General features: G+C 40.1%; 1 protein-coding gene and 1 long non-coding RNA gene across 12 annotated transcripts; one reads left to right on the top strand and one right to left on the bottom strand.

Moving 5' to 3' along the window:
- Positions 1–446: 446 nt before the first annotated feature.
- On the bottom strand, positions 447–118,802 carry LOC137250254 (translation factor waclaw, mitochondrial-like). Of its 10 annotated transcripts, none has more exons than XR_010952878.1 (8): positions 118,656–118,802; positions 118,235–118,589; positions 117,960–118,178; positions 117,635–117,903; positions 106,750–107,237; positions 105,969–106,414; positions 105,699–105,885; positions 10,345–10,484 (listed from the first exon to the last, which is right to left on the bottom strand). XR_010952878.1 is itself a non-coding variant. In XM_067782738.1 (8 exons), the coding sequence occupies exons 1-7, from the start codon at positions 118,712–118,714 to the stop codon at positions 105,760–105,762; spliced, it is 1,962 nt and encodes a 653-aa protein (XP_067638839.1). In that variant the 5' UTR covers positions 118,715–118,802; the 3' UTR covers positions 10,346–10,484; positions 105,728–105,759. The 10 variants fall into 10 exon arrangements, 8 of the variants coding, with proteins under 8 accessions (XP_067638836.1, XP_067638835.1, XP_067638834.1 ...); XR_010952879.1 differs by having other exon boundaries at positions 118,235–118,600; positions 118,656–118,776; XM_067782738.1 differs by having other exon boundaries at positions 10,346–10,484; positions 105,728–105,885.
- Positions 16,290–31,218, top strand: LOC137250256 (uncharacterized). Of its 2 annotated transcripts, none has more exons than XR_010952880.1 (3): positions 16,290–16,429; positions 16,499–16,880; positions 30,893–31,218. It is a non-coding gene; the product is annotated as an uncharacterized lncRNA (long non-coding RNA). The 2 variants fall into 2 exon arrangements; XR_010952881.1 differs by lacking the exons at positions 16,290–16,429; positions 16,499–16,880 and adding exons at positions 29,828–29,989; positions 30,089–30,575.
- Positions 118,803–121,896: the final 3,094 nt, after the last annotated feature.

The following is a 121,896-nucleotide window of genomic DNA, read 5'->3' as shown; positions in this document are numbered from 1 at the left end:
CACGATAGGTAGTCGCATTTTGGTTTAAAATGATTTGGAGAGATCCTTCCCATATCAAAGTCTTATTAGCTTAACTGGGAACTCATATTCAGATAAAACAGCATACGAGCAACTCATTTTTGCGCTGTCAAACGCACGCTCTTGTCGTGAGACTTCTCCACGATTTGACGTATAGTGAAGATCTAAGCGATAAGAAATTTAGCAGTTTTAAGCCTTACTGATAAGGTCCAATTAGTTCGTTGACTTTGTGCTTTAGCCTTTCGCACCAGAAGCTAGATAGAACCATATATATGAAGTAGGCTATTACTGCCATAGTTTGCGCGGTTTGTGGGATCACCTTTCACGTCAATTTTTGAAAAAATGTACGTCCAATCCCAAAATGTCCCCTAAACTTGCGCGTTTTAAGTGGGTACTTTTCGTTTGATCTGAAAAAAGGAAAAACAACATTTTTGCATATAAACAATTACAATAAATTTTATAGTTATGCATTTGTTATACATACTATATGTATATCATCGAAAATCGACAAAACTTTGCTTAAAACGTAACATAACTTAGTGCAATAATATTAAAATAAATTGTTTGAATCTGTTTGCTTTATTTTCTGAAAAAAAAAAAAAAAAAAACATTTAACCATTTATGTTTGGCTTTTGAATAAGTCATTACTGTCACATACCGCTACCATTTAACTAACTCGACGGAATGTTGCAACTTTCAAAATTCGGCATTTATGTTCCCCAACTTTACCAAACTGCACTTAAGTCAATATTTACATACACAACAAATTGTTAAAATATATGTAACTACGATTTTATTTTCGACTTTAAACTAATTAAATATAATTTTCAAAAACAATAACAATTTTTTTATTACTTTTGTTAACTAAACATATGTAATTTAATGCAATGCAAGATGCATGCATTTTTAGATATACATAATTTCTTTTTGGTGCTTATATGCTTTCTTATACGAACATACATCGACTGCTGAGTGGAATAACACCCTATGTCGCCTGATATTTCGAAAACGCTCTATCTCAGAAAACTTTTAAATAGCGCCCTATTTCAGTATTTTTTTCAAAAACGCCACGTCTAGGATTTTGCTCCAAAAACGCCCTATCTGGGCACAAATTCAATACATTTTGACATTAGCCGGGATGTTTTTGAAAAAAATTCTCAGATAGGGCACTTTTCAACCGAATTCTGAGAAAGGGCATTTTTGAAATAAATTCTGAAATAGGACGCTATACAAACGTTATCTAAGGTAGGGCGTTTTTGAAACGGCATTCGAGATATTATGATATTCCACTCAGTAGTCGAAATATGGATATTCCAATGATGACCGATAACAAAAACATATTAATTTGTTAGTTCGGTGCGATTGGCAGCTACTTCAGCTAGAATGAGTAAGTCTGAGGTAGACGAAATGTTATCGTTGTTAAAATTGACACAAGCATTGTTCCACTGACAATTTGCTGCCGTTGCAACTGTAGAATTGGAGATTTCTCCTAAAAACCGACTTTTCAATGAAATTGAATCTGGCGATTCATTAAAGTAATAACATCCATTTATTGTACTGAAACTGTTAGCCAATGGAATAACTGATGCAATTTCATTTTCTATGGCCGTGACATTGCGCCTTGTGATGCTCTCTTTTCTTGCTTTACGCTTTTGACTACCAACAGCCTGCTGTGGTGGTGATTCACTAATTTTGATAGAAGACAAGTTTACGACTGGTGTATTTGATACCTTTACAGCATTAGAACTTTTGTTGTTCGATGCACTGCTATTTGAATGGCGTTTTTTCGATGTGAATTTCTTTTTCTTTTTTGTATTACGTTTTCGTTGCAAATAAAGATCTAAATTGAGTGCAGGCAGTTCCTTAATTTTTTCTTCCAAATCAAAACTCGCAAGATCATTATTTGAATGAGAACCCTCTAAGGAATAAGTTTCACATTGTTTAGCATTACTTTTTGATTTCGGTGAGGCAGTGCTATTGCTGGAGCCTTCTAAAGAAACTTGATGAAAATTGTTGGATGGATTCACAGTTTGAAGTGGGGTTCCATTGGGATAATTTTGTGATTTTGGCGTTCTAACTTTTTTCGACACCGCAGATATTTGGCCCGAATTTATAAGTTCTTGATAGATTTTACCCTTACAAGCCCTTGCAGACTTTTTAGGCAAAACATCGTCTTCACTGCCATTACTAGAGAAGCTATTTTCATTAAGGAGCCGCACTTTAGTTGATTGTCCCCCAAATGTATCGTCGCTTGGTGGCATATAAGCATTTAAAAACTGTGATGTTTCACCAAGCGCCTGTTGTAAAGCATTCGCATTCTGATTCGCACTACAATTATTGTTATTGCTTTCACAATTAATTAAGGTACTTAATTCGCCCATTTGTGCTTCATCAGCTAATTTGAATAAGTGATTGTTTTTATCATTTGGGAATTTTTGTAGCATTGTGCCGCTGTCTTCTGCCACAAGCGTAGATTTGATTTCATCGTCTTGATCTAAAATGCGATCAGTATTACCTGGACGAGTATTTAGAGCCCGTAAGGGTGGAGCAGGCAGCTTATACCATTTAAAATTTGGATTTGCGTTAAAAAAGGCATCTTTATTCTGAAAATTACTTATTTTTAGTTATGTATATGTTTCAAAAAGATCCAAATCAAACTTTATCTTACTTGTTGCGCCAAACTAGTAAAACATTTTTTATCATTGGCATCTAAGGAAGCCCACCAGTCTCCAAGTATTTTAGTGATCGCTCTGAAAATATAAAGTAAAATTAGCGTGGTGCTTCAAGTATATATAAATATGTATATATATATGTACATACATATGTACAGTGAACGTCAAGAGTCTACTTATTCACCCCTATTCTGCATTTCGATTACGTTCTCGTTCTACGCTCCGCTTTAATCGTAGTTTGGTATTCTGCATTACGACGGAATCGTAAAGAGAAGAGGAAGAGCAAATGATTTTTCGAAATCAGCTGTTGGTACGGAATGTGTGAACATTGGAACAAAATAAATTAAAGAAAATGTGTAAAAAACACTGAAAAACGTTTATATTTTATTATCCACGCCATTTTGTACAAAAAAAGCAATAGAATATATTGCCGCAGTGTTATATTTTTTTGAGTGAAGTGCTTTCATAATTGTAAGTGTGTTTTTGTCGTTCTTTTGACCAATTCCCTGCCGTGGCCACCAAGTTTTGTTAAAACGGATTCCTGCACGAATATAGTTGACAGTTTCTGAATTTTATGGAAGCTAATTTCATTGCACTGGCCTAAAAGACCTTATAAAGGTTTATTTATTCTTTCCGCAAGGATTGTTTACGTTTTCGCTTCACCTTCCTCTACGCCGGCAGCTTGCTTTGGCATATAACTGGACCCAACGAACAGACACAAATTATAGCTGTCTATTATAATGGAATCAATAGCCGCGGCATTATTTATGGAGTTGGAAAGCAACGCATACGAAAATTGCCAGGCGAGAATGGAAAGGCAAATATTGCGAGATTTGTGTAATCCATTTGAGATGAGTGACGAATTGTAAGAAATTGAACTTAAAAGTGGTAAAGTTTAATGACTTATTTTCTTATTTAGGTTCAAAAAAAACTTTCGACTTAACAAGGATTCTTTCAAGTATGTGTTAGATACTTTTGCGGGGCAAATACGTCCAAGGACTTCGACATCGACATGTTGTTTTTGACCTGGAAACATATACAAAACAATCATCATCAAGCCTTCTACGTTTCTTAACAAGTTTTACTTACATTTTTGTCAAAATTCTGTTATAAATTAATAAAAAAATAAAAAGAAAATATTTTTCCGCCAACTAATTTGCAACTTAGAAAAACGGAACTACGATCGAAATGCAGAATACAAAAAATCGAACGATTCGAAGTTGGATCGAAAGGGGTTGGAACACAGAATACCAAAATTGCCAAATCGAAAAAATTCCAATCCAAGTCGAAATGCAGAATAGGGCTGATTATTATTATTATACCGAATACTATAAAGTAAGCACAATAAGGTACAAACCTAAATAAAACAATTTGACTATTCCATATTATAAATAAAATAAATGTAAGGCGCGATAACCTCCGAAGAGATCTAAGGCCGAGCTCCTCTTCGAATTTGCGTCGTGCTCTTGATTTTCCCTACAAATTGGCCGGACGGGACCTACATGTTTTATGCCGACTCCGAACGGCATCTGCAAGGCAGATGAGTTTTCACTGAGAGCTTTTCATGGCAGAAATACACCCGGAGCGCTTGCCAAACACTGCCGAGGGGCGACCCCGCTTAGAAAAATTTTCTTTTAATTGAAAAACCTTATTTCTAAAATTTTGATGTTGCTTTACCCGGGGTGTGAACCCAGGGCATACGGTGTGGTAGGCGGAGCACGCTACCATCACACCACGGTGGCCGCCGTGACCCATGAAAAATGAATAAAGCAAAGATAAGACAAGAAAATAATAATGATAAAATAAATATCAAACTTAAGAAGAAAAAAAAAAAAGACAAGAAATAAAATTGCACTCAAAAAGTTACGCTGACTAGTAGATGGTTTTTATTCTAAGGACCATTTCAGAAATAAGCATAGATGGATTCTTTAAAGTTTCTTTTGTTAAATTTGTTTCTATCAGTCGCAGGGACTGCATTACACAGCGTTGACGAAAAATAGCCTGGCTGGGGGCAATGAGTTAAAGTGAGGGACAATAAGGTCACTCAGTCGAGCTGATCTGGTAAAGCTTAACTTTTCATAGAGATAGCTAGGCAATTTATTAGAAATAATTTGTAAAGAAAATTCAGTTTCTGGCCTTGAAGTACTCTAAAATTCCACAGCCCAAGAGGCTGCCTCTCCATTACGAAATGTGATCAAACTTTAAAAGACATAACGCGTCACGCTATTGAATAACACGCTGATCTTACGTGAGGAATGGGCATCAAGTTTACTATAAACAACTTCGGCGTATGTTACTATTGGCAAGATCAGCTGTAAAGCAAGTTGACAACGTGTGTCAGTTGGTGTATAAAATCCAGACCTACGAAGATTTCTCAAAGTAGCATACACCTTGCATATAACATATAACTTTATGATCTTGGTAATGGTCCCAAGAATGCAGGGTAACACCAGTTTTATAAATTAAATAGGCAAGCCATCCCAGTAAAACAGCATTGACTAGCTCAGGATCTAGAGCGTACTGTACCTCATCCTTTCTGCACTTAATTTAACACTAAAATAACATATTTTTTCGCGCCGAGTGATACATGTTGCATTATTTCTCGCTCTCTGAAATGCTTCCCAACTATTAAAAGTTGGATTTTTTCCACTTTAATGGAGCTTGTTACGAAGCTTGATGGCTGACAGTTGTCTACTATTGAACCAGGGACAAGGTGAAATTTCCTTAGGGACAGTTCGAATGGTAATATGCTTGTCATAAGCACCCTTTAAGACACTATAGTTAAAAAGAAAAAAAGTGCTTCATCAACAATTTGTAGAGACTAAAAATCACACCAGTTAACACTGTTGAAATCATTCAAAAGTTCATCTCCGTTGATGCTACGAAAGTCTCCATAAGAAAAATACTGATTCGTGGCCGGATGCTCAATATCAATATCCAGACAACTTTTTTTTATAAGGCTTCACCTTTTTTAACTGTATTCCCGAAAAGTTCACTTGAATATCAGAATAGACCAATTTACAACTGCATCCATTCTGTATCCCAAAAGGCGTGGGCGGACGCCGTGGTGTGGTGGTAGCGTGTTCCGCCCACCACACCGCGTGTCCTGGATTCAGCTCCCGGGAAAAGTAACATCAAAAAATTTGGAAAAAGTTTTTTTCAATCACAAACAGTTTTTCTAATCGGGGTCGCCCCTAGGAATTGATTTTGCAAACACCCCGAGTGTATTTCTGCCATAAACAAGCTTCTCAGTGAAAACTCATCTGCCTTGCAGATGCCGTTCGGAGTCGGCATAAAACAGGAACCTACATGTCCCGCCAATTTGTATGGGCAATTAAAAGGAGCACGGCGCAAATTGGAACAGAAGCTCGGTCTTATTCTCCTCGGAGGTGAATCGCTCCAAGTATATTTTTTTATCCTAAAAGGCGTAAGTTAATGTACTTTACAAAAACACAAATGTTTTTCATAAGAACGTTATGACAGATTTAGCGGTTGTGTGCAAAGTTGAACCGTGTCATGATAGGTTAGAGGAAGTCTGTACTAACAAAAAAAGCCATTGATTGTGCTCTTGTTATACAACATGTAACATTGTAAAATTTTTGTCACATGCTTTGACGTTTACAGCGCAATTCTGGTTAAACCTCGTTCTCAGTCTTTCTAGGACGATTTAAAAGACCATTGCACAGCTTTGGCTATCTGGCGCCACGGTCTTAGAAATAATATTTTAAAATACACATGTGGTTAAGAGTTTATTATGCTTATATACATTACTCATTTGCCAGCAGAGGTAGAAAGTTACCGCAGCCTATTGGGTTAGGTTTTTTTGCTCACAGAACAGCGTCCAAGGATCAAATCCGGCGATGAACCAATATTTAGTTGAGTTTTTTTTAATTAACTTACTCAGAAACAATCTAATCTGTTCAAAAGCATTGTTTAATATTTTATTTTATATATTTTTTCTTTTACTTCATTTTTAATTTATGTTGCTGTTAAGTCCTGTTGACTATTCCATGCATATTCTCTAATTAATATAATGTTTTTTCTTGTTAGGCCCAGCAACTTTTTTTAACTCAGAGGTAATTTTAATATTTGCCAAAATTGTATAAATTTAACTCCTCATGAGAAGCTAAATCTGGGTTAAAAATATAACTTGTGCTTCTACAAGTGGGCTTTGTTGTATTAAATTATTACTGTTCGTTGTTATAAATATTTACAATGGAAAATGCAAAGATTGCTTAGTTAAGAACACCTCAGTAGCATATTTTTTCAAATTGTCTAATGAAAGACCCAAAACTGATTGCCGGAATAGCAATTGTCTTTCGAAAGATTGTAGTGATCTGAAAGATAGTTGCTAGAGAATTCAAAAGAAGTCTTACGAAATACCGTTGTCAACCCTCCCTGCAAATTTTAATTATTTTAATAAATTTGCAGCTTTATACCAATTTCACACAGCGAGCTAATGAAGCTTAGCCGAACAAATGTGATATGATACGTTGATTATTATCTAATTGGTATTTATAAATAAGAAAATTTGTAACTTTTTGCAACTCAACCTAATCAATTAGAGATCGAATTAGGTTGCTTTAAAAAAGGCCGCGGGTTGGAGGTTTTCGGAAATAAATTAGTTCTTTTCGAAATACATTTAGGAAATGTGTAGTAATTTCAAAATAGTCAGGTTTTCGATTTTTTTCTTATTATTCCGAAAATGTCACGGACATAAGTACATAGTATATATGGAACTAGGTGGGTTCAATCAAGGTTCACTGTAGTCAAAATCTTCCACCCAAACCACCCAATTTTAACGAGAGAGGGATAAGAGTTTTATACAACTGAAATTTATTACCTATCCCCCCAATGGGTTAGGGTGCTTAGAATATACTCGCGGCAGGTATGCCTGTCATAAGAGGGGACTAAAATACCCAAATGATTGAAGGGGTTGCCAGCGCAATTTATAGCTTCTCCAACCCAATTGTCAACCTCACCTACCCGTGACGAATCCTGTTTCTTAAGCAGCAGATGCTCTGGCGACCCTTAGTTGCTCATGGATATATGGGGTGGGAAAGCGGGATGGCCTAGAAGGTTTCATGTGGTCATACTAAATCGTTCCCGAGATGGTGAGCTGGCACCGGAACGTACCGTATTTGAATCCGGCAAAGGTCCATCAACATCGATACTATTTCCCAAAACCTTCGTGGAGTGTCCTTATCGCTACAACAACAACAACAACATTGCCTACATTTTCTTAGAGATTTTATTTAATAAATATTTAACCCCAATCACTAATAAAATACCACTGATAATCCCTGGTATATCGAATAATTTTAACAAATCGCTTGCCACCCCCTTCGGGTCAGAGGGATATCGCTACACTGTACACGCCTATTTGTACAGGAGTACACCACTGGAAGCCAGCGGAACTCCGAACTCCCTACAATCTGCTTCGATCGGTTCAGTTGTACCTATGAAGGTCCTCGTAATAGTTGCCCAGAATACTGCTATGACCCGGGATCCAGATTATTGTGATTTTAGAAGAGTTGGATACATCGCAAGGATCACACCAATGTCGAACTCAATACTTTACTAGCCGTTTGGCTGTTCGCGATTTTAAATTCTTTCACCGTAATAGAACAGAACATCAGAACAGATTACATCTTAACGTATGCGGCAGCGAAGGCCGCTTTAAAGACCGTATAGGCAATATCCAGCTGGAATTTGCGTATTATATCGAGTTCCTCACGAAAGGGAGTCTGAAGCCTCGGTTGGCCAAGAGATCCGTTCCAATTCTTTCGGAGCTGGTGGTGTTGTCGTTATTTGGCAAAAAAAAACCTTGTTAGCTTTGCAGAGAACTTAAATTCACAAATAGCAGCATACAAACAACTTCTTTTCGCCATTTCAAACGCTGCATCGATCTGAAAAAAAATGGTGAGGGCCGATTCCCTTCTCGTGAGTCTTCTCTACTATTTGGCGCACAGTGAAGATTTAAGCGTAAGAAAATTTATCACTTCGTAAGCCGACAAGGTCCAATCTGTTCGTTGACTTTGAGCTGATTCCAGACTAGGCATCTGCCTTGTTGTTGTTGCATCGATAAGGACACTCCCCGAAGGCCTTGGGGAGTGTTATTGATGTTGATGGTCCTTTCCCGGATTCAGATCCGGTACGTTCCGTTACCAAGGCCGACCATCTCGGGAACGATTTGTTATGATCACATACGACCTTCTTGGCCATCCCGCCCTTCCACGCCCTAGATCCATGAGGAGTTCGGGATCGCCAGACTCGGCTGTTAATGAAACAGGATTCGCCACGTATAGGTGAGGTTGACAATTGGGTTTGGATAAGGTATATATTGAGCTGCCAACCTGAAAGAATTGCGCTACACAACCCCTTGAATCTGGTATTTTAGTCGCCTCTTACGACAGGCAACCTACCCCAGGTATATTCTGACCCCCTAACCCAATGGTGGTAGGCATCTCTCTTCTTCATTTACGTCACGCATGCGCGCTGCAGCCATACATAGTGTGCCTCAAAAAACTTTCCCAAAGTTTCCGTAATAGCTGGGACAAATTTAAGCAATTTAATACATGCTAAGTATTCAAGCAGTCCAGCTGATAACTTAGTTTGCCTTTATGTACCTGCAATGTATATATGTATGTACTCACCTATTTTCCAATGACTTGTATCGCTCTTTAACTATGGCCCTGTGACGTTTACAAAATATTAGAAAAGCATTCATAGGTCTCCGCGCGTGATGGTCAGGTGTACTTGGTATTGCCCCTTCAGTGTCATTCTGCACTTTGTGCACAGTCTCAGCATCAACATTATATTCAGTCTCGTCCGATTCCATTCTAGTCAATCGATTAGATTTATCTTTTCTTGCTGCGAAATGTTTACTGTTCTTTAAATAACGTTCAAAATTTGTAGCGGCATCATCATTATTATCATCCATATCTTCATCTAAATCTTCATCATCGTCTTCATTCTCCTCATCATGCACACTGCTATTACTACTCTCATTTGAGTAACTATAATGATCCAATTTAGCATAATTGTGGACATCTTTGATGCGGAGAAAGGCATTTTCTTGGTAATCAATATTATTAAAGGACGACGAGCGTCTATCACTGAACTCCTTATGAGCATCGACTTTCTCAATTGTTCTAACGATTAGATTGCCACTTAAATGTTTGCCACTTTCTATTTGACTGAAAGTATTCGGGATGCTGGTAACAATAACATTGTTATTATTATTAATATTACTATTATTATTATTTATATATGTGTTGCTGTTGTTGTTACTGTTAACACTAACATTGCTGCTTAAACTAAAGGCACTTTTCTTTTCAAGTTTTAAGTTATTATTATTATTGATTCTAATTGCACCTCCATCATGCGACTGTGTTCGGCCCAGTTCATTGCTTAAATTATAAAATGTATGATAGCTCCATCGATTGTTTTGCAAATTTGGATGAATTTGCAAATGTTGTACTTGGACACGTTGTGGCTGCGTTTGAATATCTTTGGTCTCGGCACTTTGAATATCGGTTTTGAGTTTATTATCAGCGGTATATGGAGAGCCAACAAGGGAAGTTTGTATTGAATATGTTGAAGTGAATCTGTTGTCCGTACTTTGAGGTAACTTTGATGGCTGTACTATTTTGCATTTGTCCAATGACATTATACCTGATTGTAATAGGACACTACCATGACTTATGGTACTGAAGTCTACTGTATTCGCACTGTTGATCATGTCGCTCTGATATTGTATACTTTTATTCCAAAAATTAAAGACATAACTGCCTAAAATAAAAGACGGTGAAATAATATTTAGAATGCATCATACATCTAACTGTACTAGGAACAAATATTAAAGTAAGATAATTTTTTCATTAAAGACCAAATATTTCTAAAGTAAACAGTTTTCGCAGCGGCGGCTATGACATGTTAAAACCAGGGTTTGAAATTACTTTCATATTTTCGTTTAATTTTTTTCGACCTAACTTGTATAAAATAAAAATAAAAGTAAGGCGTGATAACCTCCGAAGAGATCTAAGGCCGAGCTTCTCTTCCAATTTGCGTCGTGCTCCTCTTGATTTTCCCTACAAATAGGCCGGGCGGGACCTACATGTTTTATGCAGACTCCAAACGGCATCTGCAAGGCAGATGAGTTTTCACTGAGAGCTTTTCATGGCAGAAATACACTCGGAGCGCTTGCCAAACACTGCCGAGTGGCGACCCCGCTTAGAAAAATCTTCTTCTAATTAAACAACTTACTTCGAAAATGTTGATGTTGCTTTGCCCGGTGTTTGAATCCAGGGAATACGGTGTGGTAGGCGGAGCACGCTACCATCACACCACGGTGGCCGCCAACTTTTACTGGGAACATTTACTAGACAGCAGCCATTGTGAATTCCTACAGTAAAAGAATGTTTGAAAACACACAATAGTAAACAGCCCCGATCACCTATTGAATCGCTGTTTGTAGTATTTCAAACATGAGGATGAGACCACGATAGTATCTCTGAAAATCAGGTGATGGTGTTTTTATGTTACTTTGACGTCTATGCTTAAGATGCACAATGCACAAATGGGCAATTTATCGCAATTCAATTTGTTTACAGGCTAGCAAACGAACAAAGCTATCTTCCATTCTCTCTTCATAGCAGTTCATCCTGTCAACTTATTTGGCAGGTAGGTATGGTAATGAAGGAATGAAAAGATTCTTGACTTGTAATTGACAGCAGCAAAGCGAAATCCAAAATTAAAACAAATGCAAACTTTAGATTTGATCTCCAGCCCTCGTTTTTTTTTTTTAATTTACTTAAACATAAAGAATTTATTGTTCTCCTGTGAAAGTTTCAATGAGAAGCTTTTCAAAGCAGAAATACACTCGTAAGTGTTTTCCAAACCATTGCTTCTACTGAATTCTAAATTAATTGATTGCATTTCCTTCTTATTCAAAGCTTTAGAACAAAAAGAATTACAGCAATTCACTTTGATCATATTTCTAATAACCAAAACCAGTGAACAAGTGAATTTTTTAAAGGTGAAAATTACGCTTTGGTGCTGCAAAATTTATTTCAGATCTGCACACTTTTTTGATACATTTCGAATAGTAGTCTAAGGTCCGACTAAGCAACGACCTGAAAATATTATAGCAAGAATTTTTTTTTACAAATTTTTCAAGTGTTTTTTTTTATTTTGCATTCGGTACAAAAAATTATGCAGAGGCACGAAAAAGCAAAAAAAAAGAATTTTTGTTTCAAAAACTATGATTTTGAATAAACAAAGTGCCATATTCAGTTTTCGATGTCATTTTTTAGCACAATATCTCTCAGTTACATGCCAAGTTTATTAAACAGAACCGCAAGTGACAGTGTCGAGTTAAGTATTAAATAAAATGTATGCATCGATTTAAGTTTTACTTTGAAGCTAATGAATTTAACTTGTGTATCAAAACATTGGCGGCCACCGTGGTGTGATGGTAGGGTGCTCGCCTACCACCGGATGCCCTGGGTTCAAACCCCCGGGCAAAGCAAAATCAAAAATTTTAGAAATAAGGTTTTTCAATTAGAAGAAAATTTTTCTAAGCGGGGTCGCCCCTCGGCAGTGTTTGGCAAGCGCTCCGGGTGTATTTCTGCCATGAAAAGCTCTCAGTGAAAACTCATCTGCCTTGCAGATGCCGTTCGGAGTCGGCATAAAATCATGTAGGTCCCGTCCGGCCAATTTGCAGGGAAAATCAAGAGGAGCACGACGCAAATTGGAAGAGAAGCTCGGCCTTAGATCTCTTCAGAGGTTATCGCGCCTTACATTTATTTTTTTTTATCAAAACATGTACTGACAATTCCTGCAAAAACACTCAATGCAGATTGGAAATCTCATAAAATTTTGTTTGGGAAAAATTACTTCGGCTCAGTTGAATTATTTAAGAAACATACCTACATACATACATACATAGCTATGTATAAACACACAATGCACAGATATGCGTGGATTGTATTTTCAAGACGGTCACGTCAACTAACAAAATTGGGTTCTGTTGGCAACACTATGACTTGAATTAAGAGAAAAATGGCAAAGATCTTGTTTGCAAACATTGCGAGCTTTTTAATTATACCAACCCACAAGTAAAAAGTATTTTATATACGTGTATATTTATTCATATATGGATAACTTAATGTTTATGTGAACGAAAGAGAAGAGATGGCAACACAGGTGAATAATTTATCGTTTTTTTCACTTTTTTGTTTTGCGAATATGTGTTTATGAAAATTTTTGTAAATTTGTACAAATTTTATTAAAGGTCTTTCTTTAATATTGTATATTGAAACAGACTTAATTAGAGTAATCAGAAGTAACTGCATATTTGTTTCATTTTCCTGATAACGTATTAGCTAAATGAAAATATTTTAGAAAAACAACTGCACACTCACACACGTACATACGTTTCTTATAGTGAATATGTTGTTTGTACGTATGTATTTAGATATGAAAAGCGATTATTAGTGACAAAAGGGTTTGGAAATTAATAGCAAAACTACGCAGCAATACATATCCGCATCTGCTAATTTTTACTGAAATTAAGAAGCAGCGATTTTCACTTTTCAAAATTGGATTGTTTTGCAATCAAAAACGAACTGTATTTACTTATAAGGTCATTCAATTTGAACAATTTTCATAAGTGATTTGACTTGTTAGCAATTTATTAAACAAATTTATTAATCTTTATGGCACCACTTTTTTTTTTGCATTATTTGTAAGCCATCTCTTAAATTTAATTTAGTTATTCCAGTTTGAAATGCTCTGCGTTTTAACTTTATTTAATTTTTCGTTTGCCATAATCACTTTAGGAATTTTCACTTTCAGTTTTTGTTCAGTAATTAAAATTCATTTTATAGAGTGGCGAATTTTGTGATTTAGCGACGTACCGTGGCGTTTCTGCTGCTGCTGGTGTCGCCTCTCCAATGCTCTACGAATTCGGACCCCAACTGGGCGATGGACACAACCAACAGCAAACACCAGCACAGTTTACCTCAACCAGCGTCAAGATTATGAATTCTCTCATCATACATTAACAAATTGCATGGCTGTATAAATGCGAATATACGTACATATGCATATATGAAGAGATTCCGATATCCATACATACATACATGTGGATGTATGGATGCATGCTATAATATTCATCACCTACGTACTTATGTATGTATATCAGGGGCGGATTCAGGTAGGGATACGGTCCACAAATTTGCGATAACCGCACATAATTTGTGAATATTTTCATTCAGTGTTGTTGTAGGGTAGGCAGTAATGCGCTAGCAAAACTAACTGTTTAAGTGAAAGTATAAATGAAAATACCAAGGTTTGGAAAAATTTATTTATATACCTACATTCGCTCTTAGTTTACACAGGAACGTGAATATTAAAAAATTTTTTCCGCATTCACATTCACGAACGGGAATATAGGAACAAAATTCAGACCCCTAGCGTTCGCGAACGATTGATTCATTGTTTAATGTTTACAACTTAAAACCGTATTCCGCAATCAACATAGACATGGCACCTGTTAAAACAACATAATTTTTCAAACCGAAAATCTGAAATTTAGAACAAACTCTGGAATCAGTTGAACCAGAAGAATTAACACCAGCGAAGCGGCCAAAGCATGCAGAGGAGGACCATACTAATCTGGAAGTAATTTAAAAAAAAAGTAACAATTCTATAGGCTACCTCACGATCAGGTGCAGTTGGTCTTACATCGTTGCATAGCATATTTCCATTGCAAACCATTATAATATCTAAATAAAGTCCACGCATATCCACCTGTCAAGCATTACAAAATTTGCATTGTAAATGCAATGAGTAAAGCAACATTCCCTGCAAGAACACTTTCGTCAGATCACCAGTTATTTCAATGAAAGTTTCATGAGTTTTCTAAGCGTGGATTGATAATTATATGCATGTGTGCACAGATGTGCATGATCATATTTTAATGGGGTTGCTACAACAATAACATCATATTTTAATGTTATTTATATTATATGTATATTTGATGTTAGTGGAACCAAGCAATTCACAACTGGAGTTGTATACGTCCTATCCACCATGAACAAACACGTCCTTCGCGAAGACTTTTTATGTTTTGTCCCTGTTTTTCACGTAATCGGTGCGGGTCTCGCAAATACTTTGCTCACAACATTACGGATTATTATTATTGTCTTTCCATTTTTGTTGTGAATGTTCTATTGGAGATTTCAAATCTGGAGCCCACCCCGAAACATTTTCCTGGATCCGCCCCTGATTTATATTACATCCGTAATGAGCTTAAAAACGTTGAGTCTCCCTTAACTCATACCTTTAAGCTTATATGCATATATATTCAAATATATATATGTACATACATAATTATAAGAAAGGCGTACCCCGATGGAGAAAAAGCCAATGCCGCTTTTTCCTAATATCAGCTTACACTGTGTGAAATCATTATTTGCAACTCATTATTTGAAAATCAAGCCTAGTATACATTAATTGAATACTTAGAGCTTCGAATCTACACCCAAAAACTGGAGAAAGCATCGAAACGCGTAAGGAAATCTTCTTAATCTTGGTTTCCACTAGGGCTATTTATCAACGTCACCTGTTGCGGGGAAAATATTGCTGATGTGCTTTGTTGGGGACGGTCATTGTGGACAAAAAGCTATCGCGCAACGAAATAAATAATATCTCAGAGTTTCACTCTGTTACCCTAGCCGCTTAAGCTGAGATGGGCAGCAGAATTTTATGTTATCAAACAAATTGGCAAGGTTAACTAGCCTCACGTCAACTTTAACTGTAGTTTAAACTCACACTGAAAACCCGGGCCTTTGTAGTGCTTTTGCCGTAACTCGAGCTCCGATTGATATACATACATATGTGTTCACAAAGGTCATACTCGGGGAAAAAATTTACAAGTAGCCCTTTAAAATTTAAAACTTAAAAGTCATTCTAACAGCATCTAGAAGGCAGATGAGTTTTCACTGCCAAGCTTTTCATAGCAGAAAAACACTCGGAGTGCTTGCCAAACCACTGCCGAGGGGCGACCCGCTTAGAAAAACTTTTTTCTAATTGAACAAACTTGTTTCTAAATTTTTGATGTTGCTTTAGGGCGTGAACCTAGGATCTGCACTGTTGTAAGCGGATTACGCTGCCACCACACCAATTATTATTAGGTGAAATTTAAAAGAGGAAACATTTATTGGCATGTTGCGTTAGTACCATTTCGAAAATCGCCACGTATTAACGTCGGGCAATTTCGTAACCATTTCAAAGTGTTGCCGAAATTAGAACCACGGAAAACTCGGTTGAAACTGCAGTTGCCTAATCACGAGGCCATCCTGCTAGTATTTGTTTTCTTGTTACTTCCGTTTATCCTTTTTTTGCGCCAGCAGCCCAATTTGGACATTCTGTTTCTATATTAATTTGTGCGAAGCCAATTTGTATCTATATAAGGCATAATTACATAGTGTTTATTTTTGTTTTTGAGAAAGTGCATTACGCCTTCAGAAAAAATTCTAAATAAGTAGGGACTCCTTTAAGTTCACAGTGCATCCAGGTCTAATAATAATAAATAAATTATCTATGAGTAAAATTATGAAACTAAAACGAAATATATTTTGACATCCCGTAAAAGTAGTTCAGAGGAAACGGAAATCCACATGAGCTTTGAAAAGACCCCCAGCGGGTTATGGGGTTAGAATATACCCGCGGTAAGTATGCCTGTCGTAAGAGGCGACTAAAATACCGGATTCAATGGGTTTGTAGCGCAGCTCTTTCAGGTTGCCAGCGCAATACATAGCTTCTCCAAACACAATTGCCAACCTCACCTATCCGTGGCGAATCCTATTTCATTAACAGCCTAGGCTCTGGCAACCCCGAACTCATCATGTATCTAGGAAGTGGGAGCGCGGTATGGCCTAGAATGTCGCATGCGGTCATAACAAATCGTTCCCGAGATGGTCGGGCTTGGTACCGCACTCCCCAAGGCCTTGGGGAAGTGTCCTTATCGCTACAACAACAATAACAACAATAGCTTTGAAAAGATTTGAAAGGGTGGAGAATGCAGCAATGCAGGATAGCGGACAGTAGAAACTCCAAACAAAAAAGTCAACAACATAAGAGACTCCCTGAGGAAGCTGCAAAATGCACCTGAATGCGTAGGTAAGAAAAATCCTAATATCAGTTGAACGACCATGTGAACATAGTTTTATGCAGTTTTTAATATAAGTAAATAGAGCAATACGAGAGCAGGTGTAGACAAAAAATGCAATTCAAAATAAGGTAATAAAACCCACCTTTTTATCCCTCTTTCGTAATAAGCCGCCTTTGCCTTTGTGCTCATGCATTGGTATATATGTATTTATGTTCTATATGAATACATACAAACATACTTACATATATATATGTAGAAAATATTTTTACAACGTAAATATTATTGCTTTTCAAAGCTGTTGTTGTTGCACATTATGCTTGAACTTGATTGCCTATTTTAGTTGTTTTGATCATTACTTATTAATTAAAGACAGTTCTAAATAGTATAACAAATGTGAAAGCTTCTTTAAACTTAGTTGTAATATAAATTGTATGTATTAATTAAATACAATATATGTATATTAGGGTTGGTCGATTTGTATGGACAAAAATTAACCGATATCGTGTCATCGATTTTTCGATAGGATTTGGGCTCAGGAAAACAAAGTTGCACTACGCATATCCAAAAATTAATAATTTTCGAGCCTGCGAAAAAAAAAATGGCGAAAGGGTAAATTTTTCGACCAAAACACTTCCCAAGACCCAAAATATATACATATAATTTTTTTTTTTTCAAAAAACTGTTGTAAAAACGTTGGCGATAACAGTATTTAAAAAAAAATATTTTTTTTTGGGTTTTGGGGAGTGTTTTGGTCGAAAAATTTACCCTTTCGCCATTTTTTTTCGCAGGCTCGAAAATAATTTTTTTGGGTATTCGTAGTGGAACTTTTTTCCTGAGCGCAAATGCTATCGAAAAATCGATGACGCGATATCGGTTAATAAATCGACCCAGTCTAATATATATAGCTCCAATTTAAATATAAAATATGAGTTTGATCAGAACTAAAGACTGTGAATAGGGATCTATAAGAAAATATAATTGAAGCTGTTCTTTATTAGCCTTTTAATTTATGGCTAGCGATTGCTCTGCTGTTATCTTATATCTTATACAAATTCTCTTGCTATGTTGACTCCGCAGATTGACTTTGGACTCAGCTTTTAGTGTGCACCTGAAGATTTAGTCAAAAAAGTTACACAGTGCTACTCTCTTTAGAAGTTGAGCCAGCTTATATTATTGTAACGTTTTTGGTGTACTAAATTCGAATGATAGGACTTCACGATATATGTACAAAACAAACAGTGTGCCTTAACCTGGAATTATTTTTTTTTTTTAGAAAAACTATTTCATGTATTTTTTTTACCACCCCTTTTTAATTTCTCATTAGTTTATTGGTATATCGAAAATTAAATCTGGGGTGATCTTTAAGGAGATCCGGAGACTATTTTTTAGGAAGCATACAGTTTAGAGCTCTTGATAATCGAATAGTCGATTAGCAAAACTTGTTTAGTAAAAAAATAATTATCACTAATCTACTGGTTCTTGGCATTATTCGAATAGTGCTTATATCAGCGTGCTTTGCACACAGAGTATATTAACTTTGATTGGATAACGGTTGGTTGTACAGGTATGAAGGGATCGAGATAGATATAGACTTCCATATATCAAAATCATCAGTATCGAAAAAAAATTTGATTGAGCCATGTCCGTCCGTCCGTCCGTCTGTCCGTTAACACGATAACTTGAGTAAATATTGAGATATCTTCACCAAATTTGGTACACGAGCTTATCTGGACCCAGAGTAGACTGGTATTGAAAATGAGCGAAATCGAACGATACCCACGCCCATTTTTTATATATATAACATTTTGGAAAACACAAAAAACCTGATTATCTAGTAAATAATACACCTAGAATGTTGAAATTTTACGTGTGGACTGATAGTGAGACTCTTGATAAAAATTTGAAATTTTTTTTAATGAGCGTGGCACCGCCCACTTCTGATAAAGTCAATTTTACAAATATTATTAATCATAAATCAAAAATCGTTAAACCTATCGTAAAAAAATTCGGCAGAGGTTCCCTTGCTATAAGGAATGCTTTGAAGAAAAAATTAACGAAATCGGTTAAGGACCACGCCCACTTTTATATAAAAGATTTTTAAAAGGGTCGTGGACGAATAAAATAAGCTATATCTTTTTATAAAACTTCAAATTTTATAAAATGGACGTGGCACCGCTGCTTTTATGACTAAGCAATTTTCTATGTTTCGGAAGCCATAACTCGAAGAAAAATTAACGGATCGTAATAAAATTGGATACACAAATTTTCCCTATAGCAGGAAATATTTCTAGAAAAAATGGACGAGATCGGTTAAAGATCACGGCAACTTAGATATAAAACAAGTTTAAAAGGGTCGTAGACTAGAATAATGAGCCATAACTTAGCAAAAAATAGTTTTGAATCAATGATATTTTACTTATCAAGTTTTATTGTAAGAGGAAATGGGGAGACATTTTTTTTAAACGGGCGGTGCTACGTGTTATGTAGAAAAGTAATTTATCTGAAATGAAATGTACAATTAAAGTTCACGCTGAGTATATAATGTTCGGTTCCACCCGAACTTAGACACCTTTACTTGTTTTTTGTATTTTTTAATTACTTCCCCGTTTCGCAAAATCCGTCTTTGATTTACTGTAAGCTTACATATTTTACACTTTGGTTCTTTGGCATCATCAGGAACTAGAAAGTTAACTCATTTTGCAGCTAACAACTTAATTTTCTTTTTTTGACAAAAAACTGAATTCATTAAATTTTAAAATTTATTTTTAATGGCAAAATATTATGTTCATGAAACCGTCAGTATTAAAAAAAAGACAGTTATCCTATTAAATGCCATATTTAAATAAGGGCCTTAACACATTTTGAAGCTTCAAAAGTTTGTATATATATTAAACTCAGAAAAAGGGGCTACAAAAGTTTTGCGCAGCACTATATTTTCGTAAATGTATACATTTTGCCTTTAAATATATAAATTTTCCCTTTACATTGATTTTAAATATTTTCAAATACTGACATAAATTTAGTTAACAGAAAGTGATTAAAACTAAAAATTTATGCAGGTATTACACTTAAATTAATTTTTGATTTGAAATAAAATTTAGTAATTTAATTTTGTTTGAGAGCTACCACGAGTACATATTATTTTTTCACACAGATTTTCGAACACTTTATTCCAAAAATTTATTTTTGTTATTGATTTTGTTCATGTTTTTTTAAGCTCGATGTAAATATTTGTCAAATTTTAACAAGTGTTCAGTTACGTTCCGTTATATGTATTTATATACGTTAGGGTGCTCAAATTTATTTTGCGAAATTGTTCCAAGCATATTTGGCTTCTAAATAAAATTCTATAAAAAATGTTAAGTGTTGCGTGCAAAATGGCAGTAAAAAGTTTTAGAATAATATTTCATTAATTTTTTAATTTGATAATTTTACATTTTATTTTTTTTACTAAAAGCAAAACTGCTTACATAAGAAAATTCTGAAATTCCAAATAAAAAATTCGAAATTTTCATGCAGATTTTTAAACACATCTAAAATGTTTGAATTACGTGGACCATCTTTTTGGGATTGATTTGAGTAGTTTCAGATGAAAAATTCATTAAAGTTTTTTTCTAGAATAAACGAAACGAAATATAGAAGAAAAGAACATATACAATTTGCACAGAGTTTGCACTCTTTTCTTCGTTTTTGCGCAGCTGTATATCTAAAGTCGATTTTGGTCCTGCACAATCTTGAAAGGAGCAAACTACCTGAACCCCTGCCTCTGCTAAAAATGACCTTTTGTGGTATTGATAGAAAGGTAATTCATTGCACTAGTAATTTTTTTAAGCTAAAAATGGCCCTTATTTCAAGAAACCTTGTATTTACGTTTATCCTGCCTTCACAAAAATGTATTTATCATCTGAGGCTATTTCGTAGAAAAAAAATATTATGAAAAGCTTTTAGTTTTGTGATGTTCCATCGTCACGGGTGGGGCAATTGTACGCAATATTTTTTTTTTTTTTGTTGAAGCATTGTGATATAGCCAGCTGGGGATTCCTGGTTCTAATAAATATGCAGGTTGAGATACTTAACAGTCAATCATGATTGCTGATTGTGATTAATGACAAACTTTCTTGCTATAAGTTGCTCCTCTACTTTTTGTTTCATCGGTCTGCTCAAAATTTAACTAGAGCAATCTATCTCGATTACAAACCAGGGCCCGTATTACATGTTACGATCAGTGACTGAAAACCATTTTCACTCAAGCGATAACTATGCAACTGTCACCCCTTTCCTAAAAATTATAATAAGTTATGGATCTAACGAGTACTATTTGTCACTAGTTCAAATATGCCATTAATCCGTTCCACAATTTCAGAGCTATTGTGATTTAAAAACGAGTTTCGATCAAGGATCGTAACACGTAATAAGGGCCCAGCTTTTTTTTTTTTAGCAAAGAACAAATTGTCAGTTGTCGAAATTGTAATTTATGAATTAAAAACTCAACTAATTCGTATAAAAAGGAGGTCAAATATAAAATATTTAAACTAAGCAAATTTTCTAAGGCAGTATTTTAGTAATTTAGTGCATAATTTTACCAAATCGGAAATTTTAATTAGGTACGAACCGGCTGTTTTGAAATATTTTGCCTAAAAAAAGTGTTTCATGGGAAGTTTGCTCTGGGCTTGTTCTATTTGCTTTTGACAACTGCACTACTCTGCTCTGCTCCGACCTATCCTGCACTTATTTTGGGGCAATAAGCAGACTTAATAAGTTTTATGATTATGACGGGCGGCACAAAAGATAAACGCAATCCATTAGTGAAGTTATATGCATATTATAAAAACTCTGCGAATATATGGAAGTAGTTTGTTTGGTTTAAATACTTCTAGATAAACGAACATTTGGGAAATTAGTAAAAATTATATATTTTTCTTAAATGATTTTATTGCTATAATATAAAATAAAAGTGTCGCCGGTGGGGCAGCATTTTTCACCGGTGAGACATGTTCGAATTAAAAGCATTTAATGAACTTGTTAATAGTTCCCCCTAGCGGGATAGGGGCCATAGAATATACCCCGCGGCCAAAACCTTCGGGGAGTGTCCTTCGCTACAATAACAACAACAACCATCTCGAGAACGATTTGTTATGACTACATGCGACCTTCAAGGCCACCCCCCGGATCCATGAGGAGTTCGGGGTCGATCGCACGAGTGGTAAATTAAAAACTGCCACTTTGACAACTTTTTCAAAACAAGCTGATTTTAGGTTGAAATTGAAACAGTTAAATCAGCATTTTACTTTAAAAGTAAAAAAGGTATCGCCAATTCATTTAAAGATTAAAGTTATTATTTTAAGGTTCATTAAAGATTTCTACAGCATTTGTATCCACACTGTCTTCAGTTTTATAAAAAAAGTGTTTACGCACCAAAGTTCACTTTCCCATGAAACCTCTCCTTTACGAACTTTTCACTTTTTAAAAGACATTTTCAAACTGCACCAATGTTTGGTCTAATTTGTCGTAATACTTTGATAGGTGTCTCAAAATTGCCAAGCTTTATAATTCTGGAGAAAAATCGCGACACTCTAATGCGCATATGTTTTTCTAAGCGTCAGCTGATAATGGTAATATTTCCGCTACCAACACCAACTTTATTTAACAGTTGATTTTTTCTTTTTTAATAAAATAAATACATATTATTAAACTTTCTTACAGGCATGTTCCACTTATAAATCGAATACACTCTTTAATGATAGTGAAATACTTAATGTCATTTAATTTTGTTTACATTAAATGCGAACTGCCAACGTAATAAAGCAGTTTTCCAACAAACCAAGTATGTATGTATTACACTATGTGACAAAATCAACTTTTGTATTGGACCAAACCAACTTTTTTGAGGAGATTGAGGCGTAAGTATAAAAAGTACTGTCTCCGTTTTTCGAAGTTAGCCTCCAAAAAATAGATATCGGCTTTCGAAGTTCGAAATTCTACATTTCGAAATTTTATTTTTTGTTAAAGCGTTCAGCAAATTAAAAAAGTAAAAATGTGGTCGTGGTCCGCTCTTTTCCTTTATTTGAAGCGTTGAATTCTTTTTTTTGAGAAATTTAGTATAACAGCTTTTTAATAGGTGAAAAATCAGATAGTCCCATGATAGTGGTTACTACTTTCATGTCTGCACATACTCTGCACTGGAATCGCTCGTACTGTAATTAAAAAAAAAAAAAGAATTCAGCCATTCAAACAAAAAAAGGGGGCCCATGACCACATTTTTACTTTTTTAATTTGCTGAACGCATTAACAAAAAAATGAAATTTCGAAATGTAGAATTTCGAACTTCGAAAGCCGATATCTATTTTTTGAAGGCTAACTTCGAAACACGGAGATAGTACTTTGTCTACATAAGCCTCAAACTCTACCAAAAAGTGGGTTTGGTCCAATACTCGCCGGCTGTTGCACAGTGTTATGAATTGATTCTATAACAAATTGTAGAAAGAGAAGAAAATGGAAAAGAGAAAAGATTGCGATTGAAAAATAACACAGAATACACACACACGTTCACACATTGGTATTTTTAATAGGGTTTAAGAGCATTATGAAGCTTTTCTAAGAGCAAAGAGAGACACCGCATTTTAAGTCAAATAACTTATCTCTTTGTTTGGGGAAACTTCCTCCAATGATTTCTATATACATATGTTGGTAGAAATGTAAATTGCTTTTGGGGAGCAAGGTTCTTGTCAGTGCATTTTGGTTTGTTTTTTATCGGTTTTCTTTTTAACTGTATCGCTGAAATTTTCAAGGTCATGGGTATTCGTTGTTGTCGTGCCTATGTATACTATGTATAGCATACAGCTGTGTTAGCTGTCTCGTTAGTATGTCGGTCGGTCGGTCGACTGTAGTAGGGTCGGTTTGTTGTTTGCATTAAACATTTCATGTATTTGTTTAATTTTACTTGGGGCGAAGAGGTTGCATGGTGTCATGCAAACGAACAGTGCCGGTGGGTAGGAAAACGACTACTCGCACGCAATTCAGGGTCAGGGAAATTGGATTACGTTTCCCAGTGTGTAACCACAAAAAGAAAGCAATAAACTCAATAGCGCTCATGAAGAGTTGTGTTCTGTTTGTTTTGCATTTATCTTTTGTCAAATTAAAATGTATTGTTGAATTTTTATCAGAAGAGATGAGCTGAGCTGTCTCATTCATCACGCTTTTATCGTGCATTCACAAAACGCGGAAGCGCGGGAGGTTGCTGGTCAAAGACTTCTCGGACGACATGTCAAAACGAGCTGCCGAATGACAGATGAATTTATTACATATTTAAAAATAAATCACATTATTTTATTTCAATATAGGGATGCTCCACTGTCCCGGATGGGATAATTGTACGCAATATTCTAATCTTTGTTAAAGCATTTTGATAAAATAAGTTCTAGAATACGATTATAACTGTTATGTAAAAAAAACTAACAATATCTGATCATGTACTAGGGCTCTTAAAACTATGTGATTATTTCGATTCTTCGAATATTCGCTTTTTGTACGTTTATTAATCGAATAATTCGAATACCCGATTAATCGAATATCATGAGCTCTCGTATGTACCTAGGCAAATTATAATAAGTTTTATAACTGACACAGGTGAGACACAAAATAGACGCTATCCATTATAGAAGTTATACTATATATATGTAGTAAAAAAAAGTCTGCGAATTGGTTTTCTTTAAATATATGAACATTTGGGATATCAAATGTAAAAATAATTCAATTTTCTTATTTGATTTTTATTGCTGTAATCTAAAACAAAAGTGAAATGTTAGAATTAGAAGCATTCAATGGACGTGTTAATAGCAAATAAAGTACCCACGGTTCGAACTATGGTCTACGTCATGGAATCATTACATGGGTCAAATAAATTTGAATTGCGGAAAATTCTAAGAATTTAAAGTTTTTAAGTATTATGGAAAAAATTCCAAAATTCTATACCCATGACCGATCAAGTAAAATTGATACGTGGTTTGACCTTATGACTCAAAATATAAATTTTGGAAAGTGGGTGTGAGACCGCTTACATTTAAGAGATAATTTAAAACTTTTTCCCTGCCTTGCTGCTACATATATACATTGGTAAATCGGATGGCAACGACGCTTGCTTTAAAAAAAGGGCTTATGGTAACAAAAAATATAACACCTTTACGGTAAATAGCTAAGTTGTACTGATTATCGACCTCAGTAGTGATATGGTGCTCCAAAGTATGAAAATTTAAAAATAAATACGAATTTTGTGAAATTCGGAAAACGGGCGTGGCACCGCCCACATTTAGGAGAAGAAAATTTCAAGGTTTGCAAGCCGCTAATAAGAGTTAGTTAGTATCACTTGCAATTTTCAGAATTCTGATTCTTAGCATTATATATGTATGTATATGTAGATCTGAGGAAAATTCGTTATCGACCACGCCCACGCCCATTTTTTTTAAAAAGGTGCCATTACAAAATTGCCCACATAAATACATTATCATTATGAATATGTTGCAAAGTATGAAAATTAAAAAAAAAAGAAAAAAACGTTAATGGTGCTGGTCCACTCCACTCCTTTTAATTAAGCTCTTCACAAAACTATTAACATCAAGGTCGAAAAAAGCGACCGAGCTACGCGAGATTTAGTAAGCACATTGTTTCTATGGCACCAAGGTCCGGATTTTAGGTGCGAATTATATTTAACTAGAGTTTAAACCTGCTCTTCTGGCCACATTAACTGTGATAGGAAGCAATATTTTATGTAAAGAGCCGTTGTCGCAGAGTAAGGTTAGGATTGTGTTTAGCAACAGCTAAAACTCGCATTGATAAATTGGTTCTAAGCATCAAAAATGGCAAGGTTAAGTTCAAGTCAAGTTTAATTGTAGTTTCAGCTCGCACTGAAAATTGGTACTAAATGTTTTATAATTGCTCACGGCAGACGAAACTTGGATATGTTTAGGTGGTGTGTTCCAGCTTTCATATCATCTAATGTTCGTAGCAGTTCTCTTTAAATGTACTTTTGAAATATATGAGAACACGCGCTGGGTTTATAATGTTTGGTTTCACTCGAAATAAGACATCCTTACCTTTTACAGAATAAATAATTGTTTGATTTGATTAAGAAAAATGTTGCTCATACGCCGCGTTGTACAGATATCCTTTAGGGAAAGTTATTATTAAAATCAAATTTCGTTTTTTTTTTATAAATTCATTCATCCAACAGAAAAAGGTTCTATGCTATTGCCTGAATTTCATGAGACCAAACTGACTGAAATGTTCACTAAATAGTTACAACTATAAATTTACTCTTATTTCTAAAATAACCGCACAATATTATCTCACAACCTTATTTGCAAAACTATTTCTGCCTCTCTTGAGCAATTGGTTTGGTTTTTATTTATGTGTTTTTTTTTTTCTTATTTAGTGTACGATACCTAAATACTGCAAAAAAGCTGGAAATATAGAGGATGACTTTGGTTTTAATAAGCTAATACCGAACTGTGTTTAGACTCGGAGTTATGGGATACAAATATAAAGGGATAGTCATTGATCTGGTTTAATCTAGCCAAGCTCTTGAAGGTAGAAAAGCTTTTGACTAAATTTTGTTGTCAGGCGTGCAGTAAATTGCGAAAGAAAGCAAGATAAACTCGTTTTGAATATGGTCGAAGCCCGGTGTCGGTGTTCCTCTTTTACAAATTTCTAAATCAAACCAACAATTTCGGATACATTCGTTAATTTTTATAAATTTTTGCATTTGGAGTACAAAGTTGCTTTTAAATGAAACAATAAAAGAACATTAACCTTTTGAAACAGGTGAATGAAAATGAAATGAAACAATTTAATAGGCGATAAACTTTTAGCAGATGATTTTTATGTAAAATTTCGTAATAAAACCACACTTATAGCGTTTTCTTTTCTGAAATAAATTGTTGCCTGTGCAAATGGAAAAGCCTTAATATAGTTACTCCTACCCCAGAGAATGTTCAACATTTATTGTGCATGCAAAGAACATAAATGGCTACCCCGTGTATCAGCTGATTTCCACAAACGCGCTGTCAATGATAATAAAAATTCATTAGCAATTATTTCATTCATTTCAAATTTCTTCGCTTAAAATTTGTGAAGTTACGAAAATAAATTGTCACGTTCAGCTGGTTTAGCAGAGTTGCGCTGCCACACCGCCATTTTACGCAGGGTAAAATTGTACTGCTTTTGCGTTGCGACTAGACAAGAATTTTCACAAAAGGACGAAATACCCCGTAAAGGCTTTACCTGCTTTTTAGAATAGAACAAAATATATTTACAACCCTGGCGCGGCGTACAAAAAGCGTGACACTTTTTCCAGAAGAGAAAACGCTATTAAACACACAAATGTACGTGGTACAATTTTTATGCATACATACATACATATGTATGTCGATATAGTAGATGTATGTATATTGCATTTTATTATTCAACAAATGCACTTGATACGCAGCAATATTATGTATGTATGTATGTGTGTATGCATGTATGTATGAATGTACATATATTACTCATTGTATTGGTTATCCTACTAAAGCTTGAAACACAATGCCCTGCCGCCGCGAAATAAACGCGACGAACTTCGCCTCGTCAACAATAGAATCCCCGTAATTACATGAAGGTGAACACAATGAAAGCGAAGAGCGAAATTAACGCGACGGCTTTTTGCCACGATAGATTTATTTCTATCGTCGCCGCCGGGCCATGTCGTCAAACGTGACAAGGGTTGCTGCTGTTCAATTCTTTTGAAGTATAAACAAGAAAACGCATGATACAAAAAAGAAGGTAGTTCCACTCAAAATTTTTTGACGTATTTGGGGATTTTTGAAGTTTCATAATGTTTGTTGTTTTGCCAGAAGCGTAGCCATACCGTTACTGTTTAAGGCGAAATTCTAGTTTTTCGTGAAGGAAATTTCCTTTAGGATGAAAACGCAATGGTCATCTGAGACAATAATAATATGCTTTAGCACGATTTGTGTGTATATATATCGATTGAGAATAAAGTAAAACATGCAATTTTATTAAAACACAGTGGATAATGACTCATACATTGGTTAATGACTCATATATTTATGGCAGCTTGACGAAAAATCCTGTTATTCTAGCATGGTCCTTTTATCATGCCCCTACACTAAATATTTCTGAAGGCATGTTGATAAAAAGTGTACCTCCAAAGTCTGCACGAAAAACTTATTAAAAACCTTCTTTTCTAGGCCGATATTTTGTATTAAAATATTTCCAAGACTCTACCAGATTGAAAAATGTTACGAATTTTTCTAATTTTGATGGATTTCATTTTAACGAAGACGACTAAATTACTTTCATAGTTGTTTTAAATAAAAAGGAAAAAAATGAGTCTGGGAAATATTTTAATACATAATATCAGCCTAGAAAAGGTTTTTAATAAGTTTTTCGAGCTCCTGAAAATTGTTTTGGTGGAAGAAACATGGATCGAAGTATGCAAAGCAAACGAATATAGCCTTCTTAAGTGTCCGTACGTTTGCTCAGAACATTTTGACAAAACATACACGTTTGTCAATTGCTTGCTCAAAGGAGGTCCTTATAAACCGACACCGCAATTTCTTTATAAATTGGCTACAAGTCCACATTTTTATTTTTTTATTTATTGTATAATTCAAGCGTTGCGCTTTAGGAGGGAATTGTTAAACTATTTTTTTGGCAGAACATTACCCTGTAGCTCTGCAGGTTAGCCACTTGTTATGACAGTGTTTTTGCCAGTTGTACCAGGGGTCATCTTGGGCAGCCTCATTGTCCCCGCAAAAGTCAAGTGGCTAATCTCACACTAAATGGAACTACCTCCATTTCTTGTATCATGAGAAAACGTAATATCGAAAAATTTTTTTTATATATCATTCTTAATTTTACTGCCAAAACACGTTCAAAAAACTTGAGAAGGGTATTGAAAGACGTCTTTCGATATCATTATTAATAAACAGCCAACTACTGATTAATATTAGCCGTGTTTTTTTACACGTGTATACGTTTCGTTTGCGCGTGAAAAAAAAACGCCTATCCTCGCTTAGATAATGCTTAGGAGACCCATCTAGCGGCTGTGGTTAAACAACTAGCTACAGCAACAGGGTGTATCGAAAAGCGGAGGCACAACGCTCTGATGGCCATAGGGTATAACATATAGCTGAATCAGTTGCGATGAATTATGGACACACATAGAATACATAGAATTAGTGTAGAGGGTGAAACAAAGACACATATTTCAGTTACATCTGAGTATAATGCGTATTGAAATTTAATAGGACAAGATTTATGCGCAGCAATTTCAGAGGTGTATTTAAAGTTTGTCGCTTAGCAGTCCATATAAAGTTTAAGCGTAAACGGATATAAGCGTGTTAAAAAATACGGCTATTATTAAAAACTTAAAGGTAATTGCACAAGCATTTGCTAAATATTAGTTTTTTCAAACAATGTTTTCAACTAACCGGCGTACGTACGCTGTCAAATATTTAAGCTCATGCAAGCTTATGGAAACGTACGTAACGTGCGTCGTATATATGAAACAGTATATTTTAAATTAAAGTGTTATAATATTAATGTTCGCCCGCCGGATTAAGATTCCTGAGAACCAAACGTGTCTTTCGATACAGCTCTTAACTTTTTTGGCGTGTTTTAGCAGCAAGTGCTAAAGCAAAGAATTAAAAAAGGTTTAATTGTTTTCATCTTTATTTCTGTAAATGGCCACTCTGAATAAAAAGCGTCCAAAAATTTCGCCCGGCATTGTGTTTTTTTAGTAGACGAAATATCAGCGCGTAATATGAGAAATGTCAGCGCCCGACGCGGCGTATGTCGTCGTCGCTCTGCATTGTGTTTATAGCTTAAAAATGTATTCTGTTAAATCGTTCGTGTTTGGAAATATTTATAAACATGTGCACTCTTACATATGTATGTTTGTATGTACCTACTTGCAAATATTTGTAAGTAATGTACAAAAGTTATAAAATAAAATACATTCTGCAAACTTGGACGAAGAATGGATAAATATTTTCAATTTTATTAATAAAGAATTTGCATTAACTGACCTACTCAATCGTGTTCCAATTTAAAAGTGACTGAGGTTTGCAATACATAAATATGTATATGAAAATATTAATAATTTTTACACAAAAAATATTCGGGATAGGTATATTTTTTCGTTTTTTTTTTTTTTGCATAGAATCAAGTGATATGCAGCGAAGCAGGCACCTATATTTATATTATATAACCTGGGTCGTCTTGTATGGACGAAAGTTAACCGATAACGCGCCATCAATTTTTCGATAGGATTTGGGGTCAGGAAAAGGAAGTTCCACTACGCATACCCAAAAAAATAATTTTCGAGCCTGCGAAAAAAAAATGGCGAAAGGGTAAATTTTTCTACGAAAACACTCGCCAAAACGTACATATGTGTACGTGCAAATATATATGTATAAAACTGTGTAATTTAATTCTTAATAACAAACACTTTCTAATTAAATATTGATTTTGTTTTAAGTACATAAATAATGGTCTACGCCACTAAATGGCCAACGTTTCATAGGACGAAAGTTAACCGATAACGCGCCATCGATTTTTCGATAGGATTTGGGGTCAGGAAAAGGAAGTTCCACTACGCATACCCAAAAAAATAATTTTCGAGCCTGCGAAAAAAAAATGGCGAAAGGGTAAATTTTTCTACGAAAACACTCGCCAAAACGTACATATGTGTACGTGCAAATATATATGTATAAAACTGTGTAATTGAATTCTTAATAACAAACACTTTCTAATTAAATATTGATTTTGTTTTAAGTACATAAATAATCGTCTACGCCACTAAATGGCCAACGTTTCATAGGAAGCTTTGGTTTACGCTTTGCTTGAACCAGAATATTCCCCTACAAAACTTACATTGCAAACTTCAATAGTTTATTATTTATTTATTTATTAACTAAAAAAACGAGACGAAACTTAACACAAAATGTATATCGTTTATTTCTAGGTGACTACATTCACAAAACTCGAATTTGAATCAACCCAACTGTTCAAGCAAACTCACACTTCGTAAGTACGTTAAAGGCTGACTGGCTGCCATATCAAAAGTGCTTATTCGTCAACACAAACAAATATTCATACATATACATATATGTATAAACATATGATCATTTCATCTCACTAACAAAGCGTACAGAAATGAACAAAACAACTAAACAAAGGAAGGAATAGAGAAAATGCAAATACTTATTGGTTGTGACGAATAGCGAGACACCCTACAAACATATAGATTTAGAAATAAATAAAGCTTGAACGTTCTCAAATAAAATTTGTTTCAACCCAAATCACTACTATTAATATTTTACTTATACATACTACTCGACGTTTCGAAAATCTAAACAAAGTTTTGAAGAATGCCCAACTTCAGAATTTTTTTGAATCAATAAAGCTTGCTTGATTATACAAAACATATGAGAATTTTTGCTACATTCACTGAACTTGTTTATTCGCCTATCTAGCTGTTCATTGGCATTTCAAATTATTGGTTATGAATACAATTTTTCCTCTCACTATTATGGTCAAATGTAAAAATTAATTCAAGAAGTCCTGAAAATACCAAAAACTGAAAATATAGTAAAAACCAGAGAATTAGAAGCATAGAAAACATTAAGCAGCAAGAATTGTGGGAAACATTAATAATGCCTGGGTTTCCAGTGCGAGTTTAAACTCCAGTTAATACTGACTAGAGTTGAACCTTTCCATTTTGTTCGGTAAGACAAATATTTGCGGCTCATTTCAGTTTTCGCGGCCAAAGTGACAGAGTTGAGCTCAAGTTAAAACACGCACTGAAAAACCGGGCCTTAATCTTAAAATTGCGGTTAGATAATTTAACAATGCTCAGTACCATAATTAAACTTTTTGTGGCATAAAATAAACTAAAGGTACTACGAAGTTGAAAGTTGGCAATAATAGAAATATCCGTTCGAAACTGGCCGAATTGTCAAAACAGTATGTAACGAGAGTTTGGCACTGAAGGAAGTGAAGGAGCGAAAATTCGGATATGGGTTACTGTGATAGTAAACTTTTTGGGACAAATTTAGTATGAAAATGTATAACGCATTATATGGGACCTATAGAAAATTTTACAAAAGTAGTAGAATGGGGTATCCAAAGACGCGTAGTTTTATCAACATTACGAATCCAAACACGGAAGTCAAAGTGTCGATACCGATACTCACATAAAATACTCGGATCAAAGTATCGATGCTGGTACTCGCACTCGATCAGTCACAGGCATCGAGTATACTCGATCCAAGTGAGTACTTCGGAATTTTTACGAAAAGTGAAGATACTTTTTTTTAATAAGATCTTATGTTTTTAATTTAGTAAAAAACAAGTAAGGCAGTTTAAGTTTGGACGAAACCGAACATTATAAACCCGTTTGTGTGCTCTTACATATATTTTAAGGATACATTTAAAGATAAACGTCACGAACATTAAATGATTTAAAAGATTTTTGATCGGCTTAAGGCAATAAAAAAAAGTTTTTACAGATAGAAAAAGCAAGCACTCCGAGTGTATTTCTCCTATGAAAAGCTTCCTAGTGTAAATTCATCTGCCTTGCAGATGCCATTCGGAATTGGCATCAAATGTGTGGGTCTCCTCCCCCAATTTGTAAGGAAAATTAAAAATAGCACGACGCAAATTGGTCTAAATCTCCTCGGAGATAAATCGTGTCAATTATTTTTTTATGGCATTAAACGTTCAGTGGAGAGATTAACTAAATAGAAGGGGATCAGAACGATATTCCTATTTTTTAATCTTTTGTACTTTGCATTACCATATCTCTACTGGTAGTATTGTTACGTACCATATTGTAACGAATTTTCTGCAAATCCTCTTATTTGCAATCCTCTGCTAAGTTCGAATCACTAAACTGTTGAATAAATAACTCCAATATTGAATGATGGAAAAATGGCCTTTATTAAGTACTTCACAATAACACTCAAACTGTGCAACGAATAGCTTAATAACCAAACTGATATCTTAAAGGAAACTGACTTTCAAAATAATAGTGCTATTGCTCGCTAGATATCGTCTTACTCGTAACTGCTTGACAATTCAAATCAAACTGAATTCCTTCTTACTCGCTGGCGCCGCTTTTATAGTTTACGCTGCATACTTCTAGGCTCTTCGATTTCCAGAAGTTACTAGTTGTTTCGGCTACAAAATCGCCAGCCACAACTACGTGCACAAATTATTGCTCTCTCTTGTGACAACTCAGATAAGGTATATGCATGTGTTTGTAGTTTACAGTCTCCCGCACACACATAAGCGTATAAGTAAATTCATCGGTGTGTGACATCTCATCTCTCGCTGCCTTGTATGTAAATGTTGCTCGTCGGAATGTGTACATATGTGTAGACGCAATTATTGATTCATAATGATTGAATTATTGATGTGCATTCACGTCACTGCTTAGATCGGCTTAGAGCTGGCAGCACTCCTTAGTTTTGCTAATATTCGTAACACTGCCCTCCACCTAAGTCTGATCGTCCCGATCAGACAAATCTCTCGATCTAAACGCTGCTAGCATCGCCAAATGTACCACTCTTCTACTCCGTGGTTTCTCAATGCTTTGTATGCGGTAGATGGTATCACTGAGCTTCTTCACAATCTTGTACGGGTCTTCCCAACTGCACCGAAATTGGGCTGGGACACCTTTCCGCCGGTGAGGGTTGTTTAACAGTACCAAATCTCCATTCCGGAAACCTTCCGAATTATTTTCCCTGTCGTACCTGTGTTCCATCTTACTACTCATTATTCTGGATCGTTCTCTCGCACTCTGTTGCTTGGCCAATGAAGAACTACTTTGTAGAGCTTGTTCTTGACGGATTGGCTTCACATACTCAGTATCGTTCCGACGTTTCCCAACAAAAGTGCGCGCTGGCTTGAAATCATCCTTGCATTCTTTCTGAAAAATTCTTTCAGTGAATTTAGTGCGTCCATTAGGGTTTGTTGATGCCGGTCTTTTCCTCGCAGGTACTTTTAATTTCGCTTTATTTGGCACATTCGATCCATCAACCTTTGCTCGATCTACTTTCCTAGAGACCCCAAATGATCCCGCAAGTCCCAAAATGACCCCGACAGGATCCCGGACGGATCCCGTAAACCATCCAGAAATGATGCCGGAAGAGAACCCAAATGATCCCGCAAAAGGCCCAAAATGACCCCGACAGGATCCCGGACGGATCCCGTAAACCATCCAGAAATGATGCCGGAAGAGACCCCAAATGATCCCGCAAAAGTCCCAAAATGACTCCGACAGGATCCCGGACGGATCCCGAAAACCATACAGAAATGATGCCGGAAGATACCCCAAATGATCCCGCAAAAGTCTCAAAATGACCCCGCCAGGATCCCGGACGGATCCTGTAAACCATCCAGAAATGATGCCGGAAGAGACCCCAAATGATCCCGCAAAAGTCCCAAAATGACCCCGACGGATCCCGAAAACCATCCAGAAATGATGACGGAAGAGACCCCAAATGATCCCGCAAAAGTCCCAAAATGACCCCGACAGGATCCCGGACGGATCCCGAAAACCATCCAGAAATGATGTCGGAATGGACCCCAAATGGTCCCGAAATGACACCGACGGGATCCCGGACGGATACCGAAAACCATGCAGAAATGATGCCGGCAGGTACCCCAAATTATCCCGAAATAGTCCCGAAATGACCCTGACGGGATCGCGGACGGATCCCGAAAAACATCCAGAAATGATGCCGATAGGGTCCCCAAATGATCCTGTATTAGTCGAGAAAAAATTCCGAAATGACTCCGAAGGGATCCCGGACGGATCCCGAAAACCATCCAGAAATGATGCTGGAGGAGACCCCAAATGATCCCGCTAAAGTCCCAAAATGACCCCGACAGGGTCCCGGACGGATCCCGTAAACCATCCAGAAATGATGCCGGAAGAGACCCCAAATGATCCCGCAAAAGTCCCAAAATGACCCCGTAAAGATCCCGGACGGATCCCGTAAACCATCCAGAAATGATGCCGGAAGAGACCCCAAATGATCCCGCAAAAGTCCCAAAATGACCCCGACAGGATCCCGGACGGATCTCGTAAACCATCCAGAAATGATGCCGGAAGAGACCCCAAATGATCCCGCAAAAGTCCCAAAATGACCCCGACAGGATCCCGGACGGATCCCGAAAACCATCCAGAAATGATGCCGGGAGAGACCCCAAATGATCCCGCAAAAGTCCCAAAATGACCCCGACAGGATCCCGGACGGATCCCGTAAACCATCCAGAAATGATGCCGGAAGAGAACCCAAATGATCCCGCAAAAGGCCCAAAATGACCCCGCCAGGATCCCGGACGGATCCTGTAAACCATCCAGAAATGATGCCGGAAGAGACCCCAAATGATCCCGCAAAAGTCCCAAAATGACCCCGACAGGATCCCGGACGGATCCCGAAAACCATACAGAAATGATGCCGGAAGATACCCCAAATGATCCCGCAAAAGTCTCAAAATGACCCCGACAGGATCCCGGACGGATCCTGTAAACCATCCAGAAATGATGCCTGAAGAGACCCCAAATGATCCCGCAAAAGTCCCAAAATGACCCCGACAGGATCCCGGACGGATCCCGAAAACCATCCAGAAATGATGCCGGAAGAGACCCCAAATGATCCCGCAAAAGTCCCAAAATGACCCCGACAGGATCCCGGACGGATCCCGAAAACCATCCAGAAATGATGCCGGAATGGACCCCAAATGGTCCCGAAATGACACCGACGGGATCCCGGACGGATACCGAAAACCATCCAGAAATGATGCCGGCAGGTACCCCAAATTATCCAGAAATAGTCCCGAAATGAACCTGACGGGATCGCGGACGGTTTCCGAAAACCATCCAGAAATGATGCCGATAGGGTCCCCAAATGATCCTGTATTAGTCGAGAAAAAATTCCGAAATTACTCCGACGGGATCCCGGACGGATCACGAAAACCATCTAGAATTGATACCGGAAGGTACCCCAAATGATGCCGAAATAGTCCCGAAATGACATCGACGGGATCCCGGACGGATCCCGAAAACCATCCAGAAATGATGCCGGAGGAGACCCCAAATGATCCCGCTAAAGTCCCAAAATGACCCCGGCAGGGTCCCGGACGGATCCCGTAAACCATCCAGAAATGATGCCGGAAGAGACCCCAAATGATCCCGCAAAAGTCCCAAAATGACCCCGAAAAGATCCCGGACGGATCCCGTAAACCATCCAGAAATGATGCCGGAAGAGACCCCAAATGATTCCGCAAAAGTCCCAAAATGACCCCGACAGGGTCAGGGACGGATCCCGAAAGCCATCCAGAAATGATGCCGGAAGAGACCCCAAATGATCCCGCAAAAGTCCCAAAATGACCCCCACAGGATCCCGGACGGATCCCGTAAACCATCCAGAAATGATGCCGGAGACCCCAAATGATCCCGCTAAAGTCCCAAAATGACCCCGACAGGGTCCCGGACGGATCCCGTAAACCATCCAGAAATGATGCCGGAAGAGACCCCAAATGATCCCGCAAAAGTCCCAAAATGACCCGGACAGGATCCCGGACGGATCCCGTAAACCATCCAGAAATGATGCCGGAAGAGACCCCAAATGATCCCGCAAAAGTCCCAAAATGACCCCGACAGGATCCCGGACGGATCCCGTAAACCATCCAGAAATGATGCCGGAAGAGACCCCAAATGATCCCGCAAAAGTCCCAAAATGACCCCGACAGGATCCCGGACGGATCCCGTAAACCATCCAGAAATGATGCCGGAGGAGACCCCAAATGATCCCGCAAAAGTCTCAAAATGACCCCGACAGGATCCCGGACGGATCCCGAAAACCATCCAGAAATGATGCTGGAAGAGACCCCAAATGATCCCGCAAAAATCCCAAAATGACCCCGACAGGATCCCGGACGGATCCCGTAAACCATCCAGAAATGATGCCGGAAGAGACCCCAAATGATCCCGCAAAAGTCCCAAAATGACGCCGACGGGATCCCGGACGGATCCCGTAAACCATCCAGAAATGATGCTGGAAGAGACCCCAAATGATCCCGCAAAAATCCCAAAATGACCCCGACAGGATCCCGGACGGATCCCGTAAACCATCCAGAAATGATGCCGGAGGAGACCCCAAATGATCCCGCTAAAGTCCCAAAATGACCCCGACAGGGTCCCGGACGGATCCTGTAAACCATCCAGAAATGATGCCGGAAGAGACCCCAAATGATCCCGCAAAAGTCCCAAAATGACCCCGACAGGATCCCGGACGGATCCCGTAAACCATCCAGAAATGATACCGGAAGAGACCCCAAATGATCCCGCAAAAGTCCCAAAATGACCCGACAGGGTCCCGGACGGATCCCGAAAACCATCCAGAAATGATGCCGGAATGGACCCCAAATAGTCCCGAAATGACCCTGACGGGATCGCGGACGGATCTCGAAAACCATGCAGAAATGATGCCGGAAGATACCCCTAATGATCCCGAAATAGCCCCGAAATGGTCCCGACGGGATCCCGTACGGATCCCTAAAACCATCCACGAATGATTACGGAAAGGACCCAAACTGACCCCGAAAAAATCCCGTAATGATCCCGGAAACCATCAAGAATTTATCTCTTGAAGGTACGCAAATGATCCCGAAAGTACCCCGACGGGATCCCGGACGGATCCCGAAAACCATCCAGAAATGATGCCGGAAGGGTCCCCAAATGATCGCGAAATAGTCCCGAAATGATTCCGGAATAGTCCCGAAAATGTCCCAAAATAACCCCGACGGGATCCCGGACGGATCCCGAAAACTATACAGAAATGATCCCGGAAGGGTCCCAAAATGATCCCGAAATAGTCCCGAAAAAGTCCCGAAATTACCCCGGCGTAATCCCGGACCGATCCCGAAAACCATCCAGAAATGATCCCGGAGGGTCTCGATATGACCCTTACGGGATTACAAATAAGGTGAAGTTAATTATAAAACCATGTTAATAAGGCAGCAGGCGCATTGGAGCGAATAAAAAGTTACATAGAAACATACAGGTAAAGCTAATAAAAACAATTGATGGATGGCGGATGGCGGGAGTAGAGGAGAGGACCACTGATCTTTCCTCCAAAATTGTCTAGATCTCGTTCTGTATGTACCAGATACCAAAAACTATTGATTTAGGAGAAAATTTATATTGAGTTATAACAATTTATAGATTTTACACCAGAGGGGAGATAAAGGAAAGGGGGGGGGCGGAGGGTGTCACTGCTTACTTTGTAAGCCCTCGACTTATTTGACCCCTTGAGTCTGTGATATTGGTGAAGGCCAGTATACGTAAAGTTATAATGTGTAAAAATTATTGAAAAATAATTTCTCGAAGGGGTCGTGGGACCCCCACCCCTCTTTCCATGTTCGAAAAAAATTTCGCTAGTAGACTACTGTCTGTGTCCCAAATTTCATCAAAATCCGTGTAGCCATTCTGGCGTGATTCAGTCGCAAAGACGAAAAAATATAATAATTAAATTATAACTGTTCCTAGGGGGCGGAGACCACGCCCCTTTTCAAAAATATATAGTTAGTAGATCCTTCTAGACTATTGGCTATATGTGTGCAAAATTTCATCCAAATCGGTCCAGCCGTTGTTGCGTGATTGAGTCACAAAGACAAACGTCTGGACAAACATCCAAACATCCAAACATCTTCACATCCAAACTTTGCCATTTATAATATAATATTAGACTAGCCTTTACCCGCGGCCCCGTCCGCAAGGAGAAAATTAAATATATGGGATATTCACGTTAGCCTGCTTATCAAGTTATCTGTTTAAAAAGATGTTTCTGTCTAATACATTTTATTTTTGTAATTGAGTAAAAAAAGAAGTAAATGAGCTGATAACCTGATAGGATCCCCAAATCCCAAAAAACCCGAAATGACAACGACACGATTCTAGACTTATCCAGAGAACCACAAAGAAATGATGCCTGAAGGGTACCAAAATGATCCCGAAATAGTCCCGAAAAAGTTCCGAAATGACCCTGACGGGCTCCCGGACGGTTCTCAAAAACCATCCAGAAAATATCCAGGAAGGGTCCCTAGGGGATCCACGACGGATCGCGAAAACCATACAGAAATGATTCCGGAAGTGTCGCAAAATGATCCCGTATTAGTCCCGAAAAAGTCCTGAAATGACCCCGACGGGATCGCAGACGGATTCCGAAAACTATCCAGAAATGATGCCGGAAAGGTCCTCAAATGATCCCCTAATAGTCCCGAAATGACCCTGACGGGATCTCGAACGGACTCCTAAATGACCCTGACGGGATCCCGGACAGATCTCGACATCCATCCAGAAATGATCTTGGAAGGGCCCAAAATAATCCCGAAACAATCTCTGAAATGTCCAGAAATTACCCCGACGGGATCCCGCACGGATCTCAAAAACTATCCAGAAATTATGCCGGAAGGTCCTCAAATGATCCCCTAATAGTCCCGAGAAATGACCTAAAACCATCCAGAAATTATGCCGGAAGGGACCCCAAATGATCCCGAAATAGTCCCGAAAAAGTTCCGAAATGACCCCGAAGGGATCCCGGACGGATCCCGAAAACCATCCAGAAATTATGCCGAAAGGGTCCCAAATGATCCGATACCAGTCGATAAAAAGTCCCGAAATAATCCCGACGGGATCCCGGACGGATCCTCAAAACCATATAGAAATGATGCCGGAAGGTACCCCAAATGATCCCGAAATAGTCCCGAAATGACCGTGGCAGGATCCCGTACGGATCCCGAAAACCATCCAGAAATGATGCCGAAAGGCTCCCTTAATTATCCCGTATTAGTCCCGAAAAAGTCCAAAAATGACCCCGACGGGATTCCTGACGAATCCCGAGAATCATCCAGAAATAATGCTGAAAGGGTCCCCAAATCATCCCGTATTAGTCGAGAAAAAGTCCTGAATTGACCCCGTCGGGATCCCGGATGGATCCCGAAAACTATCCAGAAATTATGCCGGAAGGTATCCCGAAATGACCCTGACGGGATCCCGGACGGATCCCTAAAACCATCTAGAAATGGTGCCGGAAGGTACCTCAAATGATCCCGAAATAGTACCGAAATGACCCCGACGGGATACCGGACGGATCCCGAAAACCATCCAGAAATAATGCCGAAAGCGTCCCCAAATGATCCCGTATTAGTCGAGAAAAATTTCCGAAATGACCCCGACGGGATCCCGGACGGATCCTCAAAACCATATAGAAATGATGCCGGAAGGTACCCCAAATGATCCCGAAAATCATCCAGAAATGATGCCGATAGGCTCCCCTAATTATCCCGTATTAGTCCCGAAATTACCCCGACGGGATTCCTGACGGATCCCGAAAAGCATCCAGAAATAATGCCGAAAGGGTCTCCAAATCATCCCGTATTAGTGGAGAAAAAGTCCTGAATTGACCCCGTCGGGATCCCGAAAACTATCCAGAAATGATGCCGGAAGGTATCCCGAAATGACCCTGACGGGATCCCGGACGGATCTCGAAAACCATCTAGAAATGATGCCGGAAGGTACCCCAAATGATCCCGAAATAGTCCCGAAATGACCCCGACGGGATACCGGACGGATCCCCAAAACCATCCAGAAATGATGCCGAAAGCGTCCCCAAATGATCCCGTATTAGTCGAGAAAAATTCCCGAAATGACCCCGACGGGATCCCGGACGGATCCTCAAAACCATATAGAAATGATGCCGGAAGGTACCCCAAAGGATCCCGAAATAATTTCGAAATGAACCTGACGGGATCCCGAACGGATCCCGTAAACCATCTAGAAATGGTGTCGGAAGGTATCTCAAATGATTCCGAAATAGTACCGAAATGACCCTGACGGGATCCCGGATGGATCCCGAAAACCATCTAGAAATGATGCCGGAAGGTACCTCAAATGATCCCGAAATATTCCCGAAATGACCCCGACGGGATCCCAGACGGATCCCGAAAGCCATCCAGAAAAGATGCCGAAAGCGTCCCCAAATGATCCCGTATTAGTCGAGAAAAATTCCCAAAATGACCCCGATGGGATCCCGGACGGATCCCGAAAACCATCTAGAAATGATGCTGGAAGGTACCCCAAATGATCCCGAAATAGTCCCGAAATGACCCCGACGGGATCCCGAAAACCATTCAGAAATGATGCCGAAAGCGTTCCCAAATGATCCCGTATTAGTCGAGAAAAAGTCCCGAAATGACCCCGACGGGTTCCCGGACGGATCCCGAAAAGCATCCAGATATGATGCCGAAAGGGTCCCCAAATGATCCCGTATAAGTCGAGAAAAAGTCCCGAAATGACCAAGACGGGATCCCGAAAACCATCTAGCAATGATGACGGAAGCTACCCTAAATGATCCTGTATTAGTCGAGAAAAAGTCCCGAAATTACCACGACGGATCCCGAAAACCATCTAGAAATGAAGCCGGAAGGTACCCCAAATGATACCGAAATAGTCCCGAAATGACCCTGACGGGATCCCGGACGGATCCCGAAAACCATCTAGAAATGAAGCCGGAAGGTACCCCAAATGATACCGAAATAGTCCCGAAATGACCCTTACGGGATCCCGGACGGATCCCGAAAACCATCTAGCAATGATGCCGGAAGCTACCCCAAATGATCCCGTATTAGTCGAGAAAAAGTCCCGAAATTACCCCGACGGGATCCCGAACGGATCCAGAAAAACGTCTAGAAATGAAGCCGGAAGGTACCCCAAATTATCCCGAAATAGTCCCGAAATTACCCTGATTGGATCCCGGGCGGATCCCGAAAACCATCTAGCAATGATGCCGGAAGCTAACCCAAATGATCCCGTATTAGTCGAGAAAAAGTCCAGAAATGACCCCGACGGGATCCCTGATGGACCCCGAAAACCATCTAGAAATGATGCCGGAAGGTACCTCAAATGAACCCGTATTAGTCGAGAAAAAGTCCCAGAATGACCCCGACGGGATCCGGCCGGAACCCGAAAACCATCCAGAAATGATGCCGAAAGGGTCCCCAAATGATCCCGTCTTAGTCGAGAAAAAGTCCAGAAATGACCCCGACGGGACCCGGACGGATCCCGAAAACCATCCAGAAATGATGCCGAAAGGGTCCCCAAATGATCCCGTCTTAGTCGAGAAAAAGTTCCGAAATGACCCCGACGGGATCACGGATGGATCCCAAAAACCGTCCAGAAATGATGCCGGAAGGGTCCCCAAATGATCGCGAAATAGTCCCGAAATGATCCCGGAATAGTCCCGAAAATGTCCCAAAATAATGCCGACGGAATCCCGGACGGATCCCGAAAACTATACACAAATTATCCCGGAAGGGTCCCAAAATAATCCCGGAATAGTCCCGAAAAAGTCCAGAAATGACCCCGGCGGGATCGCGGACGGATCCCGAAAACCATCCAGAAATGATCCTGGAAGGGTCTCGATATGACCCAAACGGGATTACAAATGAAGTGAAGATAATTATAAAACCATGTTAATAAGGCAACAGGCGCGTTGGAGCCAATGAAGAGTTACAAAGAAACATACAGGTAAAGCTAATAAAAGCGTGCTAATAAAAACAATTGAAGGAGGGCGGATGGCGGGAGGAGGAGAGTACCACTGATCGTTTTTCCAAAATTGTTTAGATCTCGATCTGTATGAGCCAGATACCAAAAATTATTGATTTTAGGACAGAATTTACATTGAGTTATAACAATTTATAGATTTTGCACGAGAGGAAAGGAGGGGGAGGGGGGGGGGGGGTGTATCACTGCTCACTTTCTAAGCCCTCGACGTATTTCAGCCATTGAGTTTGTAATATTGGTGAAGGTCAGTGTACGTAAAGTTATAATGTGTGTCTAATTGTTAAAAAGTAATTATTCGAAGGGGTCGTGGGACCCCCTTCCCCCTTTCCGTGTTCGAAAAAAATTTCGCCAGTAGCCTATTATCTGTCCCAAATTTCATCAAAATCCGTGAAGCCGTTCTGGCGCGATTCAGTCGCAAAGACAAAAAAATATAATAATTAAATTATAACTGTTCCTAGGGGGCGGAGACCACGCCCCTTTTGAAAAATATACAGCTAGTAGATCCTTCTAGGCTATTGGCTATATGCATGCCAAATTTCATACAAATCCGTCCAGCCGTTCTTGCGTGATTGAGTCACAAAGACAAACGTCTGGACAAACATCCAAACATCCAAACTTTCCCATTTATAATATACGAGATCCCGGACGGATCCCGAAAACCATCCAGAAATGATGCCTGAAGAGCCCCCAAATGATCCCGAAAAAGTCCCCATATGACCCCGACGAGATCCCGCACGGATCCCGAAAACCATCCAGAAATGATGCCGGAAGGGTCCCCAAATGATCGCGAAATAGTCCCGAAATGATTCCGGAATAGTCCCGAAAATGTTCCAAAATAACCCCGACGGGATCCCGGACGGATCCCGTAAACTATACAGAAATGATCCCGGAAGGGTCCCAAAATGATCCCGAAATAGTCCCGAAAAAGTCCCGAAATTACCCCGGCGTAATCCCGGACCGATCCCGAAAACCATCCAGAAATGATCCCGGAAGGGTCTCGATATGACCCTTACGGGATTACAAATAAGGTGAAGCTAATTATAAAACCATGTTAATAAGGCAGCAGGCGCATTGGAGCGAATAAAAAGTTAGATAGAAACATACAGGTAAAGCTAATAAAAGCGTGCTAATAAAAACAATTGATGGAGGGCGGATGGCGGGAGTAGAGGAGAGGACCACTGATCGTTCCTCCAAAATTGTCTAGATCTCGTTCTGTATGTACCAGATACCAAAAACTATTGATTTAGGAGAAAATTTAGATTGAGTTATAACAATTTATGGATTTTACACCAGAGGGGGAGATAAAGGGGGGCGGGCGGAGGGTGTCACTGCTTACTTTGTAAGCCCTCGACTTATTTGACCCCTTGAGTCTGTGATATTGGTGAAGGCCAGTATACGTAAAGTTATAATGTGTAAAAATTATGAAAAATAATTTCTCGAAGGGGTCGTGAGACCCCCACCCCTCTTTCCATGTTCGAAAAAAATTTCGCTAGTAGACTACTGTCTATGTCCCAAATTTCATCAAAATCCGTGTAGCCATTCTGGCGTGATTCAGTCGCAAAGACGAAAAAATATAATAATTAAATTATAACTGTTCCTAGGGGGCGGGGACCACGCCCCTTTTGAAAAATATATAGCTAGTAGATCCTTCTAGACTATTGGCTATATGTGTGCAAAATTTCATCCAAATCGGTCCAGCCGTTCTTGCGTTATTGAGTCACAAAGACAAACGTCTGGACAAACATCCAAACATCCAAACATCCAAACATCTTAACATCCAAACTTTCCCATTTATAATATATATTAGACTAGCCTTTACCCGCGGCCCCGTCCGCAAGGAGAAAATAAAATATATGTGCTATTCACGTTAGCCTGCTTATCGAGTTGTCTGTTTAAAAATTTTTTCAGTCAATGTATTTTATTTTTTAATACAGTAAAAAAAAAGAACTAACTGAGCTGATGGGCACGCTTACATGAATAGTACAATACACTTTTTTCGAATTAAAAAAAATACATTTTGTTTCTAAGTTAAATTAATTGATATGACAGGGGTGAAAGAATTACTACTCATAGAACAAAGGAGTGAAACTGCAATTAGCTAAAACCAAAAAGAAGTTTTTAAATGAAAGCAGTGTTGCTCTTTCGGGTATTTAGTTGGTTAAAATATTACAAAAATTTTAATTATAGTTGTAATAGTTCGTTACAGGATTCATTTAAAAATAGAACGAAAAAGCTGTGATATATTAAAGATAAAACATACCGAATTTTAATTACGAATAATTTGCCGTAAATCCACGGCCATGTGTGTTGAATTACCGGTTTCGAAGAGACCTAAAATGATCCCGGAAGTGTCCCTAAATGACACCAAATAGTCACGAAATGATGCCGACGGGATCCTGGACAAATCTCGAAAACTATCCAGAAATGATGCCGGAAGGGTCCCAAAATAATCCCGAAGTAGTAACGAAAAGTCCCGAAATGCCCCTGACGGGATCCCGGACGGATCCCGAAAACCATCCAGATTTGATTCCTGAACGGTCCGCAAATGATCCCGATATAGTCCGAAAAAGTCCCGAAAAAACTCTGACGGGATCCCGGACAAATCCCGAAATTCGCCCAGAAATTATCCCGGAGGAGTCCCAAAATGATTCCGAAATAGTAGTCACGAAAAAGGCCCGAAATGACCCTGACGGGATCCCGAAAACCATCCAGAAATGACTCTGGAGGGATCCCCAAATGATCCCGGAAAAGTCCACAAACCATCCAGAATTGATCTCTGAAGGTTCCGCAAATGATCCCGAAATAGTCCCGAAAGTCACGAAAAACTCAGACCCATCCCGAAAATCATGAAAAAATTATCCTGGAAGGGTCCCAAAATTACCCCGAAATAACTCTGACGGGATTCCGGACAGATCCCGAAAATCATCCAGAACTGAGCTCTGAAACGTCCCCAAATAATCCAGAAATAGTCCGGAAAAAGTCCCGAAAAAACTCCGTCGGGATCCCGGACAGATCCCGAAAATCACCCAGAAATTATGCCGGAGGGGTCCCAAAATGATTCCGAAATAGTCCCGAAAAAGTCCCGAAATGACCTTGAGGGGATCCCAGACCGATACCGAAAACCATCCAGAATTGATCTCTAAAGGGTCCGCAATTTATCGCAGATAAAGTCGCGAAAAAACTACGAAGGGATCCCGAACAGATCCCGAAAATCATAGAGAAATTATCCCGGAAGGGTTCCAAAATGATCCCGAAATAGTCCCGAAAATGCGCGAAATAACCCTGACGGGATCCCGGACGGATCCCGAAAACCACCCAGAAATGATCTTTAAGGGCAACTGATCCCGAAATAGTCGTGAAAAATTCCCGAAATTACTCCGACGGGATCCCGAAAACCATCCAGAAATTATCCCTGAAGGATCCCCAAATGATCCAAGAACAGTCTCGAAACTCCCTGACATTTTCCCGAAAAAGTAAAAAAATAAACCCGACGGGATCTCGGACGGATCCCAAAAATGATCCAGAAATGATGCCGGAAGGGACCCCAAATGATCCCGAAAAATTCCCGAAATTCCCCAGTTGGGATCCCGGACGGATCCCGGACCATCCAGAAATGATGCCGGCTGGTACCCCAAAATGATCCCGAAATAGGCCAGAAATGACCCCGTCGGGATCCCGGACGGATCCCCAAAAGTATACAGAAATGATGCTGGAAGGTGAAATGATCCCCTTAAAGAAAGATGAAAAATGAAATGATCCCCTTATAGTTCCGAAATGATCCTGACGGGATTCCCGACGGATCCCGGAAACTATCCAGAAATGATGCCGGAAAGGTTCCCAAGTTATCCCCAAATAGTCCCGAAATTACCCTGACGGTATCCTGGACGGATCACGAAAACCATCCGGAAATGATAGCGAAAGGGTCCCCAAATGATCCCGCATTAGTCGAGGGTTCCGAAATGACCCTGACGGGATCCCCGAAGGATCCCGGAAACTATCCAGAAATGATGCCGGAAAGGTTCCCAAGTTATCCCCAAATAGTCCCGAAATTACCCTGACGGTATCCCGGACGGATACCGAAAACCATCTAGAAAAGTAGCCGGAAGATACCCCAAATGATCCCGAAAAAGTCCTGAAATGATCCAGACAGGATCCCGGACGAATCCCGAAAACTATCCATCTAGGTACCCCAAATGATCCCGAAATAGTCCCGAAATGACCCCGCCGGGATCACGGGCGGATCCCGAAAAAGTCCTGAAATGACCCCGACGGGATCCCATACGGATCCCGAAAATCATCCAGAAATGATGAAGGTAGGTACCTAAATGATCCCGAAATAGTCCCGAAATGATCCCGACGGGATCCCGGACGGATCCCGAAAACCAACCAGAAATGATGCCGGTAGGTACCCCAAATGGTCCCGATATGACCCCGTCGGGATCCCGCACGGATCCTTAAAACTATCCAGAAATGATGCCGGAAAGGTCCCTAAATGGTTATTTAATAGTCCCGAAATTACGCCGACGGCATCCCGGACAGATCCGGAAACCATCCAGAAATAATGCCGGTAGGTACCCCAAATGGTCCCGATATGACCCCGTCGGGATCCCGAACGGATCCCTAAAACTATCCAGAAATGATGCCGAAAGGGCCCCAAATGATCCTGTATTAGTCGAGAAAAAGTTCCGAAATGACTCCGACGGGATCCCGGATGGATCCCGAAAACCATCTAGAAATGATGCCGGAAGAGACCCCAAATGATCCCGCAAAGGTCCCAAAATGACCCCGACAGGATCCCGGACGGATCCCGAAAACCATCCAGAAATAATGCCGGAGGAGACCCCAAATGATCCCGCTAAAGTCCCAAAATGACCCCGACAGGGTCCCGGACGGATCCCGTAAACCATCCAGAAATGATGCCGGAAGAGACCCCAAATGATCTCGCAAAAGTCCCAAAATGACCCCGACGGGATCCCGGACGGATCTCGTAAACCATCCAGAAATGATGCCGGAAGAGACCCCAAATGATCACGCAAAAGTCCCAAAATGACCCCGACAGGATCCCGGACGGATCCCGAAAACCATCCAGAAATGATGCCGGGAGAGACCCGAAATGATCCCGCAAAAGTCCCAAAATGACCGCGACAGGATCCGGACGGATCCCGTAAACCATCCAGAAATGATGCCGGAAGAGACCCCAAATGATCCCGCAAAAGTCCCTAAATGACCCCGACAGGATCCCGGACGGATCCCGTAAACCATACAGAAATGATGCCGGAAGAGACCCCAAATGATCCCGCATAAGTCCCAAAATGACCCCGACAGGATCCCGGACGGATCCCGTAAACCATCCAGAAATGATGCCGGAGGTGACCCCAAATGATCCCGCAAAAGTCTCAAAATGACCCCGACAGGATCCCGGACGGATCCCGAAAAGCATCCAGAAATGATGCTGGAAGAGACCCCAAATGATCCCGCAAAAGTCCCAAAATGACCCCGACAGGATCCCGGACGGATCCCGTAAACCATCCAGAAATGATGCCGGAGGATACCCAAAATCATCCCGCAAAAGTCCCAAAATGACCGCGACAGGATCCGGACGGATCCCGTAAAGCATCCAGAAATGATGCCGGAAGAGACCCCAAATGATCCCGCAAAAGTCCCAAAATGACCCCGACGGGATCCCGGACGGATCCCGAAAACCAACCAGAAATGATGCCGGTAGGTACCCCAAATGATCCCACAAAAGTCCCGAAATGACTCCGACGGGATCCCGGATGGATCCCGAAAACCATCTAGAAATGATGCCGGAGGAGACCCCAAATGATCCCGCAAAGGTCCCAAAATGACCCCGACAGGATCCCGGACGGATCCCGAAAACCATCCAGAAATAATGCCGGAGGAGACCCCAAATGATCCCGCTAAAGTCCCAAAATGACCCCGACAGGGTCCCGGACGGATCCCGTAAACCATCCAGAAATGATGCCGGAAGAGACCCCAAATGATCTCGCAAAAGTCCCAAAATGACCCCGACAGGATCCCGGACGGATCTCGTAAACCATCCAGAAATGATGCCGGAAGAGACCCCAAATGATCACGCAAAAGTCCCAAAATGACCCCGACAGGATCCCGGACGGATCCCGAAAACCATCCAGAAATGATGCCGGGAGAGACCCCAAATGATCCCGCAAAAGTCCCAAAATGACCCCGACAGGATCCCGGACGGATCCCGTAAACCATCCAGAAATGATGCCGGAAGAGAACCCAAATGATCCCGCAAAAGGCACAAAATGACCCCGACAGGATCCCGGATGGATCCCGTAAACCATCCAGAAATGATGCCGGAAGAGACCCCAAATGATCCCGAAAAAGTCCCAAAATGACCCCGACAGGATCCCGGACGGATCCCGAAAACCATACAGAAATGATGCTGGAAGAGACCCCAAATGATCCCGCAAAAGTCTCAAAATCACCCCGACAGGATCCCGGACGGATCCTGTAAACCATCCAGAAATGATGCCGGAAGAGACCCCAAATGATCCCGCAAAAGTCCCAAAATGACCCCGACAGGATCCCGGACGGATCCCGAAAACCATCCAGAAATGATGCCGGAAGAGACCCCAAATTATCCCGCAAAAATCCCAAAATGACCCCGACAGGATCCCGGACGGATACCGAAAACCATCCAGAAATGAGGCCGGAATGGACCCCAAATGGTCCCGAAATGACACCGACGGGATCCCGGACGGATACCGAAAACCATGCAGAAATGATGCCGGCAGGTACCTCAAATTATCCCGAAATAGTCCCGAAATGATCCCGTCAGGGTCGTGGACGGATTCCGAAAACCATCCAGAAATGATGCCGATAAGGTCCCCAAATGATCCTGTATTAGTCGAGAAAAAATTCCGAAATGACTCCGACGGGATCCCGGACGGATCCCGAAAACCATCTTGAATTGATACCGGAAGGTACCCCAAATGATGCCGAAATAGTCACGAAATGACATCGACGGGATCCCGGACGGATCCCGAAAACCATCCAGAAATGATGCCGGCAGGTACCCCAAATTATCCCGAAATAGTCCCGAAATGACCCTGACGGGATTGCGGACGGATTCCTAAAACCATCCAGAAATGATGCCGATAAGGTCCCCAAATGATCCTGTATTAGTCGAGAAAAAATTCCGAAATGACTCCGACGGGATCCCGGACGGATCCCGAAAACCATCTAGAATTGATACCGGAAGGTACCCCAAATGATGCCGAAATAGTCCCAAAATGACCCCGACAGGGTCCCGGACGGATCCCGTAAACCATCCAGAAATGATGCCGGAAGAGACCCCAAATGATCCCGCAAAAGTCCCAAAATGACCCCGACAGGATCCCGGACGGATCCCGTAAACCATCCAGAAATGATGCCGGAAGAGACCCCAAATGATCCCGCAAAAGTCCCAAAATGACCTCGACAGGATCCCGGACGGATCCCGTAAACCATCCAGAAATGATGCCGGAGGAGACCCCAAATGATCCCGCAAAAGTCCCAAAATGACCGCGACAGCATCCCGGACGGATCCCGTAAACCATCCAGAAATGATGCCGGAAGAGACCCCAAATGATCCCGCAAAAGTCCCAAAATGACCCCGACAGGATCCCGGACGGATCCCAAAAACCATCCAGAAATGATGCCGGAGGAGACCCCAAATGATCCCGCAAAAGTCTCAAAATGACCCCGACAGGATCCCGGACGGATCCCGAAAACCATCCAGAAATGATGCTGGAAGAGACCCCAAATGATCCCGCAAAAGTCCCAAAATGACCCCGACAGGATCCCGGACGGATCCCGTAAACCATCCAGAAATGATGCCGGAAGAGACCCCAAATGATCCCACAAAAGTCCCAAAATTACGCCGACGGGATCCCGGACGGATCCCGGAAACCATCCAGAAATGATGCCGGAGGAGACCCCAAATGATCCCGCAAAAGTCTCAAAATGGCCCCGACAGGATCCCGGACGGATCCCGAAAACCATCCAGAAATGATGCTGGAAGAGACCCCAAATGATCCCGCAAAAGTCCCAAAATGACCCCGACAGGATCCCGGACGGATCCCGTAAACCATCCAGAAATGATGCCGGAAGAGACCCAAAATGATCCCGCAAAAGCCCCAAAATGACCGCGACAGGATCCGGACGGATCCCGTAAACCATCCAGAAATGATGCCGGAAGAGACCCCAAATGATCCCGCAAAAGTCCCAAAATGACCCCGACAGGATCCCAGACGGATCCCGTAAACCATACAGAAATGATGCCGGAAGAGACCCCAAATGATCCCGCATAAGTCCCAAAATGACCCCGACAGGATCCCGGACGGATCCCGTAAACCATCCAGAAATGATGCCGGAGGAGACCCCAAATGATCCCGCAAAAGTCTCAAAATGACCCCGACAGGATCCCGGACGGATCCCGAAAAGCATCCAGAAATGATGCTGGAAGAGACCCCAAATGATCCCGCAAAAGTCCCAAAATGACCCCGACAGGATCCCGGACGGATCCCGTAAACCATCCAGAAATGATGCCGGAGGATACCCAAAATGATCCCGCAAAAGTCCCAAAATGACCGCGACAGGATCCGGACGGATCCCGTAAAGCATCCAGAAATGATGCCGGAAGAGACCCCAAATGATCCCGCAAAAGTCCCAAAATGACCCCGACAGGATCCCGGACGGATCCCGTAAACCATCCAGAAATGATGCCGGAAGAGACCCCAAATGATCCCGCAAAAGTCCCAAAATGACGCCGACGGGATCCCGGACGGATCCCGTAAACCATCCAGAAATGATGCCGGAAGAGACCCCAAATGATCCCGCAAAAGTCCCAAAATGACCCCGACAGGATCCCGGACGGATCCCGTAAACCATCCAGAAATGATGCCGGAAGAGACCCCAAATGATCCCGCAAAAGTCCCAAAATGACCCCGACAGGATCCCGGACGGATCCCGTAAACCATCCAGAAATGATGCCGGAAGAGACCCCAAATGATCCCGCAAAAGTCCTAAAATTACGCCGACGGGATCCCGGACGGATCCCGTAAACCATCCAGAAATGATGCCGGAAGGGACCCCAAATGATCCCGCAAAAGTCCCAAAATGACGCCGACGGGATCCCGGACGGATCCCGAAAACCATCCAGAAATGATGCCGGAAGGGTCCCCAAATGATCGCGAAATAGCCCCGAAATGATTCCGGAATAGTCCCGAAAATGTCCCAAAATAACCCCGACGGGATCCCGGACGGATCCCGAAAACTATACAGAAATGATCCCGGAAGGGTCCCAAAATGATCCCGAAATAGTCCCGAAAAAGTCCCGAAATTACCCCGGCGTAATCCCGGACCGATCCCGAAAACCATCCAGAAATGATCCCGGAGGGTCTCGATATGACCCTTACGGGATTACAAATAAGGTGAAGCTAATTATAAAACCATGTTAATAAGGCAGCAGGCGCATTGGAGCGAATAAAAAGTTACATAGAAACATACAGGTAAAGCTAATAAAAACAATTGATGGAGGGCGGATGGCGGGAGTAGAGGAGAGGACCACTGATCTTTCCTCCAAAATTGTCTAGATCTCGTTCTGTATGTACCAGATACCAAAAACTATTGATTTAGGAGAAAATTTATATTGAGTTATAACAATTTATAGATTTTACACCAGAAGGGTGATAAAGGGGGGTGGGCGGGCGGAGGGTGTCACTGCTTACTTTGTAAGCCTTCGACTTATTTGACCCCTTGAGTCTGTGATATTGGTGAAGGCCAGTATACGTAAAGTTATAATGTGTAAAAATTATTGAAAAATAATTTCTCGAAGGGGTCGTGGGACCCCCACCCCTCTTTCCATGTTCGAAAAAAATTTCGCTAGTAGACTACTGTCTGTGTCCCAAATTTCATCAAAATCCGTGTAGCCATTCTGGCGTGATTCAGTCGCAAAGACGAAAAAATATAATAATTAAATTATAACTGTTCCTAGGGGGCGGTGACCACGCCCCTTTTGAAAAATATATATCTAGTAGATCCTTCTAGACTATTGGCTATATGTGTGCAAAATTTGATCCAAATCGGTCCAGCCGTTCTTGCGTGATTGAGTCACAAAGACAAACGTCTGGACAAACATCCAAACATCCAAACATCCAAACATCTTCACATCCAAACTTTCCCATTTATAATATATATATTAGATAGCCTTTACCCGCGGCCCCATCCGCAAGGAGAAAATGAAATATGTGGGCTATTCACGTTAGCCTGCTTATAAAGTTATCTGTTTAAAATTTTTTTTCTGTCTAATGCATTTTATTTTTGTAATTGAGTAAAAAAAAGAACCTTATGAGCTGATAACCTGATAGGATCCCAAAATGATAACGAAATTATCCAGAAAGAGCCACGAAATGACCCCGACGCTATCGCGGACGGATCCCGAAAACCATCCAGAAACGCCCCGGCAGTGTTTCTAAAAGTTCCCGAAGTAGTCCCAAAAAAAACCCGAAATGGCAACGACACGATTCTAGACTTATCCAGATAACCACACAGAAATGATGCCTGAAGGGTACCAAATTGATCCCGAAATAGTCCCGAAAAAGTTCCGAAATTACCCTGACGGGCTCCCGGACGGATCTCAGAAACCATCCAGAAAATATCCAGGAAGGGTCCCTAAATTATCCCGACTAACTCCAGAAAAAGTTCCGAAATGGCTCCGAGGGGATCCACGATGGATCGCGAAAACCATACAGAAATGATTCCGGAAGGATTCCAAAATGATCCCGAAATAGTCCGGAATTGACCCAGATGGGATCCCGTACAGATCCAGAAATGATCCCGGAAGGGTGCAAAAACTATCCCGGAAAAGTAACAAAAAATCCCGAAATGGCTCCTACGGCATCCCGGACGGATCCAGAAATGATCTCGGAAGGGTCCCCAAATGATCCCAAAATGGTCCCGAAATGACCCTGATGGATTCGGCAAACCATCAAGAAATTATGCCGAAAGGGTCCCAAAATGATCCCGAAATAATACAGAAAAAGTCACGAAACGACCCCTAGAGGATCCCCAAATGATCCCGTATTAGCCCCGAAAAGGTCCCGAAATAACCCCGAGGGGATCCCGGACAAATCCCGAAAACCATCCAGAAATGATGCCGGAAGGAATCCCAAATGATTCCGTAAAAGTCCCGCATTGATTCCGACGGGATCCCGAACGGATACCGAAAATCATCCAGAAGTGACGCCGGAAAGGTCCTCAAATGATCACCTAATAGTCCCGAAATGACCCTTAAGGGGTCATGGACGGATCCCATAAACCATCCAGAAATGATCCCGATATATTCCCGAAGAAGTCCCGAAATGACCCTGACGGGATCTCGAACGTACCCCTAAATGACCCTGACGGGATCCCGGACAGATCCCGAAATCCATCCAGAAATGATCTTGGGAGGGACCCCAAATGATCCCGAAAAAGTCCCGCAATGATTCCGAGGGGATCCTGATCGGATACCGATAACCATCCAGAAGTGATGCCGGAAAGTTCCTCAAATGATCACATAATACCAAAATGACCCTGACGGCATCCCGGACTGATCCCAAAATCCATCCAGAAATGATCCTGGGAAGGTCCCAAAATTATCCCGAAATAGTCTCGGAAAAGTTCAGAAATTACCCTGACGGGTTCCCTGACGAATCCTGAAAGCCATCTCTAAATGATCCCGAAAAAGTCCCGAAATGACCCTGACTGGACCCCGAAAGGATTCCGAAAACTATCCAGAAATAATGCCGGAAATGTCCTCAAATGATCACCTAATAGTTCCGAAAAGACCCTGACGGGATCCCGAACGGATCCCGACAACTATCTAGAAATGATGCCGAAAGGGCCCGCAAATGATCCCGTATTAGTCGAGAAAAAGTCCCGAAATGAACCCGACGGGATGCCGGACGAATCCCAAAAACCAGCCAGAAATGTTGCCGGAAGAGACACCAAATGATCCCGAAAAAGTCCCGCAATAATTCCGACGGGATCCTGAGCGGATACCGAAAACCATCCAGAAGTGATGCCGAAAAGGTTATCAAATGATCACCTAATAGTCCCAAAATGACCCTGACGGCATCCCGGACAGATCCCGAAATCCATCCAGAAATGATCTTGGGAGGGTCCCAAAATTATCCCGAAATAGTCTGGGAAAAGTCCAGAAATTACCCTGACGGATACCGGACGAATCCTGAAAACCAATCTTAAATGATGCCGAAAAAGTCCCGAAATGACCCTGATGGGACCCGGAAAGGATCCCGAAAACTAACCAGAAATGATGCCGGAAAGGTCCTCAAATGATCTCCCAATAGTTCCGAAAAGACCCCGACGGGATCCCGAACGGATCCCGACAACTATCCAGAAATGATACCGAAAGGGTCCGCAAATGATCCCGTATTAGTCGAGAAAAAGTCCCGAAATGACCCCGACGGGATGCCGGACGAATCCCAAAAACCATCCAGAAATGATTTTGGAAGGGACCCCAATGATCCCGAAAAAGTCCCGCAATTATTCCGACGGGAATCTGAACGGATACCGAAAACCATCCAGAAGTGATGCCGGAACGGTCCTCAAATGCTCACCTAATAGTCCCAAAATGACCCTGAGGGCATCCCGGACAAATCCCGAAATCCATCCAGAAATGATCTTGGGAAGGTCCCAAAATTATCCCGAAATAGTCTGGGAAAAGTCCAGAAATTACCCTGACGGATACCGGACGAATCCTGAAAACCAATCTTAAATGATGCCGAAAAAGTCCCGAAATGACCCTGATGGGACCCGGAAAGGATCCCGAAAACTAACCAGAAATGATGCCGGAAAGGTCCTCAAATGATCTCCCAATAGTTCCGAAAAGACCCCGACGGGATCCCGAACGGATCCCGACAACTATCCAGAAATTATGCCGAAAGGGTCCGCAAATGATCCCGTATTAGTCGAGAAAAAGTCCCGAACTGACCCCGACGGGATCCCGGACGAATCCCAAAAACCATCCAGAAATGATGCCGGTAGGTATCCCAAATGATCCCGAAATAATGCCGAAATGACCTCGTCGGCATCCCGGACGGATACCGAAAATTATCCAGAAATGATGCCGGAAAGGTCCACAAATGATCCCTTAATAGTCCCGAAATTACCCTGATGGGATCCCGGACGGATCCCGAAAACCATCCAGAAATGATGCCGGAAGAGCCCCCAAATGATCCCGGAAAATCCCCAAATGACCCCGACGATATCCCGGACGGATCCCGAAAACCATCCAGAAATGATGCCGGAAGAGCCCCCAAATGATCCCGAAAAAGTCCCCAAATGACCCCGACGAGATCCCGCACGGATCCCGAAAACCATCCAGAAATGATGCTGGAAGAGCCCCAAATGATCCCGAAAAAGTCCCCAAATGACCCCGACATATTCCAGAAAAGGTTCCGAAATGGCTCCGAGGGAATCAACGACGGATCGCGAAAACCATACAGAAATGATTCCGGAAGGATCCCAAAATGATCCCGAAATAGTCCGGAAATGACCCCAGTTGGGATCCCGCACAGATCCAGAAATGATCCCGGAAGGGTCCAAAAACTATCCCGGAAAAGTAACAAAAAATCCCGAAATGGCTCCTACGGCATCCCGGACGGATCCAGAAATGATCTCGGAAGGGTCCCCAAATGATCCCAAAATGGTCCCGAAATGACCCTGATGGATCCGGCAAACCATCAAGAAATTATGCCGGAAGGGTCCCCAAATGATCCCGAAATAAAACAGAAAAAGTCACGAAACGACCCCTAGAGGATCCCCAAATGATCCCGTATTAGCCCCAAAAAAGTCCCAAAATGACCCTGACGGGATCCCGAAAGGATTCCGAAAACAATACAGAAATGATGCCGGAAAGGTCCTCAAATTATCCCCTAATAGTCCCGAAATGACCGTGACGGGATCCCGACAACTATCCAGAAATGATGCCGAAAGGGTCCGCAAATGATCCCGTATTAGTCGAAAAAAAGTCCCGAAAGGACCACGACGGGATCCCGGACGAATCCCAAAAACCATCCAGAAATGATGCCGGTAGGTATCCCAAATGATCCCGAAATAGTCCCGAAATGACCTCGTCGGCATCCCGGACGGATCCCGAAAATTATCCAGAAATGAAGCCGCAAAGGTTCCCAAATGATCCCCTAATAGTCCCGAAACTACCCTAATGGGATCCCGGACGGATCCCGAAAACCATCCAGAAATGATGCCGAAAGGGTTCCCAAATGATCCCGTATTAGTCGCGAAAAAGTTCCGAAATGACCCCGACGGGATCCCGGACGGATCCCGAAAACCATCCAGAAATGATGCCGAAAGGGTTCCCAAATGATCCCGTATTAATCGCGAAAAAGTACCGAAATGACCCCGACGGGATCCCGGACGGATCCCGAAAACCATCCAGAAATGATGCCGGATGAGCCCCAAAATGATCCCGAAAAAGTCCCCAAATTACCCCGACGAGATCCCGGACGGATCCCGAAAACCATCCAGAAATGATGCCGGAAGAGCCCCCAAATGATCCCGAAAAAGTCCCCAAATGACCCCGACGATATCCCGGACGGATCCCGAAAACCATCCAGAAATGATGCCGGAAGAGCCCCCAAATGATCCCGAAAAAGTCCCCATATGACCCCGACGAGATCCCGCACGGATCCCGAAAACCATCCAGAAATGATGCCGGAAGGGTCCCCAAATGATCGCGAAATAGTCCCGAAATGATTCCGGAATAGTCCCGAAAATGTTCCAAAATAACCCCGACGGGATCCCGGACGGATCCCGTAAACTATACAGAAATGATCCCGGAAGGGTCCCAAAATGATCCCGAAATAGTCCCGAAAAAGTCCCGAAATTACCCCGACGTAATCCCGGACCGATCCCGAAAACCATCCAGAAATGATCCCGGAAGAGTCTCGATATGACCCTTACGGGATTACAAATAATGTGAAGCTAATTATAAAACCATGTTAATAAGGCAGCAGGCGCATTGGAGCGAATAAAAAGTTAGATAGAAACATACAGGTAAAGCTAATAAAAGCGTGCTAATAAAAACAATTGATGGAGGGCGGATGGCGGGAGTAGAGGAGAGGACCACTGATCGTTCCTCCAAAATTGTCTAGATCTCGTTCTGTATGTACCAGATACCAAAAACTATTGATTTAGGAGAAAATTTAGATTGAGTTATAACAATTTATGGATTTTACACCAGAGGGGGAGATAAAGGGGGCGGGCGGAGGGTGTCACTGCTTACTTTGTAAGCCCTCGACTTATTTGACCCCTTGAGTCTGTGATATTGGTGAAGGCCAGTATACGTAAAGTTATAATGTGTAAAAATTATGAAAAATAATTTCTCGAAGGGTCGTGGGACCCCCACCCCTCTTTCCATGTTCGAAAAAAATTTCGCTAGTAGACTACTGTCTGCGTCCCAAATTTCATCAAAATCCGTGTAGCCATTCTGGCCTGATTCAGTCGCAAAGACGAAAAAATATAATAATTACATTACAACTGTTCCTAGGGGGCGGGGACTACGCCCCTTTTGAAAAATATATAGCTAGTAGATCCTTCTAGACTATTGGCTATATGTGTGCAAAATTTCATCCAAATCGGTCCAGCCGTTCTTGCGTTATTGAGTCACAAAGCCAAACGTCTGGACAAACATCCAAACATCTAAACATCCAAACATCTTAACATCCAAACTTTCCCATTTATAATATACTAGCCTTTACCCGCGGCCCCGTCCGCAAGGAGAAAATAAAATATATGTGCTATTCACGTTAGCCTGCTTATCAAGTTGTCTGTTTAAAAATTTTTTCTGTCAATGTATTTTATTTTTTAATACAGTAAAAAAAAGAACTAACTGAGCTGATGGGCACGCTTACATGAATAGTACAATACACTTTTTTCGAATTAAAAAAAATACATTTTGTTTCTAAGTTAAATTAATTGATATGACAGGGGTGAAAGAATTACTACTCATAGAACAAAGGAGTGAAACTGCAATTAGCTAAAACCAAAAAGAAGTTTTTAAATGAAAGCAGTGTTGCTCTTTCGGGTATTTAGTTGGTTAAAATATTACAAAAATTTTAATTATAGTTGTAATAGTTCGTTACAGGATTCATTTAAAAATAGAACGAAAAAGCTGTGATATATTAAAGATAAAACATACCGAATTTTAATTACGAATAATTTGCGGTAAATCCACGGCCATGTGTGCTGAATTACCGGTTTCAAAGAGACCTAAAATGATCCCGGAAGTGTCCCTAAATGACACCAAATAGTCACGAAATGATGCCGACGGGATTCTGGACAAATCTCGAAAACTATCCAGAAATGATGCCGGCAGGGTCCCAAAATAATCCCGAAGTAGTCACGAAAAGTCCCGAAATGACGCTGACGGGATCCCGGACGGATCCCGAAAACCATCCAGATTTGATTCCTGAACGGTCCGCAAATGATCCCGATATAGTCCGAAAAAGTCCCGAAAAAACTCTGACGGGATCCCGGACAAATCCCGAAAATCGCCCAGAAATTATTCCGGAGGAGTCCCAAAATGATTCCGAAATAGTAGTCACGAAAAAGGTCCGAAATGACCCTGACGGGATCCCGAAAACCATCCAGAAATGACTCTGGAGGGATCCCCAAATGATCCCGGAAAAGTCCACAAACCATCCAGAATTGATCTCTGAAGGTTCCGCAAATGATCCCGAAATAGTCCCGAAAGTCACGAAAAACTCAGACCCATCCCGAAAATCATGAAGAAATTATCCTGGAAGGGTCCCAAAATTACCCCGAAATAACTCCGACGGGATCCCGGACAGATCCCGAAAATCTTCCAGAACTGAGCTCTGAAACGTCCGCAAATAATCCAGAAATAGTCCGGAAAAAGTCCGTCGGGATCCCGGACAGATCCCGAAAATCACCCAGAAATTATGCCGGAGGGATCCCAAAATGATTCCGAAATAGTCCCGAAAAAGTCCCGAAATGACCTTGAGGGGATCCCAGACCGATACCGAAAACCATCCAGAATTGATCTCTAAAGGGTCCGCAATTTATCCCAGATAAAGTCGCGAAAAAACTACGAAGGGATCCCGAACAGATCCCGAAAATCATAGAGAAATTATCCCGGAAGGGTCCCAAAATGATCCCGAAATAGTCCCGAAAAGGCGCGAAATAACCCCGACGGGATCCCGGACGGATCCCGAAAACCTCCCAGAAATGATCTTTAAGGGCAACTGACCCCGAAATAGTCGTGAAAAAGTCCCGAAATTACCCGACGGGATCCCTAAAACCATCCAGAAATTATCCCTGAAGGATCCCCAAATGATCCAAGAACAGTCTCGAAATTCCCTGACATTTTCCCGAAAAAGTAAAAAAATAAACCCGACGGGATCTCGGACGGATCCCGAAAACGATCCAGAAATGATGCCGGAAGGGACCCCAAATGATCCCGAAAAATTCCCGAAATTCCCCCGATGGGATCCCGGACGGATCCCGGATCATCCAGAAATGATGCCGGTTGGTACCCCAAAATGATCCCGAAATAGGCCAGAAATGACCCCGTCGGGATCCCGGACGGATCCCCAAAAGTATACAGAAATGATGCTGGAAGGTGAAATGATCCCCTTAAAGAAAGATGAAAAATGAAATGATCCCCTTATAGTTCCGAAATGATCCTGACGGGATTCCCGACGGATCCCGGAAACTATCCAGAAATGATGCCGGAAAGGTTCCCAAGTTATCCCCAAATAGTCCCGAAATTACCCTGACGGTATCCCGGACGGATCACGAAAACCATCCGGAAATGATGGCGAAAGGGTCCCCAAATGATCCCGCATTAGTCGCGGGTTCCGAAATGACCCTGACGGGATTCCCGAAGGATCCCGGAAACTATCCAGAAATGATGCCGGAAAGGTTCCCAAGTTATCCCCAAATAGTCCCGAAATTACCTTGACGGTATCCCGGACGGATACCGAAAACCATCTAGAAAAGTGGCCGGAAGATACCCCAAATGATCCCGAAAAAGTCCTGAAATGATCTAGACGGGATCCCGGACGAATCCCGAAAACTATCCATCTAGGTACCCCCAAATGATTCCGAAATAGTCCCGAAATGACCCCGCCGGGATCACGGGCGGATCGCGAAAAAGTCCTGAAATGACTCCGACGGGATCCCGTACGGATCCCGAAAATCATCCAGAAATGATGAAGGTAGGTACCCAAATGATCCCGAAATAGTCCCGAAATGATCCCGACGGGATCCCGGACGGATCCCGAAAACCAACCAGAAATGATGCCGGTAGGTACCCCAAATGGTCCCGATATGACCCCGTCGGGATCCCGAAGGGATCCCTAAAACTATCCAGAAATGATGCCGGAAAGGTCCCCAAATAACCCCCTAATAGTCCCGAAATTACGCCGACGGAATCCCGGACGGATCCGGAAACCATCCAGAAATGATGCCGGAGGAGACCCCAAATGATCCCGCTAAAGTCCCAAAATGACCCCGACAGGGTCCCGGACGGATCCCGTAGACCATCCAGAAATGATGCCGGTAGGTACCCCAAATGGTCCCGATATGACCCCGTCGGGATCCCGAACGGATCCCTAAAACTATTCAGAAATGATGCCGAAAGGGTCCACAAATGATCCTGTATCGTCGAGAAAAAGTTCCGAAACCATCCCGAAATGATGCCGGAAGAGACCCCAAATGATCCCGCAAAAGTCCCAAAATGACCCCGACAGGATCCCGGACGGATCTCGTAAACCATCCAGAAATGATGCCGAAAGGGTCCACAAATGATCCTGTATTAGTCAAGAAAAAGTTCCGAAATAACTCCGACGGGATCCCGGACGGATCCCGAAAACCATCTAGAATTGATACCGGAAGGTACCCCAAATGATGCCGAAATAGTCCCGAAATGACATCGACGGGATCCCGGACGGATCCCGAAAACCATCTAGAAATGATGCCGGAAGAGACCCCAAATGATCCCGCAAAAGTCCCAAAATGACCCCGATAGGATCCCGGACGTATCGCGAAAACCATCCAGAAATGATGCCGGGAGAGAGCCCAAATGATCCCGCAAAAGTCCCAAAATGACCCCGACAGGATCCCGGACGGATCCCGTAAACCATCCAGAAATGATGCCGGAAGAGACCCCAAATGATCCCGCAAAGGTCCCAAAATGACCCCGACAGGATCCCGGACGGATCCCGAAAACCATCCAGAAATGATGCCGGAGGAGACCTCAAATGATCCCGCTAAAGTCCCAAAATGACCCCGACAGGGTCCCGGACGGATCCCGTAAACCATCCCGAAATAATGACGGAAGAGACCCCAAATGATCCCGCAAAAGTCCCAAAATGACCCCGACAGGATCCAGGACGGATCTCGTAAACCATCCAGAAATGATGCCGGAAGAGACCCCAAATGATCCCGCAAAAGTCCCAAAATGACTCCGACAGGATCCCGGACGGATCGCGAAAACCATCCAGAAATGACGCCGGGAGAGAGCCCAAATGATCCCACAAAAGGCCCAAAATGACCCCGACAGGATCCCGGACGGATCCCGTAAACCATCCAGAAATGATGCCGGAGGAGACCCCAAATGATCCCGCTAAAGTCCCAAAATGACCCCGACAGGGTCCCGGACGGATCCCGTAAACCATCCAGAAATGATGCCGGAAGAGACCCCAAATGATCCCGCAAAAGTCCCAAAATGACCCCGACAGGATCCCGGACGGATCCCGTAAACCATCCAGAAATGATGCCGGAAGAGACCCCAAATGATCCCGCAAAAGTCCCAAAATGACCCCGACAGGATCCCGGACGGATCCCGTAAACCATCCAGAAATGATGCCGGAAGAGACCCCAAATGATCCCGCAAAAGTCCCAAAATGACCCCGACAGGATCCCGGACGGATCCCGTAAACCATCCAGAAATGATGCCGGAGGAGACCCCAAATGATCCCACAAAAGTCTCAAAATGACCCCGACAGGATCCCGGACGGATCCCGAAAACCATCCAGAAATGATGCTGGAGGAGACCCCAAATGATCCCGCAAAAATCCCAAAATGACCCCGACAGGATCCCGGGCGGATCCCGTAAACCATCCAGAAATGATGCCGGAAGAGACCCCAAATGATCCCGCAAAAGTCCCAAAATGACGCCGACGGGATCCCGGACGGATCCCGTAAACCATCCAGAAATGATGCCGAAAGGTTCCCCAAATGATCCTGTATTAGTCGAGAAAAAGTTCCGAATTGACCCCGAAGGGATCCCGGATGGATCCCGAAAACCATCTAGAAATGATGCCGGAAGGTACTCCAAATGATGCGTAATAGTCCCGAAATGACATCGGCGGGATCCCGGACGGATCCCGTAAACCATCCAGAAATGATGCTGGCAGGTACCCCAAATTATACCGAAATAGTCCCGAAATGACCCTGACGGGATCGCGGACGGATCCCGAAAACCATCCAGAAATGATGCCGGAAGGGTCCCCAAATGATCGCGAAATAGTCCCGAAATGATTCCGGAATAATCCCGAAAATGTCCCAAAATAACCCCGACGGGATCCCGGACGGATCCCGAAAACTATACAGAAATGATCCCGGAAGGGTCCCAAAATGATCCCGAAATAGTCCCGAAAAAGTCCCGAAATTACCCTGGCGTAATCCCGGACCGATCCCGAAAACCATCCAGAAATGATCCCGGAGGGTCTCGATATGACCCTTACGGGAATACAAATAAGGTGAAGCTAATTATAAAACCATGTTAATAAGGCAGCAGGTGCATTGGAGCGAATAAAAAGTTACATAGAAACATACAGGTAAAGCTAATAAAAGCGTGCTAATAAAAACAATTGATGGAGGGCGGTTGGCGGGAGTAGAGGAGAGGACCACTGATCGTTCCTCCAAAATTGTCTAGATCTCGTTCTGTATGTACCAGATACCAAAAACTATTGATTTAGGAGAAAATTTATATTGAGTTATAGCAATTTATATATTTTACACCAGAGGGGGAGATAAAGGAAGGGGGGCGGGCGGAGGGTGTCACTGCTTACTTTGTAAGCCCTCGACTTATTTGACCCCTTGAGTCTGTGATATTGGTGAAGGCCAGTATACGTAAAGTTATAATGTGTAAAAATTATTGAAAAATAATTTTTCGAAGGGGTCGTGGGACCCCCACCCCTCTTTCCATGTTCGAAAAAAATTTCGCTAGTATACTACTGTCTGTGTCCCAAATTTCATCAAAATCCGTGTAGCCATTCTGGCGTGATTCAGTCGCAAAAACGAAAATATAATAATTAAATTATAACTGTTCCTAGGGGGCGGGGACCACGCCCCTTTTCAAAAATATATATTTAGTAGATCCTTCTAGACTATTGGCTATATGTGTGCAAAATTTCATCCAAATCGGTCCAGCCGTTCTTGCGTGATTGAGTCACAAAAACAAACGTCTGGACAAACATCCAAACATCCAAACATCCAAACATCCAAACATCCAAACATCTTCACATCCAAACTTTGCCATTTATAATATATATTAGATATTAGATATTAGATTGTAACGATTTTGCTGCAAATCCTCTTATTTGCAACCCTCTGCTAAGTTCGTATCGCTAAACTGTTGAATAAATAACTCCAATATGTAATAATGCAAAATGGCCTTTATTCAAGTACTTCACAATAACACTTGTACTTTGCAACGAATAGCTTACTTAATAACCAAACTGATTGACAGCTCAAATGAAACTCTACTATAGCTCGCTAGATAGCGCTTAATCCAAATCTCAAATCAAACTTAATTACTTTTTACTCGCTTGTGCGGCTTTTATAGTGTACGCTGCATACATCTAGGCTCTTCTATTTCCAGAAGTTACTAGTTAGTTTCGGCTACAAAATCGCCAGCCACAACTACGTGCACAAATTATTGCCCTCTCTTGTGATAACTCAAATAAGATGTGTTTGTGCATTGCCGCTCCGATGCTCGTATACGTACATATGTGTAGACGCAATTATTTATTCGTTTATGTAGATACGTCGATACGTCCTCTCAAAGCATCCACCTCGGCCTCGATTTTTTCTTCAAACTGTAAAATTTTTGTATCTTGCGCCTCCAACTTCGAGAAAATACGTCCTTCTTGCTCTTCCAGTTGAGCAGAGATCTGCGCTGATATTTGTGCCGACATTTCGGATATTCGTGCCTCTTGTGCTTCAATCTTTGATGTTATACGGTTCTCCTGCGATTCCAGTTGAGATGACATATACGTTTTCTGTTCTTCCAGTTGAGATGACATATACGTTTTCTGTTCTTCCAGTTGAGTTTCCATCTTGGATGCCATATATGTCTTCTGTTCTTCCAGTTGTGATGCCATATATGTCTTCTGCTCTTCCAGTTGTGATGACATTTGTGACGACATTGATGCTACTGTCGATGTTTGTGCAGATATTGCAGCCAATATCATGTTCAAGTCTGTGCTGGTAACCGTCTGCGATGTTTCGTTTTTCTCTTCAATTTTTGTTGTCTCCTCGCCATCAAGATGAAAGACATACTCTTCCACATCAATTCCTTCTGCTTCCATTGCCTCTCTTAGCCGTGCCTGAAGTTCGTGTTTAACGCCGCTTGTATTCAATGCATGGTTCTCCAACTCCTTCTTTAGTTGCTGGATCTTTAATTCACTGAACTTTGCCATGTCCTTGTTGTCCTCTGGAATTTATTCAACAATTCCTCTTCTGACACCAATTGTAACGATTTTGCTGCAAATCCTCTTATTTGCAACCCTCTGCTAAGTTCGTATCGCTAAACTGTTGAATAAATAACTCCAATATGTAATAATGCAAAATGGCCTTTATTCAAGTACTTCACAATAACACTTGTACTTTGCAACGAATAGCTTACTTAATAACCAAACTGATTGACAGCTCAAATGAAACTCTACTATAGCTCGCTAGATAGCGCTTAATCTAAATCTCAAATCAAACTGAATTACTTTTTACTCGCTTGTGCCGCTTTTATAGTTTACGCTGCATACATCTAGGCTCTTCTATTTCCAGAAGTTACTAGTTAGTTTCAGCTACAAAATCGCCAGCCACAACTACGTGCACAAATTATTGCCCTCTCTTGTGATAACTCAGATAAGATATATGCATGTGTTTGTGCATTGCCGCTCCGATGCTCGTATACGTACATATGTGTAGACGCAATTATTTATTCGTTTATGTAGATACATAATGATTGAATTATTGATGTAAATGTTTGTAGTTTACAGTCTCTCGAGTACACATAGGCGTATAAGTAAATGCATCTGTGTGTGACATCTCTTTCGGCTGCCTTATATATGTGTATACATGATTTGATTATTGACGTAAATACTGCTTGGCATGGCCTTAGCATCGCCTTAGTGATGGTATAGCTTAGTGATGCTAATATCCGTGACAATATATATATATACTAGCCTTTACCCGCGGCCCCGTCCGCAAGTAGAAAATAAAATATATGTGCTATTCACGTTAGCCTGCTTATCAAGTTATCTGTTTAAAAATTATTTTTGTCTAATGTATTTTATTTTTGTAATTTAGTAAAAAACAAGTAAGGAAGGCTAAGTTCGGGTGTAACCGAACATTACATACTCAGTTGAGAGCTGTGGAGAAAAAGTAAGGGAAAATCACCATGTTGTAAAAAGAACCTAGGGTAACCCTGGAATGTGTTTGTATGACATGTGTATCAAATGGAAGGTATTAAAGAGTATTTTAAGAGGAAGTGGACCATAGTTCTATAGATGGACGCCATTTAGGGATATCGCCATAAAGGTGGACCAGGCCTGACTCTAGAATTTGTTTGTACGATATGGGTATCAAATGAAATGTGTTAATGATAATTTTAAAAGGGAGTGGGCCTAAGTTCTATAGGTGGACGCCTTTTCGAAATATCGCCATAAAGGTGGACCAGGGGTGACTCTAGAATTTGTTTGTACTATATGGGTACAAAGTGAAAGGTGTTAATGAGTATTTTGAAGGGGAGTGGGCCTTAATTCTATATGTGGACGCCTTTTCGGAATATGGTTTTAAAAGTGGACCAGGGTTGACTCTAGAATGCGTTTGTACAATATGGGTATCAAACGAAAGGTGTTAATAAGTGTTTTAAAAGGGAGTGGGCCTTAGTTCTAAGGTGGACTCCTTTTCGGAATATCGTTATAAAAGTGGACCAGGGGTGACTCTAGAATGCGTTTGTATAATATGGGTATCAAATGAAAGGTGTTAATTAGTATTTTAAAAGGGCGTGGGCCTTAGTTCTATAGGTGGACGCCTTTTCGAGATATCGCCATAAAGGTGGACCAGGGGTGACTCTAGAATTTGTTTGTACGATATGGGTATCAAATGAAAGGTGTTAATGAGTATTTTAAAAGGGCGTGCGCCTTAGTTCTATAGGTGGACGCCTTTTCGAAATATCGCCATAAAGGTGGACCAGGGGTGACTCTAGAATTTGTTTGTACGATATGGGTATCAAATGAAAGGTGTTAATGAGTATTTTAAAAGGGCGTGGGCCTTAGTTCTATAGGTGGACGCCTTTTCGGAATATCGTTATAAAAGTGGACCAGGGGTGACTCTAGAATGCGTTTGTACAATGTGGGTATAAAATGAAAGGTGTTAATGTGTATTTTAAAAGGGCGTGGGCCTTAGTTCTATAGGTGGACGCCTTTTCGAGATATCGCCATAAAGGTGGACCAGGGGTGACTCTAGAATTTGTTTGTACGATATGGGTATCAAATGAAAGGTGTTAATGAGTATTTTGAAGGGGAGTGGGCCTTAATTCTATAGGTGGACGCCTTTTCGGAATATCGTTTTAAAAGTGGACCAGGGTTGACTCTAGAATGCGTTTGTACAAAATGGGTATCAAACGAAAGGTGTTAATAAGTGTTTTAAAAGGGAGTGGGCCTTAGTTCTATAGGTGGACTCCTTTTCGGAATATCGTTATAAAAGTGGACCAGGGGTGACTCTAGAATGCGTTTGTATAATATGGGTATCAAATGAAAGGTGTTAATGAGTATTTTAAAAGGGCGTGGGCCTTAGTTCTATAGGTGGACGCCTTTTCGAGATATCGCCATAAAGGTGGACCAGGGGTGACTCTAGAATGTGTTTGTACGATATGGGTATCAAATGAAAGGTGTTAATGAGTATTTTAAAAGGGCGTGGGCCTTAGTTCTATAGGTGGACGCCTTTTCGAGATATCGCCATAAAGGTGGACCAGGGGTGACTCTAGAATTTGTTTGTACTATATGGGTATCAAATGAAAGGTGTTAATGAGTATTTTGAAGGGGAGTGGGCCTTAATTCTATAGGTGGACGCCTTTTCGGAATATCGTTTTAAAAGTGGACCAGGGTTGACTCTAGAATGCGTTTGTACAATATGGGTATCAAACGAAAGGTGTTAATAAGTGTTTTAAAAGGGAGTGGGCCTTAGTTCTATAGGTGGACTCCTTTTCGGAATATCGTTATAAAAGTGGACCAGGGGTGACTCTAGAATGCGTTTGTATAATATGGGTATCAAATGAAAGGTGTTAATGAGTATTTTAAAAGGGCGTGGGCCTTAGTTCTATAGGTGGACGCCTTTTCGAGATATCGCCATAAAGGTGGACCAGGGGTGACTCTAGAATGTGTTTGTACGATATGGGTATCAAATGAAAGGTGTTAATGAGTATTTTAAAAGGGCGTGGTCCTTAGTTATATAGGTGGACGCCTTTTCGAGATATCGCCATAAAGGTGGACCAGGGGTGACTCTAGAATGTGTTTGTACGGTATGGGTATCAAATGAAAGGTGTTAATGAGTATTTTAAAAGGGCGTGGGCCTTAGTTCTATAGGTGGACGCCTTTTCGAGATATCGCCATAAAGGTGGACCAGGGGTGACTCTAGAATGTGTTTGTACGATATGGGTATCAAATGAAAGGTGTTAATGAGTATTTTAAAAGGGCGTGGTCCTTAGTTATATAGGTGGACGCCTTTCCAAATATCGCCATAAAGGTGGACCAGGGGTGACTCTAGAATTTGTTTGTACTATATGGGTATCAAATGAAAGGTGTTAATGAGTATTTTGAAGGGGAGTGGGCCTTAATTCTATAGGTGGACGCCTTTTCGGAATATCGTTTTAAAAGTGGACCAGGGTTGACTCTAGAATGCGTTTGTACAATATGGGTATCAAACGAAAGGTGTTAATAAGTGTTTTAAAAGGGAGTGGGCCTTAGTTCTATAGGTGGACTCCTTTTCGGAATATCGTTATAAAAGTGGACCAGGGGTGACTCTAGAATGCGTTTGTATAATATGGGTATCAAATGAAAGGTGTTAATGAGTATTTTAAAAGGGCGTGGGCCTTAGTTCTATACGTGGACGCCTTTTCGAGATATCGCCATAAAGGTGGACCAGGGGTGACTCTAGAATGTGTTTGTACGATATGGGTATCAAATGAAAGGTGTTAATGAGTATTTTAAAAGGGCGTGGGCCTTAGTTCTATAGGTGGACGCCTTTTCGAGATATCGCCATAAAGGTGGACCAGGGGTGACTCTAGAATGTGTTTGTACGATATGGGTATCAAATGAAAGGTGTTAATGAGTATTTTAAAAGGGCGTGGTCCTTAGTTATATAGGTGGACGCCTTTTCGAAATATCGCCATAAAGGTGGACCAGGGGTGACTCTAGAATTTGTTTGTACTATATGGGTATCAAATGAAAGGTGTTAATGAGTATTTTGAAGGGGAGTGGGCCTTAATTCTATAGGTGGACGCCTTTTCGGAATATCGTTTTAAAAGTGGACCAGGGTTGACTCTAGAATGCGTTTGTACAATATGGGTATCAAACGAAAGGTGTTAATAAGTATTTTAAAAAGCAGTGGGCCTTAGTTCTATATGTGGACGCCTTTTCGAGATATCGCCATAAACGTGGACCAGGGGTGACTCTAGAATGCGTTTGTATAATATGGGTATCAAATGAAAGGTGTTAATGAGTATTTTAAAAGGGCGTGGGCCTTAGTTCTATAGGTGGACGCCTTTTCGAGATATCGCCATAAAGGTGGACCAGGGGTGACTCTAGAATGTGTTTGTACGATATGGGTATCAAATGAAAGGTGTTAATGAGTATTTTAAAAGGGCGTGGTCCTTAGTTATATAGGTGGACGCCTTTTCGAAATATCGCCATAAAGGTGGACCAGGGCTGACTCTAGAATTTGTTTGTACTATATGGGTATCAAATGAAAGGTGTTAATGAGTATTTTGAAGGGGAGTGGGCCTTAATTCTATAGGTGGACGCCTTTTCGGAATATCGTTTTAAAAGTGGACCAGGGTTGACTCTAGAATGCGTTTGTACAATATGGGTATCAAACGAAAGGTGTTAATAAGTGTTTTAAAAGGGAGTGGGCCTTAGTTCTATAGGTGGACTCCTTTTCGGAATATCGTTATAAAAGTGGACCAGGGGTGACTCTAGAATGCGTTTGTATAATATGGGTATCAAATGAAAGGTGTTAATGAGTATTTTAAAAGGGCGTGGGCCTTAGTTCTATAGGTGGACGCCTTTTCGAGATATCGCCATAAAGGTGGACCAGGGGTGACTCTAGAATTTGTTTGTACGATATGGGTATCAAATGAAAGGTGTTAATGAGTTTTTTAAACGGGCGTGCGCCTTAGTTCTATAGGTGGACGCCTTTTCAAAATATCGCCATAAAGGTGGACCAGGGGTGACTCTAGAATTTGTTTGTACGATATGGGTATCAAATGAAAGGTGTTAATGAGTATTTTAAAAGGGCGTGGGCCTTAGTTCTATAGGTGGACGCCTTTTCGGAATATCGTTATAAAAGTGGACCAGGGGTGACTCTAGAATGCGTTTGTACAATGTGGGTATCAAATGAAAGGTGTTAATGTGTATTTTAAAAGGGCGTGGGCCTTAGTTCTATAGGTGGACGCCTTTTCGAGATATCGCCATAAAGGTGGACCAGGGTGACTCTAGAATTTGTTTGTACGATATGGGTATCAAATGAAAGGTGTTAATGAGTATTTTAAAAGGGCGTGGTCCTTAGTTCTATAGGTGGACGCCTTTTCGAAATATCGCCATAAAGGTGGACCAGGGGTGACTCTATAATTTGTTTGTACGATATGGGTATCAAATGAAAGGTGTTAATGAGTATTTTAAAAGGGAGTGGGCCTTAATTCTATAGGTAGACGCCTTTTCGGAATATCGTTATAAAAGTGGACCAGGGTTGACTCTAGAATGCGTTTGTACAATATGGGTATCAAATTAAAGGTATTAATGAGGGTTTTAAAAGGGAGGTGCCCTTAGTTGTATATGTGAAGGCGTTTTCGAGATATCGACCAAAATGTGGACCAGGGTGATCCAGAACATCATCTGTCGGGTACCGCTAATTTATTTATATATGTAATACCACGAACAGTATTCCTTCCAAGATTTCAAGGGCTTTTGATTTCGCACTGCAAAACTTTTTCATTTTCTTCTACTTAATATGGTAGGTGTCACACCCATTTTACCAAGTTTTTTTCTAAAGTTATATTTTGCGTCAATAGACCAATACAATTACCATGTTTCATCCCTTTTTTCGTATTTGGTATATAATTATGGCATTTTTTTCATTTTTCGTAATTTTCGATATCGAAAAAGTGGACGTGGTCATAGTCGGATTTCAGCCATTTTTTACACCAATACAAAGTGAGTTCAGATAAGTATGTCAACTGAGTTTAGTAAAGATATATCGATTTTTGCTCAAGTTATTGTGTTAACGGCCGAGCGAAAGGACAGACGGTCGACTGTGTATAAAAACTGGGCGTGGCTTCAACCGATTTCGCCCTTTTCCACAGAAAACAGTTATCGTCCTAGAATCTAAGCCTCTACCAAATTTCACAAGGATTGGTAAATTTTTGTTTGACTTATGGCATTAAAAGTATCCTAGACAAATTAAATGAAAAAGGGCGGAGCCACGCCCATTTTGAAATTTTCTTTTATTTTTGTATTTTGTTGCACCATATCATTACTGGAGTTGAATATTGACATAATTTACTTATATACTGTAAAGATATTAGCTTTTCTTTTAAAATTTGAATTTAAAAAAAAAATTTTTTAAAAAGTGGGTGTGGTCGTTCTCCGATTTTGCTAATTTTTATTAAACAGGCATATAGTAATAAGTGTAACGTTCCTGCCAAATTTCATCATATCTTCAACGACTGCCTAATTACAGCTTGCAAAACTTCTAAATTACCTTCTTTTAAAAGTGGGCGGTGCCACGCCCATTGTCCAAAATTTTACTAGTTTTCTATTCTGCGTCATAAGTTCAACTCACCTACCAAGTTTCATCGCTTTATCCGTATTTGGTAAGGAATTATCGCAATTTTTCGATTTTTCGAAATTTTCGATATCGAAAAAGTGGGCGTGGTTATTGTCAGATATCGTTCACAGACGGACGGGCGGACATGGCTCAATCGAATTTTTTTCGATACTGATGATTTTGATATATGGAAGTCTATATCTATCTCGATTCCTTTATACCTGTACAACCAACCGTTATCCAATCAAAGTTAATATACTCTGTGAGCTCTGCTCAACTGAGTATAAAAAAGAACTAAATGAGAAGATAAGCTGAATGGCACGATTTCATGAATAGTACAATACAGTTTTTTCGAATTAAAAAATACATTTTGTTTTTAAATTAAATTAACTCATAGAACAAAGGTGTGAAACTACAATTAGCTAAAACTAAAGAGAATTTTTTAGTTGCAAATAGTGTTGCCTTTTCGGGTTTTAGTTGATTAAAATATTACAAAAAGTGTAATTATAGTTATAACAGTTTCTTACACTATTATAGAACAAAAAAGCTGTGTTAGATTGAAGATAAAACATACCGAATTTTAATTACGAATAATTAGCAGCAAATCCACGGCCATAAAAGCTCATAATTTAAAAAGGCATGTGTGCTGAACTACCGGTTGCGAAGAGACCTAAAATGATCCCGGAAGGGTCCCAAGATGATACTAAAATTCCAGGACAGATCCCGAAAATCATCCAGAAATTAACCAGGAGGGGTCCCAAAATGATTCAGAAATAGTCCCGAAAAAGTCCCGAAATTACCCTTATGGATTCCCGTACATATCCCGAAAACCATCCAGAAATGATACCGAAAGGCTCCCCAAATCATCCCGTATTAGTCCCGAAAAAGTACCTACAGGAATGGCCCCGACGGGATTCCTGATGGATCCCGAAAAACATCCAGAAATTATGCCGGAAGGGACACCAAATGATCCCGAAAAAGTCAAGAAATGGCTCCGACGGGATCCCGGATGGATCCCAAAAACCATACTGAAATGATGTCGGAAAATACACCAAATGATCCCGAAATAGCCCCGAAAAAGTCCCGAAATGATCCCGGACGGATCCCGAAAATTATCCAGAAATGATGCCGGAAAGGTCCTCAAATGATCCCCTAATAGTCCAGAAATGACCCTGACGGGATCCCGGACGAATACCGCAGACTATCCAGAAATGATGCCGAAAGTGTCCCCATTTGAGCCCGTATCAGTCGAGAAAAAGTCCCGAAGCGACGGGATCCCGAAAACTATCTAGAGATGATGCCGGAAGGTACCCCAAAATGATCCCGAAATATTCCCGAAATGACCCCTACGGGACCCCGAACGGATCGTGAAAACTATCCAGAAATGATGCCGAAAAGGTCCCCAAATGATCCCCTAATAGTCCCGAAATTACCCTGCTGGAATACCGAACGGATCCCGAAAACCATCCAGAAATGATGCCGAAAGGGTCTCCAAATGATCCCGAATTAGTCGAGAAAAAGTCCCGAAATGACCCCGACGGGATCCCGGACGCATCCCGAAAACCATGTATAAATAATGCCGGAAGGTGCACCAAATGATCCCGAAATAGTCCCGAAATTACCCCAAGGGGATCCCAGAGGGATCCCTAAAACCATCCAGAAATGATGCCGGACGGGACCCCAAATGAATCGGAAAAAGTCCAAAAATGACCTCGACGGGTCCCGGACGAATCCCGAAAACCATCCAGAAATAATTCCGAAAAATACCCCAAATGATCCCGAAAAAGTCCCGAAATTACCCCGAAAACCATATAGAAATGATGCCGGAAGGTACCCCAAATGATCCGGAAAAAGTCCAAAAATGACCCCGACGGGTCCCGGACGAATCCCGAAAACCATCCAGAAATGATGTCGGAAGGGACCCCGAAAAAGTCGCGGAATGACCCCGACGGATACCGAAAATCATCCAGATAGGATACCGGAAAGGTCCTCAAATGATCCCCTAATAGTCCCGAAATGACCCTGACTGGATCCCTGACGGATACCGCAGACTGTTATTCGAGAAAAGGTCCCGAAATTACCCCGACGGGATAACGAACGGATCCCGAAAACCATGTATAAATAATGCCGGAAGGTGCACCAAATGATCCCGAAATAAATCCCAAAAACTCCCGAAATGACCCCGACGGGATCCCGGACGGATACCGAAAACCATTCAGAAATAATGCCGGTAGGTGCCCCAAACTGATCCAGAAATATTCCCAAAATGACCCCGTCGGGATCCCGAACGGATCCCCAAAACTATCCACAAATGATGCCGGAAAGGCCTTCAAATGATCCCCTAATAGTCTCGAAATCACCCTGACGGATCCCGAAAACCATCCAGAAATGATGCCGAAAGGGTTCCCAAATTATCCCGTATTAGTCGAGAAAAAGTCCCAAAATGACCCCGACGGAATCCCGGACGAATCCCTACAACAATCCAGAAACAATGCCGAAAGGGTCCCCAAATGATCCCGTATTAGTCGAGAAAAAGTCCCGAAAGGACCCCGACGGGATCCTGGACGAATCCCGAAAAACATCCAGAAATGATGCCGGGAGGGACCCCAAATGATCCCGAAAAATTCCCAAAATAACCCCGACGGGTTCCCGGACGGATCCCGAAAACCATCCATAAATAATGCCGGTAGGTACCCCAAATGATCCCGAAAAAGTCCAAAATGACCCCGACGGGATCCCGGACGAATCCCGAAAACCATCCAAAACTGATGCCGGAAAGGAATCCAAATGATCCCGAAAAAGTCCCAAGATGATCCCGACGGGATCCCGTACGGATCCCGAAAACCATCCAGAAATGATGCCGGAAGGGACCCCAAATGATCCCGAAAAAGTCCCGAAATGATCGCGACGGGATCCCGGACGGATACCAAACCATCCAGATGTGATCCCGGTAGGTACCCCAAATGATGCGGAAATAGTCCCGAAATTACCCCGTCGAGAGCCCCGACGGATCCAGGAAATTATGCAGAAATGATGCCGGAGAGGTCCTCAAATGATCCCCTAAGAGTCCCGAAATGATCCCGCGCGGATCCCGGACGGATCCCGAAAACCATCTATTAACGATGCCGAAAGGGTCCCAAAATGATCCCGCATTAGTAGAGAAAAAGTCCCGAAATGACCAAGACGGGATCCCCGACGGATACCGAAATCCATCCAGAAATGATGCTGGAAAGGACCCCAAATGATCCCGTATTAGTCGAGAAAAAGTCCCGAAATGACCCCGACGGTATCTCGGACGAACCCCGGAAACTATGCAGAAATGATCCCGAAATAGTCCCGAAATGACCCCGTCGATATCCCCGACGGATCCCGGAAACTGTGCAGAAATGATGCCGGAAAGGTCTTCAAATGATCCCCTAATTGTCCCGAAATTACCCTGACGGGATCACGGACGGATACCGAAATCCATCCAGAAATGATGCCGAAAGGTTCCCCAAATGATCCCGTATTAGTCGAGAAAAAAGTCCCGAAATGACACCGACCGTATCTCGGACGAACCCCGGAAACTATGCAGAAATGATCCCGAAATAGTCCCGAAATGATCCCGAACGGATCCCGAAAACCATCCAGAAATGATATCGGAAGGGACCTCAAATGATCCCGAAAAAGTCGCGAAATGACCCCGACAGGAATCCCGGACGGATCCCGAAAACCATCCAGAAATGATGGCGGAAGGGACCCAAAATGACCCCGAAAAAGTCCCGTAATGATCCCGGAAACCATCAAGAATTTATATCTCAAAGGTACGCAAATGATCCCGAAAATACCCCGACTGGATGCCGAACGGATCACCAAACCCATCCAGAAATGTTGCCGGAAAGGTCCCTAAGTGTTCGTGAAAAAATCCCGAAATGATCCCGGAATAAATAATAAATAAATAAATAATAAATAAATAAATAAATAAAAATAGTCCCGAAAATATCCCAAAATAACCCCGACGGGATCCCGGACGGATCCCGAAAACTATACAGAAATGATCCCGGAAGGGTCCCAAAATAATCCCGAAATAGTACCGAAAAAGTCCCGAAATGACCCCGGCGGGATCCCGGACGGATCCCGAAAACCACCCAAAAATGATCCCGGAAGGGTCTCGATATGACCCCAACGGGATTACAAATAAGGCGAAGCTGATTGTAGAACAATTTTAATAAGGCAGCAGGCGCGTTGGAGTGAATGAAGAGTTACAAAGAAACATACAGGTAAAGCAAATAAAAGCGTTCTAACAAAAACAATTGATGGAGGGCGGATGGCGGGAGGAGAAGTACCGCTGCTCGTTTTTCCAAAATTGTTTAGATCTCGATCTGTATGTGCCAGATACCAAAAACTATTGATTTAGGAGAAAATTTATATTGAGTTATAACAATTTATAGATTTTACACCAGAGGGGTTAGAAAGGGGGGGAGGCGAGCGGAGGGTGTCACTGCTCACTTTGTAAGCCCTCGACTTATTGACATTGAGACTGTGATATTGGTGAAGGCCAGTCAGTATACGTAAAGTTATAATGTGTAAAAATAATTAAAAAGTAATTGCTCGAAGGGGACCCCCACCCCTCTTTCTATGTTCGAAATGATTTCGCTAGTAGACTACTGTCTGTGTCCCAAATTTCATCAAAATCCGTGTAGCCGTTCTGGCGTGATTCAGTCGCAAAGGCTAAAAAATATAATAATTAAATTATAACTGTTCGTAGGGGGCGGGGTCCTCCCCCTTTTGAAAAATATATAGCTAGTAGATCCTTCTAGACTATTGGCTATATGTGTGCCAAATTTCATCCAAATCCGTCCAGCCGTTCTTGCGTGATTGAGTCACAAAGACAAACGTCTGGACAAACATCCAAACTTTGCCATTTACAATATATATTAGATATTAGATTAAACAAGTAAGAACGCGACTGTCTTCGGCTGTGCCGAAGACTTCATACCTTTCATGAATGGGGCTGAACAATAATCTTATCCCGTTCGTAATCTCCGAATAATCGGATGTATGAGATAAGAAATATATAATGAACAGATCTACATACCTTAACGATTTTTAAGATAAATATAAAATAAAAAACAGGTAGGTACTTTGTGTGAGGATGCAAAGTTTCAAGTTTTTTGTGGTCTGCGTGTAAAAACTATGACTACGAATCACGTATTTCAAAAATATATGACGAAAACGTAACTATTTGATGAAATTTGATGAATTTTGAAGATTCTAGCCGTAAAAAAGGGGTCAAAATGACAGTTTATATGAAGTATATAATATATATACCACCGATCCCTATGATTTTTTCAGACAACAATATATGCTATATACGAAAGCATTTTGTGAAATTTGAAGCTTCTAACTGTTAAAACGGGGCAGAAATTGCGCAAAGTTTCTTATCTGAACAATCGGTTGTATGAGATATATACTATGTATATCACCGATCTCAATGATTTTTTCAGACATCAATATATGCTATACACGTAAGCAGTTGGTGAAATTTGAAGCTTCTAGCTGTTAAAATGGGGTAGAAATTGCGAAAAGTTTCTTATCTGAACAATCGGTTGTATGAGATATATACTATATATACAACCGAACTCTATGATTTTTTCAGACAACAATATATGCTATATACGTAAGCAATCGGTGAAATTTGAAGCTTATAGCTGTTAAAATGGGGTAGAAATTGCGAAAAGTTTCTTATCTGAACAATCGGTTGTATGAGATATATACTATATATACAACCGATCTCTATGATTTTTTCAGACAACAATATATGCTATACACGTAAGCAGTTGGTGAAATTTGAAGCTTCTAGCTGTTAAAATGGGGTAGAAATTACGAAAAGTTCCTTATCTGAACAATCGGTTGTGGGGGATATATACTATATATACGACCGATCTCATAAATTTTTTCAGGCAACATATGTTCAATATACGAAAGTATATGGTGAAGTTTGAAGCTTCAATCTGTTAAATTGGGTAAGATATTACAAAAATCCTCTTTTTCTGAAAAATCGGTTGTATGGAGGATATATGCTATAGTGGTCCGATCCGGTCGGTTCCGACAAATGTCTAATCGGACACCCAAATACACCTGCTCACCAAATTTTATCAAGATATCTCAAAAATTGAGGGACTAGTTTGCATACAAACAGACAGACGGACATGGCTAAAACAACTCAGCTCTTCAACCTGATTATTTCGGTATACTTAATGGTGGGTCTATCTATTTTCCTTTAAGGACTTACAATTTTCGGTTTCGTGACGAAATTAATATACCATTTCATTTTCATGAAAGGTATAAAAACAGGTAGGTACTTTGTGTGAGGATGCAAAGTTTCAGGTTTTTTGTGGTCTGCGTGTAAAAACTATGACTACGAATCACGTATTTCAAAAATATATGACGAAAACGTAACTATTTGATGAAATTTGATGAATTTTGAAGATTCTAGCCGTAAAAAAGGGGTCAAAATGACAGTTTATATGAAGTATATAATATATATACGACCGATCTCTATGATTTTTTCAGACAACAATATATGCTATATATGCATTTTGTGAAATTTGAAGCTTCTAACTGTTAAAACGGGGCAGAAATTGCGCAAAGTTTCTTATCTGAACAATCGGTTGTATGAGATATATACTATGTGTACCACCGATCTCAATGATTTTTTCAGACATCAATATATGCTATACACGTAAACAGTTGGTGAAATTTGAAGCTTCTAGCTGTTAAAATGGGGCCGAAATCGTAAAAAAATATATATATACTATATATATATACTATATATACCATCATATATATATTATATATATCACCGATCTCTATGATTTTTTGACACAACAATACATACTATATACGTAAGCAATCGGTGAAATTTGAAGCTTATAACTGTTAAAATGGGGAAGAAATTGCGCAAAGTTTCTTATCTGAACAATCGGTTGTATGGGATATATACTATATATACCACCGGTATCTATGATTTTCTCAGACAATATATGCTATACACGTAAGCATTTGGTGAAATTTGAACATATCTAAACGATTTTTAAGATAAATATAAAATAAAAAATAGGTAGGTAATCTGTGTGAGGATGCAAAGCTTCACGTTTTTTGTGGTCTGCATGTAAAAACTATGGCTACGAATCACGTATTTCAAAAATATATGACGTAAACGTAACTATTTGATGAAATTTGATGAATCTTGAAGCTTCTAGCCGTAAAAAAGGGGTCAATATGACAGTTTATATGAAGTATATAATATATATACCACCGATCTCTATGATTTTTTCAGACAACAATATATGCTATATACGAAAGCATTTTGTGAAATTTGAAGCTTCTAACTGTTAAAACGGGGCAGAAATTGCGCAAAGTTTCTTATCTGAACAATCGGTTGTATGAGATATATACTATATATAGAACCGATCTCTATGATTTTTTCAGACAACAATATATGCTATATACGTAAGCAATCAGTGAAATTTGAAGCTTATAGCTGTTAAAATGGGGTAGAAATTGCGAAAAGTTTCTTATCTGAACAATCGGTTGTATGAGATATATACTATATATACAACCGATCTCTATGATTTTTTCAGACAACAATATATGCTATATAAGTAAATATTCGGTGAAATTTGAAGCTTCTAGCTGTTAAAATGGGGCTAAAATTTGCGAAAAAATATATATATACTATATATACCACCATATATATACTATATATACCACCGATCTTTATGATTTTTTCAGACAACAATATATGCTATATACGTAAGCATTCGCTGAAATTTGAAGCCACTAGCTCTTAAAATAGGGCAGTAATTACGAAAAGTTCCTTATCTGAACAATCGGTTGTGGGGGATATATACTATATATACGACCGATCTCACAAATTTTTTCAGGCAACAATATGTTCAATATACGAAAGTATATGGTGAAGTTTGAAGCTTCAATCTGTTAAATTGAGTAAGATATTACAAAAATCCTCTTTTTCTGAAAAATCGGTTGTATGGAGGATATATGCTATAGTGGTCCGATCCGGTCGGTTCCGACAAATGTCTAATCGGACACCCAAATACACCTGCTCACCAAATTTTATCAAGATATCTCAAAAATTGAGGGACTAGTTTGCATACAAACAGACAGACGGACAGACGGACATGGCTAAAACAACTCAGCTCTTCAACCTGATTATTTCGGTATACTTAATGGTGGGTCTATCTATTTTCCTTTAAGGACTTACAATTTTCGGTTTCGTGACGAAATTAATATACCATTTCATTTTCATGAAAGGTATAAAAGTACATGTAAGGCGCGATAACCTCCGAAGAGATCTAAGGCCGGGCTTCTCTTCTAATTTGCGTCGTGCTCTTATTTTTTTCCTAAAAATTGACGGGACGGGACCTACTTGTTTTATGCCGACTCCGAACGGCATCTGCAAGGCAGATGAGTTTTTCACTGAGAGCTTTTCATGGCAGAAATACACTCGGAGTGCTTGCCAAACACTGCCGAGGGGCGACCCCGCTTAGAAAAATTTTCTTCTGATTGAAAAAAAACTTGTTTGTAAAGTTTTTGATTTTGCTTTTTCCGGGGCGTGAACCCAGGATCTTGGGTGTGGTATGCGGAGCACGCTACCATCACGCCACGGCTGCCGCCCACTCAAAAAGTTTGTACAAGCTTGCATAACGAGCTAGCGGAATTTTGACATTTCTTTCACAAATTAGAAAGCTTGAAAACATGTGATTGTGAATCAGATGATTGCATTTTTTGCAATAAACTCAGAAATATTTTTAAAATGAAAAGTCGCAAAGGCAGTTTTATGAATGATTTAATAAAAAAATAAGTCAGAATATCTATGAACTAAGTTTATTGGTTAAATAAAAGTTTGCTAATTGAGGACTTACGCAGAAAACAGCTCAATGGTAAGAATAGCTCCAGTTTTATACCCACACGAGATATTATTTTTATATCTCTGAGACTTAGTGACATCGAAAAATGTTAAAAAAAAAAAGTAAATAAATAAAGTTACTCATGCTCCCACACCGTGTGCCTCCCCATATAAGCTATGAAAAAACATGGAGGTGGTACACCGAGAATATTTAATTGACGTGCCACTATTGCTTCTATGTGATATGCAAAAAGTTATCATCTATCTCCAATTTATTTCGCCATTTTTTGTGAAAAATTAATTTAGTAAACTTATATATTGTAAATATAATATATTTAAAATATACTATATACTAAGAAAATGTTTCAAATACTACAACAAAAAAAAAATGCTATATTACCTCAAATGTTTAAAACACGAAAATCTCAAATTTCAAAAATTTTCAAAGAATATTCATTTTTGCACTCAATTTCTTTCGTTATTGTCGATACATTGAAAAAGCAACGAATGGACGTTATGCCGATAGTAGGGTATTGCAATTAAACAAAACCAAATTACTTTTTACTTTCATGTTTTTATTATCTTTCGTTCGACACGAGCATTCTTTGAACGGTTGCATATGTATGGGAATAAACTTTGAAGTGTGTGAGCCTGTGTGTATTAACAGCTAATAGAACCTAGAGGTGGTTTTTCTCCAGTTTTTATACTCAGTTGAGCAGAGCTCACAGAGTATATTAACTTTGATGGCATAACGGTTGGTTGTACAGGTATAAAGGAATCGAGATAGATATAGACTTCCATATATCAAAATCATCAGTATCGAAAAAAAATTCGATTGAGCCATGTCCGTCCGTCCGTCCGTCCGTCTGTCCGTTAACACGATAACTTGAGTAAATTTTGAGGTATCTTGATGAAATTTGGTATGTAGGTCCCTGGGCACTCATCTCAGATCGCTATTTAAAATGAACGATATCGGATAATAACCACGCCCACTTTTTCGATATCGAAAATTTCGAAAAATCGAAAAAGTGCGATAATTCATTACCAAATACGCATTAAGCGATGAAACTTGGTAGGTGAGTTGAACTTATGACGCAGAATAGAAAACTAGTAAAATTTTGGACAATGGGCGTGGCACCGCCCACTTTTAAAAGAAGGTAATTTAGAAGTTTTGCAAGCTGTAATTTGGCAGTCGTTGAAGATATCATGATGAAATTTGGCAGGAACGTTACTCTTATTACTTTATGTCTGCTTAATAAAAATTAGCAAAATCGGAAAACGACCACGCCCACTTTTTAAAAAAAAATTTTTTTTAATTCAAATTTTAAAAGAAAAGTTAATATCTTTACAGTATATAAGTAAATTATGTCAACATTCAACTCCAGTAATGATATGTTGCAACAAAATACAAAAATAAAAGAAAATTTCAAAATGGGCGTGGCTCCGCCCTTTTTCATTTAATTTGTTTAGGATACTTTTAACGCCATAAGTCGAACAAAAATTTACCAATCCCTGTGAAATTTGGCAGAGGCTTAGATTCTAGGACAATAACTGTTTTCTGTGAAAATGGGCGAAATCGGTAGAAGCCACGCCCAGTTTTTATACACAGTCAACCGTCTGTCCTTCCGCTCGGCCGTTAACACGATAACTTGAGCAAAAATCGATATATCTTTACTAAACTCAGTTCACGTACTTATCTGAACTCACTTTGTATTGGTGTAAAAAATGGCCGAAATCCGACTATGACCACGCCCACTTTTTCGATATCGAAAATTACGAAAATGAAAAAAATGCCATAATTATATACCAAATACGAAAAAAGGAATGAAACATGGTACTTGTTGGTCTATTGACGCAAAATATAACTTTAGAAAAAAACTTGGTAAAATGGGTGTGACACCTACCATATTAAGTAGAAGAAAATGAAAAAGTTTTGCAGAGCGAAATCAAAAGCCCTTGGAATCTTGGAAGGAATACTGTACGTGGTATTACATATATAAATAAATTAGCGGTACCCGACAGATGATGTTCTGGATCACCCTGGTCCACATTTTGGTGGATATCTCGAAAACGCCTTCACATATACAACAAAGGGCCACTCCCTTTTAAAACCCTCATTAATACCTTTAATTTGATACCCATATCGTACAAACACATTCTAGAGTCACCCCTGGTCCACGTTTATCGCGATATCTCGAAAAGGCGTCCACATATATAACTAAGGCCCACTCCTTTTTAAAATACTCATTAACACCTTTCATTTGATACCCATATCGTATAAACAAATTCTAGAGTCACCCCTGGTCCACCTTTATGTCGATATCTCGAAAAGGCGTCCACCTATAGAACTAAGGCCCACGCCCCATTTAAAATAATCATTAACACCTTTCATTTGATACCCATATCGTACAAACAAATTCTAGAGTCACCCCTGGTCCACCTTTATGGCGATATCTCGAAAAGGCGTCCACCTATAAAACTAAGGCCCACACCCTTTTAAAATACTCAATAACACCTTTCATTTGATACCCATATCGTACACAAAAATTCTAGAGTCACCCCTGGCCCACCTTTATGGCGATATCTCGAAAAGGCATCCACCTATAGAACTAAAGCCCACTCCCTCTTAAAATACTCATTAACACCTTTCATTTGATACCCATATCGTACAAACACATTCTAGAGTCACCCCTGGTCCACGTTTATGGCGATATCTCGAAAAGGCGTCCACATATATAACTAAGGCCCACTCCTTTTTAAAATACTCATTAACACCTTTCATTTGATACCCATATCGTATAAACAAATTCTAGAGTCCCCCCTGGTCCACCTTTATGTCGATATCTCGAAAAGGCGTCCACCTATAGAACTAAGGCCCACGCCCTTTTAAAATAATCATTAACACCTTTCATTTGATACCTATATCGTACAAACAAATTCTAGAGTCACCCCTGGTCCACCTTTATGGCGATATCTCGAAAAGGCGTCCACCTATAAAACTAAGGCCCACACCCTTTTAAAATACTCATTAACACCTTTCATTTGATACCCATATCGTACACAAAAATTCTAGAGTCACCCCTGGCCCACCTTTATGGCGATATCTCGAAAAGGCATCCACCTATAGAACTAAGGCCCACTCCCTTTTAAAATACTCATTAACACCTTTCATTTGATACCCATATCGTACAAACAAATTCTAGAGTCACCCCTGGTCTACCTTTATGGAGATATTTTGAAAAGGCGTCCACCTACAGAACTAAGACCCACGCCTAAAATATTCATTAACACCTTTCATTTGATACCCATATCGTACAAACAAATTCTAGTGTCACCCCTGGTCTACCTTTATGGCGATATCTCGAAAAGGCGTCCACCTATAGAACTATGGCCCACTCCCTTTTAAAATACTCTTTAATATCTTCCATTTGATACCCACGTCATACAAACACATTCCAGGGTTACCCTAGGTTCCTTTTACAACGTGGTGATTTCCCTTACTTTGTCTCCACAGCTCTCAACTGAGTACGTAATGTTCGGTTACACCCGAACTTAGCCTTCCTTACTTGTTTTCTATTTTATTTACAATTTGATTGCAAATTAGGGTATACATTAAACAAAAATAATATTATTATTTTAAGTAAAGCTTAACTGATTACAAATTGTTTTTTGACGAAAGTAAAACTTATTTAAACGATATTTTATTTAGTTTTTAATTGCAAATGTACCCACACACACAACTAACTATGGCATATGTGTATGTACATGTGTATCGGACGTGATGTCAACAATATTGAAAGCTCTACCAGCTGTTTCATAAAACAACAACAAATTTCTTGCATTCAGTAAAAGGTTAAACAAGAGAGCACTAAAATGTTTCAAATTAAAAAAGAGTGCCATCAACAAAGCACTACCATAAAGAGATATTCGTGAGTTTTCTCTTCAATTCGCCAACACTAGGACAATATTAGTTCAAGTGTGCGTGCCTCGACAGTGCAAATGTGTGCGTACAGAATTATTGGGGTATTGGTTTGTATTGTTTTGAAGTTCAGCCACTTATATTTCGTATATTTTCGTAATGTTGTGGTTTAAATTTAAACCAATTTACAACAATAAATAAATAAATATAAATTAATTGAGAAAGCCTACCATAGCTGTGGAATATAACTGATAAAAGGTCTTATCGCACTATTTATTCCTACATTTTCGACAAACTGCGTTCGGTTAATTTTTTGGGTGCTTTGTTTATCATAAACGCGCTTAGCTTATCTTAGCTTCACTTGTATGTTTGTAACTCTCTAGGCTAGGCGCGCAAAGAGACCCATCTAGCCGCAATTATTGAAGAAGGCAGTGGTTAAATAACTCGCTACAAAACGATTTGGTCTTAATAACGGCGACACGAACCTCTGTGCTACGGCGCGTTGTTTAGTTTTTATACCCAGCTGTACTTGTACACAGGGTATAATAACTTTGATTGGATAACGGTTGGTTGTACAGTAGGCCGGGTCGATTTGTGGGGAGGAAAAAAAATCGCCCATTGCTCTGTGAAAATCATATTCTAGGGATCAAAATAAGAAACTTTGCCGAAAGAACCATACCTCTAAAACGAATTCTGATGTCCCCCCCTTTGGGTCGTAGGGGCAAATTTTGAAAAATCCCACTTTGAAATGCCTATGTTTTTTCTTTTTGGAGTTTATTTTTCTCTTTAGAAATTTATTTAGTCAGAACATATGTAAATGAAAAAATGCATTTAACTTAGTAATAGAAAAGAAATAAAAAAAAAATATTAGAAATTAGCGTTTTTACAACCCCCTTTTAAAACCAAGGCATCACTGTGATGCATTTGCATGTCGTAAACATAGTTGTGTGGGTTTTTTATTCAACCGTTTTAAAAAATGAAGGTATCACTGTGACACAATTGCAGATTGTAAAATTGCTTGTGTTGTTTTTTTTAAGCCACCACAAGACACAGCAGGTAGAATTGAAATTGCCCCTACCCAAAAGTTCGACCCAATGGGGGGCACATCAGAATTCGTTTTAGAGGTATGGTTCCTTCGGCAAAGTTTCTTATTTTGATCCCTAGAATATGATTTTCACAGAGCAATGAGCGATTTTTAAATCGACCCGCCCTATTGTACAGGTATAAAGGAATCGAGATAGATATATGTAGATCACGCCCACTTTTATATAAAAGATTTTTAAAAGGGCCGTGGACGAATAAAATAAGCTACATCTTTGCAAAAAAGAGCTTTATATCAATGGTATTTCATTTCCCAAGTGGATTTATAACAATAAATAAGAAACACTTCAAATTTAAAAAAATGGGCGTGGCGCCGCCCCTTTTATGACTAAACAATTTTCTATGTTTCGGGAGCCATAACTCGATGAAAAATTAGTTCAGAATAGAACCATAGGTATATGTATTATTGCGCAGCCTTGTAACACTATTAGGCCCGGTTTATCAGTGGTTGGTTAAGCTAAGCTTAAACTCTAGTCAAATTTAAACTCCAGTTAAACTACTGAGCAGTTGTCACAGTTTAAGGCCGCCTTTGGGGTATGCTATTTTCTGCGGCAACATTGGTTTTTTTATTATCTAGATAATTTGTAGATACGGCAACAGCTGGATTTTGTTTACCCAACAAACATGGAACAAAATTCTCCGGCGAAATATATATCTAGTTCCGGAAGTTATATCCAAAATCATTCACCCCTATTCTGCATTTCGATTACGTTCCCGTTCTACGCTCCGCTTTAATCGAAGTTGGGTATTCTGCATTACGACGGAATCGGAACGAGAAGAGGAAGAGCAAATGATTTTTCGAAATCAGCTGATTGTACTGAATGTGTGAACATTGGAACAAAATCAATTAAAGAAAATTTGTAAAAAACACTGAAAAACGTTTATATTTTATTATCCACGCCATTTTGTACAAAAAAAAAGCAATAGAATATATTGCCGCCGTGTTATATTTTTTTGAGTGAAGTGCTTTCATAATTGTGAGTGTGTTTCTGGCCGTCGTTCTTTTGGCCAATTCCCTGCCGTGGCCACCAAGTTTTGGTAAAACGGATTACTGCACGAATATAGTTGACACTTTCTGAATTTTATGGATGCTAATTTCATTGCACTGGCCTAAAATACTTTATGAAGATTTATTTATTCTTTCCGCAAGGATTGTTTACGTTTTCGCTTGACCTTCCTCTACTCCGGCAGTTTGCTTTGGCATATAACTGGACCCAACGAACAGACACAAATTATAGCTGTCTGTTATAATGGAATCAATAGCCGCGGCATTATTTATGGAGTTGGAAAGCAACGCATACGAAAATGGCCAGGCGAGAATGGAAAGGCAAATATTGCGAGATTTGTGTAATCCATTTGAGATGAGTGACGAATTGTAAGAAATTGAACTTATAAGTGGTAAAGTTTAATGACTTATTTTCTTATTTAGGTTCAAAAAAACTTTCGATTTAATAAGGATGCTTTCAAGTATGTGCTAGATACTTTTTCGGGGCAAATAAGTCGAAGGACTTCGACACCGACGTGTTGTTTTTGACCTGGAAACATATAAAAAACAATCATCATCAAGCCTTCTACGTTTCTTAACAAGTTTTACTTACATTTTTGTTAAAATTATGTAATAAATTAACAAAAAAACAAGTAAGGAAGGCTAAGTTCGGGTGTAACCGAACATTACATACTCAGTTGAGAGCTGTGGAGACAAAGTAAGGGAAAATCACCATATTGTAAAAAGAACCTAGGGTAACCCTGGAATGTGTTTGTATGACATGTGTATCAAATGGAAGGTATTAAAGAGTATTTTAAGAGGAAGTGGACCATAGTTCTATAGATGGACGCCATTTAGGGATATCGCCATAAAGGTGGACCAGGCCTGACTCTAGAATTTGTTTGTACGATATGGGTATCAAATGAAATGTGTTAATGATAATTTTAAAAGGGAGTGGGCCTAAGTTCTATAGGTGGACGCCTTTTCGAGATATCGCCATAAAGGTGGACCAGGGGTGACTCTAGAATTTATTTTGTACGATATGGGTATCAAATGAAAGGTATTAATGAGTATTTTAAAAGGGCGTGGGCCTAAGTTCTATAGATGGACGCCGTTTCGAGATATCGCCATAAAGGTGGACCAGGGGTGACTCTAGAATTTATTTTGTACGATATGGGTATCAAATGAAAGGTATTAATGAGTATTTTAAAAGGGCGTGGGCCTAAGTTCTATAGATGGACGCCGTTTCCAGATATCGCCATAAAGATGGATCAGGGGTGACTCTAGAATTTGTTTGTACGATATGAGTATCAAATGAAAGGTGTTAATGAGTATTTTAAGAGGGCGTGGGCCTTAGTTCTATATGTGGACGCCTTTTCCAGATATCGCCATAAAGGTGGACCAGGGGTGACTCTAGAATTTGTTTGTACTATATGGGTATCAAATGAAAGGTGTTAATGATTATTTTGAAAGGGAGTGGGCCTTAGTTCTATAGGTGGACGCCTTTTCGCAATATCGTTATAAAAGTGGACCAGGGTTGACTTTAGAATGCGTTTGTACAATATGGGTATCAAACGAAAGGTGTTAATAAGTGTTTTAAAACGGAGTGGGCCTTAGTTCTATAGGTGGACCCCTTTTCGGAATATCGTTATAAAAGTGAACCGGGGGTGACTCTAGATTGCGTTTGTGCAATATGGGTATCAAATGAAAGGTGTTAATGTGTATTTTAAAAGGGCGTGGGCCTTAGTTCTATAGGTGGACGCCTTTTCGAGATATCGCCATAAAGGTGGACGAGGGGTGACTCTAGAATTTGTTTGTACGATATGGGTATCAAATGAAAAGTGTTAATGAGTATTTTAAAAGGGCGTGGTCCTTAGTTCTATAGGTGGACGCCTTTTCGAAATATCGCCATAAAGGTGGACCAGGGGTGACTCTAGAATTTGTTTGTACTATATGGGTATCAAATGAAAGGTGTTAATGAGTATTTTGAAAGGGAGTGGGCCTTAGTTCTATAGGTGGACGCCTTTTCGGAATATCGTTATAAAAGTGGGCCAGGGTTGACTCTAGAATGCGTTTGTACAATATGGGTATCAAAACGAAAGGTGTTAATAAGTGTTTTAAAAGGGAGTGGGCCTTAGTTCTATAGGTGGACGCCTTTTCGGAATATCGTTATAAAAGTGGACCAGGGGTGACTCTAGAATGCGTTTGTATTATATGGGTATCAAATGAAAGGTGTTAATGAGTATTTTAAAAGGGCGTGGGCCTTAGTTCTATAGGTGGACGCCTTTTCGAGATATCGCCATAAAGGTGGACCAGGGGTGACTCTAGAATTTGTTTGTACGATATGGGTATCAAATGAAAGATGTTAATGAGTATTTTAAAAGGGCGTGCGCCTTAGTTCTATAGGTGGACGCCTTTTCGAAATATCGCCATAAAGGTGGACCAAGGGTGACTCTAGAATTTGTTTGTACGATATGGGTATCAAATGAAAGGTGTTAATGAGTATTTTAAAAATGAGTGGGCCTTAGTTCTATATGTGGACGCCTTTTCGAGATATCGCCATAAACGTGGACCAGGGGTGACTCTATAATTTGTTTGTACGATATGGGTATCAAATGAAAGGTGTTAATGAGTATTTTAAAAGGGCGTGCGCCTTAGTTCTATAGGTGGACGCCTTTTCGAAATATCGCCATAAAGGTGGACCAAGGGTGACTCTAGAATTTGTTTGTACGATATGGGTATCAAATGAAAGGTGTTAATGAGTATTTTAAAAATGAGTGGGCCTTAGTTCTATATGTGGACTCCTTTTCGAGATATCGCCATAAACGTGGACCAGGGGTGACTCTATAATTTGTTTGTACGATATGGGTATCAAATGAAAGGTGTTAATGAGTATTTTAAAAGGGCGTGCGCCTTAGTTCTATAGGTGGACGCCTTTTCGAAATATCGCCATAAAGGTGGACCAGGGGTGACTCTAGAATTTGTTTGTACGATATGGGTATCAAATGAAAGGTGTTAATGAGTATTTTAAAAATGAGTGGGCCTTAGTTCTATATGTGGACGCCTTTTCGAGATATCGCCATAAACGTGGACCAGGGGCGACTCTAGAATTTGTTTGTACGATATGGGTATCAAATGAAAGGTGTTAATGAGTATTTTAAAAGGGCGTGCGCCTTAGTTCTATAGGTGGACGCCTTTTCGAAATATCGCCATAAAGGTGGACCAAGGGTGACTCTAGAATGTGTTTGTACGATATGGGTATCAAATTAAAGGTATTAATGGGGGTTTTAAAAGGGAGTGGCCCTTAGTTGTATATGTGAAGGCGTTTTCGAGATATCGACCAAAATGTGGACCAGGGTGATCCAGAACATCATCTGTCGGGTACCGCTAATTTATTTATATATGTAATACCACGAACAATATTCCTTCCAAGATTCCAAGGGCTTTTGATTTCGCCCTGCAAAACTTTTTCATTTTCTTCTACTTAATAGGTAGGTGTCACACCCATTTTACCAAGTTTTTTTCTAAAGTTATATTTTGCGTCAATAGACCAATACAATTACCATGTTTCATCCCTTTTTTCGTATTTGGTATATAATTATGGCATTTTTTTCATGTTTCGTAATTTTCGATATCGAAAAAGTGGGCGTGGTCATAGTCGGATTTCGGCCATTTTTTACACCAATACAAAGTGAGTTCAGATAAGTACGTCAACTGAGTTTAGTAAAGATATATCGATTTTTGCTCAAGTTATCGTGTTAACGGCCGAGCGGAAGGACAGACGGTCGACTGTGTATAAAAACTGGGCGTGGCTTCAACCGATTTCGCCCTTTTCCACAGAAAACAGTTATCGTCCTAGGAGCTAAGCCTTTACCAAATTTCACAAGGATTGGTTAATTTTTGTTCGACTTATGGCATTAAAAGCATCCTAGACAAATTAAATGAAAAAGGGCGGAGCCACTCCCATTTTGAAATTTTCTTTTATTTTTGTATTTTGTTGCACCATATCATTACTGGAGTTGAATGTTGACTTAATTTACTTATATACTGTAAAGATATTAACTTTTCTTTTAAAATTTGAATTTAAAAAAAAAAATTTTTTAAAAGTGGGCGTGGTCGTTTTCCGATTTTGCTAATTTTTATTAAGCAGGCATATAGTAATGAGTGTAACGTTCCTGCCAAATTTAATCATGATATCTTCAACGACTGCCAAATTACAGCTTGCAAAACTTCTAAATTACCTTCTTTTAAAAGTGGGCGGTGCCACGCCCATTGTCCAAAATTTTACTAGTTTTCTATTCTGCGTCATAAGTTCAACTCACCTACCAAGTTTCATCGCTTTATCCGTATTTGGTAAGGAATTATCGCACTTTTTCGATTTTTCGAAATTTTCGATATCGAAAAAGTGGGCGTGGCTATTGTCCGATATCGTTCATTTTAAATAGCGATCTGAGATGAGTGCCCAGGAACCTACATACCAAATTTCATCAAGATACCTCAAAATTTACTCAAGTTATCGTGTTAACGGACAGACGGACGGACGGGCGGACATGGCTCAATCGAATTTTTTTTCGATACCGATGATTTTGATATATGGAAGTCTATATATATCTCGATTCCTTTATACCTGTACAACCAACCGTTATCCAATCAAAGTTAATATACTCTGTGAGCTCTGCTCAACTGAGTATAATAAAAAGAAACTATTTTTCCGGCAACTAGTTTGCAACTTATAAAAACGGAACTACGATCGCAATGCAGAATAAACAAACTCGAACGATTCGAAGTTGGATCGAAAGAGATTGGAACACAGAATACCAAAATTGCCAAATCGAAAAAATTCCAATCCAAGTCGAAATGCAGAATAGGGCTGATTATTTAACTATTCTTAAACCAGATAGTTCTCGAGTTGATATCCAACTTCATTCTCCAGTCACTATCCAACCTTTGAGAAATTTTGTAAAATTAAAAGTTTTCAATTGATTGTTGTTGTTGTTGTTGTAGCGATAAGGTTGCTCCCCGAAGGTTTTGGGGAGTGTTATCGATGTAATGGTCCTTTGCCGGATACAGATCCGGTACGCTCCGGTACCACAGCACCATTAAGGTGCTAGCCCGACCATCTCGGGAACGATTTTTGTGGCGACATTAAACCTTCAGGCCATCCCCTCCCTCCCCACCCCCAAGTTCCATGAGGAGCTTGGGGTCGCCAGAGCCTCGTCTGTTAGTGAAACAGGATTCGCCGCGGATAGGTGAGGTTGCCAATTGGGTTTGGAGAAGCTATATATTGCTCTGGCAACCTGAAGGGTTGCGCTACACAGCCCCTTGAATCTGGTATTCTAGTCGCCTCTTACGACTAGCGCGGGAATATTCTGACCCCCTAACCCGCTGGGGTTGAATTGATCTCCAATTAATATTTTCCAATTATTATCCTAATTTCGAGAGATTTTGAGTTTGAAAGTTCCCTCTTTTTCTGAGTACGCTATGATTCTCGAGTTGAGCCACTGTTTCGAAACAACTCTTGAGATTTTAGAAGTATGCCTAGTTATCAACATGAGCTCTAATGGTACTCAAGCCCAAATGCTTGTTGGGTATATTCGACGCCATTTCCTACGAACGCAAATAACTGATAGATTAATCCTGGCAGATCGGCCGTTTAAGCTTAGCTTAAACTTCAGTTAAAGTAGACTGAAAAACTGCAGAATAAGTTTAAGCGTAGTTTAACTGACAAACTGAGTTGAACTTGTACTGAAAAACCGGGCCTTAAGCACACAAAACAAACAACAACAGCATTTCCAGTGTAGAGCTGTGTATGTAATGTTCGGTTTCACCCGAACTTAAGACTTCCTTACTTGTTTTAAACTATATTTATGTTATTTATGCCTAGTTTTTCAGTGCGAGTTTAAACTCCAGTTAAAGTTCACTAGTGTTTAACCCTGCCACTTCAGCCTCTTAAGCTGAGATGAGCATCAAAATTTTGTTATGGAACAAAGTGGCAAGGTTAATAAACTCTAGTTAACTTTAACTAAAGTTTAAACTCCCACTGAAAAACCAGGCATTATAGTTCCTTTTTTATATATTCTTACGGAATGGATTCCAAGCCCGAAAAGGCGTTCGAACGCATCAAAGTAGCATTTTTTCTAATTTAATTGTTTTCATGCGCGTAACAGCAAACTTCAAGCTGATTTTAATATCAGCTAATGTCTTGTTATTTACTTCTTTTAATTATACAGAATTAACTTGCGGTGAATTTTTGCGACTTTGTTAATATTTTTGTAAATATTTATTTATTATGCAAATATGCTTATACAAACATTTTTGGCTTGTATTTCATTGTTATTAAAAATTTACCAAATCAAACCACGCGCAGTTTCGAACTGTCGAGCGCATGTAAATGCTTACTATGGAGGTTTTTGTTGTTGTTCTATTAACGATAAAGACACTCCCCGAAGATTTAGGGGAATGTTACCGATGTTGATGGTCCTTTCCGGATAAAGGTCCGGTACGTTCCGGTAACAAAGAACCATTAAGATACTAGCCACACCATCTCGGGAACAACTAATACGACCACATTAAATCGTCTATGCCAGGCCGCCCCCAACCCCCTAGTTCCATGAGGAGATTGGGGTCGCCAGAGCTTCGCCTGCTAAAAATGTGTATGATACATTCATACTTGTAACAGCATTGCCCTCGCGTAGGTTAGGTTGACAATTGGGTTAAGGAAGCTTTGAAGCTATTAAGCTTTGTATTGCGCTTGGTGGGTTTTTTCGCACGGAAACATTTAGAAACGCCTACGCATGTACAAGTCTACGTGTGCCTATGGAGTTTCGCTAAAAGCATTGCGTTTTCTAAACATACGTACATACATTTATATATTCGTGTATGCTACTTTCTTACTTAATTGGTGCTTAACCGTTAAAACGATTATGGCAATCCACAAGGCTTCTTTGTTGAATTAACTGGCGCAAATTGCTCACAGCAAGGGAATTTAAATCGATTTCCACCTTTCTTACAAGGGAGTGGGGCCGCCCTCGTCCTCTGCTTCTATAGGCGGGTTCCTATAAAAATACTTTCTTAGCCGGAGCATCATCTTTCGTTCGCACAATATGGCCTAGCCAGCGTAGCTGCTGTGTTTTAATTCGCTGGACTATGTTGATGTCTGCGTAAAGCTCGTACGGCTCATCACTAAATCTTTTTCGGTACTCGCCATCGACAACGCGTAGAAAAACTTTTCTCTCGAACACTTCTAGAGCCGTCACATCTGAAGTTGTTCTTGTTGTTGTAGCAGTTCTGATGTTGTCATGGTCCATGCTTCTGCGCCATATAGGAGGAGGAGAACGATGTGACTTGTAGAGCATGAGCATAGCGGCATATATGTAGGTCGAAGGCGGCTTTAAAATCGACGAAGAGGTGATATATGTAAAATTTTTTTTTCGCGGGTACTTTACACGATTTTTCGCATAGTGAAAATCTGGTCTATAATAGATTTACCAGGTCTCAAGCCGCACTGATAAAGTCCAATGAGGCGATTTACGGTGGTCTACAATCTTTCGCACAATACGCTTGACAGGACCGTATATGCGATATTAAGAAGGCTGATGCCGTGATATTTGCCGAAATTTGCAAGATTCCCCTTGTTGTGGACTGGGCAAAGAACGCGTATATTTCAATCGTCAGGCATGCACTCGTCCGTATTTCGCAAAGAAGCTGATGCATGCGGCCTACCAACTCCTCGCCGAAGTATTTGAATAGCTCCGCTCAGGCTTTTTAATCTGGTTATTGTTCTTTTGACTTTGTCATAATCGGATGGGGGCATTAATTCCATCATCGTCGTTTGCTGGATCGTGTTCATCATACCTGGACGATGTTGTTTAATACTTTAAGTAGGTTTAAATACCGGTTAGCATTTATCGCAAAGCAACTACGATTAATTTCGTGTAGCGGTCGATAGAAGTGAACAATGAATACATTGATACATCCAAAACCTGTCTACAGTAGGTCATATCGATGAGATTCAACGGGTAATGTAGCGCAACCATTTCAAGGCGTTGCAAGCATGGTTTAAGCTTCTCCAACCGAATTGTCAACCTCACCTAACCGTAGTGAACCCTGCTATTTAGCAGCGACGCACTGGCAACCCCGAATTGCTTGGGGAAGGAGTTTGTGGATAGTCGGACTTGTACCTTAGTAGTGCTACTTTCTTTTATTTCCGGATCCAATTCCGGAAACGTGAGCCACCTTATCGCAACAAGAAAAAAAGAGATTTCGACATAGTTTCTCATTAAATTTTGGACATGCTGTGTTACATATTTGAGGAGTTTCAAACCAAAACGTATAAGTGACTCATAAAAAGTTCCTTTACAAAGGAGGAAAAGTGTTCAGTCTTGAATGGAGGCACATTTTCAAACGATACTTATGATATTATAGCAGTCACACACATGCACACAACATTTAATGGACAAATAGCTTTAAAACAGATGGTTGTTTGTAATTATTGCGCTTAAAAAATATAAATGTAAAGCACGATAACCTCCAGAGAGATTTTTGGCCAAGCTTCTCTTCCAATTTGCGTCGTGCTCCTTTCAATTTTTCCTACAAATTTACGGGACCTACTTGCTGAGAAGCTCTTCATGGCAGAAATACACTTGGAGTGCTTGCCAAACACTGCCGAGGGGTGGCCCCGATTAGAAAAATTGTATTCTAACTTGTTTCTAGAATTTTTGATGTTGCTTTGCCTGGGGTGTGAACCCAGGATCTTCGTTGTGGTAGGTGGAGCTCTGTAACATCAAACCACGGTGGCCGCGGTTTGCGTTTTGGTTGGGTAACTTTTGGAATTGTTGCGTTTTGGTTTGGAAGTTATTTGATTACTAGAGCCGGCAGACATTGTGCTTCCCTAAATTTGGTCTATCTGCATACATTTTAATAAAGTTTTTCCGTCTCTGGTCTACTTTCCGGAAAAAGAATCGTAAATACTAATATAGGCAAATTTATATACCAAATTTTAGACAAATCGAATAGGACGTATGTAAATAGGTGTGTGGGTATTATCAATTCATGCCTTTTTTCGGCTTCGCATGCATATTTATCAGTTTTGCCAGGTTGATGCGACTAAATCGAATATCACAATGAAAATTACTTTAAAGCTCTCAGCAACAGCTCTCATTTGATATCCATATTACACACACATTCTAGGGGTATCCGGGTCCACGTTTTGGCCTATATCTCGAGACCCTAGTTATCCAGCGGTATAAAAAGTAATCTGTACTAAAGCACACATCAACAGCTTCAAATTGATACCCATAATGTAAAAACACATCCTAGTGTTACCCTGATCCACGTTTTGGCTTATATCTCGAGACCCTAGTCACAGATAGGTATGAATTACCCTCTACTAAAGCACTGATCAACAGCTTTCATTTGTTATCCATATTCTATAAAAACACTTTCTGGGGGTACTCGAGTTCACGTTTTCGCCTATATCTCGAGACCCTAGTCACCCAGGGGTACGAAAAATACCCCGTATCAAAGTACTCATAAACAGCTTCCATTTAATACCCATATTGTACAAACATATCCCAGGATTACCCAGGTCCACGTTTTGATCCCAATACCCTAGCCAGAACGAGATAAAATGTCCTATGTCCGTCTCCTGGTTCTTAGCTACCTCTCCACCAATTTGCAGAAAAATCGGTTCATCCGTTCTTGAGTTATAAATAGTGTAACTAACACCACTTTCTTTTATATACATATATAAAAGATGTGCACTTTGGTGTGAATAGTATTTGCTATTTATAGAAGAGGTTTGGTAACATTATTTCAGCGACCCTGAAAAAAATTCTTGGATCATGTGTACCATTTCTGTCATATTAGTACTCCAATATGAAGTACTTACATAGCCCAGCTCTAGTGTTGCCTGTGAGTAGTCCATTAAGTTTTTTTTTTTGGAAAGTTCTCGCCTGTCGCCTGTATGGAGTATTCCGAACTAAAGTAGGTGATCCTGGCTCAGGACATCGCAATTTAAGTAAATCGGATCAAACTTTATATGTATGAGGATCAGTTATGGAGTACTTGTATACCCCTTGAATACTCTTAAAGTACTCCTTAAATCGACCCTATGGAGTATACTGCCGTCCGTAGCAAAGAGTCAGTAAAGTGTAAAAAGTAAAATTGGAAAAAAATTTATTTTTATTTGGGAAATTAAAGATTTTTCAAGTAAACTTCATATTTAAGGCATTGTTTTATCTTTCATTGTGAATTTTAAATGAGCATTTGTTTAGGTAATGAGTAAATTGTAATCGCAGAAATTTATTGGCATTAAAATTCCTCAGAGGCAGTTTACCAGTATACCCCATTCATACAAACTTAACAAAATTTTCAACTAAAAAATGTAAAAACTGTATAAATTTATTGCGTTTTGGTATTAAACGCATTTTTTGGACAGCTGCAGAATGGCTAAATTTTTACTTCTAATGAATATTATTACATAGGTTTAAGAAAGTGAAGTAAAATCCCACCAATATCTCAAAAAGAGTTAAGGGTGCACTTATTGCGTTTGGTTTGGAACTCCGCATTATTTCTACAAGGCAAAGTGAGAAGGTTTTTTTGGCAGAAATACACTCGGAAAATTTAGCAAACCCCTGCCTTAAGGCAACACCGTTTATACACATTTTTATTAAGAAATTTGATGTTACTTTTCACTGGACTTGCAATTGAAACGATACATTTCGATGTGGTAGACTGACACGTCGCTAAATAGAAACTGTTGCTGCCATCCATAGTTTTTTGAGACTATCGACTGCTTCTTCCCCTTCATATATTTGTAGGCAGTTCCTATTCTTATCTAAATACTCATTTTGATTACAAATTGTTTCTTTCCGAAAAACTGTGCGAAAATATGGAAATTTGCTCGAAAATACATATATCTAATATCTCGTTACACAATCGTTGGACGAGCTTGCACGAACTGCACATATAGCATTTTCAGGTCAAATGAAACTTTTTTCATTTTAAATGAAACTTTTTTCATTTCAAATGAATCTTTTTCCATTTCAAATGAACCTTTTTTCATTTTAAATGAAACTTTTTTCAAGTCAAATGAAACCATACTACTAAGGTAATGGTCAGTATATTTATATCGTACTTTATAACGCTATTTATCAAATTTTTGTTTAATACAACTATTTCTAATTAGCCACATTGAAGGCAAAATTTTTGCTTAAATTTTCTTTGTGAATTTAAAAGCTGCAGTTAAGGTCGGCTTAGTTTAACCTTGCCTTTTGATCGTTTCAATATTTTAATGGATAAAGTAGCAGGGTTATACGCTAGGCAACTTATATACTACAGTTTAACCACCCACTGTAAATAAGCACCTATATTTTTTACTTGTATCTACTCCTCTTATATATAAAGCACATTCTTTTTCTACATACACTTCGTTAATAACGTAGGAATAAAGCAACGTAGAGAACAAAGAGAATGAACCAAAGAGCATGATGTGAGCGTATTTCCTATTCAATGTCTGACACTAACTAACACATGGGTTGAATCCTCTGTATTATGCTTTTCTCTTTGACCAACGTCTTACCAAACAACATAGAACGATAGCAAGGTATTGAAAGAAACATTACTTTTACCAACTATATAGTAGAGCATGTGGACTGTGGAGAGATCTTTTTTAACTATGCTGAAAAACATAACCGTAAAAAGTGATATTTTCTACTCTATAGCGCAGTTACATTGCACTTCACTCGCTTGAGCCTTTGAAAACATATATATTTGTTTTTATTCCATTATTTTTCATTGTATATTGTATTTAAATGTAATACTTAGAATATATATGTATATTAGAATGGGTCGATTTATTAACCGATATCGCGCCATCGGTTTTTCGATAGGATTTGGGGTCAGGAAAAAAAGTTTCACTACGCATACCCAAAAAAATAATTTTCGAGCCTGCGACATTTCATTTTTTTTTTTTTTTTTACTTTTTTTGACTTTGATTTTTAAGGGTTTTTTCATGACCTACTAAAAAAATTTTCGGAGATTAAGTTTCCTTTAAACTATTCTGATCTAATTCGTTGTAGTGCGAATAAAAACAAAGTTTATTCCACCTTACGGCCCAACGTTTCGCCAAATTTCCTTGGCATCATCAGGGGCGTAATATTTTTAGATGTGGCGGTTGACAAAATTACAAATGAAAAATAAATAAAATTTACAAAAATTACACAATTAATAACATAGAAAATCTGGACCATCGATTTGTGGTACACTTTGTAACATTAAACACTATGAACACTATAAAATGTTTATTTGATTGTATAATTTTCATGTATACCAACGTTTTTAGCGGACGTTTTTGGGTCGGACAGGGTATACATATGAAAATTTTTTTAGTAGGTCATGAAAAAACCCTTAACAATCAAAGTCAACAGAAACCGCTGTGATGGCTGAATGGTTATAGCAGCGGCGCCCAAACGTTGCCGATGAAGGAATTTAGCAGTTCCCGAAATGGATCTATACAACGAGCTTTGGCAGTTGTCTAAATTTTTTCTTTCTTCTATTCTAATTTAAAAATTTTTTCAATTAAGAAAAAATTTATCATAACAATAATAATGATAAAAAATTATTGTTAGGCCTTGAGCTCGATTCGAACCCGCGAAAGTCAAAAAAAGTAAAAAAAAAATGAAATTTCGCAGGCTCGCAAATTATTTTTTTGGGTATGCGTAGTGAAACTTTTTTTCCTGACCCCAAATCCTATCGAAAAATCGATGGCGCGATATCGGTTAACAAATCGACCCATTCTAATATATATATTCTAAGTATTACATTTAAATACAATATACAATGAAAAATAATGGAATAAAAACAAATATATATGTTTTCAAAGGCCCAAACGAGTGAAGTGCAATGTAACTGCGCCATAGAGTAGAAAAGATCACCTTTTACGGTTATGTTTTTCAGCATAGTTAAAAAAGATCTCTCCACAGTCCACATGCTCTATTATATAGTTGGTAAAAGTAATGTTTCTCTCAATACTTTGCTATCGTTCTATGTTGTTTGGTAAGACGTTGGTCAAAGAGAAAAGCATAATACAGAGGATTCAACCGAAGTGTTAGTTGGTGTCAGACAGTGTATAGGAAATACGCTCACATCATGCTCTTTGGTTCCTTCTCTTTGTTCTCTACGTTGCTTTATTCCTACGTTATTAACGAAGTATATGTAGAAGAAGAATATGCTTTATATATAAAGGAGTAGATACAAGTAAAAAATATAGGTGCTTATTTTCAGTGGGTGGTTAAACTGTAGTATATAAGTTGCCTAGCATATAACCCTGCTACTTTATCTATTAAAATATTGAAACGATCAAAAGGCAAGGTTAAACTAAGCCGACCTTAACTGCAGCTTAAATTCACAAAGAAAATTTAAGCAAAAATTTTGCCTTCAATGTGGCTAATTAGAAATAGTTGTATTAAAGAAAAATTTGATAAATAGCGTTATAAAGACGATATAAATATATTGATCATTACCTTAGTAGTATGGTTTCATTTGACATGAAACAAGTTTCATATGAAATGAAAAAAGTTTCATTTGAAATGAAAAAAGTTTCATTTAAAATGAAAAAAGGTTCATTTGAAATGAAAAAAGTTTCATTTGACCTGAAAATGCTATATATATAAATGCCTGTTCCGGCATTCGCAAAAACTTGCAACGATTTTCAATCCTCGCCGATTTGAGGAAATCACAACAGCTTTTCAAAACGAGATCGAGTGATTTTATCAAACTCGAAGCTTTATATATTCATATGTATGATAAATGTTGACGATGAAGGAGTATAGCAACTCCCGATATATATCTATACAACGGGCTATGACAGTTGTCTAAAGTTTTTTTCTTTCTTCTATTCTTATTAAAAAAAACTTCCAACTTTGAAAAAACAAATCATAACAATAATAACACTGTGCAGCAGCCGGCTGGGTATTGGCCCAAACCCACTTTTTTGTAGAGATTTTCAAAGTTAGCCTCCAAAAAATAGATATCGGCTTTCGAAATTCTACATTTCGCAATTTTATTTTATATTTTTGTTAACGCGTTCAGCAAATTAAAAAGGTAAAAATGTGGTCCTGGTCCGCTTTTTCTGTTTTACGAGGTGAAAAGTCGAATTATAGAATTTTCGCAACCCATATACAAAATCTTAATATTGCTGTGAAGGTGGTTAAATGGCCTTTATTTTGATATGCATATCTTTAAACTTTATGAAGAAAAATTTGGCAAAACCCCTTTTAAGCGAAAAAATTCCTCTTTTTACCAAAAATTTTTATTTTAACCAACACAATTTCCAGCTGGTAAAACCAGGCATGCTTAACCAACGAAACGATATCATTTCGTTACGATAATCAACGTTAATAAACGAAACGAAGTCATTTCGTTTCGTTTATTAACGTTAAGATCGTCAAATTAACGAAATGATTTCGTTTCGTTTTCTGCCATATCAAAACGAAATCAAATCGTTTATGTTGATTATTAATTTCAAACTATGCTGGCAAAGCTGATTGATGGCGGAGTCATTAAAGGTGAAAGCATTATCCAAGCTGATTGCAACTTTTCTCATGAATTTTGACAGTACGAACATTTCTCAGAGTATTTTTGACATTACCACCAACGAATTACACAAACAAATTACATAGAGTTTGTGTGTGTATGTGCGCTTGTTGTTGCCACCTTACGGCTTCACCATGGCTATAGCATTGCCAGCACAATTCAAACATAAAGTATCACGTTTTCGTTAACGTTTTTAACGTTAACGAAAGCTTTTCGTTTCGGTTAAAAACGAGATACAATTTATCTTGATAATTTCTTTATCGATAATATTTCGAAGTGTTTCAACTGAAACGGTGGAAATTTTTTGATAAACGATTAGCTTAACGTTAAGGTGCATCCCTGGGTAAAACTATTGAATATTAAATAAATCATAAACTTGCATTAAATATGCTTAATAATTTGGGAAAAATTTAAACAACGTGACATCAGGACGGACAAGGCGACAGCTGTTTCCATTATACCTTTTAAATCTCTTCAAAGCCTTTTCTCCCGGGAGTGGGAGTCGAACCCGCACTCATACGATAGTTGAAATGGTTACATTAAATATGCTATTTTCAAATCAAAGCACTGCATTTTTATACTTATGATCTCTTAACAGTACTTATGTCCATTGTGCTTCCCAACAAATGATGGCCCTCAAGTAAGTGTGCGATGCTTTTAAAGTAAGTAAATGAGAATAGCTGAGATTTAGTACTCATTCAATAGCATCAAATATTTGATAAGTGTATAATACCAGCTCTAAAATAAAAAAATTTCTGAAAAAGAATGTGAAGTAATTCTGCAATCGAACTTTTGTTTTGTGTGCGCTAAATTTATTATTAAAACAAGTTTGATAATTACTACTCCAGTAGTGGAATCACTCCATACGCAGTATTTTGATCAGCCGATTATAAAAGGCGAGTCATGGGCTCCCAACAAGATATGCCGAATCTGCTATAACCATTTACAAAAATGGTCTACCAAAGAAATTAATCAATTGCCCTTTGGAGGTCCGCAATTTGGTATAAACCAGGTAATTATGTACTTAGATACAGTATTGTATATGACCATGATATAACTATTTTTTTTTTAGATGTACATAACAGAAGCACTTGTCAAATTGAAATTGACCATGACCAGGGCCTTAACGGTGTAGATTAAGAAAATAATGTTGTTTCAAACAATATGTAAAATCATTTGTAATATGTATATCTTTTAAAAAATTTAGCTTAACAAAACACAAGTTTAACTGCAGTTGTACTGTGTAGTCAAGCTTTATTTGATTTATTTGTACAAAATTGTTATGTAGAGACTGGTTTAGTTGTCGTTTTTACACACATTTAAATCATGGCATAGATGATCGTCATAATTTGTTGGGAACACAGTAGACATAAGTACTGTTAAGAGCTCAAAAGTATAAAAACGCAGTGCTTCGATTTGAAAATAGCACATTTAATGCAAGTTTATGATTTATTTAATATTCAATAGTTTTACCAGCTAGAAATTGTGTTGGTTAAAAGCAATTTTTGGTAAAAAAAAAGTATTTTTTCGCTTAAACAGGGGTTTTGCCAATTTCTTCTCTAAAGATATGTATATCAAAATAGAGACCATTTAACCACCTTCACATCAATACTAAGATTTTTGATATGTGTAGCGAAAAATTCGGAAATATCAAGTTTTTCATATTTTCGAAGTTTTGACTTTTCACCTCGTTAACAGCTGTTATACTACATTTCTCAAAAAAAGAATCCAGCCCTTCTAATAAGGGAAAAGAGCGGACCACGATCACATTTTTACTTTTTTAATTTGCTGAACGCGTTAACAAAAAAACTTAGGAAAACGGATATAGTACTTTTTATACTTAAGCCTCAATCTCATCAACAAAGTTGGTTTGGTCCAATACCCAGAAAAAAATTTGATTTTGTCGCATAGTGTAATGACAGCACGGAGCTCGATTCGAACTCGGGATCAGAATTTATTTACTCCAAAACGTACCTGCGAAACGCTCGCTCTAAGCACGTGACCCTTAGTATCTTAGAAAACAAACAAACATCCATCTCCTGCTAGTTAGTTCTGATAGTAAATTTGGTTTCCAACTTTATCCTTTCGGCTTCCCTGCGATCAAAGAGGCAGCGCGCAGTTCAAAGTTATAGTTGTTGGAGCAATGCTTTGCTCCATCCAATAGGTACGACCAGAAAAAAAGTGGTGTGGTTACCCACTGCAATTGAAAAGATGGTTGGTGTCATGTGGGAACACGTTGCGAGCAGGACATACATTTTGTATATCGGGGTTGATTTTGGATAGGTAGGAATTTAACCTGTTACAGTATCTAGATCGAAGTTGACGGTCGTCTCCTGGAGAGGTTGCTTTCCTCTACTGCGAGTTTGGGGTGTTTGACTTAAAGACTTGGGGGGCTCGCCGGGTGATTCCTTGCATAGAGGTCCAAGACCCTTTTGAGGATAACTCTAAGGAGCCGATGCTCTGGCGACCCCAAATTAATTTACTTTATTTATTTATTTAAGTTGAGTCTTTGAATTTATAGATTCTTACAGACTATATTATGCAAATTCCTCACGGATCTAGGGGGTGGGAGGGCGTGATGGCCTAGGTTTCATGTGGTCATACCAAATCGTTCCCGATATGGTTGAGCTAGTACCTTAATGGTGCTTGGTACTGGTACGTACCGGATCTGCATCTGGCAAAGGACCATCAGCATCGATAACATTCCCCACCGCCTTCGGGTAGTATCCTTATCGCTATAACAACAACAAAATATAATCTTAGCCCTTTTTGATTTATAAGCATTATAAAATGTTACGGTCGCGACATGGTCGTTTTTTAATTATTTAGGGCGAAATCACCACAACCGGTTGATATATACAAACAAACTAAATGAATCATATATTGATAGTCTAAACAGCTTCTTTCATGTGATATCAATATTGGTGTAAAATATCTTGAGGTCATCCAGGTCCAAACTTCGGTCAACATCTCCAAAACGATTACTGCCACTGAATTCAGCAGACTTGAAATAGTTGTATCCGACCGTTTCCATTTTGATTAAAAATAAATATACCGTTTAAAAATTACACCTTACCTAATGTGAAGGTCGCGCCAAGAAATTTTGGTATTGTAATATTGTGAGCTGATGTTTGACACGTACGCTAGGATGAGCGAAAATTCAAGTTCCCATGTTAATAAATTTTCCCCTTTTCCTGTACGCTCGCGACACCAATTTTTTTTTTAAGTTTAGATGTTTACTGTAAACCATACATACTTCCAAAGATCTTGAGATTTGTTTGGAATTAGAGAAAAATTATGTCAAATCCATCGCAGTTTAATTTGGTGTTTGTAAAAGATGTGCGACTTCGTGAAAAAGTTTTGCAACTGCGAATATGACTTTAAAGTTTTTTTTTTTTAAGTTATCTTGCTTTCAACTTTGAACCGAGCTTATTGCAACTTCCTCACAATATCCGGATGCAAAAAAATGTTAAATAATAATGGAATAGCCTTACTCAAACCCATGTAAACGTTTTTGAATGGTGCAAAATGCAATTTATTATTTGCTTAGAGGGGTCTGATTTCATCGGTACAGGGTTTTATAGAGCGGGTGTCAAGCCGGTTACAAGGTTTGAATTTTAGTCGCCTTACGCGACGGGTATGTCTTACCGCGGGTATATCTAAGCCTCCCTAACCTACTGAAATAAACGCCTAAACCACCTAAAAGACCTATTGCACACTATGGTCCGGTTTTCAGTGCGAGTCTAAAGTCCAGTTCAGTTTGACTAGAGTTTCGTTCTGCCTCTTCGGCCGCTTAGGCTGAGATGAGCACCAAAATTTTATGTTATGGAACAAAGTGGCAAAGGACCATCAACATCGATAATAGTCCCCAAAATCCGCGGGGAGTGTCCTTATCGCTACAACAACAACATAGAAGTACCAGGGTTTGAAAGGTACGATGTTGTGTAAAAATATGGGTTTCGCATTATTGCATGCGTGATGTTACTGGCGTTATCGTATTTGGCATCACGATATACGTAACCGAGTAGCTAAACCTAATGGTTGATTTGATCATTAAATAGTTTATTTTACAAAAAATCCGCCATAGGAAAACTTCAACAATAAATATAACTTAAATCCAGTTGTTTTGGCTTGATTAGACTTATTTAACTCTAATAAACTTCCTTCGCTTCATACATACTGACACTACTTTAAGGACATATTCACAATAACTCACCAATCAAGACTTATTTATTATTAACGTACTTTTAACGATTTTGTTACGATATTCCTTATAACTATCGCTTCAGAACATTGATAAATGTTTCATTTGGTATCCGGATATTAGCAAACATACGCATCTTCTTTTTTCCTTCTGCTTGTTGTTTCAATAGTTTCATACGACGTGTTACATCGCCACCGTACTGTAATAGTGAAATGGTGTTATAAAAATATTTTGGTATAAGGCAATATGTGAAAGAGTATATGGATGTGTGTATATACGTACCAGCTTGGCCGTCACATCCTTCCTATAGGCTTTTAAGGTCTCACGGGCTAACACTTTCCCTCCTACACAGGCTTGTATAGCTATTTGCACCATTTGTCTGGGAACAAGTTCATGTAATTTTGTTACCATTTCTCGGGCAATAGAATTTGCTTTTGTGACATGTACGATGCGACACAATTCTTCTACTGGACGACCGTTGAGGTGAATATCCAGCCGAACAATATTCGTTAAGTGATACCCATGATCTTCATAATTGAAACTCGCATAACCCGAGCTTATAGATTTCAAATGATCATTAAAATCTACTATTATTTCGCTTAGTGGTAATATGAACTTCATTAGAATACGATCATCGTCAATATTTTTCAATGATTCTTGTACACCTCGACGCTCCATGCATAGACCAATTATTTGACCAATATATTCGGTGGGAGTAATAATTGTACCTGTGACGAAAAAGAACAAAATTGTGGTAAAGTAGTACCACTGATTATTTTTCATTTTTTTATATCGAGCTATCCTAAGAAAAGAGTTAACTATTAAAAAGCCTTTTTTTAAAAGGAATACAATGTTGAGTATACGTACCTATTAATAAATCCGTATATCAGGGAGCCGGTTAGGTTGCAACTGAATATTTCAATTATGTAAAAAGGATTACACACTTTTTATCTCCCTGTCAAAAAAATATATTTTTTTAGTTCTAAAGCTTTTAACCGACTACCTGAAAGACGCATTTAATATGGTATGTAAATAAGTATAATTCTTTTGAAAACATAGTAACCTTTAACTAATGGTTCATAATATTCCTTAACATTTAGAGGCTCCGGTAACAATGCTGCATTCGATATTTCCAATAATTCTCTTCCCATTTGTTTGATCATTTTTGGATTTTTCAAAACAACACGATAAGTTACTGAAGGAGCAGTAATAATTGGTTCTGCACCAAATTCCTGTTCTAAGCGCTGACAAAAGACCTCCATATGTAGTAGGCCGAGAAATCCCAAACGCCACCCTTGACCCAAAGCTGGGCTAGAATCAACTTTTACTGTTACTGCCGAATCGTTTAAAACCAGTTTTTCTATAGCGCTTCTTAACCCTACATGTTTTGACTGATCAGCTGGGTAAATGCCTGCGTACACCATTGGTTGTTGAGGTTTGAAACTTACAGCTGCAGTGACAGTTTCATTTCTTAAATGAATTGTGTCACCAATAACAGACTCGGTGCTATTACGCATATTGCACGCCAATAAACCCACTTGACCGGCAGCACTGCAAATTAAGAGTAAGGTTATTATACTGCCTTCCTTAGCATAACGGCAATAAAGTTCAGCAACTGCCGTTTAGGAATTTTGATGCCAATATATTTATGTGACACCATTTTATTTAAAAGTTCAAATTTAAGTTTAAAACAAGATACAGCAAGAGCCCGTGACTGCCATACCCTCGTTATTTTATAAAAACTTAAGTTTTGTCAGCGCATAATTACATCTGAAGTAGGTTTGTGGCTTTAGCAGATATCGTGTAAGTCACTAGCCTGATTGTCAGATACTTTCCATAGTGGCTTGTCCAGCCAGACACTTTTGGCAACACAACTGTATAAAAGCTAACATTTTTTTCCGGCAAACAAAATTAATATTTTTGTTCTTCAAGATTTTGTAGTCGAGTTTCATTGTAAAGTTTCTTGAATGTTGTTCCAAGGAAGGATTAAAAAATTCTAGCTGGACAATGCCACTATAGAAAGTGTCTGGCAATCAGGCTAGTGACTTCTAATGTCGTCACGAAGACAATATATGGAAATTAGCCTTTATAAAATGACAAGAGTAAGGTCTAATTTTTTGCACCATATCTGTTAAAGCCACTATAACTCAAGCTTTATAGTGTAACAGCATTCCTACTTTATGTGGAAGCATGAGCTGACGAAATTTCACCTTTTATAAAGTGACAAAGGTCTGACAGGCACGGGCTCTTAGACTAAGATAAAACAAAAGCAGTAAATCAAATTTCCAAGGCAAGAAAACAGTAAAAAATAAATATTACCGCTTCTATTCTCTGAAAATCGGTTATACATAGAAATGTTATATTTTATAATAAGTTTTACTGTAAGAATGATTTCAAAGCATAAAAGCAGTGTAAGCCAAATTATTCTATGTAAAAAGATTAAAATATGTGTAGTGACTACCCAAATCGACCCTGAAGCAATGGGATTCAAGGGGTTGTGTAGCGCAATATATAGCTTCTCCAACCCAATTGTCAACCTCACCTTCGAGCGGCGAATCCCGTTTCACTAACAAACGAGGCTCTGGCGACCCCAAGCTCCTCATGGAACTTGGGGGTGGGGAGGGAGGGATGGCCTGAAGGTTTAATGTGGCCATATAAATCGTTCCCGAGATGGTCGGGCCAGCACCTTAATGGTGCTGTTACCGGAGCGTATCGGATCTGTATCCGACAAAGGACCATCACATCGATAACACTCCCCAAAACCTTCGGGGAGTAACTAATCGCTACAACAACAACAACAACAACCCTGAAGCAATATGTGGCAACATCATAGAACAGCTGAGTTTTAGCAACTACAGCCAACGTCTAGAGAACATTATTATCATCATACCCGAGCATCATTATAACTCGGGACTTTCCCTTCGAAGTTAACACATCGTTCTTTCTAGTTTTAGTTTAGTTTTAAGTTGAGATATATTTGAATTTAGTGAACAAAAATGAATAAATATAGAATTGCAAACATTAGCGTTCTATAATTGGTGACCCCGACGACAACAGACCTATCCTATAAGCGCGATGGACGAAGGCGTTAATAATGAACTGCATCAACAGAGTATTGATAATTCGACCAACGTAGTAAGATCTGCAAGATTGCGCAATGAAGAACAATATGCCTTCAAAAATACTGATCCTCAACGTGGTGAAAAAACTATACGTACTCGCAATGGGCCTAACCGGACTTCTGCAACTTCTGTGGCTAACTGCATTAGCGGAGGCCGCATACTACGCAATAATCATCAACATAATGATCCGTCACAGCAACAACCAATGCAAAATCATAGTGATTTAGCCGAGCTGAACAACAATAATCAACATTCATACCATCATCAGCGGCAACGTTTGCATAAATCACAGACAGCATCACATTCTCATCCATCCGTGATACGTCGGCAGGCGCAAACGAAAAATTCACCAAATGTGTCCAATTTGTTGCAACGCTTGCAGCAAGCGCAAAATCGTAATGATCCCGGTCACGTTGAAGGCGTACAGGTGCATGCACGAGGCCAAATTGTAAATCAACAGCAACAATTGCCTAGTAATAATCTGCTGGTAAATACTAAACGGCAAGGCAACAACGGCGGTCAACGAACACTTCCACAACAAATTACCCGGCAAGAACGCAACACAGTGTGGACCAACATGCGCTTTCACACCAAAATTTTCAGAAAACTAGTCAGCCATCCGTACAGAGCGGCTATGTCGGAGGAGGATATGCACTCCAGTCGCCTCTACATTTAAGTCAGAACTTCTTCAACGAAATTCCTCATCGACACGGGCGTCGAAGTTTCGGTCGTGCCCAAACGTCACGGTGAGAGTACGCAACCAAACGCAATAAAACTGGTTGCTGCAAACAATACTGCGATTAACACATTCGAGACAGAACACATTTCAAACAACCAACATAATTTTTTACGAGAACTACGACGGCATTTCGAGACCGTTCGACCAATACAATACAAACGTCACAGCAACGTTAACCTGCGGAATTTCTTCCCAAGGATCGGCGAATTTTCTGGAAAGGGGGTGGTGTAGTGACTACCCAAATCGACCCTGCAGCAATATGTGGCAACATCATAGAACAGCTGAGTTTTAGCAACTACAGCCAACGTCTAGAGATACTTTGAATTTCAACGCATCATTATAACTCGGGACTATCCCCGTGTAAGACACGATTTTGTTCTTCTTAGTTTTAGTTTAAGTTTTATTTTGAATTTGAATTAATAAATGTTATAGAATAAACATTAAACGTTCTATATATCGCTAGCTTAATGTGCTAAGTCACTTTTTTTGAAAAATTGTATTCTAATGCAGTTTTAAAACTGAATTTAAAATACATCGATCACAAAAAAAAAAAAAAATATTTAAATTTTTAATTTTTACGTGCTGTGGGAAATGATGTGTAATTGTGCTAGGTCGTCAGCTGTTAAAAAAAATGTGCTAAGTCAACCTGTCAATAATATCAATCTGAATTACTAGTAATTTCTTTGTGTGCGCATTTTACTTATTTATTTAATTCATTCAGTCTAAAAGTACATACTTTTTGCTGTTGTTGTATTAACGATAAAGACACTCCCCGAAAGCTTTGGGGAGAGTTATCGATGTTGACGGCCCTTTGCCGGATATAGATCCGGTACGTTCCGGTAACAAAGCACTATTAAGGTACTACTAGGTCGACCATCTCGGGAACGATTTATATGATCACATTAAACCTTCTAGGCCATCCCGCCCTCTATATATTGTGCTGGAAACCCCTTGAGAGGGTTGCGAACACAACCCCTTGAAATTGGATTTACCCAATTGAGACATGCCTTTGGTGTATGATAAATGCCTTGCGCTGACTATTATCTACTTCAATTCTTACATGTCGATAACTAAATGCTTTTTCACAGACTAGTAAAAATAGAATACAATTCAAGCTTAAACTTATATAAGCTGTTATTAAAATTAATAAGACTAGTGAATCGATTTGCTAGATGTATAGTCCTAGTTATAGGTTCATTCATAGCATAATTCGTTTTATGAGTTATTTCGATAAATAATCTATTACGCCGAAGATCACGCAAATGGAATATATGGAATGAACAAAGTAGATAAATCAGAGCAATTCGTGCTAAAGTTTATTACATTATAGGCAAGCATGAGTCATGCAAAGCCTGAAGACCAAGCAATCCCAAGGCAGTCGGTTCTATGTACCGGAGCGACTCGGGATTTTTTCCCGACCAAGGACTGTCATTTCAGTGTAACCCCATTTAATTTGTTGCGTCCCTCCCACAAATTGCCATCCTCCCAGCAGCTCCTTGCAGCGGGACTGCTCCATATTCTCTTGCTCCGGGAAGGTATCGAATCAAATCCGGGTCCGTCTCCTGACCCCGGTCCTGAGAAATGTTTTTGCTGCATCTGCCGGAAAAGAATCTTTTTAGGACGATCATACTCTGTTCAGTGTGTCTCGTGTAAGGGATGGTTGCATCGGACAGGTTGTTCTGGGCTTGATCTCAAAACCCGACGTCCACGTAACTTTTATAAATCTTTTGTGGCTCCTTGCTGTTCACATCCAAGGGCGTCCCGTAGTCTATACCTTCGCGCCCCCACTACCTTCCAGCAGCCCAGCTGCTCAGCAGCCACAACTAGTACCCGCTGCTCCTCGCGCCCCGCGGCGCCAACAACTCAAACAGCTGCTACCACTCATAACTACTATCTCCGTAGTAGAGTCGGTAGCAATGCTGAGCATCAGCCCCTGTCCCCGTCTCCCCCCCCCCCCCCCCCTTTTCGGCAGCAATCGTGTAGGTCAGGGAAACAGACTCTTAGTCTCTAACCCCGTTTGCACCGTTTGCCAGCACAGAATATATATGTTTGCGACATCCGCCCAATGCAGCTCCTGCCTTGGGCGGTGCCACTTTCCTAGATGTTCTGGTCTCCGCGACGGCAACCCTCCGACGAGTTTCATTGCGCCATTTTGCCAGGTCGCAAGCCCCAATCTACCGGGTACCCCAATGCTTGCCCAAGGACACCCAGTCCCAGGGTCACAACAGCAGTTGCGTCCTGGCCTTCCTCAACCCAGGCGTAGTCACCCGTCACTTACTCCCAGAGTGGCGACGTCTCCCCCTATGCACTTCAGAATTCTGCAGTTAAACTGGGAAGATCACGGAGATAGTCGATTTCATGAAGCGGCACAACATCCGCATTGCTGCGATTCAAGAGACTAAACTCACAGCAAGATCTGCACTGCAAACCTGTTCTGGGTATAATGTCCACAGAAAAGATCGCATGAGCGGAAATGGAGGCGGCCTCGAGTTTATCATACACCACTCTATGCAATATCATATATTTGATCCTGGCATCGACCGCAGGGACAATGTCTTAGAACGTCAAGGCCTATCTGTCCGGTCAGGCGATGCAAACCTAGAAATCATCAACATCTACATCCCTCCTCCCACCTGTTGCCCCAGTGGATACCTCCCTAATATTAGCGCCTTACTCACTGGCAACAATCGCATTTCTTAGGCGACTTTAATGCCCATCACGATCTATGGCATTCAAACTTGCGTGCGGACAGTAGGGGTGAGATGTTGGCGGATCAAATTGAAGAAACGACGTTCTGCACAATAAACGGAGACACCCCCACACACGTATGGTAGGAAGCTGCCACAGTTCACCGGATATCTCAATCGCGAGCGCAGAACTCGTAAACTGCGTCAACTGGCAGCCGATGGTAACATTGGCATCCGCCCACCTGCCTATACTAATTTCGTTTGAGCGTACCGCCGACTTCATCGTTACAGAAAAACGCACTTTCAAAAACTTTAAAAAAGGAAAGTGAGACGAATACAAATCTTTTACAGACAACCTCTTTGCTGCATTACCTATCCCGACTGATGCCCGCCAAGGGGAGCGTGCTTTCCGCAAGGTCATTGAATCCGCCTCGACACGTTTCATTCCCGCCGGGAGAATTCCCGAAATTCGGCCTCACTTCCCGGCGGAGGCCGCAAATTTAGCGAGAGAACGTGACCTTATAAGACAAACCCAAATCATCCGGGTACCCCAATGCTTGCCCAAGGACGCCCAGTCCTAGGGCCACAACAGCAATTGCGTCCTGGCCTTCCCCAACCCAGGCGTAGTCACCCGTCACTTACCCCCAGAGTGGCGACGTCTCCCCTTATACACTTCAGAATTCTGCAGTTAAACTGTAATGGACTAACTGGGAAGATTACGGAGATAGTCGATTTCATGAAGCGGCACAACATCCGCATTGCTGCGATTCAAGAGACTAAACTCACAGCAAGATCTGCATTGCAGGCCTGCTCTGGGTATAACGTCCACAGGAAAGACCGCGAAAGCGGAAATGGAGGCGGTCTCGCGTTTATCATACACCACTCTGTGCAATATTGTATATTTGATCCTGGCATCGACCGCAGGGACAATGTCTTAGAACGTCAAGGCCTATCTGTCCGGTCAGGCGATGCAAACCTAGAAATCATCAACATCTACATCCCTCCTGCCACCTGTTGCCCCAGTGGATACCGCCCTAATATCAGGGCCTTACTCACTGGCAACAATCGCATTATCTTAGGCGATTTCAATGCCCATCATGATCTATGGCATTCAAACTTGCGGGCGGACAGTAGGGGTGAGATGTTGGCGGATCAAATAGAAGAAACGACGTTCTGCACAATAAACGGAGACGCACCCACACGTATGGTAGGAAGCTGTCACAGCTCGCCAGATATCTCAATCGTGAGCGCAGAACTCGTTAACTGCGTCAACTGGCAGCCGATGGTAACATTGGCATCCGACCACCTGCCCATACTTATTTCGCTTGAGCGTAACGCCGACTTCATCGTCACTGAAAAACGCACTTTCATAAACTTCAAAAAAGGAAAGTGGGAAGAATATAAATCCTTTACAGACAGCCGCCTAGCTGCCCTCCCTATCCCGACTGATGCCCGTCAAGGGGAGCGTGCCTTCCGTAAGGTCATTAAATCCGCCTCGGCACATTTCATTCCCGCCGGGAGAATTCCCGAAATCCGGCCCACTTCCCGGCGGAGGCCGCAAACTTAGCGAGAGAACGTGACCTTATAAGACAGCTTGACCCAGGCGACCCTCAAATAAGGGATATAAACCAACGCATCAGATTGCTTGTAGATGAACAAAAGCGGGCGAAATGGGAGGAGCACCTAGGAGGTTGTAACCTCCCTACCGGGGTGGGTAAACTTTGGTCCACCGTAAAGTCCCTATCGAATCCGACTAAGCACAAAGACAAAGTTTCCATCGCCTTTGGCGACAAAGTGCTGTCGGACGCGAAAAAATGCGCGAGCGCTATCTGCCGACAATATATAATGCATCCGACCGTAGGAAAGATAGACGGAGAGCCAATAGACGCGCACATAAACACAAATTCAGCGCGTCACCAATCACCATCACCGCTAAAGAGGTTGAGGACGCCATTGGTCGTGCTAAACCATCCCAAGCAGTGGGCCCAGACGGCATAGCCATGCCGATGCTTAAAAACCTAGGGAAAGAGGAGTTCAAATATTTAGCACATGTCTTCAATCTGTCTCTTTCCACCTTTGTCATACCTGAGAAATGGAAAATGGCCAAGGTGGTCCCGCTACTAAAGCCTGGGAAACCAGCTAACATAGGTGAGTCGTATCGTCCGATATCTCTCCTATCGCCAGTGGCAAAGACGCTTGAAGCCATTCTGCTCCCATATTTCCAAACAAATTTGCAGCTAGCCCCTCATCAGCATGGCTTCAGAAAACTCCATAGCACCACCACCGCGCTAAATGCCATCAGCACCCAAATAAATTGCGGTTTAAATCAAAACCCCCACCATATAACAGTACTCGTAGCGCTAGACCTATCAACAGCTTTTGATACGGTCAACCATGGCACGTTACTGCAAGACAAATCAAGGGGTTGTGTAGCGCAATATATAGCTTCTCCAACCCAATTGTCAACCTCACCTTCGAGCGGCGAATCCCGTTTCACTAACAGACGAGGCTCTGGCGACCCCAAGCCCCTCATGGAACTTGGGGGTGGGGAGGGAGGGATGGCATGAAGGTTTAATGTGGCCATATAAATCGTTCCCGAGATGGTCGGGCCAGCACCTTAATGGTGCTGTGTTACCGGAGCGTATCGGATCTGTATCCGACAAAGGACCATCACATCGATAACACTCCCCAAAGCCTTCGGGGAGTAACTAATCGCTACAACAACAACTGCAAGACCTGGAAGGGTCTACCCCATGTCTTAAAAGGTGGACCGCAAATTATCTGGGTGGTCGGCAGGCATCGGTGCAATTTAGAAACGAAACATCAAAACCAAGGAGAATTAAACAGGGGGTGCCACAGGGTGGTGTCCTATCCCCACTTTTGTTTAATTTCTACATATCTAAGCTACCTTCACCACCGGAAGGAGTCACAATCGTTTCCTACTCCGATGACTGCACAATAATGGCCACAGGCCCAGGCCCAAAGATCGATGCGCTATGCAATAAAATAAACGGCTACCTCCCTGATCTCTCCAGTTTTTTCGCCTCGCGAAACCTGGTATTATCACCGACTAAATCTTCCGCGACCTTATTTACAACATGGACGCCCCAAATGTCGACCATTTTGAACATCCACGTCGATGGCACTACGCTACCGACTGTCCGACACCCCAAAATCTTGGGTGTGACGTTTGAGCAGGATCTACATTTTGGTGAGCACGCTGCCGCAATTGTTCCGAGAATTCAGAGCCGTAACAAAATCCTCAAATCCCTCGCTGGCAGTACTTGGGGAAAAGATAAAGAAACGCTCATGACTACATACAAAGCAATTAGCCAGCCGATTACGTGCTACGCGTCACCCATATGGTCGCCAAGCCTAAAAATCACCCACTGGAAGAAACTACAGGCCTGCCAAAATACTGCTCTCAGAATCCCCACGGGCTGTCTTCTTATGTCCCCAGAACACCATCTGCATAATGAGGCGAGAATACTCCCCATCAGGGAGAGAAATGAGATGCTGACCAAACAGTTCCTGTTGAATACCCAGAAACCTGGGCATCCCAACAGACATCTGATTGATGAACCAGCACCGCCTAGAGGCTTAAGGAGTCATCTCCGTAAGCATTTTGAGGAAATACGGCACCTGAGAACTCAGCCGTATGAAGTGAAAAAACACAAGCAGGTCCTTGGTGAACTCCATAAACAGGCGTCGGACCTTTATGCCGGGAATTGCCCGGTGAATCCAGTACTTAACGAAAATTCTCCAAAACTTGCGGAAGAGGAACGCATACTCCCCAGGGAAACGCGTGTCACTCTTGCTCAACTTCGTTCTGGATACTGTAACAGGTTAAACTCTTACCTATCCAGAATCAACCCTGACATACAAAATGTATGCCCCGCTTGCAATGTGTCCCCACATGGCACCAACCATCTCTTCAATTGTAATGTGGAACCAACGCCTCTAACACCCCTTTCCTTAGAGGATATTGATGACAATTTGTGATCGGTCGCGGCTATTAGGTGGGGCGAGCATTGCTACAACAACAACAACAACCAATGAATTTGTGACTGCTGGTATATGATGGGGGCCGTCTGGCCAGTGAAGCATACGTAAAGCAATTTTGTAAACATTTTTGGAACATTCTCAATTTTATAGGAGTTAGATACATAGAAAGGATTCCATATTAATGAGCAATATTCAACACCACTTCTGACCAAGGATATATAAAGGGCCTTCAACGTCATAGGATCCTTAAAATCACTGGTGTTACGTCTACTGAACCCAACCATTGCAACAAATTTTGAAACAACGAAATCAGTGTGACTAGAAAAAGAGAGTTTGGAGTCAAAAATGACACCCAAGTCTTTACTCTGTTGGCAACGATTAAGAGATTTAGCATTTAGTTTGTAGATAAAGTATGTGGCAGTTGTCTTCATGGAATAAGACACAACACACCATTTGTTTGAATTTAAAAATAAGTTATTGTCTGCGCACCATCTGGCAAGAGTCCAGATCAGAACCGTTAGAAATTAAATAAATAAATAAATGTAAGGCGCTATAACCTCCGAAGAGATTTTAGGCAGAGCTTCTCTTCAAATTTACGTCATGCTCCTTTTTTTAGTTCTTCCTACAAATTGGCGGGACGGGACCTACTTGTTTTATGCCGACTCCGAACGGCATCTGCGAGGCAGATGAGTTTTCACTGAGAGCTTTTCATGGCAGAAATACACTCGGAGTGCTTGCCAAACACTGCCGAGGGGCGACCCCGCTTAGAAAAATATACTTCTAATTGAAGAACCTTATTTCTAAAATTTTGGATGTTCCTTTGCCCACGGTGTGAACCCAGGGCATTCGGTGTGGTAGGCGGAGCACGCTACCATCACATCACGGTGGCCGCCAATAGTTAGAAATAGTTTGACAAATAAATAGTGTTTTTTGTGAAATATATAGTTTTAGTGTTATATTTCAATCATTAAATGGGAGGAGTGATGGGGAAACATATTGAGTAAAAAGTGCTAAGTCAGGAGAAAAAATTTGTTTTGAGTGAGGAAATTGGGTCAAGTCATAAAATAGCTGCTGGGTTAGCATACATGATTTTAAGCTTCTACACTCAAAAGTATTGCAACTAAGGTATCCTCATTCACAGTTTTGAAAAAAAAAGTTATTTAAAAAATTATTCAGTTTTTTTTCGTCTCCTGTAAAATTCGTAAAATGTAACTTAGCACATTTTCACATTAATCTAACAAACTGTATCAGTAAATTTCATTTTACTGCTTTTAGATTTACAAGACATTAAGGCAGTTCGCGTCTAATTTGCACCATAATCAAATAATAATTGCTTTCCATAAAGCATTCAATAGGTCATATTCTCTCGTTTTTACTGCTTCTTTTTATACTTACATGCTTTCTATTGGATCCTCTTTAGGACGTAATACAGTTAAGCCCTTCACCGGATATGCTTTCTTTGTGACCATTGATTGTATCTCTTGTCCAACACTTAATGTGCCATTCAAAACATAGATTAAATTTAGTGCTCCACGATATTTATCAAACCAACTATCGAAAACAAGCGCACGAAATGGTGGATTGCGATCCACAACTGGTTGTGGAATTCTCTCAACGACGTTGTCAAGAACTTGAGAAATGCCCGTTCCTAATTTGGCTGAAATCTGAAATATTTATTTCAACAAATAAAATTATAACATTTTTGTTATTCCAAGTTTACCTTCAAGATAGAGCTGGGATCAATATCAAATAAATTGTGCAAGTCTTTTATCACACGCTCAGGATTTGCGTGCTTTATGTCAATTTTGTTCAGTACTGGGATCACAGTTAATTTACGTAATTTTGCTAAATTATAGTTGGCCACAGTTTGTGCTTGGACCCCATGACAAGCATCCACAAGTAAGATCACACCATCACATGCAGCTAGAGACCTCGAAACCTGTCAAAGATGACAATTTTTATATCTTTAAAACTCATCTAGTTTCTGACAATCACCTCATTGGAAAAGTCTACATGGCCAGGTGTATCAATGAGGTTTAAAAGGTACTTATTATTTTTATAGGTATAGAAAATTGAGGCAGTTTGTGCTTTTACTGTAATACCACGTTCCCGTTCCACTTGCAAACTATCCAAAACCTGGCTTCCTGAATTTCTTGCTATAGCGCCAGTCAACTCCAGTATGCGGTCTGCCAATGTACTCTTCCCATGGTCCACATGTGCAATGATACTGAAATTTCTTATGCGATCGATTGGAATGTTGGAAAACTTAGAAGTCCTATTATCGTCGTCTGAAACATTGCTCCCGCTGCTACATTGCCGTACATGTGATTTTCGGGATTGTAAAAAAATGCTAAATGGATACTGACAAATAGTAAATGATATAAGAATGGGTATTTTAGTATATTTGATTATTTACCCCAAGTTTAAATTCCATACGGCTGTGTTAAAAGGTGAGGCTATGCATTTTTTATACATTTTTTAACAAAACATTACCAATTATTTCCATAAGTAGATCTACACCATTGTAAATTTTACCAAGTAGCGCAACTAACAGCTGATCGGTGAAAATTCGCACATTCACACGCACAGTTCTCGACTCAGTTTCAAAAAAAAAATTTAGATTATTTAATTCAAATTTTAAGGTGAGATAATCCTTGCCAATTAATGTATACAGAATATATATGGCGTTTTTGTTGTCATTAAAACAATAGTTTTATTTATATTAAAGCTTTTATAATTTTTTTTTTTACTTTGAAAAATCTCCGAACACCATTCCTTCATTATATGACATTCGACTGCCTAGTCCACTGCCTTCCACTCTATTCGCAACATAACCTCTACTTAAGCTGCCAAACTATATAGTAAACAATGATCTACACCATTGTAAACTTCACCAAGTAGCGCAACTAACAGCTGATCGCTCAAAATTTGCACACACACACAAACATCACTAATGGCCATATTACAGAAATCTTAAGCCCCCATTACTGATACTTAGCATAGACTTGACTTGACTTGGCCTAAACTTGGCAACTTAGCCACGATTATACTCCACTTGGCGCATACAATCTGGCATCATAATCAGCGTTGAAATTTATTTTTAAATAAATGTCAATTTGTATGACAAAATGTCAAAATGAAATGGAAACAAACAAATGGCATCTCAAAATGTAAACCTCACTTAGAACTTACATAGAAAATCAAAATTCAACAGACTTCTAAGTTTAGTTAAGTGTAGCCAAGTTTTTAGTAATCAGTAACATGCAATGTTCATTTAACAGAACTGTAAGTGACAGTTCTCAAGTCAAGTCAAGTCTATGCTAAGTATCAGTAATGGAGCCTTTAGGGAAATTGAAGTTAAATTTTTAAACAGACATAAAATGTTATAATTTTGGAATATATAGCATCTAGGACACCTTAATTGCAGTAATTGAAAGAAAATGTTTGCTTATATTCAAGTATTTAATTATTTTTTCTAAATTTATCTTTAATATTGATACAATGATTGATCCAATGCAACTCAGGTCTTCCTACTGTTCTTCATTCCACTCCATTCGAGTGCCTATTTTCACGGCCTGCGAGTGCCTTCCACTCTATTCGCAACATAACCTCGAATTAAGCTGCCAAACTATATAGTAAACAATGATCTACACGAAACACTTAGGAAATTGTTACCATTGTACAGGTTTACAAGTATGATATGTATGAGAGGGAAACAATTTCTTTCCCTTTCTAATGCGGCAGTTACTCACGAACGTACGTACCAAAAACGTGTCAGCTGACACGACCTATCTTATGAGTGTGCAATGTAAACGAAAACTCACCGACGTGCAACGCCCGTACGTACGTAGCCCGGAACGTAGAAATCAAAACAATTTTGATTTTTTCCGTAAGAACGTGTCAGCTGATCGCTCTCTCACTAGACAGAGTTGCCTAGTAAACTTTTGTGCGCTAATTTTTGACCGTTTGCACTTTTATGCAAAAACACCTAATTAAAGTTTGAAAAATTGTGAAAATAATTCGAAATAATTATGTAAAAGTGAAGATTATAAATATGTAATCTATTTATACTTATTTAATATTTATTCCGGCCTTTTACAATATCAAAAATTAAATTGGAAAAAGTTGATGTTTCCATAAGTATGCATGCAAACTGGCCAATGGCAACAGTGCTTTGTTGTAAACAATACACACACAAATATGTTATGTACATGTACACAGACGCACACATTGATTCCTACGGGCTTGAGAATTCGGTCAAACGTGCTTCGTACGACAAACGTCCGTACGTACGGCACACGTCGGTGGGTAACTGCCGCATAACACACGGCAGTTTGACACTTCGGTCAGTGTCAAACTAGCGTGGAACCCAGTGGAACCTGCGTGGAACATGAGTTTTGACACTGAACGAAGTGTCAAAATTACCGGGGTTGCTTCGTCGAAAGCGACACAGGGAAGCAAAAAAGGGATCGGAATATCAGATATGGGTTGCTGTGATGGTAAATTTCTTTTAACGAATTTAGTAGGAAATTTTAAGTGCACCCATGTGGGTCCTTCAGAAAATTATAAAAAAGTCTTCAATTGGGGTATCTGAGGACGCGTAGTTATTTCAGTATTAAGAATACAAACACGGGAGTAAAGTTTTTCTACCCGTTCAAAAGTTCGACTGCAATAACCCGTCCAAAAAAGCGGAAAGAAAAATGAATAGACGCGTTTTGTCGTTTTGTCAATAGTCCGAAGAGAAAAAGTATTCGAATTATTTAAAGCGAGGCAAAAACGCGTCTATTAATACCTCCCCCGACGGTTTTGGTCGTGTTTTAGCCATCGTCCCCGTAAAAAAGTATCACAATTTGTTAATTAAAATTGTCCAAAATATATGGTTATTAAAGAGAGATGTAATTAAGTGCTTGTTTGAAAGTAAATAAGTATATTTCTTTGTAATATAAGAAAAAAAAATTTTAAGCAGTTTTCGATAGCAGCTACTAAACTTTGTTTGGTCCTAAGAAGTATAACAGTGCCAAATAGCATCCACAAAAAAAACGAACAAGAACAAGCATTTTATCAGGTGAGCGTGGCTGTGTATGTGCGTGCTGCTACATATCCTACTTGTAGACCTGTACAATGATTGTTACGGCATTACCCGGCATAATAGCTGATTACAGTTGGGAATCACAAATCATCATAGGACAGGTTTACAAGTATGATATGTATAAGAAGGAAGTAAATCCTTTCTCTTTCTAACACATTGCAGTTTGACACTTGGTCAGTGTCAAACTATTGTGGAACCGGCGTGGAACATGCGTTTGACACTGAACGAAGTGTCAAAATTACAGGGCTGCTGTCGTTGGAAGCAACACAGGGAAACAAAAAAAAGGAGCGGAATATCAGGTATGGGTTGCTGTGATGGTAAATTTTTTGAACGAATTTAGTATGAAAATGTAGTGCACCTATATGGGTCCTACAGAAAATTATACAAAAGTCTTGAATTTGGATATCTTAGGACGCATAGTTAATCCAGTGTTAAGAATACAAACACGGGTACTAAGTTTTCTACCCGTTTAAAAGTTCTCAGCGAAAAACAGTTTGAAACCGAGGTTGACTGCAATAACCCGTCCAAAAATGTGGAAAGAGAAATGAAAAGACGCGTTTTGTCCTGT

The sequence above is a fragment of the Eurosta solidaginis genome, chromosome 4 (assembly GCF_040869045.1).
Source record: "Eurosta solidaginis isolate ZX-2024a chromosome 4, ASM4086904v1, whole genome shotgun sequence".
NCBI classification, from domain to species: Eukaryota; Metazoa; Arthropoda; class Insecta; order Diptera; family Tephritidae; genus Eurosta; species Eurosta solidaginis.
This window is presented reverse-complemented; position numbering and strand designations above follow the sequence as displayed.

Bases quoted from the DNA above. Each gene is read 5' to 3' on its own strand.
- LOC137250254 (XM_067782730.1), bottom strand. From the start codon at position 11,070: ATGTTCCCAGTAAAAGTTGGCGGCCACCGTGGTGTGATGGTAGCGTGC. The intron at 2,769-9,346 runs GTGAGTACATAC...TTATATTTTCAG, and splicing joins TACAAGTCATTGGAAAATAG to AGCGATCACTAAAATACTTG. The intron at 2,622-2,686 runs GTAAGATAAAGT...AGTAATTTTCAG, and splicing joins TTACTAGTTTGGCGCAACAA to AATAAAGATGCCTTTTTTAA.